This window comes from Trichoplusia ni, chromosome 7, assembly GCF_003590095.1.
Source record: "Trichoplusia ni isolate ovarian cell line Hi5 chromosome 7, tn1, whole genome shotgun sequence".
Lineage (NCBI taxonomy): Eukaryota > Metazoa > Arthropoda > Insecta > Lepidoptera > Noctuidae > Trichoplusia > Trichoplusia ni.
The window spans coordinates 8,694,129-8,823,308 of NC_039484.1; the positions used below are offsets into that span (position 1 = coordinate 8,694,129).

The 129,180-nt window shown below is 35.5% G+C and overlaps 10 protein-coding genes and 1 non-coding gene across 17 annotated transcripts in view; 6 read left to right on the forward strand and 5 right to left on the reverse strand.

Annotated features, from left to right (window-relative positions):
* LOC113495635 (G-protein coupled receptor moody-like) overlaps positions 1-20,214 on the forward strand; it is a 49,960-nt gene extending 29,746 nt beyond the window's left edge. The window contains exons 1-3 of one of the 2 annotated variants that reach the window (XM_026874463.1): positions 17,337-17,648; positions 18,020-18,258; positions 18,394-20,214. In XM_026874463.1, the coding sequence (XP_026730264.1) occupies positions 17,448-17,648; positions 18,020-18,258; positions 18,394-19,141 (1,188 nt within the window). In that variant the 5' untranslated portion in view covers positions 17,337-17,447 and the 3' untranslated portion in view covers positions 19,142-20,214. Of the gene's footprint in view, positions 1-17,336; positions 17,649-18,019; positions 18,259-18,393 lie in introns of those variants that run through there. The other variant, XM_026874464.1, reaches the window with a different exon arrangement.
* Positions 6,148-8,568, reverse strand: LOC113495637. Its single transcript, XM_026874466.1, has 4 exons — positions 8,327-8,568; positions 7,801-7,980; positions 7,246-7,405; positions 6,148-6,387 (listed from the first exon to the last, which is right to left on the reverse strand). Exons 1-4 carry the CDS (start codon positions 8,414-8,416, stop codon positions 6,314-6,316), a joined length of 504 nt encoding a protein of 167 aa, XP_026730267.1. The 5' UTR covers positions 8,417-8,568; the 3' UTR covers positions 6,148-6,313.
* Positions 20,215-33,067: 12,853 nt separating the features above from the next.
* LOC113495974 lies at positions 33,068-38,580 on the forward strand. The gene is made up of 8 exons (XM_026874999.1): positions 33,068-34,400; positions 34,596-35,122; positions 35,243-35,581; positions 35,873-36,014; positions 36,505-36,643; positions 36,902-37,010; positions 37,405-37,529; positions 37,954-38,580. Exons 1-8 carry the CDS (start codon positions 33,775-33,777, stop codon positions 38,095-38,097), a joined length of 2,151 nt encoding a protein of 716 aa, XP_026730800.1. The 5' UTR covers positions 33,068-33,774; the 3' UTR covers positions 38,098-38,580.
* Positions 38,430-74,397, reverse strand: LOC113495973 (40S ribosomal protein S19a). Of its 4 annotated transcripts, XM_026874997.1 has the most exons (32): positions 74,271-74,363; positions 73,656-73,726; positions 73,020-73,229; positions 72,374-72,550; positions 69,652-69,958; positions 68,897-69,151; positions 65,240-65,401; positions 64,564-64,821; positions 57,822-58,084; positions 57,295-57,482; positions 56,443-56,524; positions 52,216-52,248; positions 51,543-51,806; positions 49,943-51,467; positions 49,394-49,592; positions 49,019-49,143; positions 47,983-48,198; positions 47,375-47,702; positions 47,015-47,235; positions 46,508-46,672; positions 45,915-46,081; positions 45,022-45,137; positions 44,449-44,672; positions 43,826-44,063; positions 43,248-43,520; positions 42,782-42,917; positions 42,498-42,603; positions 42,140-42,265; positions 41,640-41,773; positions 41,134-41,360; positions 40,471-40,671; positions 38,430-39,808 (listed from the first exon to the last, which is right to left on the reverse strand). In XM_026874997.1, exons 2-32 carry the CDS (start codon positions 73,724-73,726, stop codon positions 39,747-39,749), a joined length of 7,059 nt encoding a protein of 2,352 aa, XP_026730798.1. In that variant the 5' UTR covers positions 74,271-74,363; the 3' UTR covers positions 38,430-39,746. The 4 variants fall into 4 exon arrangements, with proteins under 4 accessions (XP_026730798.1, XP_026730795.1, XP_026730796.1 ...); XM_026874994.1 differs by lacking the exons at positions 72,374-72,550; positions 73,020-73,229; positions 73,656-73,726; positions 74,271-74,363 and having other exon boundaries at positions 41,149-41,360; positions 69,652-70,006; XM_026874995.1 differs by lacking the exons at positions 52,216-52,248; positions 72,374-72,550; positions 73,020-73,229; positions 73,656-73,726; positions 74,271-74,363 and having other exon boundaries at positions 69,652-70,006.
* Trnal-caa lies at positions 48,572-48,688 on the reverse strand. Its single transcript has 2 exons — positions 48,651-48,688; positions 48,572-48,617 (listed from the first exon to the last, which is right to left on the reverse strand). It is a non-coding gene; the product is annotated as a tRNA-Leu (tRNA).
* A 1,435-nt stretch (positions 74,398-75,832) lies between the features above and the next one.
* LOC113495907 lies at positions 75,833-80,286 on the forward strand. The gene is made up of 2 exons (XM_026874908.1): positions 75,833-76,897; positions 80,227-80,286. The coding sequence occupies exons 1-2, from the start codon at positions 75,833-75,835 to the stop codon at positions 80,284-80,286; spliced, it is 1,125 nt and encodes a 374-aa protein (XP_026730709.1).
* Positions 80,287-80,343: 57 nt separating this feature from the next.
* LOC113496048 (protein lin-52 homolog) lies at positions 80,344-81,739 on the forward strand. Its single transcript, XM_026875114.1, has 4 exons — positions 80,344-80,447; positions 80,603-80,704; positions 80,951-81,049; positions 81,413-81,739. The coding sequence occupies exons 1-4, from the start codon at positions 80,414-80,416 to the stop codon at positions 81,553-81,555; spliced, it is 378 nt and encodes a 125-aa protein (XP_026730915.1). The 5' UTR covers positions 80,344-80,413; the 3' UTR covers positions 81,556-81,739.
* Positions 81,729-85,702, reverse strand: LOC113496047 (probable cytochrome P450 301a1, mitochondrial). 2 transcript variants are annotated; one of them, XM_026875111.1, is made up of 11 exons: positions 85,254-85,702; positions 84,886-85,123; positions 84,732-84,797; positions 84,098-84,291; positions 83,293-83,491; positions 83,036-83,100; positions 82,850-82,953; positions 82,556-82,725; positions 82,418-82,483; positions 82,123-82,336; positions 81,729-81,929 (listed from the first exon to the last, which is right to left on the reverse strand). In XM_026875111.1, exons 1-11 carry the CDS (start codon positions 85,615-85,617, stop codon positions 81,819-81,821), a joined length of 1,791 nt encoding a protein of 596 aa, XP_026730912.1. In that variant the 5' UTR covers positions 85,618-85,702; the 3' UTR covers positions 81,729-81,818. The 2 variants fall into 2 exon arrangements, with proteins under 2 accessions (XP_026730912.1, XP_026730914.1); XM_026875113.1 differs by lacking the exon at positions 84,732-84,797 and having other exon boundaries at positions 85,254-85,701.
* Positions 85,703-86,213: 511 nt separating this feature from the next.
* On the forward strand, positions 86,214-89,115 carry LOC113495549 (probable N-acetyltransferase san). Its single transcript, XM_026874304.1, has 3 exons — positions 86,214-86,344; positions 86,486-86,809; positions 88,728-89,115. Exons 1-3 carry the CDS (start codon positions 86,337-86,339, stop codon positions 88,930-88,932), a joined length of 537 nt encoding a protein of 178 aa, XP_026730105.1. The 5' UTR covers positions 86,214-86,336; the 3' UTR covers positions 88,933-89,115.
* Positions 89,116-93,953: 4,838 nt separating this feature from the next.
* On the reverse strand, positions 93,954-110,774 carry LOC113495550 (hormone-sensitive lipase). 2 transcript variants are annotated; one of them, XM_026874307.1, is made up of 16 exons: positions 110,695-110,774; positions 109,967-110,251; positions 105,400-105,557; positions 103,373-103,559; positions 102,221-102,434; positions 98,625-98,815; positions 97,431-97,680; positions 96,910-97,119; positions 96,475-96,618; positions 96,101-96,250; positions 95,636-95,777; positions 95,419-95,517; positions 95,221-95,316; positions 94,849-94,993; positions 94,335-94,460; positions 93,954-94,184 (listed from the first exon to the last, which is right to left on the reverse strand). In XM_026874307.1, the coding sequence occupies exons 2-16, from the start codon at positions 110,249-110,251 to the stop codon at positions 94,080-94,082; spliced, it is 2,502 nt and encodes an 833-aa protein (XP_026730108.1). In that variant the 5' UTR covers positions 110,695-110,774; the 3' UTR covers positions 93,954-94,079. The 2 variants fall into 2 exon arrangements, with proteins under 2 accessions (XP_026730108.1, XP_026730106.1); XM_026874305.1 differs by lacking the exon at positions 110,695-110,774 and adding an exon at positions 110,335-110,509.
* Positions 110,775-111,176: 402 nt separating this feature from the next.
* LOC113495551 (telomerase Cajal body protein 1 homolog) lies at positions 111,177-114,089 on the forward strand. The gene is made up of 5 exons (XM_026874308.1): positions 111,177-111,687; positions 111,901-112,089; positions 112,600-112,763; positions 113,246-113,535; positions 113,797-114,089. The coding sequence occupies exons 1-5, from the start codon at positions 111,254-111,256 to the stop codon at positions 114,022-114,024; spliced, it is 1,305 nt and encodes a 434-aa protein (XP_026730109.1). The 5' UTR covers positions 111,177-111,253; the 3' UTR covers positions 114,025-114,089.
* The last annotated feature ends 15,091 nt before the right edge of the window (positions 114,090-129,180 follow it).

Here is a 129,180-nt window from a genome sequence, read left to right on the forward strand (position 1 = left end):
GTAGACTTTGATAAAACCATAACAGCATTAAAAAGTAGTAATATATCCGAACTACTTTCTATCAATGACCCAGTTAAGTTATCTGTACAATTAATAAACAAACTCCAAAACTGCCTTCAGCAACACACTATTACTACACTAATTCCAAGGAACAACCGTATCATTAAACCCTGGATAACTTTAGGAATTTTACGATGTATACAAAATAGAAATAATATGCAGAGAAAGTTGCGATCTGATCCCCATAACGTTATATTAAAAATCACCTATAGGAGATACCGCAATTTCTGTAATAATTTAATTAAAAAACTTAGAAGAAAATATGATAAGGAACAATTACAAAAAGCAAATAAGAATACAAAACAAATGTGGAACACAATAAACAATATAACTCATCGCAAACCAAAGAAAGCTTTAAATTCAGAATTATTAGATATAAAACCTACCCCTCAGGCTTCGGTAGATTACATAAATGATTTCTTTTCCAATGTTGGGAAAACTCTAGCTGAGAACATTATTTGCTCACACCAACCGCAACTTCCTCACGGTCCTGATCCCATGATACACTCACACAGCTCCTCCTTCGTGCTTCTTGAAACCGATCCTACTGAAGTCTATGATGTCCTAATGAGTCTTAAATCAGACAGCGCTCCAGGTTGGGATAATATCTCAACTAAATTCTTAAAAACCGCCCATGAATTAGTCGTACCACTGATAACACATCTTGCTAACTTATGTTTTAACGAAGGTAAATTTCCATCTGTGTTGAAGCAAGCCATAATTACACCGGTGCACAAGGGTGGAGGCAGAGACGACATAAACAATTACAGGCCTATATCTGTCCTGCCGGCCATATCTAAAATCATTGAAAAGCTCATTAACGTCAGACTACATAGTTACACACATAAATATAATATCATATCAAATGCTCAATACGGTTTCAGACATAAATTATCGACTGAAGACGCAGTGACAGCATTGACCACTCATATAACTAAACTGGTAGACTCAGGAAAAAAATGTTTAACCGTATTCCTTGATCTGAAAAAGGCCTTTGATACCGTTTCTGTCCCCATCCTTGTGCGTAGTATGGAAAATGTCGGCATAAGAGGGAGTCCGTTAGCTTTATTAACGGATTACCTTCGAGATCGTAGACAAAGAGTTAAGGTAGGCGAATATATTAGTGACGAGACATACGTGACTTACGGCGTCCCACAGGGCAGCGTATTAGGACCGACTCTTTTCTCAATTTACATAAACCAGCTTTGTAATATGGTGCCGAAAAATGGCCGTGTCTTCTCATATGCAGACGACACGGCCATTGCTTTCTGTGGCGATACATGGGAATCTGTATATAAATCTGCTGAAAGGGGTCTGTTCAGTATTACAAACTGGTTGAGTTCACATCTCCTAACGCTAAACATCTCCAAAACAAAATACATTGCATTTACCATCTACAACAACACACAACCTGGATCTAACAAAACACTCAAAATCCACTCTTGCGATATGACTTGTACAAACTGTTCCTGTCAAAGTATTGAAAAAGTGACTCACATAAAATATTTAGGTGTAATATTAGATCAGCGACTATCCTGGCATGTACACACAGATATGACCATTGCCCGTACCAGGAAACTGATATGGATTTTTAAAAACCTACGACATGTAATGACTAAAAAAATGCTGACAGAAATCTATGTCTCCTTGGCTCGGTCAATTCTGATTTATTGCATACCCGTATGGGGTGGAGCAACGAAGACGAAGTTCATTGAGCTAGAGCGAGCACAGAGGTCTCTAATAAAGGTCATGTATTCCAAGCCATATAGATTTCCAACCAACGAGCTGTATTCCCTCAGCAATATACTATCAGTCAGAAAATTATTCATTCTCCATACTGTGATAAAATTACACAAAGTATTGCCCCACAAGCCACTTCTAACGGAAAGAAGACGAAAACATCGCGTTGCACCGACAGGATATGTTAAGACTACTTACGCTAAAAGGCAATACTATGCAAAGTCCGCTATTTTATATAATAAAATCAATGATCTACTCAATATCTACCCCTTGTCAACTAAAGACTGCAAAAAGACAATAGCTCAGTGGGCTGAAGGATAAAACCTATGATGAAATAGAAGACATGCTGCAAGCATCCCCACTGTAACTGTAGAAGCACGCATGCATTACACACACACTGATACATATTTAGGTACACACAACACACATCCACCCACACACATGCGCAAAGACACACACACACACCACACACACACACACACACGCACACACACACACGCACATGCGCTCACACACACACACACGTTTTCTTTAAAAAAAAAAAAAAAATGTTAAAAAAAAGTTTAATCTAACTCTAATTCAAAAACCTGTAATTTATAACTTTGTATTAGTTAGAATATAAGTGCATGTCCTTTTTTATATCTTTCCTTGTACACCACTTTATCATTTTAAAATATGTTACTGAAGAGCGGGGCCTCCTAGCACAGGTATATCTTTTACTTAAAAGGAGGTCTCTATTGTAAGATTCAATGTAAAGTTGTACAAGTTACTGCAATAAAACATTTTTATTTTTTATTTTTTTTTTTTTAAATTGTGACGTCGGAGCTACATAGAATTAGTAAATATATTTATTTTTCTAGTGCAAAATCGTTTACACCTGTTTCATGATTCCCGCCTACCCTTTTCCAAACTATAAGGGGTAACTGTAATTTGAGCTCCTTTTGTGTTTGAGCATCAAACTTGCGTCTTCAATTATATTTGATAAAAGGCTATTTATTCGAAACCCACACATTGACCCTCTTATACCTGAAACGCCCACATGATATAAGGAATATACCAATATTCGAAATAGAGTTACTATTTTAGAAAAGGTCACAAGTCAGACTTGCTTGTAAGCTCAAAAATAGTTTTGAACATAGACAATAACCGAAAATAGTTGCCACGGATGAAAATTGTCAATTTCTCTTCCAAGGAGTTTTGTTTTCAAGCTTGCAATATCCATTATTATCAGAGTGGATAATATAATTAGGTGCCTCAATTAACAATTTTCATCACTCTAGCCAATTTCCCTGTGCAATCTATGTTATACATACAACACGTAATACTAAAATAAGCCACGAGCAGACGCGCCGTGAACTTAAACTAGGGCTACCACGCGATTTTAATATTATGTTGATTTATAACTTTGATACATAACTAAAATATAATAATTTAAAAGAATCAACATACTAATAGTCTGTTTAGTAAGTCTAGTATAAATAATTAATACAATTTTCAACAATAGGTACTGACTGCGAAGAGAAAGCAAACCTGCTTAGTCATCTGTTTTCAAAACAACAATTCTGATAATCAGTCTGCGAAATAGAGAATTTCTTGTAAACAGCCAGAGTACACAAACTTAAAAATAAATGTTTGACGACAGGACTCGTAGTCATGAATTTCAAAGCTCACTAAACATGAAGTGGCATCCCTAGATGACGTCATCCGCGTTAGATTGCTCGTAACGCCGAGCTACAAGCATCTACTAACGTAACGGTAATGACGTCATAAGGGAAACGTCCAATCTGTGACGTGTACACGTTTTACTGGAGAATTAAGTTTAAGAGGTTTTTATGTACTCACCACAAATTGCCGACATAGTTTTATTCCGGCCTATCTGACCAGATTAAGTAGTTCACACTTTGATAGAATTTATGTGACGAAGTAAGTTCCTGGTTATTTATGTATGAACTTGTTTTTTTTCCACATTTATACTTTTTTTTCGAAATAAATATTGTACGATGGAGTGGTGTTGATAACGAAAATCTATTTATATAACAAACTATACAACATCCTACACAAAAAAAATTTAGTATCGAGAAATCAACAACGTAAACAGAATTTCTTGGGTTATGGTTTTTAACTTTCAAATACATTTTTGATATTTTAATAAATGATAACTTGAATAATCCCGCTCTCGCGCATTCCGCGGCCCATCTTAATTGCTTGCGGCTGATGCATTGAGCTAAGATAGAACGTCGCAACCAAATACGCACGCCTCAAGATTTCAGCGTACTAACGTTGATTACACCTCGCTTTGAAATTTAGCACTGCAGCTGTGAAACATCACGCGATTTACGATTATGGCGTGGACGAAATTGCACTGTTGTGTTCGCGCACTAAGGGTTATAATGCCTTAAGGTAAAGTAATCCAATATTCTGTGACTGTACTCTTTACAGCATTTAACACAGTTACATTTTACAAAAACGGAAGGCTGTCGTTTAACTGGTTGGTAGAACTAAACATGAACAAAATAAACTTAGGAAAATTGGCAATTTCCAATACAAACCCGTCCTCGTTTTTTTTTTGGGTCACACGTTCTAACTTTTAATTGAAAGCCGACTTGAGTGGCGGACAGTGAGAGGTTCGAAAGTCCATTACATTGGAATTAATTGAGATTTTCTAAGCATACAAACCCTTTTCCTATTCATTCGTTTTCATTGATATTCGTACTTAGAAATCGATACATAATGAATAAAACTCCGTTCAACATTTATCTTCATCATTTACTTTTAGCTTCTGTTTAGATTTTTCCTAAGCTCTAAATGTTAGCATACTCGTTTTGTATTATTTGCAGCTTCCGGAATCACTGAATTCAAATAAAGCCTGTATGTATGAAAATAGCTCAATATGTTTGTATAAAACGACTGAATATACCGATATGACTTTCATAAACACATTATCGGGGCTTTTCAATATTCTATTATTACAGATCATAATCTCCAGACACAATCTGTTATTATTCAATATCTAGTAGCGAAATATATAGGATACTAGCTGTTGCCCGCGACTTCGTCCGCGTGGTTAGAAGAAATTGCGACTATAACTTGAGACTTTTATAACTTGAGATTTAAACTATCCTATCTCTCAAGTTGGATCGAACTGCACATGGTGTGCGAATTTTATTATAATCGGTTAAGTGGTTTAGGAGTCCATTGAGAACAAACATTGTGACACGAGATTTATATATATTACCAATTAAATTGTTTCCTATAGAATAGAAATCCTGAACAACATGTTTTTTCTGACTCAAATTTGATTGTATCTCTTACTAATATAATATGTTTGAGACATAAAGCGCATATTAAAGTTAATTACACGTTTGGCACAGCTCGATAGTGCGACTGCCAAACACGGGCCCGCACTAAGGTTACTACACAACACAACTTATTGCCGTACGTGATGCTTTAAGACTTCACCGGACTATTCTTATAGGTTTAGAAACGTTTCGATGTTGGCTTAGCTTCATTTTCTTATATTATTTACGCATAAATATTAGGTACTATTTACTCGTATTATATCAAAATTGCATACCTGAGTGCTGTGTGGAACCACGCGGGGACAAACGCCTCATAAAACATGCCGAGCCCTACAGGGTGCATAGTGTACTAGACTAATATTATGTAACAACTTTTCTACATATGGAGTGCAATAAATATATTGAGTACTAGCTGTTGCCCGCGACTTCGTCCACGTGGTTAGAATTTTTCCCGTTTTTTCCACATATTTCATTGTATCTTCGCTCCTTTTAGTCGCAGCGTGATGTTATATAGCCTATAGCCTTCCTTGATAAATGGTCTATTCAACGCAAAAAGAATTTTTCAAATCGAACCAGTAGTTCCTCTGATAAGCGCGTTCAAACAAACAAACAAACTACTTTACTAAAAATACAAACTTAATCTCTCACTCACACCCATTTATATTTGTCATCAAAAAAATTAGCAACTAAGCCCAGTGTTGAAAAAAAATGTCGTCCAATTTTTCCCTGTTTCAATCTACATAATCTCGTAAGCAAAAGATTAAGCAATTAATTTACTTCTTTGATCACTCCGCGACTTTTAACTTGAGTTTACAGAGAGGGTTTTAAACTAAGTATTTGCTCAATTAATAAACGAATTCTGTTCTATTCCTCCGTTAAATAAATTGAGATCGTCTTCATTAACAGTTGAATGTTATAATTAGGTTTATCATCGCTTGAATTTCAAAGAAATATTTTAAAGGTAATGATTGATTTATTCTTTCAAAGATCTATAAAATTATTTCCGTATTTACAATATTAAACAATTTGTTTGTAAAGTATAAAATAATTGTAAATATAAGTAGCAAATTAAAATCATAAAAAGTTGCATTAAACCTCCAATTCCAAGCCGATACTTTCTCTTTGAAAAGTTATCTTTTTCAAAATAAAAAGATTTGACATAATATTTGGTGCTACTATTTGCAAATATAGAACATCTCCTAAGAGTGGCATCACTAAAAAAAAATAACGTTAGGTTCAAGTGAATTTATGTAGCTGTTGACGATTACAGCGAAGTAAATGTATATCCCTGAAAAGAATAATTTATGTTATTTCATCTGTGCTTGTACCATAACTTCTAAAGTCAAGAAGAGTATTGCGATTGCTTAAGAGAGACAGAGTATAACGGCGTCTCGCTTTCACAACAACGCCATCAACATTGGCAGATATTTTTTTATTTTTTTTACACCATGTGTCTCTATCTCCTATATTTTCCTATTCTAAACAGGTAGTAGAACTAGACAAACAGTTACATTTTAGCTTTTTTCACTGAGCTTTAGATTTAATTGAAAAAAGATAAAACACATCAGTCTATAAAACATGAATTTTAATAACAACATTTACTAAAATAATAACTTTACACAATATGCAACGGATAGGAAAAAGAGTTTATGAAACAACGCGTTACATAAAACCGCGTGTCCATTACGCGCGACTAATTCAAAACAATGGCTACCGCGGGCAGCGCGCTCTGCGAACACTAACTAGCGCACTTGAATGTCTAGCGAGCGGCTTTGGGGAAGCGTAGGAGCGAACACTACCGACATAACCTCTCGTGTATGAAGCACAAATATTATTATTTTGTAAAATATTTAAACATATACCACCCTTGTAAACATCCTACAGCTGGGCAATTGCCTTTACCATAAATAAACAGATTGTGTTTCATTCCGGACCTTACTTGCTTCATTGGGATATTATAATTTTTTGGATTTCATCGTTTATAATTGTCTGATCATCGTCATCATATCGTTAACATCCCTCATGTTTATTAACCATGCTAACTTGTAAAGGTTTTTATCCACTTCTTAACCAAGGCCTTCCTTCTATTAAATCAATTTGTAACGGCTAATTTAACATTTCAGGCAGTTCTTTTATAATTTCTTACCTTTAAAAGCTATTCCGAAAAATATTGTCATCATTCCGGACACGGGGTATCCAGCATTGAAACAAATGAGACTCCTCGCAGTGAACATGAAGCAGTAGAGCGGCAAGATCGACAAGTGGGAGCCGTACCACAGCGTCAGGAAGAAAGGCACACCTTTGTGCTATGGAATAAGGTTCAAAATTAAACAATAAAAAAACGATACATACGGTACGGTACGTTTTTGCATAATACTTTCGTCAGTTCAGGCTTAGGGACTATTTTTCGAAACTCTTTGGGAGCTACGATAAATATGTAGGACAACGTTTAGTCTATTTGGAAAAGTTGGAGCTCTCCCGATGCCACGGTAAATATGACTTTTTAAATATCGGGGGTAAGAAATTGTTTTTTAGCGAACGCTGATGATAACCGTGTACATAATCGTAGTTGATGTAAATACCAGAGAATTTAACCTATGCCAAGAGTTATGACAAGTGAATGATCTTTGGGTCAATCAATCGCTCATGACTAAAGTACACTAAACTACGTTGTACATATCAAATAGAGGGATATATTTACCCACACAGTATACCATAACAGCATGATAGCCAGGCCAATCTGGTACATGGACGTACTCGTGCAGAATAGTGCAAATATCATATCGATGGCATTTAATGGGTCAGCATTATATTGCCTCTCTGTAGCCGCCATGATACATAGGGCTATTAACGACGCGAGCAGTGTTATCACGGATATTAACTGAAATAGTTTAATTAATAACATATTATTATGCCAACTTCATTGACCGGTACCAATAGCGCCCACAAATAAAGTCTCTTTCTATTGGTAAAAAATCCAAGACCCGTTCAAAAGTTGCCGAGATAAAGCTCTGTAAAGTCACAAACCTAACGCCTTCATAATATCAATATATAATGTGGGATGTGTGTATTGTACCGACATAATGTTTGTAGAGGTCTGATAGTCAGTATCTGCGTTTACATTAAGGTATGACACAGAAAAAAGTGTCTACGTTTACATGGCGCCAAAATAAACTGAATTGAACAGTTGATACACCATTATAATTAAAACTGTATTATTTACTTACTAGGGAACAAAATCCAACCAACACAACGCCTTGCTTTAGCGTATAGCCGAAAACGTTATGAAGCGCGAAACACGTTATACGTGAAGTCATATTTATAAACACACGTTCATACAAATTTTGTAGATCACAACTCTATTAATTTAAAAATGACTATAACGGTATCAATGTACCACAAAATTAAGTTTTAAGAACATTTAATTGTAAAATAATACAAAATAACCTTAAACAGTAATGACACTTAACTCCGCTCCACAGATTAAAAAAATAGTAGGTATTCAACAATACTTTTAAATTAGAAACTTCTTGGTATGTTGCGTGCAGATCGGAAAAGAAAGTGATTTGATACGAAGCTATATATATTTTTTTATAAATGTTGTATGTTCCGTGAGGCCAAAATAAGAATTCTTCACAACTAGATTTTTAATAACATGGAGTATTTGGTATGCTAGTACAGAACTAAGAAGTAAAATGCTTTAGTCGTTAAAGCTTCTAATGTGGAATACTAGTATAATATTACAAGGTGATGTCCAAAAATATTTAAATGCATTTCACATTTACAGAACTAAGGTAAGTTCTATGGAATCCTATTGTAGAGTGGTACATATTTTTGTTTTTATTGCCGAATGTACGGCGAGGCGCTTTCCGGCTCGCGTCGTGGTTTACTCCGAGCAACGTGCTTGCAGGACTCTTTACATTTACAATTTCACGAATATCCAGGAAAATAATGTCGTTTTACTTTTTATTACGTCACGTAAAAGGATAATAATACATAATTTACATAAAAATGTAACACAATAAATATTGCTCGCTAGTGTTGTGGCATACACGATGGTTAAATTTTTCATTTGAAAATTAAATGTGTTCGTGTTTTGAGGACGTTTTTGTGTGCTATAATTTATTGATGGCTGCTTTCAACTTCACGTGTATTTCACAATTACACCCTTATCTAAGTACATTGTTATTATAGCGTACATCTAATTATAGCATGCACTTTTACGGAGATCATCATATCATCATGATATAATTGACTTGAACAAAATCTATTAACAATTTAATTATTTTGTTTAACAACCTGCGGCAGCGACATAGACTTTCGTCTTTAGTTACGTACCTACTTTTAACAACAGCAAGAATGATACGGTTAAGCATACGGAACGGTTTTGCGGGGCATGTAATTTAGAAATGTAATGTAATATAAGAGAAATAAAGACTTTGAATTGAATTGAATTGAATTGAACCCAATATTTTTTACTTAACTAAATAATTTTATCCTGGTGTCGCGTCGTTGGGGATTTATACAAACACAATCGTAGCAGGCAATGCTTGTTCCAGGCAGACTTACTATTAATCAAACTTAAAAGAAACCTTCAAACAATCTAAAATTCATTCTGAGTTCGAGTTTCAATACCAAAGGATGAGAATCCATGCAATATTAACGGTAACACGTTCAACAATAGCATATTCTGAGATGCTTCAGCGTCCATTATCTGGTATAATGGGGGTATTGTACAGCGACTATGCACCTCACTTTACACCTTTTGTCCCGCCCGAACATTGTAGGCGGCGGACTTTGTGGCGGCCGGCGCGCCTTGCCTTACGTCTCGAGAGGAAAATTTATTTCTAGGTTCTTAGACCATGATAAAGACTGTACAGAGTGTCGATATATCGCCCGACTAGTCTCTTAATGTCAAACTCCAGGACTCCAGACGCGTCCGAAACTAAACCGTGCTTTACAATTTTAAATGTTTGCATGTATCTTTAACTTATTTATGAATTTATTTTAACATAGGTACGTTTTTACTGAACTCAGGTTTCCTTTATTTTTGATAGATATCCCTCTAATCTTGGTACTTCGTAATAATTGCCTTGAATATTTAAATGTATTTAACATTACAGAAACTTGAAATGAAACAACAACACACACAGTTACTAAAATTAACATCATAAGAAGGTCACAAGTTTAATAAGTTACGCAGCAGTATACAGCCTTAATACATAATAATGTAAGTCGTAAAGAAAAACAGCTCCAGGCTTGCTTAGTATTCAGCGCAGGTGATATGAATTAACTGAGAGGAATGACGTCACGTAATCGCAAACAGAGGCGCCTGCCGGCTAAGCCTTCAGATGTTTTGTATAGCAAGTAAGAGATTTGATTAACTCTGTTATTTGTAGATAATAAGGTGATAATAACGTGTACTAAGAATAGTATGTTTGTCTTAGGTGTTTATTTGTGTTTGTTGTGGTTTGCATAGTTGTGATATGATGACATTTTTGATAAAGAATTGTAATGAATAACCATATGTACACATTTTTATGAGTATTATGAAACTCGTGATATTGACTGTTATAATAAATCATCATCAGAAACGTAGTATGTCTTAAAACCGAAAAATGTTGCTTCGGTTGTAAAAGGTTTTTTTGTGGCAATATCCGCTAAACTAAAAGCAAACACCTTTTGTTTGACATCTGCTCAAAGAAAATGAATTCTATTAAATTATTCTGAGTTTACCAAACAAACCGATTGTCACTGACCAATTGACCGCATAAAAGCCAACTTTCATCGCGAGTCCGACTGAAGCGGACATTTAGTTCGCTAATTACACACTGGCTGGCGCCACTGTCGGCTTACATATGTTACCCAGAGAAATGCTAGACGATATTGAATCAGAGCCTAACAGCATGACGCATTGTTTTGTGTTGGGTAAAGGGCTGTATTAACGACTGTTTGTGATCAATGGTAACAGGACTAACGAATTAATCTGCTATTCCGATTCACGGAGGATTGATCGGAACTAACATCACCATAGAAACTGTCATACAAGGTGTAAATGTAAACACTTCACGATTCTCATAGTCTTACTATAAATTTTCCTTTTTTTTAATTTAATTTAAAATTCTCGTGTCTGACAATACTAGTTACCATACTCCTCCGCAAAAGGCTTGGCCATATTTTTGCATCTTTAAGTGATAAGGGTTGTCAATCACAATCATAATTCCTAGAAAATATGTGGTTATTGAAAAAAGGCAGTTCAAACTTATTAAGCTTATTTTAAAATCCACAAACGGGTTTACAGTGCTTAAGTCAAATACAGAAAACCACTTATTGCCTTAAGTAAGTGAGATTAATTAAAATTTTGCATCATAACCGGCAATCCGAGAGAATTCCGCTGTATCGCTTAGGTTAAGTGTTCGGCAACTACAATAAAATTGTTTCCTCTTTACTTTGAATACTAACTGGTTACATGATCATGTTAGATTCTATTTCCTCGCTTTTGTTCTTATTCTGGTGTTATTGTGAATAAAATCAGAGACTTTCATTGGATTAATTATAATTATTTGTTTACATAACTGTGTAATTTGTGATCTCCTTAACACAATTACCAGGCCAAAACAAAAACCCTTGTCAGACTTTCTAGCTTCTGACCCATGACGACTATAAAAGGGGTATAAATAACAGCCTAGACTCACAATTCAAATGTGATCGATCAACTTATGTAGTTGTAGTTTGGCCTATTTACTGAACTAACATTTATCAATCATTAAATAGAAAATTATGTAATTAAATACCTAAGCAAATTTAAACTGAGTCACTTTCAAACAACAAAGGCGGATATTGAAATACCAAAAGTACTTAAATAGTCCAACAGTAGTTTAAGATTAAATGCAGCTCCGTTGCAGTTATGATACAGTTGAGACCACAGCTTCATATGTGCCAGCCACACTTCGCTCATTTAGCTAAAGTTATGATAGTCACGAAGATACACTGGGACTCCATTCAAACGTCAAAACTTCCTGCAGTTGGGTAACAAACCAACCTAGTTACAATTCTACGTAATTATTTCATTTTCAATTGTTTACACGTCACATCGTTTTATCAAATTAGTTTTTTATACAAACTTTTATTAAGTTTCACCAATCACGTTGTCTATATATTAATCGGAATGTAGTCATATCTCGCAAGTTGAATTTGATACACTAGATTCAATATCAAAATTATGATAATTTTATTTCATAAAACCGATCTGATGCTTCACTAAAAACACCACAAAGTTAAGATTCGTTAAAATCGAGTAAGTACCATGTAGCATGTTAAAGATCTCTGGTCTTTTTAGCATCAGTTGTCAAAAGCAGACAATTCGGGTCACTCATTATTCTTCACAGATGGGCGGCGTTGCCCATATTTTAGGTGGAACATCTTAGGACACTAGGAATGTCCCGTTTCGCGGGCATAAATAATGTTCCCGCGGGACATGTTAGGCTCACCACACCCTTAGACCCTTTTATAACCGCAGATAATGGCCGCCGTAATGTGGATAGCGGGTATATTCACTTCTTCTCTACTTTGTGTCACTCTGATGTTGTCGTTTGTCTTCGAACTTCAAAGTGTGGTAAATGCTGCGTTAAATCGAATGCCCGAATTGTTGTTACAAAAGTTTGTTCTGAAATATGTAATATTTAGTACCGTTGTTTCAGTTTTGAGGCGTAAAAATGTTCTGCATATAAATTGAAGTAATTGTGAAATTTAAAATCCAAGCTATTCTTTTCATAAAAAAGGAGGTTTACAATATTAAACAATGCAAAATATGTATAGTAATTAGTTCCTAATGCAATTTGTGAATTGAGAATTCGTAAATTAACACAAATGAGCTCTACATTCAAACTTTATGAATAGAAACTAGTTTTGAACACTCACCACGCAGCATTTAAAATTGCAAACTTTTTAAAACTACAGTAATGTCATTCACAACTTTAAAAATATGAGAAAAAGTCTAATTCTGTTGGGTATCGAGCAAAGCGAAATTTGTCACGAAAGTTTATATTTGCTTAGGGACAGCCGTTTGGCTTTGCAAGCGGGCACTTGTTGGGTTAGTTCCAAAAACTATGTCCATTTACCTATTTCAATAGAAACTATACTATACGGCTACACACTATGGACATTGTATAGCTAAAGCATAAATAAAAATACCGAATTATTAGAAATCTAATTGAAAAACATTTGTGACCAAAATAACAGCTGAAATTAACCCTAAAAATACTTATTATAAATCATAATAATCGCCGAAAATGGTCACACTGAATCAGGCACTAAACAAATGAAGTATAAAAACAACAGCTCATCGACGTCAAAACAGGAAAGCCCAAAGTCACAACTAAGTTAACCACACTTTATACTTGACCTGTGCATAAGTTATGCAACATCTGAGTCCCGCAGGAAACAGGTCACCTCGGAGTCGGGTCACGTTTGTCATTTCACAACGACCCGAGACACAGAATTTTCACAGTCTATAAATTTTCGCCGATACGCGATAAGGAAATCCGTGGGCTTACTCTCAATTCCGCGCCGGGATTTCGGTGACGCATTGGTTTCTAGTGAACATGTCCCTTTTGATGTGTTATTTATTTATACGTATTATAAAAATCGTGTTATCAAGTGAGCAAAGTGAGGTTTAGTTAGCAAACGAAAAGGAGAAATTCTACATTTTAGAAAACCGGTATTTCTAAGTAAACACAACTTTCATTTAACTTTAAATTATTGTATAATTTTAAGCTTCCTATAAAGAAAATGCATGGCCCCTGCAAGTGCTTAAATAGCATAAATATAGCTGGTGGTCAATTTTTGTAGTAATTAACGATCCCTGTAGCAATCCTTATCGTTAAATAAACTTTATTAAGGATTGTAATTAATAGCAGAATTAAAACGCTCTTCAATTCCCACCACGAATCATCGCTTGTTGCCGTAATTCCCTGGCCTTATTCAGCTTTTATTACACGTTTGGAATATTAATCAAACCGAGAACATAGCTTTATATTCATTTCAATAATTAAGGAGTTTATAACAATCAATGCAATCCTTTAATAATATTTAAAACTAATGATGAATATTCCTGTTCCTATCTATCCATCTGTAATAAATAAAATTCTCGTGTCACGGTATACGAAATTGAACTCCAGAACTCCAGCTTGACCGATTCTTATGAAATTTTGTATGCATTTTGGGTAGGTCTGGAAATTGAGCAACGTGTATTTTTCATAAAATCATTTTTCTTTTATTCCGATGAACTCCTTTGTATGGCAAAACAACGTTGCGCTCAAGAAGCCTAAATTAAATCTAGCATGGTCTACTGGCATATATTAAAAATAAACAATACTAAGAAAAACAAAAGCCGTCCGCAAATGAAAACAAATTAAATTAAAGCTTGAATCAAAATGGCGCCGGGGTTGCAAACATTGCTGGCCGGTGTTAAGCTAATCATCTCATTTGGCAGAAAGCTGTGGGTTGCGCGGTGACCGTGGCCTAATCTCCTTACCGTACCTTTGCAAACAGACGTACACTCTGTTAAAGAGCCACTAACTGGCTCAATACGATGCCAGCTTGCAGTTTACATAATCCTCGTGCTGCACGCTATGAACTGATATCTAAGTATACATTGTACTTTGTTAGGTATTCTGCTTATAGTTGCTATGTTAGACTCCTTTAGATTTACTGACCGATTAAAAAAACTTGTGAAGTGGGGTACGTAATCGCGTTGTTGAGAGTACTGTTAAAAAGATAAAAAAAAAGAATACGCTATTTAAATTGACTGTATTGACCGTGGCCATACCTCCATTTCGATTCTATAGGTTGTTGCTGAGTTATAGTGAGTGGATCATATACTCGTAGTACATAAAATTTCAACTTGAACGGTTTTGATACAGCATGACAGACGTGCAGACAGCGGAGCCTTACAGATAGGGTACTTTTTCACCCTTTGGGTATGAAACCCTATGTACGACAATTTAAAGTTTCATTTTGTCTCTTCTTAATGTATACCTAATATTATAGAAAAACTTCGTAGAATATATTAAACTCTTCTCGGTCTCTGTTCGGTTTAATAAGGCAAAATATAAAATGAACAAAGAATCAGTCGTAACGTGTCAAGATATTTATTATTCTGATATATTGTTGTATGTTTGATCCTACGGATTAATGACATCGAATGAGAATGATACATCGTAACCACATTAACATCTGATATGATTTATGGATATTTCTTACAATTACTTTGCTCTTAAATCAGGGAGTTGGCGTTCTGTGTACTAATAAATTAAGTAAACATCATTAGGTATTTCTTTGTAAATGGTTTTAACAAAACAAGCTTGCTTCGGGATCAAAGTACTCACTAAACAAATCTAAACTCGACGGGTTTGTGTCGTTTTATTTCCATCTTCACGCTACAGCATCAAACCAGCTACAAGTTATCATAATATTGCATTATTAAATTATGAAACATACATTTAAATAAACACGCATAACAGAAGTTACTCTTGCTTTTCTAAGAAGTTTATTTCTATGCGACACTTCACATTTTCGTATCACTTAAAAGCTTGTACCATTGCATACGAGGATCGAACCTTTAGTCATGCCACACACAACTCAGAAATAAGTGTGACCAAACATATCATCCGAAGATACGTACAATCGCGTCCGGAAAAGTAAACGGCATCGAATTAAAAGTCATTAACACGAGCAGCACATCGTTACACCGCCGCAGTAATCTGTGTCGGTCGAATACATCCGAATAGACTTCCGAGCTTTGCAATCTACTTTCTTTTTGCTCCCACAGATAAATCTATCAACGGCTTCCCACTACAAACCCATCAGCGGTTCTAGATTTAAAATAGGGTTTTCTACTTTTTGTAAGCTGAAAATGTTTACGTTTGAATTACGAAGGATTTTATAAAGTTTTATTCCCGAACTTTCATTGAAATTCAAAATATGCTCACAAAAACCTTTAAGTAAACATGTATTAAACAAACGGCTTTTCTTCTAAGAGAAAGTTTTCTCCTTTTATCACGGAGAGTTTAACAAAATCCAAGACGTATGCACAAGACACTCAGAACAAGCATTCGTGGATCACACATATATGTTTTTCCTACGCGGGGAACGAACCTGCGACACGTCCCACGCTTTGGATTTAGGTAGTGACATTTACCACTCAGCTATCCTTACAGGATAAATGAAATAAATAAACCACTTATTTGACCACCAAAAAATATTCACAATGTTTTAAGTAGTTATTGCACATTGAAATATAAAAGTCACATGTTTTAAAAAAGACCGTCAAAGCTAATTGGCAGTAGAATATTTAGCTGCGGTAAAGCAATAAAGCATTAATCTGGTTTCTATAAACAGGCGCTTTATTTTCAACAGTACGCGGATTATTTACTTTTGGAGCGATCGATTTTCATTTGTGGTTACCATTTTGGCGAGTTGATCACGGTTTTATTTAGCAACCAAAACCACTGAAAGCTAAATGGACTTGAGTAGTTAAAACACTGTCGTTAAAACATCCGTTTTTAAAACCGGACGGCGAATAGAGTTTTTTCGCTCAAGCATTTTGTTCCGTGTTTTATTTTAGAAGTGCATTAAGTAAACATAACAATAATATGAGATATTTTTACTATAAATCAGACAATTCTGAAAAATCACTCATCTCTTTTAAATTAGACATAAATATATATGGGTTTGTAAACCCACTCTTCAAATCATGTGGAAATTTTAGCATTTTAATGCTTATAACGTAAATATGTTCGGAAATCCCTTCTATCAATTATGCTTATCATTGCTCGAAAATATTGACGAAAATTTATATTCTCGTACATATAAAACAAAACAAGAAATTTTAAATAGGATACCTTCACAAATTATTTACATTAAAATCAAAGCGATATTTCAGTTGACGCATAAGGAAAACAATTTTGTGAATACTATAATATTATAATTATTTAATAAGTATGAAATCCACAAATAAATCAGTATTTATGTAACATAGCTATTGTGAACACACACTAAATATTATGTGACAGCGTTATTTAATTTCTGCTATAATTTAATAACTCCTAAACTGTTTGAGTATGTTACCGAGTTTGATGTTAAGAGTTAAAAGAAGCACGCTTGCTTAGTTGAGACACAAAAAAGAATTATTTTTTAATAAAATCTTCTATGGATGGCATCCGAACGTACTATATCATGGTGACAAAGAAAATACGTCATCAATGAGGAAAATATTGCTCAAACTTGAAGAAGAAAGAGTTTGGAATGAAATCTCCAGTGTTTTGTTTTTTCTTTGTGCGTTGAACAATGGCTTCAGCTAATGACAGTTCAAGTGTTAGTGAAACTGAAGTGAAATATGAGTCTGATGCAGAGTTGGCGGCAGTTCCTCTGTTTCCCAACTACTCAGACTCTTTACTATGTTTCGCTTCGGTGATTTGTATTATTTACATGGTTTTTGGTATCCCAGCAAACCTAACGACTATTTTAGCTCTGGTTAGATGTAAAAAGGTAAGTGTAACATTTTGATTCCAATAGGATTATGTGGTTCTTGCGAAATTTAATACAACAAAGCCACCTCTAGAGGAAGTAAAATAAAAATCAACTGCTGATAATGATATCCTTAGGTACAACTCACCTTAATAAAGTAACTAAATGACAGTCTGAGCCGGCCATAATAGTGAAGTCGGTAAACTTTACGCGAACATAAAACCTATTTCAAACCAAGTGCACTAAAATTATAGGGACGTTTTTCGCGGAAACTTTAGACAAATATTTTAGATATAAAACTTATTTAATCTATTGTGTACAAACTATCTCGTTTTTAGTAACCTAAAAGACTTATACCTCTTGACGCTAACACAAATAATATATCTTTCCAGCTCTGGAATGCGACAGCAGTATTCATCATCAACCTTCACATCACTGATGTTTTGTTCGGCATCCTGATATTGCCACTGTCCGCAATGACCTTCGCCCAGAGGCACTGGATCTACGGGATAGTAATGTGCCGTGTCTATGCCCTGCTCAAGTATGGCCTGAATGCCGTCTCCATCTTCACGATACTGGCCATCACTATAAACAGATATGTTCTGGTTTGCCATCCTTTGCTGTATCCCAAGTAAGAACAAGATATTTATGCACGTTTTGACTTATTTATTTGTCCAGATAAATGTACTTAAATCTTCAAGAACTTCATTTATTGATGATACCCAAAAATGTTCACTATTTAAAAAAAACTTACTTGGTTTTTCAGAATTTACAAGACAAGAAACTTATCCATAATGTTACTGGCAATATGGATCTCAGCTTTCGCCTTATTCTTATTGCCTACCTTTGGATTATATGGCCAATTTAAATTAGAGCCAGGTGGGGGATTTTGCACCATGCTTCGAGACATAAACAACAGATCTCCAAAAACATTCATGCTGTGTTTTGCGTTTGCGTTACCGTATATAATCATAGTTTTATGCTACACCCGAGTATGGTGGATCGTAAGGAAAACTGCGAAAAAATCTATAGTATCCATGCCAACAACACATTTACCGATTTCTGATGCTCAACCAAATTATTCTGGGAACAAAAAACAGTACGTCTCTTTCGAAAAATCTAATTTATCAAGCAGCACGACTGAAGAGGCAACCGCCTGTATTATAACGCCTACGGAAGAAAGAGAAGGAACAATAACCAAGATCTTCAAAGCTCCGTTCAGAGCAACAAAGAAGGAAGTAAGATCTAAACTCCCCACTAGGAGAGACAAGAAACTGAGAACGGTGATAGCAGCTATCATGCTGTCTTTCTGCCTCACTCACATGCCAATAATGATTACAAGGATTGCTTACAGGAACACCAAACTGGATCCAACTGCTAATGTTATTGCTCATATGTTAGAATATTTCGCGAGTTTTTTAAACCCCATGATATATGGGTTTATGTCCAGAGAATACCGTAAAGCGTATAAAAATTTGTTTGAGAGCACGCTCAATAAGATTCTTAAACGTTAGAACTTAATTGTAAAGCATGAAAAAAATATAGAGAAATGTTCTAAGGATTTTAGAAAACGGCTCCTGCACTACGAAATTTAATCTTTGTGTTTCGAGGGATTTCACAAACATTCAAGTCACATTCACAAAGACAACATTCACAATCATGTGTGAATCGTACTAACGCTTGTCCTACGAGGGGATCGAACCCGCGAAAGGTCGCGCGCATTGGGTCTGCATGGTGACCTCACTCGGCTCCCATAATACTGTACAATAAGAAATACGAAAAAGATTGACTATGTAATTAGTAACTATGTGCTTTTGCAGCCGAGTTCTCTAGCGTTAATAGAAAACGAATTAATTACATTAGATTACAATTGTCATTTCCATACATTTTAGAGTCTTTTTATCAATGATTACCTCTTTATAAAATTAGTATAGATTATGTTTGATTGAAATGTCATTTGACTAAGGGACGGTTGAGGTTATATACTGATATTTTTCTTCAAATTTTATTTTAATGAGGTTTTTATTATCCACGTAATATAATATTACAAATCACATCACTGTGTTGACAGTAACAGGACAGGATAGCAAAAAATATTCAAATGTAATTATAAAGTGTTTATAAAATGAACACAAAATACTTTCAATATAGTTTTATCAGCAAATTATGACGTTATTGCGGAAAATACAGTAATATTAATTACTAATAACAACTACAATGGTTATTTTAATGTTTCAATTCATCAGTAACGTGTGGTTTTGATTTATATTACCGAGATATAAATGGTGCTATTACGTAATCAAAACGAACAATGTATTTTTGAATTTGTAGGTACTGTAAAGTTTTTAGCAAGTGGTAAATATGTAAAAGAAAACCATCACAACTGATACTTTTAAGGGGCAGTTTGATATTTGTCTCCTTACCACAAAACCTTAAGAAAAAAAGCCGCCAAGTACGAGTTAGACTCGCGACACTAGTTAGCTAAAAATAAATATTCGTTGTAAGTTATTGTTTTAATTTTAAAATGTTAGCCAATGAATCTAGTTTATGCAAATGAAAAAAATGTGTTATTAAAGGTGCTATAAATTTGTTTTAAAAGTCTTAGTTTTAATGGAAAAGTTTTCAAAATCGTCAAAATAAAAATCAAGTCGATATTGGACAACACCCTGATTGATTCCCTTCACCACTTCCTAAGTACTAGCTTGCGAGAAGACGCGGCGCAATAAACCTTACAGCAGGAGAAAGCTATCTTACAAAAAATATTATAATGAACAAATAAGTTAGTGTTTTCGACCAAATCAATAAATATTGATAGTATTAGTGATAGTAATAAAATATTGTGTAATGAAGTTTTGAGAAAGAAAAACTTTGTATCTTTTGTAACTTTGCCTACTCTGACTCTGACTTTCTCTAAACAGAAAATAGTTTTTTTTTTCTTATTCCAAACTCTATTTACACAGACAACATAAAATACTGTAAACAACAAAAGCTTCAAAAAAAGCGCTTTATAATTTTAGTTTTGTAGTTTTATTGTTCGCGGTTGTTAAGAGTGGGAACCAGAAAGGCGACGGAAAGTGCTTGTCTCAGTTCGTTAGTTGTTCATTAGTGTTCTGTAGAGACAATGGCCGACTGTAATGTTCATTTGCCAACCGCTACGCCGCTACAGAGCTACAGTGCTACGCTGCTACACCGCTACGCCACTTTGCTTTTCAATAATTCGCCACATTTTTTTATTCTGTCCGTTCCGGTTTTAAATAATTAGGGATGATTGTTTTGTGAGTAAATATTTAATTTAATACTTTAATGTAATTTAAATCAAATGTATGAACGGACACACTATTTGAATTTATTGTATTGTATGGTATTGTAGATATGATTTCAAAATAACATATACATAAAGGGCACATATAAGTCATTCCATACTCGACTCTACATCAAAATAATAATATACACATATCAACAATACAGTCAACATCTTATACTTACTTACAATCAAGTTACAAAGCAAAGTACAAACAACATTTGCTAACGTAGACTTAATTCAAATAAATATCACTTATATAGTTTAATTAGTGGCAAAGTTTCGATGCGAGTAACGAGCGGATCCCCTCACGTTGTACCGTATATCACGGTTATTGGCCCCCAGTGAGACCTCTATACTCAGGCTGTGTTCATTGTATGATCATTGCCTAAAACAGGTACCAAGGTAAGTATCGTGAAACATTGCTTGAGGGTAATGTGATGAAAATTGTTTTATTATCGCTGGCCTGAAAATTGTAGTTGGAACTCTTAAAGAAACCAGTCCAGACCAATGTTTCTGAGAGTTCCATACAAATAGCCTAAAGTTAAACAATTTTTTTGGATACAATCAATTTAACTAATGTAAAAAATAATGTTTACTATTTAAGGTCATAAAGATTTTTTTAGAAAATGCTTAGAACAGTATTTTCTTTATTATTCCTTCTTGTCTATCATTTAAACAGTCATATACGTGGCATATAATACATCCAATGTATAAAATATATCAGAAAATGCAACATTATTCCTGTTAGTTCATTCTATCGAACACCTTCCAAATCTTTTCGAAACGCACCTACAAATAAAGACAAAAATTTCGTCGATAGTCGATCGATTTAATATGAAATGAATTTCGAGAGACAATGATGAATGGTCATCGTTACCATATTCAATTTCGATCGCAAATATTTAGTTTCAATTTCGCTATCAAAATGTTTCCAGCTTAAATATGAAGGAAATGACGCGGCGTGGATTTTAACGTGAGCTTTATGAACTGTTTACATTATGCCAGTTTTAAAATCGAGCGAAATATTTTAGTGCGGTGAAACTGAAAGAAAAGCGTCGGTGCCTTCGTCTGAAATATAAAAGATTAAAAATGTATGATGTGTTAAATTGTTTTGTAAGATCCTTTACTTATTTTGCAGTTGTAAAATATTTTGTGGATGATCTGAAGGGTAAATAGTTAATGATACACAATATCAGCCATATTGGATTTGTCTATGGTCAGTAGATAGAAAAGTGTTTCATATTGTAATTAATAAATAATTTCACTACCTTACATCAAGGGCTGGAGGCACTCAAAGTTCAAAATAAACTAAACGAACTTGTTCAAATAAACCCAATACTAATCGCTCTTAAAGTAAACAAACACAAAATCGAAAACATTTCATTTTTAATTAAGAAGGTTGTAAAAAAAAACTACTCAATAGTCATGTTTTTTCTCGATCGCTTGCGAAGCAAAGTAGCAAATTACAAGGATACTTCTACATATAATTTACTCTTAAGGCGCATACAGATGAGGCGAGAAATATCAACACATCGCAATACATTGCCGGCGTTATACTGACATCTTTGGAACCTGGGATACGGAGCTCCGCAATGTACAACAACTAGCAAGATATTTCTCGCTTCTGCTATATGAGCTTTTAAACCACAGATGCTGCGAACAGATTCTTTGTACTAATCTCCCACATGGAGAGCCCCTGGCATAGGAATTAATTAAGTATTGCACTGTATTCAAAATCAAAGAGTTTTGTAAACCACACGTGAATGGAGTCTGCGCCAAAATTTGAAAGCTTTGACTACTTTATGTAGTGTAAGTGAACCTCATTTGAAGCTTGTCTTTTGATTAATACGTTGTTTGTTTGTGTATTCACAAGTATGTAAGTTTTTAATGTTATAAGGCTATTCAACAGAAGAAAATAAAACCGAAACTACCTTTAAAAGAAAAACAAAAGAAAATTACAGTAAAATTTACAACACAGATATATTTTACACTTTACGCGTACTTATCGAAAAAAAATCTGCACACGCTTGACAAACTCCCAAAATAAAGTCAAGTTAAAATATAAATAACGTCACAGCAAACAAAATTCAACTTCAGTAACATGTGCAGCCTCTTTGAAACAAATTATAAAAGTAACATTTCGCGTTCAAGATCTGTGTATGTATCAAAAATGTATATTTTCCCATCGACCTTTGTATCACGTCGCTGAATGCTAAATAGGGTGGCGGCGAACCGCACTCCGCGTAACAGTCCCTTTGCTGGTTCACATACTATCGCGGGGCTGGGAGAATGGAGAATAGCGACAATTACATTACAAATGAGACTTACTTTTAGGTTTTGTTTTGTTAATTTTTGAATTCAACCTTAAAAGATTTTAAGCAAGTAAATAGGATTTTTAGGGTTACCTAATAAAATCTCGAAATTACAGTACATATATTTTTGCACCTAACTAATTTATTTGCAGATAAGGAACGATCAGTTCAATCGCGTAATTATTTGTATTAGTTCCGCTCAATTATATTATAATTTCAAACCGGCAATGACGTCATATAATTCGCTGTTATTGCCGTTTGCCGCACCCGCTATTTTCATGGCTTCCATTTTACTACACATCCGAAAGGGATTTGGCCGGAGCCTCAGCAAAACTATTCTCAAGCAAAACTAAACTTTACAATGCAACTTTACAATACACATTCCCTTGCGTTGAACAGTCGAGCTATGTTGAACTGAAGTCAAACAGTGCATAAGCATATTTTTATGTTTATTTCAGGGCTGGATTGCGCCTGCAGTGAATTTGAATAGCAGTTTGTGAAATATGCAAGTGATATCACGTGTAGCCATAGAGTTTTATTAACATGCGGTCGTTGAATGTGAATTGTAGTCAAGTTTTTAATATGTGGGTTATCAACAGGCACTGCGGTTGACTGCTGTTCGGTATAATGGGATAGGGAATTGAGTGCTTTATGGAGTCGTTTGCTTCTGTATATAGCAAATAAATACTTGAATAATAGATATTGATGCATTTACGAAACAAATTAACGAAAGTCTGCATGACTAATTATAGGGATCTCATACCAATACAGGAAAATTTTGATTAACAATAATTTATAATTGCCATAAATGGTAACAGTACGGAAATAAAACCCTGTGTCGTGTGTGTTTAGATTATTCATTAGTGATAAACAACAACTGTTCTACTGTAATTTAATTGTAGAATATCAATCTGCATAGAATCCGTAAGTAGTACGAGATAGATTTTATATGTTAGCATTTATTAATTTAAAATGAAATCCATTTATCCCGCAATATGTAATTTAAAACTGAGCTTGATAATACTGAATTAATTATAGAGGTTCAATTTACATGAAACTACTTTTTATACCGAAAAATATAATATAGATATGATAGCTACATAGAAACATTTATAAATGTGACTTACGGGCAACGGACATAGTCCTTTTTGAGTTATTGTTCTTCTAAATGTCCGATGTTATTTCGTTTTTTTACAAGATGTGGGAGTATAAATAATATAACAATAAGCCATATTACTCGGTAAAAACCTATCAAAATTGGCTGTAACCCGACCCTAGCGCCCATTCGTGATGTGTTACATTTTGGTCCTAAGCTCGATCGTCAGCAAACAAAACAGATAATAGAAGATCACTACTTGATCTCGGTTTGATTTAGTAGTAATATAATAGGGCTGATTCTAGAAGCAAATCAATTCGAATCAAAATAAGAAATATCTTCTTGACATGTCTCTAAGAATATTTATTTACAATTTTACAGAGTTAAATATTTACAAGTTAAAAAACAAAAAAATATTAAATTAAATTAAAGCATCAAAAAATTCATCGGCGTCGCTGCCGGCTGGGAGTGTGCCCAAAAGGCTGGCAGCATTCCCCGTTGAATGGCAATGCTAATCCTCTGAGCGAGGTAAAAGCCAGCCTTTGGGTCACGAGAAGTGTCAACGAGACGCTTTGCTAGGTCTTTAAAAAGCGTTTTGGCACTCGGCCCCCACGGCCCAAAAGTTTCAACCCCAAACGGCTCAAAGAAGTAACTACCAACTAGATTACCATATTTGCGCCGTTTGAGGTTTTCAGCAGCCGCGGCAGCAGAGCCAGCGCAGCTCGAAGAACCGGGAAGGTGAGATGGCGCAAGAGTATCGACACAAGTGGCGTCCCACACTAAAGGCCTACCCATCTTCCAAGGGAACAAAGACATTCCGTCCGGTCTCTTGCCATCATCGCGTACCAAACCATTAGGTTCTAATACAGCAGGTACGCCGACGGCAATATATAATATTAAATATTCTATCAACAATAAATATCTAAGAATAACAGTTGACTGGATGTTTTGTGAAGCTGCGGTCAGGTTTTGCGGCACTTTTTAAATAGCCTATTCCGTGTGGCAATCAATACTCGTTTCTACTCCACACAGAAAGAGGCAAAATTGTAGGCTTCTGTACATTTTACACTGGTCAGTACACTGTACAGACCAGTAATGTGGTTTTTATTATGAAAGATGTTTAAAACAAATAATGCTATAACTCGACGCTCCGTTACGCCGTATTTCACCGAGATATTTTAATTAAATATGATTCCCCAGTACCTTGCCAGATAATATCTTCTTCATCTTTACTCTATATGCTAATCAAGTCTGCATCGTATCCTCTGTCCTAAATCTCATTCAAATCCGTTCAGATATTACACTTAATTTTCTCAAGGAGATTTAAAAAGCCTTTTTCGTCATGATTTTATCAAAATGTTTTCTATAAATTTATTCTGACTACATTTTCTTGGATGTATAAAAAATGGTTGTCTCTTAGCAATAAGAATGTGACCTTCGAGCGAAAGATATGGGTCCCAAGGCACACGCTTCGAAGACCTGTCACGACTAGGGTTATGATTTTGAAGAAGAGATAAATGTAGAGTATTTTAACAGAGGCCTTTTGTTACTTGTCTATGTAAGTGTACTTGAGTTGATATATACGAAAGTATTGTATAAATAACTTTTTAGATGAGAAAATAGTTTTGGTGCGAGTGGTGAACTTTGCTGTTATGAGTTTGCGGAGAATTTAAATGAGTTTATAATGTAATAAATATTACTGAACCGATCTATGAAATCAGCTTGGTTTTATCAGATGTACTAAGTTATGATACGTAACTAGGCTTAATTGGTCTTGAGTTAGACAATAGTTATTTTCCGACACATGCAATTTAAGCTCTTATAATATCCCTATACAAAAGTTCTTAAACTGTACCGACAGCCAAATATCAATTTGCTAACTAAACTAAATATTATTATACAATTCTCAAATGTCAAGGTGCTAACCCTAGTCACAGCAAATATTTTTTTGTATACATTTTACGGATCGCAAGGTTAACTTTAGAGGTCATTTCAGTCCTGGGACGTATTACATCTGCATATTCGTCTATAGTAATAAGGTAGGCGGCAACCCTAATACCCAATAAAATCTAAATAAGTATTAAGTGACTTACTGAATTTGGTTTAGGTATTTTTAGATATTTTATATTAATCATTATATTGTAGGCATGCTCCAACTACGATAGATTAGATTTGAAGTGATGGCAACATTTCTAAGTTAAACCAGTAATAAGTATGGTAATTATGAAAGTGGATGTCGCAGGCGACAAAACGGGCTGCATTTCGTGTGTTAGGCGATTAAAGCATGACAAAGGCGCCTGCGCGGAAGATAGAGATTAAGGTGACCAGCAACACTCGACCGTGCGGTTGGGTTCATAAACGTGTCTACCTATGATCCTCTTAACCGTGCCGTGGTGGCGACGCGTTGCTGTGTGTAAATCGCCTTAGCCATTAACAGATTTAATAGCAGCCAACGCGAAGAAAGCCAACAGAAGCAAAAGAAAGAGAAGTCTACAGCATGTTGTATAAGTATTTGGATTTTTCTTTTCATCTTAAATCTTAAAACAAACTCTATGGGGTACCTAATTTTAAGTTTGTTCTTAACAAATTTCAATGTCATATCTGTAAAATTCAAACTACGAAATTCAAATGATTACTCGTAATGTGGTAAGTAATCATCATATAATTAATAAGTAAATTATCGGCGTTTAACAAAACCGATTGATTGTTTACACTTTAATACCTCAGCAAATAAACGTTAATGGTAGATATTGAGACCTTTTATAAACCAATCATGTAAATTGAACAGCCTCCGGTCTATGACATTTATGCTATTACATTACATATTCTAATATTGTCTTAGAATGATATTTGGATTCGACTACTTTAAATAGTTTTATTGACAAACTTCTACATTTTTTAATGTTCTTTTTATAACATACAATACACACATTTTTAATTCTAAACGGCTCGAACATACGAACAAAATGAAAACTCGTTTATATTTACTCAGTTCCAGCACGTGCCTTAAATACTGCAGACTTTTTAATATGTAGCAAGCAACATTTGACTGTTTAAATGTAAGCTAAAAACTACAATATCCAGTAGACACGAATGTGAAACAAAGGCTTTTCCAAAAAGCCCCTGCAGTTTTGAATACCACCGCATTCCACGGTGAAATTTCCTGTAATTATAATATTTTTAAAACCACAAGTTTTGTAGGACATAGAATGTACTCACTACATAAGAATATACATACACATCAATGCAACGAGGTACTATAAGCCAGGATCTACATATAGTTAGCTTGGTAACGAAGCAATTCGCAGGTTCTAATCCTGTTTGAAGTATTAATTTTTTTCAGTGTCGTTCACTTCGAAGGCCGTTTAATTAAGTAAGACGGGTAATGTAATACGATTAAATGAATACCGATTGGGTAAGTTGACTAAGTTGTTTTATGGAGTTTCTTGCCGGTTCTTCTCCATAAAAATGACACTTTGAAAACGCGCAACTAGAGTCATCATTGTAACAATTGAAAGTGCCTGGAAAACCGCCTACTTACTTTGAAATAAAAAGTTTTGATTTTGTGTTTGATTTCTAAAAGATGGTCCATGCAAAATACAAAATAATGTCTACTAAAGAAACTTCTAGAAGGCTAGGCAGAGGTATATGCTATCCCATTTAGAAGAATCGCCATACTGGATAAGTTTAAAAGTTCTGGCTACAAATCATTACTTGGCCAATTTAAAAGAATGCGCATATTGAGAAGCGATTATATTATCGTTACTACCTAACTTTCGCTTGCATGTAACTTTGTCCTCCTGATCACAATACAGTAAAGGGCAAAAGGTTTATTTCTTTAATAGAATCGGCTTTGACGCAAAAGTTGCACAGTAAAGACAAGTATCAGTTATGCAGAATGGTATTTTAGCATTGTAGATAGGAAGATCTTTTAAAGTAAAAACTATATACCTAAATGTTTTAAATTTGCGAAAAAGCGTGAGTGAGTTTTGAGTCTCCTGCACCATATTTTTGTCATCAGATAGAGCTGTACGTTATCCAAACTTACCTATGTACAAAATTACCGAACGAATCTGTAATAAATGACACGCAAAATAATTTCAAACTCAATGATACAAAGAAGAATGATTGAAAATTCTACTTGCATGCGCCTTCACAATAAAATACATAATAGTTCACAGCCGCAGCGGTAAACGTGTGATACAAGATCGTAAATCTGAATCTCACTTTACACTGCACTCTTATTAAACAGAGTAGTAAGAAAATGGAGTAATCGAAGGTGTATTATTTTTTTGTTTATAAGACATTAAAACAAAACATATAACTCTATTTTCATTCTAATCTCTGTTTTTCTTTTCAAGACTTGTAAAAGAGGTCACGTCTTGTAGAGTTATGAGGAAAAAATAACAGACATCATTCTTGTACGTTATCCTGAATCCTAATGCGTATTAATTACCACAATGTTGCCTAAACTATATAAAGATTTCCGTACATTTTGCTATAAGTTACTTGTTAGGCGTATACCTACATATTTATGCTGCAAATCAAACACTTGAATGCTACTTGCTTACATTTAAAACTATGAAATTTTTGCTGATCATAAATTGCTACGACATCACCAGCAAAATCACAGAAAATAGGTAACCAACATTAGTAATTGATAAAATAAATCTGATAGAATCGACAAATAAAAAGAATAAGAATCTCCTCTACAGTGTTCATTGGTATTAATGACTACAGATCTTTTGTAAACCTTCTTAATCTGCCCTGTGCTTGTCCCCTTAAAAGTATTTGGAAGGCGTCCGAGGCGACCATTCCCTCGGAATGCTCTCACGAAGCCCGCACAAATCTCCCTGTCGAACGAAACGGTACGCCGTTATGTTCTCGAAAACCATTCGAGACATTGGCCCCGCATTTTCGTGTAAAAAGCTTGAAACCTGATCCAATCCGGGAAAATAAATTTAATAAGACAAATAAAAATCTTTTACGTCTACTCTTCTATTGGGCTTTGTTTCTATTGAAATACAGAGTTCTTATTAAATTCTCTGTCTGTGAGGCTTATTTCAGAATTCTGATATTTTAATATGAAATATATTTAATAACAATAGGTTAGGTCATCTACTGGAGGCGTGATTGCAACCTTAAGGACATGTCATCAGACAATAGCAACATGCAATAGGTATAACCATAGAAATCTAAATAACAAGGTAATAGAAGTGCCAACGCCGCGTGACCTTGTCGCCACACTGGTGTCCTGGACGACACCAGCGCGCGAACTTACGCTCAGTCGCTCGCGGAACGTCGTCACAGCAAGAACCACTAAAAATGGTGTTTTGCGGCGTTTCTCAGGCTGGAAATTCATCTGCATCGTGTAATTACATAAATAAATAGATAATATTTTATCGGTAAGTAAATTATTGCAGTAATATTGATGTTATTGCAAAATTAAATTTCAAAACATAACCTTCATTATAAACCATATTTATATCGCACCATCCTGCAACAATTGCATTCTTTACTAATCATTGCCTCTGCAGTAAGAGACTTACAGAAATGCACCGTTGTAAAAAAAGAAATGTATAACGAAAAATAATATTTATCAATGCGATCGTATTTGTAGTGGCCGCACAAAACTGTCGGAAATAGTGATGTGGTTAAGTGCGGACAAATTATCCAAAATGAACATTGTATACGAAAAGTAACAATTTTAATAGTCATTTGTTTTTGTGAACATATTATTGAATATATTTTTATTTCAGAATCCCGCAGGATGCAAATAAATACAAAAGACAAGTGGATGACTACCACGGGTAAACGAAATTGGTACCCTACAACTTAGGCCGAATATACACTATGAAATTAGTTGCATGCTTGATAACTTGCCACCCGCCGCCGCCCGCGCCCCTCTCCATTTTTACGGCTCGGACCGCGCTCGCAACTGACTGTTTCAAAAAGTACGCCATGCGCTATAGCCTAGCATTGAATAAAAATTGCAATTTAAATTTATCCAAATCTCATAAATACCTATTTTTTTATTATGAACGTTTACTAGTCATTCGATACATGAACTGGGCTGCTTTTGTAAGACGACTAAAAAGTCACCGTATAAACCAAACCTACCTAGGTACCAAGTATTTCCTAATAATATTTTTTTTTGTCAACCGACAATTAGCGAATTTTTTTTTTTGTAAGTAGGTACATATTATAATGTAATCCATAGAAGAATACAACAAGAAACATTGTCACTCATAATTTTGTCTTTCATTATATTTCGGATCCGTAGTCAATCCCTAGTGTAGTTTACGTAATCACTACAACTAATGCAAAAAAATGCAATGACTGTGTGAGGTAGTGAATCCATATAACGACAAAGTCAACCTTATTGCATTAGACATACGGCCTAGTGTTATTTGCTTGGTCTTCTCGATGTTAATGTGTGCGTGATTGCGTAGTTATTTGCTGTGAATGTGTTGAAGCCCCGCCCACCGGCGACATGCGTTTCGATAGATCGCCGCGGTGTATGCCATTTCTATTACCTTGTTATTTAGATTTCTATGGGTATAACGAACATATTAGCTATGCGTCTTATAATCACAACTGCGATATTCACGTGCCATTCAAATCCAATCTTTACTAACCATAAATAAATGTCGGCGTACTAAAAATCTCGCATATCCTAGACTTACAGAACGTAGGATAGTTGCTACGTTTTCTTTATCTACGCTTAAACTTAACAATTGACTTTAAAGTACACCTGCATAAGACCTCCACAGAGAAGATCTGGAAAACAGCCTTGTTAAAGGAACTCCTTGAATGTAAGAGAATGTTAGAAAAACTAAGTGCAATTTTCCTCAGTGACCGGAACGTAAATCGCAAAGCGAGCTTCATTCTAATTGCATTGAACGAACTGAATACCCCTCGCCTTTGCCTTGAAATGTTTTACAATAAACAAATATGAGATAACGTAAATATTGTTATTTCAGATCTCCCCGTTCCTTTCAAAAGGAGAAGGAGAAAGGCGTTCTACGTAAATAAGTTGAAAGACAGTTTTCGCTGTTGAAAATATAATCATTTTATTACAGAGTCATCTAGTAACCTCACAATGAAGGACTCTGAAAATTCAATAGGTACTTAACAGTAACCTCAAGGAGCAAATGGCGCAAGCATGAAGGATTACAACACATTGCCATACACAGTAAGAGTCTGACACTACCCATTTCTTCCCCCGAAAGAGGACAAAATTAAAATTAGTTTTTTGGATAAAATTAGATGATCGATTTAGAAATTACAAATCGAATAACTCTAGCTGTGCTCTACCAACTCTAATTTCCATTTTACCACCATTATTTTAACTTCCTGAATCTGTAACTGCACTGTGTCAGCCTGTGAGTAATTTTCCTGTAATCATTCAATTAAGGAACAGTGGAACATTTATTCATCACTTCGTTGCAATACTTTCCGAACGGTTGCGGAAGATATCAATCTTAATGTACCCAATGAAGGTCACTTGCATTTGACGCTTGGGAGTCATTATTGTACTGTCATTGCAAGATGACCCGGGCCCCAATTCTGCTATTTACAATGGCCGATAAATTAATGAAAATTAGCTTAAAATGACACTTTTCGTATTCTCTTAAGCATTTTTCCTACACAATAATTAAAAATGTTGTATGGGACGGTACACTAAAGATCAATACAATGAATAATTTCAAACTTGCAGAATCGAGACCCTGGGATCCACCACTACGTCGCAAAGTTATATAATTGCAGTTGTGGAAGCACACTACCTACATGGTTTAGAGCCGAACTCTTTTTATTACTTTAGAAGATAGTCGTAGGCGTAGTTGTAAAGAACAAAACGTATTTAAAATGATTAAACGGACGCCGAAATGTTTGTCAAATTAGTTTTTTTAGAGAAAGTAAACTATAATTAAACATTTCATTCAATTGAAAACTAATTCAATACGATGATGATCTAACATTAGATCATGCACACATATTTTATGTTTTCCAGTAAAAGATAAACATGTATTGTTTTAAACACATTCTACATTTTTAACTAAGACGGAATTATATAAAATGTTTATTAAAAACACGCACGATTTTAATCCCGAAACTCTAACAAATAAAATAGAACATTATTTTATACCTTTCAGAAAAACCTCTTTTATTCCCGATTCCCGATGAAACTTCGTGTTCAATTATCATGTTCATTACTCCAAACATCAGTTCCACTCGAATGGCTCAGCGAATAACAGCTGCAAAAGTTTAATGAATACTAGAAAACAAATTCCTGTTAGTTGGTACAACTAAGTTATCGTGCCGGCACTAAGTTTCTAGTTTCGATTGAAATCAATTTGGAAACTGCAGGAAGTTTTTAGAGTAACTCTTATCAGGACTTTGGAAGTTGGCGAGGGACGGAGACGTAACCCAATTTGTCACCGTATGCGCGTTACGTACGGAAAATAGATCGATCTATGATTGAGGTTTTGTACGAGGTACGTCTCCAGGGGTTGGGGGTGAAGTATATTGGGTAAGTGATGAAATAGGCTGTTGTTGTTTGGGATATTAAGAGACGAAAAAATATAATTTATGTATCAAAAACTAGCATCATTTTTTACGTTTTTGCGTTCCGTAGATTATAAAACATACTATCAGCTTCTGTAGTCTTAATATAATTTAAGATAAAAATATAATCTTATATGATTTAAAATTGTCTACATATCGCTGTAGATAGAATAAATTTCTGAGTAAATAATATCCAGAAGAATCTCAGAACAATGATTCATTATTTGTTTGTGCATTTACACATATTTATGTCAGGGACGTTTATGTTATCTTGTTTCTGTTTAGCACTAACTGAGATAGTGATTATTCATATTTTTCTGCATATTTCCTCATATGCTAATCATAATATGGCATAAATAATCAATTAGCTGTACTTTGAAATACGGGCATAGTATCCGATGCTATTAGTTAACCGTCCATTATCTCACACACGATTCAACAAATTGAATCCTAATATCAAACCTAAATAAATTGTAGCTTTAAAAAAAATCACAAGAGAAAACTTAAAAAATATATAAGCAATGCATAACATCACGAATTCACGAAATTAATTTGTTAATTACTGGAACCTAATGATACTAACATCACTCTACTCCGACAAGGCTACGAGTGCGTATTAATCATAAAATAAACGCGTCTATTAGTAATAACAAAACAAACGCCGGCCGGTCCAGTGCTCGACATAAAATTACAGTCACAGGACGTGTGCGGGAACATAACGCAATGATCGCGGATAGCGTAATTGAACCTGAATAATAGCCGACGCATTATCTAGAAATCGCACGACAATATTGCAACCAGTGTGCAGTGCAACATCCTGCATTTGAACCAAATTATCTAACAAACGAGCACAGCATCACATTAACAATGCTCTTACAATTTTTTATACAATTTATTATTTTTAAATTCTGTGTTGGCCAATTAAACGGTGAATTTTGGTGGTTAAATGACAAATTAGCTAAATTCCAAGAAGTGCGGCCTCCGCCTCCGAAGTTCGAACGATTGACTGAATTTGATACGGACGAAAGTGCAAAAATTGTTTTTAGAGATGATAATTTGATAAATAATGTTGAAGAATTCGTTGACAATAAAAATAATAAAAATATCGAGGACAAAACCAGTGCCGAATTTGCTGATAATGTAGTCAAGTGGCCTGAACAAGAAAAGAAAAAAACTGATGGCGCGAGTATTTCAGATCAACAATCTGTGGAGGAACTTAACGAGTCGCCAGATGAAATAGGGGACAAATTTGTTTTCAAATTCCCCGAAAATGATAACTTTGTGTGGAAGTATTTAATTAACACTAGTACTAGTTCGCCGACGTCAATGCAAAACAAAAATAGTTCTAAAACTAACTCTACAAAAAGTCCTGTGTTATACAATGATAAAATATCTTTTAATATTAATTACAAAGAAAGTGAATCGGAGAGTATTTGCAGTTTTATCAAAAAAGCGGAATGTTATCGTAAAAATGGAACCGTTTATAATAACAAGTAAGTGGATGATTATTTTAACAAAATGTAAAGTTTCGTCTCAATATTCATATTCCATAATAAAATAATAACACAGTGTTCACTAATCAATTATTTTTAAGTAATAGTTCCATTGCATATTTATTCAATTCCTACTTAGTTATTTATAAAAACCACATTGTTTATTTCAATAATTGATCTTATTTTCTCAAATAGAAACCTGAAGAGAGCGTACTTCACTGAACACAACATGGTGTGCTGTATCCTGCCGTTACATGACAAAAACAAAGATGAGACAAAAATCATATTCCCTGACACCCTGAAGAAAATGAAACGACCTAAGAGATCAAACCACGAAAGCACCAATCAGAGGCAAAGGAATAACCTGAAGCAGCGTAAATACGGACATAGCCACAAATCAAAACCAACAACACTAACAAAGATTGAATCACCGGATTACGAATACGATGATCCTTACTGGAATGTGAAAAATACTAAACATAGTAATAAAAACAAACAAGAATCGATTAGTACGAGATATGAGTATGATTCGGGTGACGAAAGTGATGATTATGTCTCTGAGTTGCCGAAGCCGGGACTAACTGGTCTGTATTCCGATATCGGTCGGAGGCCATCTGACTGGAATTTTGGCTTCACCCAGACCCCTGGGTACGTAGGAAATGATGACTACGAAGATAACAACAGTGGCACATTCGGATACTCTACTATTGATCCTAGAATAGGTAAGCTTTCACTTAAATAGCGGTTAATTTTCATTTGAAAAGTTTTTTTACTTTGAAAAGTGTGTGATACTTTTAAGCATATACTAATTCCAATGTTTTACATTAAAATATTTATTACAGGTAATACTAAAAAAACCAGACCACGCGGAAAACCGCAGAAATTATCAACGGCTTCAGACGAGTCCAGTAATCCAGAAAGCCACACTATAAGCTACCATTCCAAACCGGATTTCAATGTGTTACAAGATTTTAAACTGAACAACATTATGAAGACTATGACAAAGCAGCCGCGACCACGAACGACCACAACTGAGAGCTTCACAGAGGATGATAGTAAAGAACCCTTGGTAAATAAACCTTATGATGCAAGTTCTGAATCAAGTGTTGACAACTTTGAAGCTCGACAAGTGTATAGAGATTGCTGGAAGGAAACTACACCGTTGTTTTTAAAAAGCAAAGGTAAGTTAATCTCTATTTGATAAATTTTAGTTTTTTTTATTAGCGCTAATAACTACTTATTTAAAATACCCATGTGATCTATGAAATTAACCCTCAGCATAAGGTATTTTTCATATTGAGTCATATCAAACTTATGCACAAGGAAAAGGCTATGTGCCGTTTATAGCATTAATTAATATCAATTTTAATTCTAGCCGTATCAATATGTACATTATTTTTCCGTATAACATAGGGGAATTATCGTGACCCAGTTAAGCAAATAGGTAATATAGATTTAATTGTTTATTACAGGAAAACAAATAATCGATACGACGAATGGATCGCATCCCTGGCTTGCAATGGTAGTGCCTACTCGTCGGTTCAATATTGTCCAGTGCTATGCTACCCTTATACACCCTAAGGCTGTGATTACAGCTGCAGATTGCGTCCACAGGTAAATATCTCTATAAAAGTCGATTATGATACTGGTTCCTCATATGTTCATGTATTTTACCACATTTTTAAACACTCACTTTTCTCGTTTGTTTGCTTGTCGTTCCGGTTAGATTTTTGCAACTCAATTTTGAGGCACTTTCCGATAAGCTAAGCAGGCTGAAATTTTCAGGGGGATTTCAAACCCGATGACAATGCAATTTAGAACTATAAAAAGGGCTAGAACGATTTTTATAAAATTTGAATCGAGTGACATTTAAAAACGAGGGTTTTTATTTTCTTAAATCTATTTATTATTGTATACTGTTTGGCGTCATCTGATTAAAAAAAAGGTTAAGCAATAAATTAATTCTCTGGAATGATGTTTATACATTACCTACACATCGTCATCATCTTTTACGTATTAATTCCGCAACCTTCTAAATTACTTTACTTGCGTATGAAATTAACAGTCATAATTATAGGTAATTAATAATTCGTTGTCTTATTAGGAGTGCTCCCGGTGACATCAGTGTGATCGTTGGACTTTGGAACCTCAATGAAAGGTCGCGGTTGAAGAGCCGAGTCATTTCCTACAGCCTACATCCCAAATACAAAAATGGAGAGCTGAGTAACAATTTGGCTATATTGGTGAGTCGTGTCCATGCTTCATTCTTAAAAAAAACATAAATGCATTAAACTATGTACCTATAGTTCTGCTTATATTTATTTGTTCTATTATGTATTTTCATCGTCAAACGAATAAGTGCTATAAAGGCAGTCAGTCAAAAATTAGAGTTTATAGAATTTGAGTTAACCTCAAACAGTCTTGATTTTCTGTGAATCTGTATTCTGTGATAGATGTAAAGGTCTCACTAAGCATAACATATTTTTATGGTATTATTACAGTACTGGAAGAATCCTGTAAAACTGGGAGTGAACATTCAGCCAGCTTGCCTCGATAACCCTAAGATGGGTGACGAGTGCTTGTTCGTTGGTTGGGGTGGATTCGATCAAGGTAACGACAACACCTACATACAAATACTAAACTGCTAAGTTTCAATAGCTGTAACGGTATCTTAAGGCCGCCTTCACACTAGCGTTTGTCCACCGTAGGCTTTTGATGAACGTATGCGCATTTAATCCTTGTTTAGCGTGGTTTTACAAAAATTCAAGTCACCCAGCATTCGTGGACCAGAAAAACACTTTTCCTACGCACGTAGATTGAACCCGCGATACATCGCGCACTAAGGTTTTGGCGTGGTGTCCTACCAATCCGCTATCCGTGAAATCAAGATCATTTTTATTTATTTACTAAGTCACTTTTAAACTGCCCATAACGAATCATGAAATCGACTCCAAACAATACTGCTGCTGCAAACGTCCGATACAACAAATCTGTTTTACGTTAGCAATGCGTCCGCAATCCCGGTGGCAACGGGCGTCGGTCCATACGTGTAACGGACGCCTGTCGCTCAACGGAGCCAACTTACCGGCCGACGCGTTTTGCGCATCTGTACAAGCTAGGAGCACAGTGGTGAGTTATCAAACAGCAAAAGCAAGCGTAGTTTTGATTTTCATCAATTGTTTTTATAATTTTTGTAAGGGTGATTAGTATTTAAATAATGCAACGGGTTTTTTTTTCGCGTAGGTATTTATCGGGATCAGACGAATAGTTCGGACCCAAACGGATCGCTACTTATTGTATTCCAAATGTGATTATTTGCGAATTTCTTCGTCTATGTCACTATTTTAGAAAGGTTAAATCTCTTTCGTACCGATACCGATGGACCTTCACCGCCTGGAATCAGTGCAAACCATACGTGCCATTGGCACCAACACAAAATACTGAAATCCCGATGCATTTGCAAACGAGAGCGAACATTTAATGTCGTCTCAAAAAGACAAGAGATGTTGTGAATCTCTTTGTACACTATTTAAAATGTTTATTTTTCTTTTAGACTGGTATAGGCGGCTCTCTTTTGTGCGACATGCACGATCACTTAGTCGCGGTGGGCGTTGCCGTGTCGAGAGACAGCACACTGGTGATACTGCCTGTACACGACTGGGTAATGCAAGCGATCAGCGTTATAGACGACGCATAAGGTACAGGTTAAACTTAGTTATCGTTATAAGAAAAGAATAATATTACGCTGTATTGTTTATTGGCTACTCCATGACAGTTATCATTTGTAACATTATGGAACAACCCCGAAGAAGCCTAGTGAATGACATAAGAAGTCAAATATTAGTTTCGATGTTTTTTGCTAAATTAGCTTTACGCTAAATAGGTTTAAAAGCTCAATCAACACGTTTATATCGAACAATAATTTAACGTATTATAATGCAAGTCATTGGTATTTATAATTAAATCGCCTAGTACGTTCAAAGCTTCATGGGGTTATCAGCATTTCTATAGACAATAAAACTAAAAAACTGGACTTTTAATATATTTATTACATTTATTTTCATAGTTTACATAATATATGAGTCCAGCCATTTAACGATAACTTAACAATTTCACAAGACTGGTCAAATAAGATGACGCGGCACTATAACGTCCATAGGAACTAAAGTAAAAAAAAACACTACACAAACACAATGGGAATGTCGAGATCCTAGATAATGTATAACAGCACCTACCACGAACTCAAGACAGACTGTAGCTATTGTGGAAGCGAGAAAGCGCACTACATAGCGTAGAACGCCATCTCTCTCCAATAACACAAGTCTTTAAAAGGTGTTGTAGGCCCTTAGTTCAGCGTAGTTGTTAGTATCCTTTAAAGTTGTACTTATATTCTTTGGTGCCGAATTATTATAATGAAATGAGAATTGTTCATGTCTATCTACAACGATTTCGATATACTTACGTATTAATTTACCGCTCTTGGTTTTATAGAAGCTGCATTGGTTAACTAATCGCGATTGACCCTGTCACGTTATGACGACAAACCTTGCGATTTCGTAGATGGAATGTCATTTTACATTCTTATTCCTTTTCAAATGTTTGTCAGATTTGACTCGTTATCCCGAGAGCGGCAAACAAACACTGTTTATAACACTTATGTCTTTAAAAAGATAATAAACATAAATTAACAAGTCTTACCATTTACAGCCCGTCAGTCGTGCTGCGAATATTTCACTGACACTAGATCATTGACACTAATTCGGCTAAGTCGTGTCAACAAGTGAAATGTACGCAACAACATTAAAACTAAAATATATTTGTTTCTGAATAACATAATAATACTCGGGGCAAATGAAAATATAATTAAAATTGGACAAATCGATGCGCTCAATCGATGTGATTCTACTTATTTTGTATTTTATGTAATAAGTTCACAATGCATTACTAATAATATTTTTGACTATAGTGATCAAAGAACAGTAATACTAATAGAAATAAGTTGAGCTTGTATGTGGTTAATAATTTTCAAATTTACTATTACAAATTACGAGAACCTTTTATACAAATCTATTTATGGTACGATGTTGAGATGTCGATACAAAATCAACATTACAGTAATGAAGATAAGGTTCACTTTTGACTAAAAGCATGTGTTCAACTGAGGTACGAAGCTTCATCTAGAAAACTGGTTAAAGGAATTGTACCACATATCTACTACTTACTGTTCTTCGGTTACAAGAATTTATTTATAAGCATACTAAAATTTATCTTACGATTTTTTTTTTATGAAAAAATAAATACTATTTATATGACAAGATCACGGTTACATCACATTTGGTCGCAGGCTCACGCGATCACAAGCGGCTCGTCGTCCGAGAACCCGTGGATTGGAGGCACGTCGTCATCATCTGGACACAAACGTATTATATTAGCACGGATATTTACATGGTTTTTATATAAAAATAAGTTTTTCACTGTATTATGCGTTTTATTTAATTGTGAAGTCTGATATGTTTGTTGTGAATGTGTATGGATTTAATTCTGTTTATTTACAGAATAAAGGCTTCTTTTCCCCTTCTTTTCATGTGGATGGTTAGTTTTTTGATGGTTTGTTTTCAGGATTTCCGCACTAATTAAAAATCCTGTGTTTTGGGTGTTCCTATTGTAATGTAAACATTTAAGTCGCACACAAATAGACTTACAAATGCTTGTCTTACTCGGTGATTGAATCCACAGCACGTCAGCAAACTTATAAGTCACATACATATACACAACCAGAATTACCAAACGCATTAGTGGATCATGCACATGCTTGTCCTAACTATCGAACCCATGACACGTGAAGCACAGTGGGTTTCGGGGTGGTTTCGTATATCAGTCGGTTATCTGTGTCCCCCCCCCCCCTTCTTGTGTTTCGGGAAGTTTCACATACAACCATAATTAGAACACGCATTGGTGAGCTACACAAATGCTTGTCATACACAGTGATCGAAATCACGATACGTCAAGCACAGTGGTTTTGGGTGTTGGCTTATACCAGCCGGCTATCTGTACCCCCCCCCACACCCACCGTTCTCCTGTATGATGGCCTGCCCGCGGCGGCTGTCGTAGCGCGGCGTGTGCGCGGTGAACCTGAGGAAGGAGCGCGCGAGGCGGCGGTGGCGCAGCAGCACGTGCAGCAGCGCGCCGCCCAGCGCCGCCGCGCCCGCCAGCGCCAGGCCCCAGCCCCACCACATGGCGCGCAGGGCCGCCGGCTGCTCCGGCTCAGAGCCTACAGATACGTGATACATGGTAATACGGCCAACTCCAAGCTTGCAACTACACACGCAACATACTTTGAAGTAAGATTAGTGATTAGGGCTTTGAAAACAGGAACGTAACTCTCGTTGCAAGAACAGACGTCACGGTTCAATACGCATAGCCTCATCAAGGCATAAGATAAAACATAAGACCTCGCTAAACGCATAAAATAGCTGGCTTAACTAAAGTTCCTAATACTATTTTAATGGGCTATTTATTTAAAATTAATTATATGAATGATACATAATTCTGACTTATAATTAACAACGCCTTAAAACATATAAGGCAACATTTTTTATTACATCTAAAATTCAAAAATCAAAACTAAAAAACATAATTCAAAACAACTAAAAGACTAAAAACATTATCAACCAAATGAAGGAAAAAAAAATAAATAAAAGTAAAAAAAAAAAAACTAAAACTCAATACTTACTACTTCTGTACTCACCCTCCATCTGCAAGGTGTGTACCTCGCTGAGGTCGCTGTAGTACCCGTCCGGGGTCACGGTCCTCACGCCCACGTACACGGGGCCCGTGACGTCATCAGACACCGTCACCAGCCGCGGCGACATCTCCGCTTTAACCAGCTTCATGTCTTCAGTAGGGTGGAGCAAGTCTTCAGGGAACATTTTCTCTGAGACTATGATTTCGTATTGATATCTGGAATTTTTTTGTTAAATCAGTTTTGGTACTTTGACTGAAGCCTGTATTTGTTGTAATAAAACTGTCGGACCGTTCAAAAGTAATCTACTTTAGGCTTGAATATTTTAAGGTATAAAAAAAACAAAAATCTACATAACATTACAAAGTAGTAGAGAGACTGGACTGATCTAGCGAATTTTGATCTGAACAAATACATCGAAGTCCAGAGGAGGGTTAAATAAGGCGAATCTACAGATATAATGAAGTGATAACAATAAGTAATATAGATCATGTTACTTGTGATGCGGCGTGTCGTCCCAGCTGACCATGACGTGTCCGTTGGGCGACAGCCACGCCAGCACGCCGCTGGGCGGCTGCAGCTGCAGGCTGCGGGCCGACACACACGACTCCGCGGCTGACTCCACGTTCACCTACAAATAACGAAGGGTTCTTCAACCATATTTTCTGTCGTATAATGTATTTACAAACGAAATAGTTTTAAATCGTAATCTAATGCGGCGGTGTTGGTGTCGCGAGTCGAACTGTTTCGTCTTAATTCAACCTTCTTTTCTTCGTGAATGAATTTAACCCTTGTAGAGGTTTTATTAAAATTCAAATCATATGCACATCCAAATTTAGAGCAATCATTATTTCTGTATCGCTATGCAAAACCTGTTGTGAAATTATGAATCCAGATCTCAAAATTGCAATGTCTACATTATTTAAATACTTTGACGCTGCAAAATAAATGAACTTTCCAGTACAAAGTTATATTTGGAGTTTCAGTTAATACTTACTTTAACACAGATTTTATATCTGCCGCCGACCGGTACATTGACGATGACGTGCGAGTAGCTCGACGCCTTCGACGGCAACAGCTCGTAGTGACTCTTTTTGTCGTTAGTCAGCTCGGTGATGTCCAACTAAAACAAAAGGTAGGTAAGTAACGACTGTGTAGAAGGTTATGTAAATAAGTAAATATATAAAAGAAGTACATACTTAATAAGTAAACAAATAATAAGGAAGTTCCATAAAAAGTAAATGCAACACAGATTAAGAAACTCACAAAAATAAAGGAATTAGTTCGATTATTATTAAGTATCTATCCGTCAGCCTAACTCACTGTTTCTGGTCTCGAATCAGGATACTACTCACCAAATATGTGGCAGGTTTCTTCAACGCGTTGCAGTTGGCGTCCCACATTATTCTCATCTCTGCCTTGTCCTCGTTGTAATCCACGCGCAAATTCTTCACAGGAGCTCTAATATAAAAAAATACAGATGGTTATTCATATTGCTGAAGATCTATTTAAGTATGTATAAAGGCAAAACTAGACCGACAAAATCAGAATGTACTGCAACGAAAGTGAAACCTTATTGCTTAGTACTTAGATTTCAAAACCCAAGATTGGTGTACTGGGTACTTTATCGGATACATACTTAGCATTCTCCCTTGTGATGATCTCTACGAAGTTAGCGAGCGGTCCGTTACGCAGGCCCACTGTGAACACGTAGCTCTCGCACGCGTGCAAGCCCTCGATCAACACGCTAGTGTTCTTTGTGATGATACGAGTGTCTGAAAACAAAGTTTATTTTGGTTATTAAAATCTTTATTTCAGTGGAAAAAAAATATGAAGCTAAGTAAAACTCCCTTTATATTGCTTAATTAAATATTGTATCTTACAAAGTCTACTAGCTAGGAGACATTTATGATCTAAAAAATTATTATAAATAAATTATTATATAAATAAATATTACACTAATATGAAGTTTTCGATAGAATAAACAGCTCGAACATCGCTTCGATAACTTCGAACAAAAGCACTTTAATTCAAACACGTAAGGTACAAATTCGCTACACTACACAAGTAAAATGCTAAAAACAAATGAAAATTAAAAGACTCACCATTGGACATTTCTCCGGGGTTAGTCCTACGTATCATATTAGTGTAATGTACTTCATATTCCAACTCTTTATTCTTGTAACGTGAGCCTATAGGTGGCGACCACACTACTTGGACCGTTGTCTTCTTGTCTTTAGATAGGATCGCTGTGAAGTTCAATGTCTCGTCTTTCTCGCCTTCAGTACGAAGTGGGATCGTGAACGGGTAGCCGAAGATCTTGTTCTTGTAGGCCTTAATGTCGATGAATGTAAGAATGCCCGGTGGAATGTCGGTCACTGGGGAATTAAAACGATTATTATTTTAAGGAAAACAAATACATCTAAATGTAGAACTTAATTATGTTTTAGACTAAGTAAGTCCTCTAAGTAGCACTTTTTGAATGTTATAATAACGATTATCATAACACCCCGTATAGCCCTCCACCTCTTCCTAAGTGATCTATCTGTGAAGAAGAAATGCAAACAAAAACTCCACAGCGTAAATATCTTGATAAAAACGACAGGTAAGCTTTAAATTAGGCTTTTCCCTTACCATAAAGTTGATTTTGTCCAAAAATCATACAAAAGTAAATACAACTTACATGTAACATTAGTAGTCTTCACATGTATCGGCTCTCTGATCGCGTAGTCCGGCGGCAGCCTCACCTGTACCTCGTACCCGTCCACGTTGCGGATCTGATGCCACACGATGTACACCGCGCTTTGGTTCAGGTGCGTCATGCTGGCGTTCACCAGGTCGTCTACGTCATTAGCCGGGTCGAATGTTATGTTTAGTACTTCTGACGAGTTCGATGTGAATGCACCGTTTGAAGCCGTCACCTGAGAAATCGATTAAGATATTATAATATTACTATATAAATACAGATAAAATTACGTAGAATCCATATTGTCCATATGTGAATGGCATGTCCAGATTTTGAAGTGAATTTGTTTATTTTTTTATACATATAACCGTAATTGTAATACAAACTTTCTTTCGCAGGAAAAACACTCAAATTATATATGTAAAATCTTATGTACGACCTAAATGTCAATAATAAAATAATATTTATTCGTCTACAGCAAACGACATATTATTTTAGCATATTAACTCTATTAAGAGAGACTAACTCGTACCCTAAAATGTACCAAACAGTATTATTAAAATATTATATTTTTCTAGTCCTTAATTTACTTAAAAGTACAAAAGTACAGCAAATCTCACCCAGAAGGAATAATTATTATTGGGTATATAGAACCCTTCGACATCCACCGACATGGTCTTGAGTCCGTCGGCGGCGATGACCTTCTGCCTGGGCGGCAGCGGCGGCGCGTGGTACAGCGTGTAGTAGCGGATGACGCCGCGCGGCTGCTGCGGCCGGTCCCACAGCAGGCTGATGTGGCGCCCGATCAGCTGCCGGACCGTCAGGTGCACGGGCGGGGATGGGACTGGGGTACATACGAAACATAACATATTGATGAGATGGTAATATAAAAGTTCTTGATTATTGCATTACTGGAGTGTAATTCTTTAATATGTTTGTAATCATTTATGGTAAAAGTTTTAGATTCAACGAACTGATACAATTACAGAATTAATGCTGATTGATGTCCATCAAAATCGCTTGCAATTTTAAAGATTCCTGTTTTATTTATCAATGGAACTAAACAATCTTCATGTATAACGGGAACAAGGTTTGTCACGTAGCAATTTTACATAGTGCATGGAAATCATTAAAGTTTAAATCTATCGTGCGAATTAGTTTCTCTTGTTAAAGTTATCTCAATTATTTTTTACCTCCTTCTCCCGTAGTAGTATTCACGTATTTCATAGAGGCATATGTCTTGTTGGACTTGCTGTCCCGAACGTAGAAGGTCACGTTGTAATTGGTGTAGGGCTCCAAATCAGTAAACCTAAACACAGAAATGCATAATGATTAATTTATATGTTTGTGATATTCGTTAATATTAATTACATATTTTATTATTAAAATAATGTTTAATACGCAAACATTCTTTACCAAGAACACCAATTTATTAAGTAGGGTGTTAGAACATAAAAAAAATATGTTTTTGTTTTTCTATCGCAAATACACAAACAACCGTAGTTAGCTTAGAAAACAAGCGTGCAATCAATTACCGATTTGAAAGTGAGCGAACGTTACGCAATTTATTGCATTCACATTGTGTAGTACGTTCACACCTGATTGACAATACGCTACGCACCCAGTGACGAAGTATACTCACGTTTTAACTTTTGTTTACAAAGAGTACGCACACTGAAGCTATCTTCACGTTTCGTTAAAATGTACTCAATTCTTAAAAAAAAACGACTCCCGCAGTAATGAATTTAATCCTTGTGTCGCGGTGGGATTCACAAACATACACACATACACATTGCACAACAACATCCAGACGCAGAACAAGAATTCGCGGATCACACAAATGCTTGTCCTACGCGGGGATCGAGCCTGCGACACGACGCGCATTGTGGATTTTTGGCGTGGTGACCTCAACTACTCGGCTATCCGTGCAGTCAAATACTATTGCGTACCATGATGTATACAGGTTGTGCGTATAAAGATAAGTTAGTCACAATTCAGGACTATGTCGGGCACAGCATATAACAATAATAGTAGGAGTGAGGAGGATTAGACTCGAACGAAACAAGCAGCTAAATAATACGCTTACCTATAAATACTGTCGTTAGTCCATGTCTTGTTGGTCCAGACGCCGTCGCTGACCTTTGCGATGGACGGCAGGAAGCTGTACAGCACCATCTTTTGCTGCGCCATCCAGCACGATATCAGGAAGCTTGTCGAGTTTATAGATGACTGGTCCACGCCGATGCTAAGGAACTGGGGCGATATGCTTACATTAGTTTTTGTGTTTGTATATTTATTTATCGAGACAGGGTTTATTATAGAGACAGGGACTTTTTAAAGCTACACAGGGACAAAAGTCCTTCAGGTACCACTTAATATTCTTATTTTTAACACACTGTTCTCTAGTATGTTCGATCGAATCCTAAACCTAAAGTTACATTTAGAAGAGAAGAGGAACATCCTTTAACTTTTGATACAATTATCAAATATCTCTTTCAATAGCAATACTGGGCGACTCCGGAAACTAAATTATAAAAATAACCTTCATAAATACTTTTTCCAATATTGTTTAAAAATAATTCTTTTCTTTCCAGTATTTTGTTACGTGGACTCTATAAATGTTAAACCGTATTTAATCTCTATAGCTAGCAGCGATTCGCAAAATATCATACAACGTACCTGATACATATGCGTGTTATCATTGGCCGCGCTGGTACAGTTGAGTTCGTCAGTGCCGTCGTAGCAGTCCTGCCTGCCGTTGCACACGTTTGCGAGCGACACGCAGTTGGTACCGTCGTCGCACATCAGGTAGCCGCGCTGGCATTCCACTGTAGGCTTGTGACTCTGTGGATATTATTTATAGTTTAATTTCTGATTCTGTTAATGAATCATTCTGTTAGTTAAAATTGTTTTTTGCAAGTATAGTATGTATGTGCATAAAGCTTAATATTTCTTTTTTATTAATTTGCATTGCATTTGCGTCGGATAACAAGACAGATTTCATTAAATTTGCTGTTTTTCACTTCCTCGTTATTTTAGCACTTTCGAACATTCCATTCCAGAATTAACATTGTTTTAAAAAAACCTCGCCAATGCCTTCACGTGGCACAACATGATGATATTAAATGAGTTAACCTAATAAACGGCCGAACTACACACAAAACAACAAATAAAAATACTACATACCGATGTCCCCGGACAGTTGTCCTCGTCGCTGTGGTCCTTGCAGTGCACGATGTTGTCGCACAGCTGGTCGGTCCGGACGCAGGCGGCCCCGTCCCGGCAGGGGGTCTCCATGAGGCCGCAGCGGGGCGAGCTGCCGGCGCGCGCGGGACACGAGCGCTCGTCCGACCCGTCCAGGCAGTCCACTGCGCCGTCACACGCCCAGTACAGGGGGATGCAGTGGCCTTGGGAAAAATATAAAACTGACAATCATGTTGTATAATATACCTACCCTAATAAACGCATCAACATTTTTAGGGCACAATTTTATAGTAAATTAGTAAAAATTTAACAAGAATTTAAAATTACTTTCAATCTGCTTACCATCAGCGCAAGTAAAGTCATTCTTGCCACACTTGCGCGACACGGGCGCGCGATGTTCGGGCACAATCGGGCTCGTTTCGGGCATGCCGCAGCCGATCTCATCAGACTTGTCACCTTCCCCACAATCGTTGATACCGTCACATCTCCACCAATCCGGCAAACAGTTCCCATTGTCACACTTAAACATCCATTCCAAACAGGTACCATTGCTAGGGAAATTTGGTTTCTCTGTACCGGGAAGAGGGAGCAATTTTGAATGACTGGCGTTCGAACAATTAGTCTCGTCTGAAAAGTGTTCATCTCCACAGTCGTTCTCGCCATCGCAGACCTAATAAAAAAAATATCATTTACATAAAATAATGACTTAGTTATAGCTGAAAAAATGTTGATAAGAGTTTTATTAGTGTGACCTGTCCATTAAGATTTGACATTATTACATCACTTGTTTACTATAAATGTATTAAAAAAACAATAACATTATACTGGACTAAGATATTGCCTTCTCCAAAAGAAGCTAACATTAGGCTTAGCCAAACCATAACAGTCGCAGACTCCAAAGATCGGTAAGGAAAACAAAACTTTTATTATTATTATTATGCTGTACTTACCCAAGACTTAAATATACATTTCCCACTCGGACACCTGAACATGTAAGGAGCGCAGGTGGAGTCCTTACAGCGCTGCTCCTGTTCGTCTTCACCATTATCACAATCCTTCTCACCATCGCACACCCACGAGTTAGGTATACACATGCTGCTGTCGTTACTACAAGCGAAGCCATTGCCCGAACAGCTGTCTACAATGTCTGGACGTTTCGTTTGTAACTGTAAAGAGGTGTTATTATCACCATGGATTGTTTACGTTAGAAGTTTTGGTAGGTGAATAATGGTAAAAACGTTTATGGTTATCTAATTGTTTTGTTAATCACATAGGACTACACAGATAAGATATATGATAAACAATTTTATTAACATAGTTAAAATTAATAAATAAAGATGAATATTTTTTTTTTTCTATAAATATCTTTTATAAATATAGATATAAAATGAAATGAAAGGTTTGTTAAAATTAAAATCATCTAGTAAGAATTTTGCATCATCATTGTTAAAGTATAACTAATAGTATTCTGGTAAATTTCTGTTATGTTACTGAACAAAATTTCAGTAAAAAAAAATAATGAAAAGAATACAAAAAGTTTGTCAGAAGTGGGATTCGAACCCACGCCCTCAGATGAGGACCAGAACAACTCGCACTTACGTTTAGTAAGCAAGGGAACCTTGAGTCTGGCGCCTTAGACCGCTCGGCCATCCTGACAGTTGAATGGGTCGGCGAAATTGTCGACCGCTTACTCGAACGTCATTTTACTATTGCAAGTGTTGTGAAATATTGTGTTTGACTGTTATATTTTCTCTGTTTGCATATACTTTTAATGGAAGCTATATACGAACGCATTTCAATTAATTGGTATAATAATTAAGAAGGTATTATTTAAATAATGTTTTACAATTCCATCATTTTGTGTAATTTGAATGTATTTACAATTTAACTAAAGAAAATATTTGTGTTCCAATTGCAAACTATTAATAGGCATCGTCTTTGGGCGAAGCTGACAAGCAAATTTAATTGATAACAGTATACACTTACGGTACAGTTTCGTTCATCAGAACCATCTTTGCAGTCGTTGTCGCCGTCACACACCCATCGCTTCTCGATACAATGGCCGTTGTCACACTGGAACTTATTTTCAGTGCAGTTACGGTGGCCGCAATCTGAAACAATCAATTATAACAGTTTTTCATAGGAGAACAATGAGTTAAAACGATATTTCATAGACGTTTTTTTATACAATTTCGTATAAATACTATATTGTTAAGATGGTGTGTATGCCAGCATATTTGTCATATCTTACACTTAAGAACTGGAAAAATGTTGATAAAATTTGTATTTTAGGATATCTCGGGGTTAAGTTAGTAACAACTTAGTGTAACGGATAATATCAATAGTGGATTAGTGACGCACCTTTCTCATCGCTCATATCGGCGCAATCGATATCGTCGTCGCACTTCCAATGCGGGAGGTAGCAGCGAGTGTTGTCGCACATTATCATCGGCGGTACGCACATACAGCCGATCTCATCGGAGAGGTCTCCGCAGTCGTTGTTACCGTCGCAGCGAGAGTATGACGAGATGCACTTGCCGTTCTTGCACATGAACTGGTCCTGATTGGGGAAAATTGAGTTTTAATATTTAAAATAAAATAAAATATTTAATGGATTTATAGAAGTTCTGCTACATCGTGGTATGAGAATCTTGTTTCTTAGATACAGAAATTAGAGGCGTAAGTGATGACGGAATACGTCGTAAAGTTTTCATAACTATAATAATCGATGACTAATTACTGTGTTACAATACAGTATAAACGTTTATCGGATTAACACGAACGTCATAAAGATCTGTAGGTATCGATCGCAGATAATATTTTTAATAAAGGAATTCTGTTACATGTGATTACAGGTGTAATGACTGAAAACCTGTAAGTAGGTCAAGTCAAGTTTAAAAAAGTACTTACAAGTGCGCAAGAAGATACTGTAGTTTCAGGGCAGGTCAGGTTTGCGAAAGGTTCTGTACCATTGGCACACAAACATTTTCCATTGGTCATCGTCAGTCCATCAGGGCACAAACAGCTGAACGTGTTCCCAGGGCCGCCGAGACAAATATGGTCACAACTTGTGTTCTTATACGAGCAAGCGTTACTGCCGTGCTGAACAAAGTGAGCGTACACTTTCAGATCCATCAAACCAATAAAAGAGTTGTTTATCGTCACCACATTCGATCCGCTATCTTTGTCCGCAACGAATATAGACTTAACCTTCCAATCATCCCAATACATTTTATCCTTGATCACAGCAACAGCAAATGGATGAGTTACTCTTTCGTCATTCCACAGTATCCTCTTAAAGTATTCCCCGTTCAAATCCGAACTAGCGATATAGTCCTCCATTGCGTCAACCCAGTAAATTCTCTCAGACATTTGATCGATCGTTATCCCATTAGGCCACTGGACAATTGGCTTACCGAACAATTTCTTAACATCCGTACCATCAAGATTTGACCTCGATACGGAAGGATTGACCCTGTCCCAGTCGGTCCAGAATAAGTAGCCGGCTTTGGGATGTACCGCGATACCTCGAGGCCTAGATAGAATTTTGGAGTCTAGAATTGTAACTCTCATTCTGGACTCGTGTGACATGTCTGTCCTGACGGCTTCAATTTTCTTTCTTAAACCATCGACGAAGAATAAAACGTTCGAAATATAATCAAACGCCATTCCCTCAATACTCGCCAAGTCTTTATCGATAATAACCTCCCGGGCAGTACCGTTGCTGTAGCACTGGCGACTGATTTTGTCCAATTCGATGTCAGCCCAATAGATACAATTGTTCTTAATATCGAATTCAATAGCTACTATGTTTCTTTCGTTTATAACCGGATAGATCGTAGAGTTATCGAACAAATCTATGCGAGCTATTTTGTTACCCAAGGCGACTAACATGAACTCCGTAGGTTCTCCGATGGGACAGGGGATCATATCTGGGACATAAGGCATGTAACCAGAGATAGTGCAGACATCTCCATCAATTTTCCTGTAGCCCTTAGTTCGCTTGTAGAAGTGTCCAGGCTGGCAGTCGGACGGGAGTGCATAAGGATCGTACTTGGCAGATTTGTTATGAATACATTCGTTTCCTGAGAGCATGAAACCGAAGTCACATTCGAAGTCGCGACGACTGCACTCACACGTTTCCTTCTTGAAAGGTCTATCGTAATCAATACCGTTGTAGCAGTTCGTGTGAGCTAATCGCCTTTGGAATGTATTCCTAGTTCCGAGCACACAAGACACCGATGAATTGGGAGGCGATGGCGACCAGTACTTGTAGTCTTCGTCCGTACAGTTACGAGTAAATGTGTTTTTCAGATCTATGGTAATTATAATCCATTGATGTTGCTCGTTGGCTGATCCGAACATAGTGAATGTTGTGGTATTCTCGCCCGGCTCGGTCATTAGTCCGTAAATGCGCAGGTCATCGGCATTGAACCTACAAATTAATATGGTTAATAACGACAAACAATTAATGTGATATTGATAACACACAATGCATTAAATGACTCACTGATAAGAGTTCCATTCGATTCCTTCGTTTGTGGAGTACAATATCTTTCTGGTTTCGCCGCGAGATTTGAAATATTTGACTGCGACTAGAACTCCGCCGTGGTCTCCATAGTTGAAGAAATAATAGTCCTTTAGGATCCTCTTCCATGTGAGTCCAGCATCTCTACTGATGTAGACTCCCGGTATGCCCTTTAATGACTTACCCATTACACCAGTAGCCATTATAATGCCTGGGGCTGACTTAGAGCTCATTATGCTGGCAGACCTATAATAAAAAGATAATGATGACTCCCCAATCATGCCACACACACTTAACACCCGACATACACTAAATAAAAACCCTTTGAATACGTTCCTAGGCCATATAATGATATTAGAACCAATGACCCAAAAGCTACGCCATGCTTAACTTTTACAAATTAATTATGATGGTAACTAAATTATTTCTACATTTAACGCTATTATTATATCTAACAAAAAAAACAACGCCATTGTGTGTTAAAAACAGATGAATGAATAATATTCTAATGCACTTCAAGTAACACAAAATAAATGGGTAGTTAAAATTATAAAATATAATGAAAAATAAAATAATGTCCGTGCAATGTGCAAAGTAAATTAAAAGCAAAAAAGTATGTAGTGTTTAATTCACTCTATTATTCGTATGAGTTTACCTCAAACCGTTCGCAACCACATTTCCTGGTGGGCTGCAAGTAATTTATTTTAATCAGCATTTTTATTTTAGGCATGTATTGTTAATTGACTAACAATTAATAATAGTAAAGATTAAAGCAATTTTTTACACCTACAATTTTCCGGTTTTAGGCCAGTTACATAAAATCACATATCTAATTAATTTGGCTTTTGTGAACCGTTAAAATAATTAAAATAATGAAGTGAGCCTCAAATAATCGATTTGATTATATCTTAGAAAACGAATTATTACCATCACCAATTGAAATCGTATTTCATTAATTCACATTACAAGTTAGTCAAACATTTACTTCATACAGTTGTTCAGATGCGATAAAAACTTGAATCATTGGAAGGCATTCAATTATATTCATTCTTGTTTCCAATGAAAAGTTTGTTACAAGAAGCAAAAAGTCGTGACTAGACGTTTATAAAGACTGTTGTGTTAAGACTTATCAAAGGATGAGTAACGACGCTCAGAAAACAGCAAGTGAGAAAATAGAGATAGGGAAGTTGACCCAAAATATTAATTTTTATATTAAGATTTTTTAAATAAGTTTTATACAGAGCATGATTAATATTGAAGAATAAGTCATAGCTTATAATAAATTAGAAGTTGAGATATAAATGCTCAAGAGTTAAGCATGAAGTCCGAAATGGTGTAAAAGCAAAAACACTCTTTGAAGAACCAATAATAATAATTTACCAATAGCTACTTAGCAGTGGACCATTTCTAAAAAAAGAAACCAAGTTGTATTTTCTAAGCTACAAGATTATATAAGTACTGCGTAATCTATGTACTATGTTTCTTTAAGATAAATCTAATTGTAGAACACGTCAAGGCAATCAAATTACTTTATTAACTTTTTGTATTTATTCGAAAGGCAAAACAGACTTATGCGGAAATGCCAGTCTTATTATTAAGCACCAATTGTGCTAGTCTCCTTTAAACATGAAAGGAGAAACAGACCGTATAGAAATAATTCATCATCCTAAAGCGAGATTTGTCTGTATTACTTTAAAAGGAACACTATGATCAAGTACATGGTTTTACCTATTATATTCTAATTTATTTATCCTAACGCATTATTTCATTATCAAGGAACAAACAGCCTGACCCATGCTCCCGTGATATTGATTTGACTGACTACAAACGGTGTCAACCGTCTAATTCAGTAAATTATTCCTTCCCATGTCAATAGGGTCAACAAACTATGCAGTAAACAGATAAATCATATCGTCAGAAAGCGGTCGGTTAATTCAATTATGTATCGAGAAAGGTACGTAAAGAGTTCAAGGTGACTTTGCCGCTACGATTACAAAGGTATCAACAAGTATAAGGTTATTTCCTTTTCATATTGAGATGATAGATTAATATTTTGTGTGCATTGTTGGTGCAGGCATTTTAACCTGAAGTAGACTCGCTGAAGGCAATGACCGCTTCAATGCTGAGAGAGATTGTAACCTTTTCTTTATGTATGTTGACTATCATTTATTATAAATATAGTTACCATATTGTCCCTTTCCCCCTGTCCCCCTTTGATGAATGAAATAACTATTACTAAACCTAATTTAAAGTGTATTTAAATTATAATGTTATTTTATAAACGCGATTAGTCCTAAAATTGTAGGTGTATTCGCTGTCTTGTTGACTAAACTCTTATTTGATTTACTAATCATACAATCATATCGTACAATCAACTTGTAGCTCGTTAACACGATGACAACTTTTATCAATAAGGTTCAATTGCAGAGTCAAAGCGAGGAAATGTGTAATATTATTTATGAATACCATCACATTCGTGAGCGATTTGTGAATGCATACTTCGACGCAGATAAAAAGAGCTTCGAGACACGAGTGGAGGGGATACGTGCGCACACGACGTATAATAATGAAAAGTAATAACAACTGACGCACTAACATCGAGGCAAAAAATCACCCGCCGCCAATGCAATGCAACTATAGGTACACGTCGTCCCTCACCTTTTGTAAATTAATAATGGCAGGACCAATATTACATTGGTTTGCACTTGGTGCCTAGTGGCTATAAATTTTGTCCATAATTCGAATTCAAATTGATGTTAGATCTCCTAGAGTTCTATTTAATTGAGTCTGTTTATATTTCTTATCAGGGACCGGACAACCCCACTTTAGAGTTAAGCCGTTTGACAAGGTAACCCGTACACGGGGTAACTCATATCGCAGTGTTACCTTTTGTTCGAGTTACATCCTCGAAACCCAGCGAAATGGTTAACACCTTCATTATGGTAACCACGTGAAGGGGTTAACCCCTTCAATAACTTAACCCTTTGAAGTGGTTACCTTCACGAAAGGCTTTTATTCGTGTTACCCTGAATTACCCACAAAACTTGAGCTGCATACTTGCACCCTAGCGGCCCCTCATTGCTTTACTAAGACTAAAGCTGATTTTCTTGTATCGCCGACGCGTCGCGCCGCGACTCGCGCCTCTCGGACAAACTACCTACGCGCGAAACGTCATATAGGTAACTAGCTGTTGCCCGCGACTTCGTCCGCGTGGTTAGAAGATATAAGTTAGGAATTTTTGAACGAAAGCCCTCGAAGATTAATATTTTTCCCCGTATTTGCCACATTTTCCATTAAATCTTCGCTCCTATTAGTTGCAGCGTAATTTTATATACCTAAACCTTCCTCAATTATTGGTATATTGAACACAAAATGAGATCAAAATTTTAGGTGAAATTATTTATAATAATTTAAAAAAAAATCGAATACAAGTTTTTTTCATTCTTTGCATTTTCTGAGAAGATTTGACGGGTGAATTTTCGATTGAAAATTAGAGTGTTTTTTTATATTAATTCAAAATAAGGTGAAAAAATAAATATTTTTAATCAAATAAATTACAGCGTATTTGGGACACAATAAAAGTAAGTTTTCACCAAATTTCGTTACAAAAATAAATTTTTGTAAAAGATACAAAAAAAAAACCACAATCTTGGTTTTTTAGATTTTTCACATAAATTTTGAGGTTATGTGAAAAAAATGTAAACACAAAAGTTTTAGATCTTTTTCTTTTAGAACTTTGCCATTTGACTTTTTTCGATACGAATTTTAGTTTTGCCGGAAATCGATAAAAACCGTTTTTTACTCTTCAAACGTCACTCCCACCCCCTTCCCGACCTCAGATCACCCGTAAATTATTTTTCCTTTCATTTTTATAATATTCCCCTCCTTTTCTAATGGGTTTCATCCTACTATTTTTTTTTTGGTTTTAAAAATTATCGACCCTGGTCTACAAGTATAGACACGAAAAATATATATCACAACGTTTGAAAAGTGCGACAAGCAAAATTAAACTGTAAGATCATATCCACAATGATTTTTATTCCATGTTTACAAGTCGCTCGGTAAATGCAACAATGGCGCCGCTGGGCGGTAAGATGTCACGTGCGCTCGTGGTTGTACTATTTTCAAACTAATGTCTATGATAAAGAGTGCATATTGCATTGTCTTAGGTTGGAGTGGGTTACCCTGTTACAGTGTTACAGGGTAGTAAAGGGTAACCTGTTCGGAACAGGGTTACAGTAATCCGTTCGAAGGTGTAACATATGTCATAGGGTTTTTTCTTGAAGCGCTTAAAAAAACCCCTTCAAAAACCCTTTCAATGAGTATCCGGCCGGTCCCTGTTTCTTATCGCTATCAACCTTTCACAGTAGCACTTCGTCAGCCCTGTGCTATTATTGAGAGACCCTTAGGCACTGATTTAATTTATCATATAATAGCTCGTAAACGTTTTCTATTGCATATGGGACCTTTTATATAGTCCTGATGGACCATTGTTATTAAACAATTGACTTTGAAGACATAGGGGAGCAACCCCGAGGACAGAATACTTGTAAAACACCGATAAGGTTTTCGCCGAACTAAGAACTACATATCACTATCAGACGTCTCTCGTCAATAGCGCAGAAGAAAAAGTTGAGAATATTGTACGAATATTTGTGTTGCATTTAGAATATCTAGAAAACAGTGTTGCATCATTTTACGGCGGAACAAACTTAATATGTAAACATAGTTATCGATATGGGGAAATACCGATTAGTTGGTTATACCCAATAAATTCGAAAATGTCCCCGCTTGATATATAGATATATAGACTTTATCCAAATCGACATAAGGTTTACTATTATTTGTGATGTTTGCATAGGAAATTCCGTATTATTCTTACCTTGTGACTGGGTACAGCTGACTGAACTTTTGACATAAATGCAGACTGCATGAGTTCTCAATATGGCAGGTTAACGGTTTACCTAGAAACAAACAATATTGTAAGTCAACTTCCATTTACTGTCGTCATAAGCTGCAATGCGAATAATAACAATATTATTTTCGAAGCACATCGCCATCATTATTATTCATAATATTTTAATTGATGAATAATTAATATAATAAACTAAATTCGAGGAAAACTTCATTACCCACCAGTTTCATAACAACTGGCCTTTTAAACCGAAGAGGAAACTTAATGGATGCGTTACCAAGGCAAGCAACGTAAGTCGATAAGAAATGCATTAGCACCAGCGGTACATAATTATTACAGACACTGAAATTACGTTATAAGTAACATATTTTTTCCTGATCATTGTTTATTCGAAGTATTTTTGGCCTTGAAATGAAAAATTAGGTCGAAATTCTCTTACTTCACATTAATTTACTTTAAAATAAGTAAGTGATCCTGACTATCTTCTCTTCTTGTAAACATTAGACATAAACAAAAATACATTTCAATTTTTTTTTAATCAACATCAACAATCTAGAACATAATATTATTTCAGTGCAATCCAGCAAAGGCTATAAATAAAATAAAAGATGAAGCAAACAATCGCTACATATTATAAAACGAAGTTGTTTGTCAGTTCTCAAATCTTTAAAACTATGCAACTGATTCTGATGCAGTTTTTTAAATAGTGTTTCAAAAACAACGTTTTATATAGGTACCTATAGATATCAAAGTTTTATGATAACTCCGCAGCATTACAATCATTTTGTTATACAAAATGAAAAATGAAATATACATTACCATTCTCATCTTCAGTTGGCGGATTGATAGGCGACCAAGTGACTCCGTGATCGAAAGTAATCAAGGAAATCAGATGCTCTGGCCCGATGTTGGTGACGGGAGCCTTCGAGTCTACACGCGAAGCTATATAGATGCCCTTCAATCCTTCAACACGGTAGAGATCAGTGAACGGGTCTTCCGTCACATCCCTGAAAGTGACCCGGTAATTGTTTACTCCATTCACGTCAAGACCTGTTTGATGTATGTAGTTTGTATAAGACTGTCACCTCAGTGACTTTCGGACTAAAGTACTTTGTCCTAATTGCCAAGGTCTACCAAGAATAACAACAAAGACATTCCCTTTGGTATTTGTTAGTTTTTGGCTTATATGATATGACCTTCCTAGTTTAAATGGGTTGAAATAATATCATTATGCCAAATAATCATTAGTGGAAACATCAAAATTTGGGACAGATTTCTTTTGCCCTCCATATTTTTCGTTTAAATCTATATTAGTAAGTGTCTCTAATGATAAAAAATGAACTTACTCAAGCCAGCTGTCCTTCCAGTTCGCATCAGGGAAATAACACAGAATTTGCTCCAAACTCAAAACGAAGTTGTACTGAGTGAAGTTGTTGCTTATCTCCGACACATACAAGTTGGCTAGAGAGTTTGTATGCATGACAGAGACAAATATACGTTGGTCTGTTACATCTGCGATATGGAATCTCTTTAGATCCAATTCTGTTTGAAACTCTGCCTTGTAGAATGGGCCTCTTTGGTGAGAAATATATAAGTGCAGTGTGTTTCTCTGAAAAAGGAAATGAGCCATTATTTGTGTACTTTATAGATATTTCTATTCTGGAAACTATAGTAATAAATGATGGTCTAACTCGATGCTCGTGACCATATGCATCAAACTTAAACATAATTGGTCGCTCTACTTTAGAAAGTTTGAAACTGTCTCGCTTGCCAATTTATGAAACATTCGTTATTATAACTGCAAGGCGCACTTGGTAATTAAAATGAAGGTAGAATACTACAAGTTTTAATTGTACCTCTTAGCTGTTTCCGTAGTGAGATTTTATGACGATTTTATCTCCACTATAAACTTAGTGCTAAAGCTGTAAACCTGTTGATCGATTTCACACTTCAATCAATTGGTTATTCCGAAACTAACTTGACAATAATGACTGTAAGCGCAACGTTGCTAATTGGTAATTTTGTTTATTCCGATAGGCTAAGAACACAATATCTCGTCTCATCTTGAAAAATCGAAAACGATGGTTAATAACTGTAATCAATTTAATCAATTTAATCAACCATTTTAATCAATTAATTTTAACTTCAAGAGGATTTAAGATAAGCGGTCGCAGTGTTTCTAAAAGCTATATTTAACTTTAACAAATAACAAAACTATTCTTATAATTTATTATATTTTTTTCAAGTTTCCTATTACGTAAACAGAATTGACAGAGGATTGTAATATTTCATGATATTTTATTATACTTCAAGTGATGCAGGAATCCATAACATAAGCGAGCCTTACTTTTCAAAAGATATTCATAATGAATTACGTCACTTGAAACTTTCAGCTTATACAAATAAATTAGAAGAGTGATTACGACTAAGAGGTGAGGGGACTTTAGCTGTACCTAACCGTAGTTTATAATACAACAAAGCATATAACCATAAAAGTTTACACCCTTCTTTCTAAACTATAGTAGACCTTGGTACGGAGTCATAACAACAATGGAGTGCGTGACATCTTCTTTGTATTGACCAACGTCTTAATAATAAAGGTAGTGTATTACCATCACAATACGTTAATATAGTACGTTATAAACAGTTCAATAGAACTTCAGCTTTGTTATGATTTGTTATACGTAATAAAGACTAAAGGAAACATTATGAAATAAATGCAAACCGGTTGCCATCTTAAATTGACCTCGAAAGTCGAGTTTTTGCAACAGACTTTGTTTCGAAATTATGCATATGTTGTGTGCTGTGATTAGTTATAATGATAGTCGAATATGACGATGTAATCTGAATATTCTATATACGAGAAATACAAATAATGCATTTATATCTTAAAATTAAAGATTTGCGCTAACAAAAAGACAGTGTTATCGTAAATTACACTTGCTACAAACTAAGCAAACGAATCCCACGAAATATTATTAATCGCTCTGACAGCTAGGCTTACGGATGCACAAAATAAATGTTCCTACGAAAATTAGTTAACCAACTATAATTATAATCGTTTGGGCGCTTTTAACTCGCAGCGAATACAAGTAATGTGTTTTAGTTTTTGACTATCCTCGTATTAATCTAAGATTGAAACAGGTTCCAGAACACAGATCATCTTTAAGCTGACTGGAAAAGTCACATAAAAAAGTGGTATAACAATTTACATAATAGCTAACAGCTAACAAAAACTACCTTATCTAAAGCCAAGTTACTTATTGCACAATGGCACTTAAAAACTCCGATAAGTACCAAAGAACAGACCCATTTGTATAGTCACAAAGGACACTTTGTTGGTACTAAAACATGAAAGAGTTGTTTATGTGACCTGAAAGGCACTCACTTCATATTACAACAACAATGACATCAAAATACTTATAGTAATGCTTATTGATCGGGCCTCGTACCTACACTGGCTACAGTATACGTAGGTACACAGAAACATGACGTTCGCAGTCCTTTCTAGAAATGACCCCTCTGCTACCGAAGCAGGAATGCTAAATGCGCAGTAATATCAAATGTCACAATATGAGGAGCTTTGCTGAAAGGTCGTTAGGACTTCGCAGAAACTTGTTCGACGACCTAACTCATGATAACCTCTTACGCTTTACTATGAAAATAGTATCATACGACGAACACTTGCCGAAAAGAAAAAACAAGGAAAAAGGTGTTATCAAAATTAACAGAGATCATTTAGCTAGTAAATGAACTTCAATATTAAACCAAATAAATAAGTTAGTAAGGGAACTTGTACCTGACTATGAAGAGGTTCAGAGAAATGCTAGAGTAAGAAACACTTGGCCGGCTTTTTGTAATTGCTCCGCCGACGTCGGGCCGTTAGAAAAAAACTAAACGGTACTCATGGTAGGGAAGTGAACTACTCAAGTAACAAATTTTGTAACTCATTGGCGCTGAAAAAAATAAGTGCGAACTTGAAGTCGAAAAAAAGGTTGCTCTCTTAACGAATTCCCACAAATTCTAAAATATAAAAAAACTTTAACGATGGTAAAGAGAAAATAATGCTCTGGATTCGTTCTAGTCTAATAAGAAGCAATTAAAATGCATTATTTTATCCAAAAAGTAAAAGTGCTTGAACTCTAGACAAAAACAAAATAAAACCACAATCGCTTAGATTAATTAAGCAGTCTTGGAACATTGTCAAAGGCATTGTTAGGAAGATTCATATCCTAGATATGGAAACTGTTGTAGCCTTCACCAATAACGAATTATGCTATACGTTAGTATAAGGGCATAAGTACAATATAGCGTATTCAGTATTCTAATATTTGAAATTCAACTAACCCCAGTAATTAAAAAAAGAATGCCGTCCTTATTACGTCGGGATACAGTTGAATTTTGTCAAAATTCTTTGAAAAATCAACGTATACGAAGAGAAAACAATACAGTAATTTCAGAACCCTTTCAGTATTTTCAAGACCTTGATGAAATAGATACGTGAAAACACGACGTGCGTGTGTATTGTATACATAGTGCTACCTACACTTCACGATCGTGTTCATTAATAATTAATTTCACTACATCGTCTACATCCACCTATGGCGAACGTTATGCGTCACCTAGATGCTAAATAAGTAGGTATTAGGTACCTACCTACATAGACGACACGTATACAAATTAATACGCAGTTAAAACATCGTCTTATCGATGTAATAATTAATTGTGAAATGATTATAATCTACAATAAATTTTTTACCACAAAAAAACTGGTTCTTCCATGATACTCTTTCATTTATATTATGGAGACGTGGAAAATAGGATAAAAACCGTGGCTCAGATATGAAATATCAGATATTTGGATACAATAATAAGTATTATCAAAACACATTAGTAGATATACCTAACAGATGTACGAAAAAATAAAGTTCAAGAACTTTATTTGCATCGCATAAAATAATTACGCATACCAACAGCAGTGACCTACATCGGAACAAACTAATGTGAATATATTAGTCGTACTAAAATAACTTGAGTGTAAATATAAAAACACGCTAGGAGCCAAGTTAGGTCGTGAGCGTCGCAATCATAGAAAATTACTTAATTGCGTTTTATTTTATAACTATATTGTTACAAATAATATATTATTATTGATGAAAATCTGCAATTCTTTTCGTGTCGATGGTAGATAGACATTTTATAATCAGTGAGCCCAGTACGGGAGCATTAATGACAGCGTCATTAGCATTCTATAATCACAAAACAATTAGAAAATAAAAAAATAATAAGCCATGGTATATCTTTCAACAGTATCTAATTCATGGCGTGCTCCATTTTGCAAATGAAAAGTTTTTCACTGCGTCTCGACGTCACAAGCACGAGAGAATGACACGGCATGCGCACATTTTGAGACAATACATTATTCGACATGACTAGAAAATTGTTGGTATCTTTATAAGGAGTACAGACAATAGACATACTACTATATCTATAACTTACGTACAAGTGGGACAAGATTGAGGAAAATAAGATAACTGTTTTTTCACAACTTGAGACTCATTTTGCTTTTTGAGTTTCGTACCCGAAGCGTAAAAACGGAGCCCTATTGCCGTTCGAAGTATCTCTGCCGACTGTCACCAGCCTGTATCTCATGAGACGTGAAACCTAGAATATATATTTTTTCGATGATGCATTTCAGTTGCGTAATAGCAACAAATATATAATCGAGGTAAAGAAACGGATGGTGTGGTCCGATATTTTTTTTTGTCTGCCATCAAATTTGGTATTCTTATGCAATAAAGTCAATTAGTGAATCCATACATATTTTGCACCTCATATTCACCATTTTATAAACGAACAAAATAAACGGTCAGAGTGTGAAAACGAAATTAGAAAACGATTGTATTTCTTGATATCACAATAACGTTTCTACGCAGGCTTGTTAATGAGCCTTCGTAATTGGCTATTAAATGGAAACTGTGTGATGAAGTAATATTGTCTGTTGTCCTTATTAAGGTCGTTCGGGCGGAAAAATATTATATTATACTCGTTGGGAAATTGTAGTGAATCTCCAATAGTGAAAGTCCTCAATTAAAAAATAAAATAGAGTTCGCACGTGCTCTACAAACATACTGACATTTCTGAAAGATGTGGGTACTTAACAAATTTAGTTGATCTGAATTCGAAAGTTAAAATACTTTTACTGAGATACTATTTTAAAAGTATTATAAAACTATTACCAGCCCGACGTACCAAAAAATGTTCTAAAATCTACCAAATGCTTGTTCAAGACAGCAAACCGCACGACCCGTAAGTAGATCGCACTCCGCAGCTGTAGGCGTCGAATTAGTCTTAACAAAGCGTATCAATAAACATAATACACCCAAGTCAATAACCTGAGAAAGGCAGGCACGCAGCAAACTACAGCAGCCACATGATCTTATGATCTCGTAAGTGCTGCATACATTATATTATCAACAAAGGTGATTCGGGTAATTTCTGCGAATATTCTAGTCACAAGGAGCCGGTTCAAGCTCTACAATTTGCCGTATTATCCTTGACAAGCGACTTCCTTGCCGCGTGGTTACATGATACAGAGGGTATTAACAAACCGGTAGGTATATCTATAGCAATGTCAAAGTGCAGTAATTGATGACTCAAATGTCTTCTACAAAGTGGCCAACGAAGTGTGTTGTTGACTGCAAACTTGTAATGGAAATGACTAATATTGATGGTATTTTTATATCATCTTCAATATTCTTAGCCCATATTCGTCGACTACTGGACATTTTTATATCAAAATAGTATAAAAAAAAATGTTTTCTCTTCAAACTATAAGTTAGAAAATATCTCTGCACGTGTAAAGAAATAGGTTGCCCAATACTTTTCAAAACCATCAAAAATTAAGACCAAAAACACATCGACCCAGACTAGTCACATACATGTTATCAATTTCGAGACAGCCTGCTCAAAAATATTTGATACCGATATGTATGTTTTCATTGAACTAAGCATTACGTTTGGAGTATGAGTCACGATGATGAATCAGGCATTTATAATAATAACACACTGATTTCATATGACAATATTGAAATTAAGACAGTACTGTTTGAAAACAATAATTCTAGGAATTGATATGGATATAGCACCGTCTCTTTCTTAAAGCGGAAATACTATAAGTTCAGAATTCAGCCGGGACTTGCATATGCCCTGTACATTTGTCTTCATGTCAGCTATCGTCTTATAAGTTATAAAGTGTTTAGACAAAGACAAGCATAATGTATGAACGATTAATCGATAAAGCCGTTTCGCATAAATTATATCGATATCGTCAGATGTTACTTTCGCATGAGGTAACGACTGATAACAGAATAATCAGACACGGACACACGGCAAATAGAAATGTTTTCGTAATTTTGTAAACAAAGACTTTATGATCAAATAACATGTGTTTATATCAACGACGTAGAATAATCAGTGAAATGAAAAAGGGAGGATAAAAACAGGCTCAATGCAATCGGATCATTCGTCGAAACGATATTATGTTTCCTGTCCTCGTGTAATTAAATTATCCAATTATGGTACACATAAAGTAACTGATTTTTTTTAATATGATTAATTAAGCTATCAATGTTTATTAATTCCACAGTGAAACCTTCCTTCCGCGGCTAAGTACCCGATAATTTATTATCAGCTGATTATGACGCAAATATTATTAAAACATAACAGTGATGTTTCTATCACAACAATGTTTTTGACTTAAAGGTGAATGGTGATTGATCGACGAACCAAGTTATTTGCACTCGAGGTTTCTTTGTTTCTTGGTTGTTTTGTTTTTAGTAATTACATTGGCCGATAACAATGCAAGGTATGGGAATTAAACACAACGCGCAAGTGACCTTAGCTGTTATCATAACTATTTACCTACATGTTACTTTAGACTAATGAAAAAGCGTACACCGAACTGAAATAAGTAATTTCATGGGCGTAAATACCGAAGCAAATCCGTTTGCGTAATTTTAGAAAGTTTCTGTTCAAAAGAATATCTGGCAGGTATAAAAAGACTTGAAAGGTAAGATAAACACTTACGTCTTTGGACTCTTTAGCCTGCCTTGTAGCGAACATGTAATCTCCTTTTATTTGGAAATCCTTGGCATCTTCGAAGAGTATTTCAGCGTTGACCAGGTCAGTTGGGTCACTGGCACTGAAAACAGTACTTGTTCCATCTGGCTTCCAGCGTTCCATGTAGAAGACTTTCGAGAAACCGGGGCCCGAAGACCAGAAGAACGTCTTTACGTAGCTCTGGATCATTTTGAATGTTTTTCCACCATCCAATGTCAGGTACATCTAGAGAAACGGAGTTTAAGTTAGTATTCTGACATGGTTCTATTGTAGGAGCCCGAAAAAGGCTGCTAAAGCGTCCCCATTCTGTCACCAGCGAAAAGGGAACGGAGATAGTCGTCCGATAGTTATTACCAGACGGGCAGTCTTTCGAGGAACAGGATTGCCCAAGATTAATACCCTCATGGACTACAAATGTTTAGAGCGGGTCCACAAGCAATATGCTTTTATTCCTAACAAACATTTCACAAAACATATTTCAGTAAGTTCAATAAACAGAAATAAAACTCGTGCACAACAACACAATAAATCATTAGGTGACAATTGTCCTAGCCACGTGACGGTCAAACTACCGAGATTGTATGATTGGTGACATCCCCTCGAGCAAGTCCCCAGTTGTACCTACTGTACGTAGTGTACTTACTTTTCTGTTGCTGTCCACTTTGTCGAGGATGACGTACTTGTCGGGAAACTCCTCATCAAAAGCAAGCTCGCTGGGGTGGAAGACGAGGTCTGTTCGGTGAATGGTCCGGCCATGGTCGCTAGTGTAAAACAACTTCTTGTTTGTTGAATCCACGAATACGCACTGCGGGAAAAGGTGAACGTTATTTTTCTATTGGTATATTTTATTAAAATTAAATGATAAAAAGTTTTTAGTGGGTTCAAATGTCTTCTTTCTTTTTGTTATATGATAAAAGGAAAGGCATGGCAAAGGTACAATACCACAAAACCGTACGATTCACTCACAAACTAAAGATTTTATAATACGCTGCCCTTAATTTCCCTACATAAAATATGCGTTATATTAAAATATAGTGCTAAATGTTAAAAATCTACTATTTTTATACCTAAACTACTTTTATTATCTGTATTTACCCCAGTTACCGGATGTGCGGATGTCTGCGGAACTGCGGAAATTACTGTGATGCCATCATGACTAACCAGAATCGAACTGACCTATCGCCTACTTATAAAGTTATGAGAGAATCCATTATGTGTCATTATTAAGATATCATAGAAAAATAAAATTATGTTTGAAACAATATCTAGATTCTAACATGATAGTTCAAAATAAATATTTTAAAATCCGCCCTAGTTAATAAATAAAAAACAGAAGAATATCTACAAATAATAAAATCGTAAATAATATTTTACAGACAGCAAATCAAGGTCGACTTCACCACATGTGATTAACTTAATGCTGGCCACGGTTAAACCATATAAACAGCGACTTGTTTCGCATTACCGCAAACGGTAACGGTAAACTTACATAGGCATTCGTAAAACAAAAACTGTTCTTAAATAGAGTTCGGACAGCGTTGCTTATAAAAACAGTTGCCAATTAATATCAAGTATAAGCTCTTTTTGTTTTTCATTTGACACGATAACAAAGAAATAGTAAATTAAAGTATTAAACATCTGCTTCAATACCTGGTGTCAATGACCCGAAGTTCTTTTACCCGTAAATTATTTAGCAGGCTAGTATCACAGCTAGTATTATTATATCTTCGTCGTACAAATCATTGCAAGACCGTTATTTTGATTGCTAGTAATCTTGGTAAGTGTGATATTTTCGAAAATAATGCTGTTGCACTGGTAACAAGATATTTTAAGGCCGAAAAATAGGACACGGGAAAACGATTAGGCCAAAACATTTAGCCTTTGCTTGTCATACTTGTTTTTCTGGTTCTTCTTAAATCAAAATAAAGAATAACTTAACTGCTAAAACTCTTGCAAACAGGGACTGAAAGGGGTTACGGTATAAGGTTACGCTACCGGTATAAAATAAGTGTACCTTAAAAAAATAAAAGTAAGGGTATACCGCTATTTAACCTTTATGCGATATCGGTACCGAAAAATATAGCGTTGACAGTTGCGGGACGTGGGCGAGGGGTGCGAGGCACCGAAAAGGGTGGTCAAGGCCAAGGCACGACCGTGCGCACCGGCAACAATCCTGTTTTCTTCGTCTTTCCGTCTCTTTCATACTTTTATTTAGTAACGGCTAGGTACTGCTAGCGAAATATACCTTTTTATATTGGTACCCAAAAATTAAGGTACCGAAATAAAATTAGGTATCCAAATATAGCGGTAACTATTTTTTTACGGTATGACGTCATACCGTTATTTAAACATACCGTAATTTTCGGGTTATTCAGTCCCTGCTTGCAAATGAAACAGTACACGGCCAGTCTCATAAAACCAGGGTTAATTTGTCAAACGACTGTGAAGACGACCTCAAAACACGTCTAAGGTTACATTTAAATCACACATTACGTTTGAAACTGAGCTTTAACATTAATTGAACTCGACCGAGTTAACATTCATTCTACGTAATTCGTCCGCTCGTCTGTAAAAGGGTGTACCATCCTGGTGAACAATCCCCACATCTTAGTAACCCCTGCAATTGTGTAAAAGAGACGAAGCTATACGCCGTGCAGTGTCTCTCATTTCCACAATTAGTCTTGCTATAAGAGGTGATGCTAGATTCCTTGTTTGATTTTTATTGACTGAGGGCATAGTTGTCACTTTACACGAGTGGTTTGTCGGTGTAATGATGTCTCATGAGCTTGCCTAATACAATCGAGAAACTCTTTTCGTTTTATACAATTTAAGTTATTTTATATTTTCTGCTGTATTAAAAAAAAGTAAGAAGATTCGATGCTATGAACGTTATACGTATTTTTTGACGAATTTATAATTTATCGAAAGATATTGTTTAATGACATTTATTTACATAAGTGGCAGCGGTTTGGTATTTAAGATGACATTTGTGTGATGATTTGAATTTACCAAACTTTAAAAATACATTTATTTGGAATAAAATATATTAAATAAATAAACAAAATAGGATATTTCGAAAGCGCAGTCTATAACGGTATAGAAATATAAAATATAATTGAGTATTTGTTAAAAAAGAATATCAACATGGGATAAGAATAACCAAGGATACAGGGACAACATTCTCGAAAGTGTATTTTTGAAAGATAGTTCTGAGTACCTTACTAAATTTCGATAGACCTTACTATTTTAGATAGATTTTAAAATAATGGATTGTTTATTTTAGATTTCTAATAAAATTTTAAACAGGGTGTATCTAACATTCTATAAATAAAAGAGATAAAATAAAGGAGGTACTCGGTTTTTTTTACATACACGACACGCGTTATTAAAAATAACTTTGATATCTCTTTGTATATGCTGCTCGTATGTATTATGTTTTTTTACAGACGAATAAATAATAAGTTTCGTTGACGCCAAGGTACGGCGCGCGGGAATAATTATATCGATCTTGCATTAGCTAAAAACACCATGGTACCGTCATTACTTTAGCCAGAAGCCAGGGATTGGTTTTTGACAAGTGAAAATAAAAGCATGCTCAAGTCCAAAATATGAGGTATTTCTGTCTAGCATATAATAATGTAATGACTTTACAAATCTCAAACAACAAATCATGTGACTTGTTGACTAAACAGTCTATTGAATATAATTTGACACCTATTACATTATCACATTTATAATATACCTAGGCGTTATCTCTTGATACACACAGTTATCAATGTTTGTTGTTTAATACGTCAACAAGATTTCTAAACATTTGAATGGACACTAAAACAATAATGCTGTCATTTCATAAAAATAATGAAGTTGTGAAATATTTACTAATTTAGTTCACTTTAGAACTTTGTCTTCAGCAGTGATTTGACTTTTTTTTTATTTTAATATTTAATATGCTTTGACACAAAACTGATCAGAATCTCTTTGTTTCTAATGATTTGTTGCAATTCAACGGAAGGTTTTTCATGTATACAAAATATCTCTAATTACACTTAATCTCTAACTAAAAAAACTAAGTTATAGCTGATGCACCACTATTATATTAAAGTAAGCAGACAATTTGTTTTAAGCCAATGACATCAAAGATGCTGTTTATTTTTAGAAAGCTGTTTATATAAACATAACAGGAAAAAAAACAGGAATTATTAAAAATAAGTACAAGCTCCATACTACATCAGCAGTATTTTTGTAATTATGATATTATTATTTGGTCAATAAAATAAGTTAATAAAAGTGAAATACTTACAAATTCCGGGTATTTAGGATGATTGAAGAACTTGTCAAGTTGAGCATAGCCACTGTTAGGAGCATCACTGAGTCTGAAATTCTCTGTTTTGTTGGTAAAGTTCTTTCCATAGTCATAGGAGATAAAGAGAGCAGATGGTGACAATCCTCCTTTGTTCCTGGGACTGGAGTCTCTTGCCAAACAGATGATAACATTGGAGCCTTCACCCACCCAGTGTACCATCAGCTGTTGGTGACTATCATTGAGATGAGTTGTCTGTGCAATAAAAAAAACATTTAAATTATGATGAGCATTATTATTATTTTAAAAATATTTATCTTAGAGTTTTAGTAGAAAGAAATAAATTAAGGAAATTGTGTGAATCAGATTTCTAAGATTCACCCATTTGTTTTAAACCAAGGAAATTGTAGTGTGTGCTCTGTAGCTATTATGGATAAACACAACATAACTCCAATCCAACCAAAAGCGAAGTCATAATTTGCCACGAAAAATGCTTAGTCATTAAAACTGTTTACCCACATATTAAATTAGATACGTTTACAACTAAATATAAATAAAGAATGTGCACGACCTTCTAAAACTTCAGTCTTCAGACAAAAGACATCGTCATTTAGTGATAAAAATAGTAGAAAGCATGACAACAATATTACATAGTAAACAAAGTGACAAATACCAAATTGTGGGAGGAATAATACGGGTAATATCAATCAAAGCTGCAAAGGGGAACCGTATTTAATCAGGATATGAACTATTACCCATGTACTTATGTTTTTCTGTATAGCGGGAGTTGTTAACGTTGCCGCTTCGCGTTTTCTCCTTTCCAAACGCTCGCTGTCTTCATTCTCTACGTATCTATTGATAATTTGCGATTTTCCACGGCTCTCTTCCAAACCTTTGGCCACGTACAATGTATTATCCGGCGTCCCATACTGTTGCAGAGAAACCACGCACGATAACAAACACACGAAAAATATTAAGCCGATACTACGTCCAAATGCCAACAACATTTTGTGATCACTGCATATCCAAACACATCCAGTCAAAACCGATATTTCAAAGAAACTAACTGTGCGCCCTGTACTGTACACAAAATCTAAATCGTGAAGTTAGCCGTTGATGAAGACGTTTTGACTTCATATTGACGTATTATGAGGGACTGTTGCCAGATTTAAATAAAGAGATAAATAAAATAAAAAATACTCAATCGGCTTTTATTAAAACTTCGAAAAACACATAATTCGTTTTGATTGAACTATAAAATAAAGTTTAATTTATCATTTGTATAGACACCTGAGCCCCTATACGATAATGAGATTTCTCAGATGGCGTTACAAAGGCACTCATGTGCGATGTTTTGAGGAACAAAACCTGCAATAGTATTACGGTAGTGAGGTTCTCTCCTGCGCAAACAATCGCAAAATTAGCGCATGTGTTGAAAAACAGCGGACGCACTTCGACAGGTATACATAACTGTAGTGTATTGTTGCCGAACTCATGCTCACTCATCTTTGGCCTAGCCTTTTCCCAACTATGTTGGGGTCGGCTACCAGTCTAACCGTTTTCAGCTAAGTACCAGTGTTTTACAAGGATCGACTGCCTATCTGACCCCCTCAACCCATTTACCTGGGCAACACGATACCCCTTGGTTAGACTGATTGTCAGACTTTATCAAGCTTCTGACTACCTGTAACGACTGTCCAAGATGTAGGAATAACAGCCCGGAACCACAATTTAACGTGCCTTCTGAAACACTGAGGAACTTGATACGACAAAGATGGTCACCCATCTACGGACTAACCGCGTCAAGAATAGCTTAACCTGTGATCGATTAAAAAAAAAAAAATCAATTCAAAGGATCAAGAAAATGGGTTTCATTTTTATTTTATACAGCGAATAACATACCTATTTTGCCAATTTAGGGATTGAAATAACTTAGGTATATTAACTACAAAAACTTATATCGGCAATAATATCTTTTAGATAACCCAAATATTCCCCCGATTTCAATACTCCAATTCGCAGTGCAGTGCATCCATACTTTCCATTTTTTTTTTATAGGTGTGCCGGACTCCTACCGGCTAAAACCACCGGAGTGCTTCACCCTTCCCTTGTAACTGAGACCACGGGGACGCAATGCAAACTACCGCGATCCCAGGCAAGGACGCTCCTTGCAGGAGCTGCCACTTTAAATAAAAAAGTTGATTTTACTTCCACCAATTAGGAAGCACCCCGCGTCTACCGCCGAAAGCTATTTATGGTGGCTGAAAGAGAGCATTATCAGCCCTCCTCTTAGCCCTTGTGCGTCGGGCACGAATCGGGAGAGTGGTCGATAGCTCCCGCTCCCTTTCCGCACTTTCTTTTAGTGCCATGACCTCGTCACTGAATTCGGCGACAGCTCTACAAGATTCCTCACTTCCAACCATTGAGGCTACTACAGAAGGAAGTGAGAAATCCCCGCCCACTACCGCAACGACTGTCTGTCGTTGTATTGCCCATGCTGGACAAAACTCCAGGGTATGCTGCGCATTATCCTCGCTGTCGTTGCAGTGGTGGCAACAAGGTGTGGCTTCCCTTCGGGCGATCCGGAACAAGTAATAGCCGAAGCAACCGTGTCCCGACAATATCTGCGTCATGCGAAAGGTTAGTTCGCCATGACGCCTGCTCACCCATTCCTGAAGGACCGGACGGACAGCACCTACAGTCCTTGATCCTGCTCCTGGAAGTGCATCCATACTAGGTTAACCCCCTTAACCCTTCTACTCTCGAAAGACATGTGTTCCGAACAATAAAATGAATTTTACGTTTTACTACAATCAATGGAGGTTCTTCTTGGAAGACATAAAATCAATAAATTCGCGTTCGTGTTTCACTGGCGCCTTAAAAGACATGTCAGCAAGCACTGAAGAGCCCATTAGTGCTGACGCCTGCCTGAGCGGGTTACCGTGGCGTTGGTACACGTAGGGCAAAGGAAAAAAAATGGGTGGGTTATAGATATATTCAGTGGAGTCTTACTCTCTATATTCGATTATTCCCCATCTGCAAAAATTGGGTTGAGTTAACAGAAATCCTTTCTTAGTGTTTCCTACACTGCTGCACTGTAATAAAAAACCCGTGCAAAATTCTAGTTTCTAACCCTTCAAAGTTTATGCCATGGGTTGTTATGTAAGTCAGTCAACTTTCGCTTACGGATATTTAGATTATCCAAATATTACTTAGCATACGGCGAGTGTTGGGGTACTACTAACAGTCCCCCTTGGTGGTCATCTTCACCTATATCCAAGCTCAACATCTTCCTTACCACATGATTCCTCCACATTAAAAATATGCCCATATCATGACAGCAGGTTGCCAAATGGTTTCTCTATAACCTGTATCACCACTTGCTTTGTACTTGTAAATAATTATTTGAAGTACGTAGAGATACAATTAAATAAAAACAAGTGGATAGCTTTTAGGTTTTATTAGTCATAAAATTACAGAACGATGACTGCCTGCTTGGCGGCCTGCTTAGCCTTTAGGCGGACCTGTGCGGCGATTCTGTCAAGATCACGTCTGCCCTGAACAGTGAGGATGCGACCACCATCTTGAACCTTCTCAACCATTTTTAAGGCCTCGAGAGCTTGCAGGGCTTTGCGGGCGATGCTGCCTGATGACCTGCAAATATAGGGATTTAGAATAGCTTCAGAACTCAATACAAAATAAGGTCCTCAAACTAGTTATTTAAAATTGTAAAAAAAGAATCAACTATGCCATAAAATTGACACAGCAAACTTTAAACATCAACTTATCTATTAGTTTATTTTATCATTTGAATGATAAACAATTCAATATTTAAGTAATAAATTAGGAATCAAGAGATTTCAAGGAGAGTGAGCAAAAAAACATGTTCTTTTACCAGTTTCAATAATGCACTAGTATTTTATTTCTATCATTTTTTGACAAACCTTAATGAAATGTATATATCCACATGATTCCTGTGAGCCTCAAATTTCGAGCATTGCGATGAAAAACAATCAACATTCAAAATATACTGAGGGTAGGTCATATTATGGATTTAATTGTGAATAAGTAATATCACTAACAAATATGTAGATTTATGATTAAATTTATAAAAATAAATTACCTGCAGAAATGTGAGGGAGTGACACCATTACGTTTGCGGCCACCAAAGATCTTGGTGACAGTCTTTACTCCTACGGGAGAGCGGATGTAGATGTGACGGAGGATGGCAGCGCATCGCACATAGAACCAGTCAGGGTCGTAGGGAGCAAGCTCCTTGAAACGACCAGTCTTAACCAGGTCCATGTGGTCTGGCACCTTAACCTTGCCTGTCCTGAAAACAACAAGACATTTCAATAAGTGTTTTTCTCTGCTACATAATTAGATTCAAAATCAAATACAAGTCTAAAATCACATTTGTAAATAAATTTTTTTTTAACAGTTTCCAAGGCACGAGTTATGTATAAACATAGTTATTGTTTAACTATTGTGGACATCAGTGGGGCTGGAAACTTGTTTAACTTCATTACAATAAAACTATGTTCTGTTGTTATAAGCCCTTATAATTCAACAATTTTTATTGATCATGTTTCAGTAGTTACTCTGAGTAATATTTATAAAAATAAACTGTGTTACTTGCAACTGTGATAAATAACAGCTCAAATAACCTAAACAAGATACATTAAAGACATGTAAAATGTATATGAAACATCTGATTTTAGAGTACAATAAATTCTAAAGTGATTTCAAAAAAACTTACTTCTTCAGATGGGCAGCGACGGTCTTGACGACCTTGTCCTGTTCAACATCCTTCAATGTGACGGAACGCATCTGTAATCAATTGTAAAAATCATGCTATATTACAGATTTAATGAGGAAACAGTGAGTACTTTCTTTACAAAAGAATTCCGAGTAATTAGATATACATTTTCTTTGATAATCTGATGTCTCTAATAGGAAGTTTGTATAATTATGTAGTTTCTCAAGAAGTAATGAGAGAAAAAATGGGCAAAATGGACATTTCTCTCATGAATGTTAGAACATTTAGAGCATGATAATATTAAATTTATTAAGCTGGTTATCACTTTAAACTGATTGGCCAGTTTTTTGTGTTTGTAATAATTTGTTAGAAGAGAAAAAGTGAGGTTATCCAAACTCGGCATTGATGTGATATTACTGAATTGGGAGCATTGCTGGTTGAATACATATAACTTAGTCACGATTCCACTTATTGAGTGCAATATTTACCGCACATTTAAAAGGCACACTAGTAAATTTATCAATTGACAGTTCTTCATGCGCATTGTCGAGCACTCATTTTGGCCATTTAGCACTCCAAACGTTAATAGTAGCTCGCACATAATGCGCATCTTACCTTGGACTCGATACTCAAACAGTAATATCACTTTTATAGCTTATTTTCTAAATATTTCACGAAAAACCATGTGGCTTTGCCTAAAAACCCACCTTGCCTTGTGTTGGCAACCGGAAGAAAGAAATTAAAAAAAAAACACAGTGATGACATCGTACAATTTTGAATTCTACTAAAGCTTGTTAAATTTTAACTTGCCTTACATTGGTAATTATTATAAAGTAGATTATGTATTCAATGAATTCTCGTTAAGATTAATAATACCTAATTTAAGGATGATATCCACAATGAAATTTTAACGTTCCTTAAACAAAGCTTTCCATTCTTTTTATTTTATACCATACATGTATTTTTTGTTGTTAACTGGCAAGTAAGATGGAATGTGCTAAGTTACAGATAATAAATTTTAATTAAAACATGCCGCGTATTAAAAATCCTAGGTCTGACTTCTTACTAATTGGAATGTAAATAAAAACATTTGCTTTAAAGAATCTAGTTACACAAACACACAACTAATAATAATAATAATAATACCCCCTCGGGGCTAGTCGTTCTCTCTCTCCATGGGAATAACGCAAGACCAGAGGGCATATTAGTATGCTTTTTCAAACCTTGAGATATAAATAAAAAATGTATCTGAAGGTCTATGTAGGAGCATACATCCGCAGGGCAGCTTGTGGCGAGCTGTTTGTGAGTAGCGACACAACGGAACCTGAATGCCCCAGGGGGTCACTCTTTATGGGGACTCCCAGCTCTTTCTTGCCTTAACTGGCTGGCTAGAGAGGGGTCGCTAGAGCTATATGCTCGGGGGTGGAAGTGTCTAATGGCGTAATAACGAGGAAACCCGCTCCGGGTCTGTAGCCCGCGATGGTGAAATCGGTGTCGCACCTCTCTACACCCCTAGCCGCTCGCACTGGTGTTGCCCACCTGCTGTCAATCGTGACGGTATCATAGGGGGCCCATCTAGTGAGCGGCGAGTCACCGCCTGCCAATTTATTTACATTACCATGTGTAGAGAGGCAGGTGTCATAGTTTTCTGGAAAATCCAACTAACTGGTCCACATAACTTATCATAATATAATAGCCTAATTGTTCATACACACATTCTTGCAATAGTTTTGTATCTACTTTGGATTCTTCATGTCCGTTCTCCCATAGAGCGGAGATGAATGATCCCTAGTAGATACCCCGTCACATATTAGATTAAAATTCTCAACAAGACCTCTACATGTTGGACCTGTGTCCCCGTGCAAGCCTTTAAAAAGGACCGGGTCTCTTCACATGAAGTGATCCCGTGACTATAAAGAGATACAAATAATAATAATAACTTCGTGTCAACCGTCAATCATCTATTTTTTCTGAATATTTTTATTTTCGAACTTCTTTACGATAATTATACAATAAACAATATTTTTATAATAGTATATAGTAAAAGTGCACATATAAAACTCAAGAAACCATATTAAAATAAAAAAGTAAATAAAAATGAAAATCCGATGTACGATGACATATATGTCATCACTATAAAATATGTAATTTACGACTCAGAAAACAAGAATAGATAAATGTTGACACGAAGAAGAGCAGCACGCCTTCCATCCCCGGGCTCGTCGCCGAGCTCCGCCTCGCAGCTGCCGCCGGGCCGAGGTCCAGCGCCGGCAGTTGCAGTCGCGTCGAGCTCCAGCGACGAGTACTACTCCCCGCCGACGTCGCCAACACCTGTACGTCGGCCGGGGAGGCGCCGGCCGCCGAGCAGCTTGGCGCCCTCAGGCCAACCGGCCTCGAACAGGGCTCCCGCTCCCGGTGGTGTAGTGCAGCGCATGAAGTGGACTCGACCCATGAACGAGAATGTCATGCGCGCCTACTATGGGGCGACAGGGGGAGGAACTAACCTCACTGCGTACCGTGCCAGAATGCTCTCTCTGTTTCGGGCCCTTGAACCGGACGTCGACGTATCGGCACAACGTTTGTCGGATCAAGTGCGAGTTATCCAACGTAATCACAGGTTGGATGACGCGACGCTTGATCGATTGCGCTCTGAAGTGCAGACTAGCCCTGTCGTCGTTACCCCGTCAATAGCGGAAGCGCCAGCTGCAAGCGCGCTGCCTGCCAACCCTGCTGACGGGGGAGATGATGACGGTGCTATAACTGTAAGTACCCAGTGCAGTGATCATATAAGGAGTACATTGGAACAGGCGGTTCTGGAGTATCGGTCAACACCCCGGGACCAGAGACCGCGACTACCTCGCTTGCCCATGCACAACCGAAACAAGGCGCTAATGGGTGTCCTGGATTCGCTGCTATCCAGTTATTTTGGGAACAGCGAAGACCTCGGTGACACGCACTCGCTTCTGTACTGTGCGGCTGTTACGGCGTGTCGTGTAGCTGGTGTTACCTTTCGAGATAACACAGCTGCACGGCCTAAGCAAGCGGCACCAGCCTGGCAGTGCAGGATTGAGAAGCGTGTTGCTGAGGCCAGGACACTCATAGCCAAACTTGTTGCGTTTCGGGGCGGAAACACTCGCCCTAGGGTCATGCGTTTTGTAAAGCGGGCGTTTGCTGGGACTAATATTAGCCCCAGCGAATACACCGCCCGAGTTACAGAACGCATTGACTTTTTTAAGCAAAAGGTGTGTGCCTGGGCAAACCGTATTCGACGGTACAAGACTCGGGTGGACCGATTTCACCAGAACCGTATGTTCCAAAGAGACCAAAGATGGGTGTACAGATCTTGGGAGCAACCTGCGTCGGAGGAGGGTGCCGGACGCCTGCCGGATGATGTCGCTACAAATTTGTTTTGGCGCAGCATCTGGTCGGCGCCTGTAACCCACTCTGAGGGGGATTGGATACGTGATGTTGAGCAATCGTGTGAACGAATAGAAGAAATGGGGGCTATTGATATTAGTCCCCAAGACGTAGCCAATGCAGTCCGTCCGTTGGCCAATTGGAAAGCCCCGGGCCCGGATGGACTGCATAACTTCAGGTTGAAATGGCTACCAAGTTCACATGGTTGCTTAGCATCCCAATTCCAATCTGCCGTAGACTCGGGCGTGCTCCCACAGTTCTTCACTACTGGTTCCACCCATCTGCTCCACAAAACAGGTAGTACCACGGACCCCAAAAATTATAGACCCATTACATGTTTACCCACCATCTACAAACTGCTTACATCCATTCTGAGAGAAAAGATTAATGACCATATTGAACGGTTTTCTATCATGTCTGCCTCTCAGAATGGATGTAGGAATGGGTCACGTGGTACTAAGGAGCTACTCCTTATTGATATGACTATTTGCCAACAAGTTCGCCGCTCCAAAAAGGGTGTGTCGACATGTTGGATAGATTATAAGAAGGCCTATGATTCGGTGCCACATGCATGGCTCATGAGGGTGCTAGAGTTGTATAAAATCAATACAACTCTACGCACTTTTTTGAAGTCATGTATGGGGCAATGGACTACGGTGCTTCACTATCCAGGATGTCGGGATATCCAAAAGAGCGGTCAACTTATTAGGATTGAACGGGGAATATTTCAAGGTGACAGTTTGAGTCCCCTGTGGTTCTGTTTAGCCTTGAATCCTCTTAGCACTCTGCTTGAGAATTCAAGGCTGGGCTATTCGTTGCGGAGAGGAAGCCAGGTAATCTCCCACTTGTTGTACATGGATGACCTGAAATTGTTTGCTTCCAACAAGTTGCAACTGATGAAGTTACTGAAGATTACTGAAAGCTTCAGTAATTCCATCAGAATGGAATTTGGTGTTGACAAATGTGCAGTCATGCATGTAAAACGAGGTGGGATTGTAGAATCCCAGGGCATACAGCTCTCGGATTCTATAAACCTTAGGTCCCTCTCCTCAACGGAAACCTACAAATACTTGGGTATGTCAGAGGCGTTAGGCATTAATGTCGCTGACATGAAACAATCGTTACAGACACGTTTCTTTGGCCGCCTGAATAAGGTACTAAAAAGTTCCTTATCGGGCGGTAACAAGGTGCGTGCCTTTAATGGTTGGGTCATGCCAGTGATAATGTACTCCTTTGGCATACTCAAGTGGACACAGACCGAACTGGACGCCTTGGATAGAAGAGTCCGCACACTGCTCACCGCAAATCGAATGCACCACCCGCGATCATCGGTAATGAGGTTATATATCCCGCGAAAGTGTGGGGGTCGTGGCTTCCTAAATGCCAAGACCCTCCATAATCGCGAGGTATGTAACCTCAGGGAGTATTTCCTCCGAGTGGACGTGGGGATGCACCGAGATGTGGTGGCAGTGGATAAGGGCTTCACTCCGCTCTCTCTAGGTAAAGAGAACTGGCACAAACCTATCGTACTAAGCGTCAAAGACCGCAAAGATGTATGGCAAAGCAAGGAGCTACACGGACGCTATTATCGGATCCTTCACGGGGCCGATGTAGATTTCTTAGCGTCCGTGGCCTGGCTACGCTTCGGAGATCTCTTTGGAGAAACCGAAGGGTTTGTATGTGCAATTATGGATGAAGTTATCATGACGAATAACTACCGAAAATATATAATTAAGGATGGTACAGTTGACATCTGTCGGGCATGTCACTGTCCCGGTGAATCCTTGAGACATATAGTTTCGGGATGTTCTCGTCTTGCTAACGGTGAATACTTGCACAGACATAACCAAGTGGCCAGGATTATCCATCAGCAGCTTGCTCTGAAATACAAACTTGTGGAATCTGAGGTGCCGTACTATAAGTATGTGCCCGACCCAGTTCTCGAAAGTGGTCATATCACACTGTACTGGGATCGATCTATCATCACTGACAGGACTATTGTTGCCAATAAGCCTGATATAGTGGTGATCGACCGATCAGAGCGTCGGACAATGATTGTTGATATCACTATCCCCCATGACGAGAACCTCGTGAAAGCAGAAAAAGAAAAACAATTGAAATATTTGGATTTAGCTCACGAGGTTGTCGACTTGTGGGAGGTGGACTCGGCAATCATTGTCCCGATAGTCGTAAGTGCCAATGGCTTAATAGCCAAGAGCCTCGATCAACATCTTCGGAGGCTCTCGTTGGGCGTCTGGGTCAAGGGTTTGATTCAGAAAGCGGTACTTCTGGACACGGCGCGCATCGTGAGGAGGTTCCTCTCTCTGGAGCCCTGACCACCGGCAGCTTGGGCCCTGTACCCGTTGCCGGTTGGACACTATTCTTTATATTTTTAAATGTATGTTGTTTTTTATATATATTTAAAAATGTAATTTATATGTATTTTAATGAAATAAAGGAAATAATAATAATAATAAATATTTGGATTTAGCTCACGAGGTTGTCGACTTGTGGGAGGTGGACTCGGCAATCATTGTCCCGATAGTCGTAAGTGCCAATGGCTTAATAGCCAAGAGCCTCGATCAACATCTTCGGAGGCTCTCGTTGGGCGTCTGGGTCAAGGGTTTGATTCAGAAAGCGGTACTTCTGGACACGGCGCGCATCGTGAGGAGGTTCCTCTCTCTGGAGCCCTGACCACCGGCAGCTTGGGCCCTGTACCCGTTGCCGGTTGGACACTATTTTTTATATTTTTAAATGTATGTTGTTTTTTATATATATTTAAAAATGTAATTTATATGTATTTTAATGAAATAAAGGAAATAATAATAATATCATTTATTTGCATAAAATGTGGTACAAGAGTTGGTATACAATTTTTTACAGAGCAAGACACATTCCGCGGTTATAGAACAGCATGCAAATGTTTGAGAAAATTTAAAATACCTACATTAGTTGACATACAAGCACATGACATATTATAATAACAAAATTATGGAAAACAATTCGCTAAACCAAAGAAACACAATACATGAAAAAAAAAAAAATTAAAATTACAATTACAATTAGAGTAATCTGTAAGTAAGTAATCTGTAATCTAAGGAACAGTTATTTAAGCATGTCTTAAAAATTAACAAACATTGCTCTTGCATTGAAGGCATTGCTCTCACAGATGTATTTTATCTGCGCTACGCCCACTACTCCACCGACCTATTGATTAATTAATTTGATATCAATGCAATGCGCTAAAGCCAGATTTTGTGGCATAAACAACGGAATACAAAGTTCGATTATCTGTAATCCAAAAAAAAGTTTGTCATTGACAGTCAAAAAAATATTGGAAAATGGCCGCGAAACAGAATACTGTTGCTCAGGAAGGTAAATAACGTTTATTAAACTTGATTTACTTACATCATGCTGCTCGTAACTGATTCTTTTTACTCCACAATAGACTTACCTATTTTCCAAATTTTGCCTCTTGTTTAAGGTTAAGGGTCATTTAATAATTCGGTGTGTATGTTATGTTGTTCCAGAACAAACAACTTCTGACGATATTCCATTGACGTCGCTAGAAGAAAGCCTATTTAGCTCCGAGAAACTTGATCGTGCTTCTCCAGAATTGTGGCCTGAACAAAGTAAGACTTACATCTTTACTCATGGGTGCTTATTATAAATCTAGAAATAATTATGTTTTCAAAAGTCGCGCGAATAATGTATTTTGCTTTTTAATGTTGTCATCCCGTTCGAAACGCGATTTCATTTTGGTTTAGCATTTCGGTTAAAAACGACCTGTTTTTAAAATCAATTTACGATGAGCGAAGGCAACGTTAATGAAAGTAATTCAGACGAGGGCTCCCAATGTTCTACCTCTTCGTTTGCAGTTCCGGGTGTGTCAGAGTTTGCACCACTTCCAAACAATAACCAGTCACCGCCGTCATGGAGTAGAGGGGCTACCAAGGAAGATTATAACTACATGCAGCGTAAGTTAGCTATCTATCTAAAAACTCTAGTTTTAAATAATTGCTGTAGTGATAGCGGACCTTGATCTGTAGTAGTAGTATGGGAGAATACAAGTCTCGTAAAATGAACCACCCTCTTCTAAACAATTTACAATACCTACTTTATAATAATGTGTCATCATTCATATTCAACAAGGTATCAAAATGTAACAGAGAAAAAGTTATTACAAATTATATCAAAGGCTAGGTCTTCACTATTCTATTTGCTCCAAATCAAATCACTTATTGGATCAACAATAACTAAATAGTAAATAGTATTAATTAAAGCTCAACTGCCGCATCAACCTTGTTTACAATATAGAATATGTAATATATTTGTTTTAGAACTGGGATCATTGTCAACCAGTGGCCTGATAATGGAAGTCAAGAAGCTGCATGACCTTGCATACCAACTTGGGCTTGAGGAAGCGAAGGAAATGACAAGAGGAAAATACTTAAATATCTTCTCATCAAGAAGGCAGCGATAATATGTGTTATGTTAGATTAAGTTAAAGTTTATCAAGTGTTGTTACAAATTTTAATATGAATTAATTATTAGGACTCAATTAAACACCAGCTAGAAGTTTAAACTTTAATGCATTATCATGCTAATGAACACCTACAATGTAAAGAATTAGTAGATAGTAATACTAATAAACTATTTAAGTTACACATCATATCTTTATTTTGACTGAAATGTTACACTTGCAGCAATTAGATATTGAAATATTTATTCCATCATGGCAAATGTCTACACTCTGTCTATAAATCTAACTTTCAGTGGCTTATTCGGTTTAGATATAAAACTTCTTGTTGATTGGACATCTCCATACAGGTACTCAAGTTTATATCTTTGCAAAATCTGAAATAAAGAATAGAATAAGCAACATTATAAAATTAAAAGACCCTGGCCTACCTTTATCTCCTGTCTGTTGAACACTAAAATAATTATTTTAAGATCAAATACAAATGTTCCATCACCATTCAAATTTGCTGTAAGCCTTTTGGATAGCTTATGAATATCAGCTTACAGACAATCGGAAATTACTGCTTACCCGAATCGTCATTAGGGACAGCATAGTTTCAGCAATATTCTGTCCCAGGCACTTTCGAGCTCCGAAACCGAATGGTATAGAAGCAAACGGGTGGTATTCCATCGCGTCATCCTTTAGCCACCTTTCTGGGTAAAATACGGATGCATCTTCATAATTTCCTTCTTTGATTGATGCATCTTGGGTGGACATAATTATTAGAGTACCGCGTGGTATACTGCAAGCGTAAAGATTTAGTGATCATATTTTACAGATTCAATTTAATTATTGTTTTGTTGGTACTTGAAGGGAAACTAACTTGTATCTGTCCAAAGTTATGTTTCTCGGCAGAATTCTTGTTAGCACTGGAATCGGAGGAACTAATCTGTAAGGCAAAAGAGATAATTAGGCTAAAGTTTGCTAAATCTTTCGTTGGCTGCCTTCAAATGCTGCTTACCGCAAAGTTTCCTTTATACAAGCTTGAAGATATGGTGTTATCTCAGCAATCTTAGCCATATCGTTTACACTTAAATTAGTGGTAACATTGTTTATTTCCTTGTATAGTAACTTTTGAGCTCTTTGGTACTTAGCTAAGTAATACAATAAAAATGACATTGAAGAAGTAATCTGTAAAAAAAATTGTCACTTAATATTCTTTAATTTATTCATTCAGTGTGCAACCAATGCTCAACAAGCATTTATAAATATTTCTGTTCAGTAATATCCAAAAAAATATGTTAATAAATCTTACAGTGTTAACTCCAATAAGAAGCATGTCCATGATAATTGTAGAAATATCTTCGGGACTCATTTTTTCTTCACTCATCAACATAGCATTAATCAAAGAATTTTTATCTAGACAAAAATAAAACAGGAATTTAGTAAGTAGATACCATACCCAAGACTTTAAACAAAACTATAAACTAACTGTACACACCGGAAACTTCTTTAGAAGTAAAAGACATAGATTGTTCCGCTTCCAAAACATGTTTTCCAATCAAACTGTAAAGAATAAAATAATGATTTCACTAAATGCAAAAAATTATGCTATACGTGCTCCGCTTCTAATACAAACATTATTAAAAATGAGTTTTATTTTAAGCCCACCAGCTGAAATATTTGTCATCACAGCTTGTATTTGCTGATATTTCCAAAATAAAAATGTGTGTTGTAAACATTTAGTCTTGTACATACTTATCTAAGCTGTCGCAGTATTTAACTAGGGACGTCCAAGCGGGTGTCGGGAACAGTTTCCAAAGATGGAGACCAGACTCACACTTGACGATCGCATCAGTGGCTTTGTCCAGGCTGTGGTACAGCCACGACATATCGCACTGACTGTACACCAGCTCAGTGTCCAGCATGGTAAACTTTTTTGAGAACAACACCAATCCTGTAATGCATGAAGTATATTCAATCTCTAGAACGAAAATATTTACTGTGTGTTTTCAGGAACCGATTTTCATCTAAGACAGTAAATACAACTCGAAAACGATGTATTTTAGGGAGATATGATTTTTGTATCTAGTTTTTTGGACCCAATCCTGTACAAAGGCTTCCCTCAAAATTTTCTACGATTACCCACCCTGGTGTTCTTGACCGCCACGCCACCGCTTCCAAGGCTAGCAAGGCAGCGCCGTCCAGCCGCTGGCTTCCAAAGCATGACATGATCTGCCCAATCTATACTTCTGTACTAATTTATAAAGCTGAAGAGTTTGTTTGTTTGTTTGTTTGAACGCGCTAATCTCAGGAACTAATGGTCCAAATTGAAAAATTCTTTTTGTGTTGAATAGACCATTCATCAAGGAAGGCTTTAGGCTATAAACCATCACGCTCTGACTAATAGGAGCGAAGAAACAAAGGAAAATGTGAAAAAATAGGGCAGGTGTAAATCATAACTTATATCTTCTACCCACGGGGACGAAGTCGCGAGCAACAGCTAGTGTAGGATAATAAGGACTAAAAGTAAATTGTTATTTATAGACTACAAAGTACATACCCATGCAATCAAAAGCCCATTTATGCAGCTCTTTATAGAGATCCGTTGCCAGGTCATCCTGGTAAGTCCTCAAGTTATATATCTTCTGCGTAAAATGTTCGCACACATCGTTAATTCCCATTAAATGATGTGTGACTGAACTGTGCAGTGGCCCTAACACGACCGCTCTTTGGCGATTCCACTCTTCACCATGACTGTAACATAGACCTTCGTTATGTATTTTCTAGAACTCTTTTATAATTACTTCATATTTTGATATGAAGCTAGAGGACCCATCGTAATTTATAAATTTGATTTAGTCTACGAGTATTTTACATTTTTGTAGGGCTCGTAGGTTCAGCCCCATAGCAAATAATGAAATCTTAAAGGATTCAGACACTCGGTTTCATATTAAAATACTTGGATAAAAAGAAATGTGGTGTGTAAATCATTGTGATGCCGTTTACAGCTCGTTGCAGGTATCCTTCCGATGGCAGTATCACGTAGACTGCTATGTGTGATGTAATTTTTTCTGCAAACTGTTCAAAAAGGGGTACTGCTTACAAGGCAATAGGGATATTATCTCTTTATGAGTAAGGCCTAGCCTACGTCCAGCTTAGGACTGGAAATATCAATTGTTAGATAGAAAGGTTACCCAAAGCCGTCAATTTCAAGAAGACGGTTGTAAAGCAGATGCAGATGTAGCATCATGTTACGCCTCCTGCAAGATGAAGTCTTTGCATTACAGTCATTGCACTCCGACTGAAACTCGAAAGAATTTCCTATTATAGAATTGATAAACAACTAACGCAGTGTACAGTCCACCATGAATAACATTTCTATGTTCCGATCTGTATTTCTCTAACGAGTCCAGAGTCGACCTTACAGGGCAATCACCCTCCATGGTGTAAACTTTTTGAATGTGTTCTGGATGGTTAATTAAGACGATGTCTCCACCCACGGGGCTTACAAATCTTACTACTGGTCCGTACTCATCGAAAAGGGTAGAAAGATTCTTCAACGGCTTTTTAGTATTCAAATATGTTCCTGTAAAAGATTTGGTTTACATAATTGCCAATGTAAATAACATCTTAAAGCAAAAATCTTTTGGCATACGACTAATTAGGCAAGTACCTTTTAAAGGCTAGGACAAAGAAATGTGAGCAAATTTACTAACCAATGTTAAGTGCTACCGTCAGTGCACCCACTGTTAGTTGAGTACCCATCTCAGAAAGATACTGACGAAAACTTGATATATATTTCAAAACCCTAGGACCTGGGACGTCATCGAAAGGCAACACTATAGGTTCTTTATTAGTGAGCATCATTGGCATGACTCGCGCGGCAGAATATATTTCTCTTATGACAGGATCCTTATCATCCATACGAAGCGAAGTTGGTCTTGCTTTTTGTTGAATATTCAAGTCGTTTTCTTGAGGTTTTGAAGTCTGTAAAACAGTCTTTTCGTACCATCTTTTTGGAGGACTAGCCAAAGCTAGTCTCATGTAAGGCTGAATATTTCGCACTTGATTTAGAAACATTTTGGCTATTTAACCACTCCCAGTTGAAATTATTCACCAGAACGAAGAAATGTCGAATTTTTGACGCACAGAAACAATAGAAAGATGAAATTATTTAAATTTGGCGCTTTGTCACGTACTTTGTCTATGATTTCAGAAATAGGCTTTGCGTAAACATAATTTTTAAAATTAATCGATACGATGCAAAATTTTAAGTATTAATTTTTATTAAGGACATATTGTGACTTTGCTAGTCTGTACTATAATTATACTCTTCAGATTGTAAAACATTATTTTTTTTCCATCACGGTGAAATTATTTGCCATGACTGTTTTAGAACGAAGTTTTGTAAGTGATGAGGGTTGCCTTTTTATTAAAATAGTCTTTCATAGTACGAACGAAACAAAATGTATTTAAATTTGTTATAACCCTAACAGATCGAAGCTGAGTCCTTTTTCTATCATAAAAATAAATACTCATTTCTATACTGCAATTAAACGTTTTGTAGGAAATTCTACAATCATTTTGTATACAGATCAATACCTTATATTAGTCGAAATTTCTATGATTCGATGTAAACACCATACTGTCAAAAAGGCAATTTGTCGCTTGAGCGAAGATTAGCGAAGCGAGTGAGCGAGCGAGCTGAACTGGTAGATGGCGGGAGTGATCTCGTGTGATATAACTGTGTTAGATTAGTTTTTAAATTATAGTGTTTAATTTCTAGAATAGTTATTAAAATGACTAGGTAAGCTATTTGTTGAAAATTTACACCTTATTGACGTTACTATAAATAATACGTTTCGAGATTTATGAAGTTAAACCGAGGCTCAATGTCCGTCTAAATATCATGAAATTTTACATAAAAAGAACACATTTACCTTTTCAGAGCTAAAATAGAACTCGGCGACGTGACTCCACATAATATAAAGCAACTGAAGAAGTTAAACACAGTCGTATTTCCAGTGTCTTACAATGACAAATTCTACAAAGATGTTTTGGAAGCAGGTGAACTGGCCAAGTTAGCGTATTACAACGATATCGTGGTAGGAGCAGTATGCTGTAGAATAGACACGTCGGAGAACTCGCGGAGACTTTATATTATGACCTTGGGATGTTTGTACCCATACAGAAGACTGGGCATTGGTACTCTAATGGTGGAACATGTGCTCAAGTATGTTGAACAGGATGGCAATTTCGACAGCATTTTCTTGTAAGTACACCCTCATACACTGTTTATAGCAGTCACACCGTTGATTCGGATTGTGGAACTAACAATTTTATTATGCATATTTATAGATTGAAGGTTATGATTCTTCAAGTAGGTACTCTATTAACCAAGTCATTGTCACATATAATATTATTTTTATCAGTATATAAACATGCCCAGTGTAGTTAAATAGGATTTCACTTATCAGTAAATTGATTCTTGTATTGGAATCTCAATGTGTATTAATAAAACCTATTTTGTTAAACAATATGCCATTAATCTATCAATTTAACACAATCATGTCAAGGACATGCATAGATTCAATATTCTGCAATCCCATGTCAAAAAATAGATTGAAACTGATTTTATTTTGACCTAAATAAATGCATTCAATTTCATTGATAAACTATCAACTTGTACATAATATTGATTAAGTACTGTCAGCAAGTAATTCTCTTTGTTTGTTGCAACGTGATGTTATTTATATTGATGTTTAAAATAGGTATTTACTCAAGATCCAAGAAAACATATATAAGGTCTTTGTTTCATTGTTCCCTTGTTGTTGGTTATTAAATAAGTAAATGTTAAAAGTATTAATCCATTCTTTTTAGTACATTTATGAATATAACATTGCTGGCACACCAAGAGTTACCTTTCCATTTATTTGTATTTGTAAAATTAGCTTAGCTAAAAGCACAGCAGTTGTTTGGTTCTATGAAGACCACTACTAAATAATTTTATTATAAATTTAAAGTAGATATAACTTAAATATATTCCATCTGTTGATAACTTCTAGAGAAAATATTGTAACAATTTTGTGTTGGAAAATAACATAAACATTCTACATTATGTAGCCAAATCTATCAATAGATAGAGTATTATCAATCATGGCCATTAGCCCATGTTGCTCAGCTTTTCTATTTCTAATTTATTTTGCCCTTCTTTATTTTTACTATATTATTTAAAATTACAGCTTGACAAATACCTTGTCCAAACACCCAACAGAAAATTTACATAAATGGTAACAAATGTGATTAAGGTGAAACATTATGGTAGTCATCATTTATAATTTGTATTTATTTGTAGCTCAATTTAATTTTAATGTTTCAAGGATCACAATCTGACAAGCGACCTTTGTTATTTAAAAAATCCATACTTGGTATAATAAATTTTATTTTACTCAATCAGATGCCGGCTATCACCTTGTTAAAGTAAAATTTGCCATTACAAAAGCGAGTTCTTGCACCTACCTTTAACCAGTGCTTAAATGGTAAAAATAATTTAAATAGGCAATTTGGTGTCATTTTATTATCACAAATATGACCTAGATAAAATTACATGAGTCTTGCATTGCTTTGTAGCACCAAGTTTACAACTTGCATCATTGGAGAAGTAATAGGCTAATCTATAGCCAAGGATAGTGGCTATCAAGTGCAGTTTGCATCATCATCATCCACAGCCTTTCTCCTCGCACTGCTAGCCATAGGCCTCCCTTCCTCTTGAAAATTTCTATGGTCCTGTGTCAGCCGCAACCAGACTCGCCCCCAGACCTTAACTATATTATCGACCTGCTCTTCATTTGCCATGCCTTCTCTACCATTCTGTCACCACCTAGTCTGTCTGCCGTCAATTTTTCTGGTCATGTGGCCTTAATTCTGGCCAAGTTAATTTATTAGTGTAGCAATATTGTAATCACCAATATATTGGCCCAGGTCACACTGATTGTCTAGAGTACACTTGAAGAGATTTCTTGATTGACATTCACTCATCAATATATTTTTTAAATCAGTATACATATATTATTTTCAGCTATTTGTGCCCCACTCTCTCATCCCTCTTTCCATGTATCATGGTTTATGGCTAACAGAGAACAGCTTTGAATTAAATATAATAAATTTTGACTATAATTTTCTTTTTACAGACATGTTCAAGTCAACAATGAAGGTGCAATTGACTTCTATAAGAAGTTCGGATTTGAGATTGTGGAGACTAAAGAGCACTACTACAAGAGGATAGAACCAGCTGATGCTCATGTCTTACAGAAAACCATCAGGCAGCCACAACAACCTTCCGTACCCTTACTGAATGGCACCGTACCACACGCAAAAACCAATGGACATGATTGAATACACAACCACACCCAAACCTTGTACTTGTAAGAGCCTCAACACGGTTGTCAATGTGAAACAAGTGCTATCATAATGTGTAAGAATCATAATAAAAACTGTGTGCATACAGGATTGATTTACATTAAGATATATTTGTAATGGATGGGTTAATCAATAAGTTGTGGTTGTGGACACATGAGGCCATAAATATAGTACTAGAAATGACTGATATTCCACTCAGTATCATTATATGTTGTACAGAATATGTTCATAATACACATACATATTGAATTAATGTATTGTGTGCATTACAATATGCATTATCATTATAGTACTCTTTACAAGTGACTATGACTTTTAAAAATAGCATTGAACCTGTATATTAATACTTTTCATGATTTAAATAAGTATTGTAAAGTAATTGATAATGCTTAGCTCTAGACATTCTTTTAACTATATCAAACACTAAAATTCTGTCAGTTTTTACCGTACTTGTATATTATGGTTTAAATTAATTTAGTCATGACTCTTTGTTTTTAAATTGAATGTTCTCGAATTCTGAACGGAAGTGTTTATAATCACCTCGCAATTAATTGGTATTTCATATCAATGCATTTGTTTTTCAAGCAATGAGGAAAGTGAGGGTTTTGATAAACTGTACTATTGAACTACAAATGATTTTTAACTAACGCTTATTTTTTTCATGTCAAAAATAAATTTTATTTAATTTATGTTGAGTTGTACTGAAATTTTTGTTTTGTTAAGATTTTACATGGTCTAATAGCTAAATAAAGTTTTATTTCTAAAGGGCATCTGTAAGTAGTCATTTTATCATAATATTGTTACCAAAAAGTCAATTGTCGACCCCTGTCAACATTACTCTGTAAACAAATAACATTTGTTAAACATCATGTTCACTGCAACCTTAGCATTATTAGTATAATATGATAAAAATAAACATGATTAACATATCACGATATTTCATTTGTAGACCCCATACTGAATATATTGGCCATTTAACATTTTTAAACCACATACTGTTAACACGATACAACTTACAAATTGACAAGTAGTATAGTTCATCATGCATCTATCACTCAGGGTAATTTACCTACACATTAAAAGGTTTAATCCATCATAAAACGCAGAAGAGGCTCATATTTATCAATCAGTACAATAATTTATGAGGAGCATAATTATGGTTTTTAGATTTGAAAATTGTCGACCTTTTCCGCCAATGGTATCTACATTTAAATAATAATCTCTACACTTGGACTTAGTAAAGTCAGGCAGTTCGCAGTTAATAATGCAAATCAAACTCTTCCCCAAGACTAGCCTAGTACAAAATATAGGTTTATAAAAAGCACATTTTTATGAACCCCAAATCGTTCTGTGATCGCTCCAATCAAAGCTCATCTCATCTCATCATCTCATCTCGGTGAAGCATCACTGCTGTCTCGGCACGCATACGTTAACGTTAGAAATAACTGGGTCATCGAATGACAAGCAGTCGTAAGATTTTATGAGTTTCAAAACAAGATAAAAATGTCATTTGCGTTTCATGATATAAATTTCTTTCAGTTACGTGACCTACAATCATTTTGTATTGCTCGTTGATGTTTATCGTAAAAAATGAAGTAGAACATCGGCACAAGACACAAAGGGGTTTATATTTAGGAAGGAAATATTGGACATGGTACTATGGCTATGGCATATTTATTAATAGATCTTCCAAATGAAGCTTAAGTGACAATAATGCGATCTTCACGGTATATCTAGTAATAATATATTTTTTTCATTTTTCTCTTATGATTTAAAGAGGGATTTTAAATCTTTAGCAGGTCTAATGTCTCTTGCATTGTTGATGGTTGGTTAATAATACAAAACAAATAATTGCATTCATTTATTGAGTTAACATAAGATATTGTACAATATTGTCATTATTGACTAGTTGTTATATTCACTATGGACAATGGACCGTAACTATTCCAATTGTGATTATAATTTAACATCTATATCCATTTCCGTAAGGCCTAATTTTGAGTGTCCATCTATGAACCAATATAGAACTATTAACAATAAAACGTTGCAAGTTTTCAATATTTTTATGTACGGATATTTTTATTTCTATAAAAAAATATTGTTAAATACATTTTTATTTTACAATTTTATAAATACACAAACAGACAACATTATTTTACATGATGTACTTTATTATTCATGTTATTAGAATACTGTTGGTTATGCTTTCGAAGCTTCAATTCGCTATCACAGACACAGTATAACATTGCATTCTTATTGCTAGAAATCTAGCTTTGTAGCCCGGTTCCTGATACAGATAAACAATTCAAAGCCACACATACTGAATTTTTACCATACACATTAGAGAAACAAGCCTCGTACAAATAATTGAACTAATCAATAGGAGAGTACTAAAGAAAAATACGCCTAAACATTGACTTTCTAAATACGTACTTTCTCTTATTTTAACAAGAAAACATTAAAAGCGATGCCTCGAAATATTTCTACTTAATATTGATTTGAAGTAATATTAAAAAGAAAAGTATCTTAATCAAAGTATTAGGCTTGTTCTAAAGCTAGACTGCTGTAAGATAACGTACATGTTTATATTCGCATACATTCAAACGTTTCTTGTTAACTGTTTTAACTCGAGAACAAATTGATAGATATAGGTAATTGAACACACCTGCCGTAGAATATCTATCTGCGGTATCCTACCTTTTATTTTTATCAAATTCCGTTGCTTACTCAGTTACCTTTAAAAATATTAATCAAAATAAATAAGCATCATCGAAAATTGTCGATGAATGTACTTGAATAAATATCAAGTTATTTAACAACCGAGATATACAATAGATTTTTACTTCACGAAATAAATTTATCAAAAATATATAACAAATTGAATTGAGCATTCAATGATTGAACTTTTACTTTATGATTAAAGGACATGATATATCATTGTGGTCCATAAGTTCATAACGGTACATTTAAGATGACGTGATTAATTTACAGGATCAAGGTAAAATAAAATAAATATTAGTACATAACAATCCAAACAAATAAAACTAAAATCTCACAGCTTTGTATTAAAAGATTCTTTGACCTTAATTCGCAGAGCGAATGGTAATGGAAACCAACATGAAATGTGATTTCAGTTGCTAGTCAGCCCCTCTTCTACTTTCATCATTAATTAATTAACGGTCTGTAAAGTAAGACTGATGTATCTTGAGGGGATAAATAAAATAAAAAATAGCTCTAAGAGAGTTGCTAATAAATAAAATAAAACTATTACATTGATATAAACTTAGTAGAAATTGCGACCGGAAAAGTCGACAATTGATAAGGCAACATTGCGGGGGCACGAGTATGCATGCCAATTAAAAAATAATATTTTATTTAACGAGCCTAGACATACTACTGTTGCGTGAAGCATCAGAAGGTTTCAAGGATTCAAAATTGTTAGAGAGACACATTTGTAGGTCGTTTAAGTCTTGCTGTGTCGACAATTGCTTGCTGTGACGCGCTACGATTGGCTTATGGCACGTCACGACATAACAGTTCGTCTCGGGCTTCAATCAAATTCATATTTTTCAAATAATATTACTTGACTACTCTCATATTAAACTGAGTACATGATCTATCAATTCGAGCTAACGTGGCGTGATAGTTACCCGTAAAACCTTTTGGAATACTATAGTTACTATACTATCTTTAATGACAACTGGAATAGCTGAAAACTATTTTACATCTCAGGATCAACAAATAGAGTGATGGTCATGCAAAACTCGGATACCAATCAATGTCTCTCTAAGTAATAACCGCGTATCGCAGACAAATTATTAAAACTCCTTAACTAAAATATCAACATTGTAATACAATTAAGTGAAAAACCTTACTAACGTATTAATAAAACACAATTACTGACACACCTTACACTATATACAGTATTTAAATAGTTAGATCTTTTTACAAATCATTGACCAATTAATAAATACACAACAATAACAACAGTTAGGAGAAAGTATCAATATAACGATATGATTAAATGTACATTGTGATATAAAATATTTTCATTCTTTTAAATAAATGCAAACTTCGTGATGTTTGGTGCGAGTAACTGGCAACACCGTAACAAGATAAAAACGTTGCCAGTGTAAATAAATTATGTGATGAAAATCAGTAATTAAATAAATAAACATAAGTTCGTTGGACCTTTGGTCTTGTGAATAAATTAAAAAGATATCACATACTGTTTCTTACGTATTCCTTTACTATGTAGAGTACATGTTATACGTGTATCAACAGTACATTTAAGTAGACTCTAATTGTGATTTACGTAGTAATAAAACGTCTCTACAGTAGCCGTAAACTAAAATACTGAACTAACAATTGCACATACAATACTGAACCGTAAGTACAAACATCAACACAGCCTGTGGAATTATATATTTGGTAGAACAAATAAAAGTGTTACCTTAACACATGGGTTATATTAAATTCTATAGACATTAATTTATTTATTTATATTGACAGAATCTCTGAAATTTGGCATTTTTACAGCAAGTCCATAAAATTTCAGTTGGTTTTAACAGTGATAAAGGCTTTTATTTAATTATCTACATTAAGTTGTGCGAAGATTCGCTTACTAAAACACCAATTACGAGCACATTTAAGTATCCACCCCCAGTGCAATTTTCTACATTGAATTTCAAAGAAATTCGTGAAATTAATTAATTACAAATTGGTCAATGCGAAACTTACGACTCTAGATTCAATAGCATTCGAATATAGATTAGCGTAGTCGTTCCATCTATGAGCATAGATACAATTCCTTTTTAAAGTTAGGAAACAATTTCGATTGGACAAGTTTTCACTATCATAATAGTCGATTTTTAAATAACCAAACTTTTAATAGACGAATTTGGTTACAGCATTTGCCAATTAAATATTAATCGACTATATGTTTATACCTTATCTTTACCAATTTTTTTTAAAGATTCTTCTAATTCTTGTTTCGATTTGGTATAGTTGCTTGAGAAAATGTAATTCTCGCGTACATTGTGGGCATAGTAACATGCTGTGGTCACGTTTGTCAGGCTCAGGCACATATTCAAGCCCTACGAACGGCAGCAGAGGCCACACATTCATAACTGGTTATTCTCTCTCGAACCAGGGTTGTTCTCGAGGTCTAGCAGCTGTTTGATGCGTTCAATGCATAACTTCGAACCCTCGTTTGCTTCTTTGGCCATCTGTGGAAATAAAAATAAGTTTAAATGGTTTCTTGAAGGCTGATTTGAAACAACCAATCGCAGTGCTGGAAATAATATTTTATGTTATACTTACACCTAATTATGCAAAAGACATATCTATAGTAGACATTAATTTAATAAGTAACTTACAAGTGAGAAATTAAGAAATCCGTGCGGCAATCCCTCTAATACTTCGATGCCTACACTGTTGCCTAGTTTCTTCAACTTTTTGGCAAACATCACGCAATCATCCAGACAAGGATCCAGGTGAACAGTCTGTAAAATAAATATATTAAACTTTATTAAAATATTACACAAGATGATCGAGCGTGGTAGAATGTGTGTGTCATAAACAACGGGACTGTTACGCCAAAATATATTCAACTTATTTTATCTACTATTTCTGATTTATTTCGTTGATATACACATAGCTATAGGTATTCGTTAGCTTCATAGTGGATCCTGGCTAACAGGAGTTGCAATGAGGTGGATATGTGATGGGCTAGTGACGTCTTCAAAGATTCCTTCTACGAAAACAAGACACAGAAATGAGCAATTCGAATCAAAACATTTTCGTCTGAAGTTAATTTATTGTATGCACACATGACGTATGTCAGCCAATTTATGCATCTTTAATGTTCTGTAGTATCGTAAGTAGTCTAACCAGTATTCTGACAGGCGGGAACTTCTTGAGCAGATGATCTTCGGCCCAGTACGGCGACAGGAAGGGATCCCTCGGCACTGAGAATATAAACTCATCGGACGGACTGCGAGCTATCAACGCGTCGAGATTCGTGCGCGCTGCTAAGCTGAAAACGATAAAAAATGTAAAACAGACAGAAAACAGTCAATAAACAGGCAGAGTTGAAGTGTCGAAGAGAGGCCTTTACCCTGCAGTGGGATAGTAAAGAAATACAAAAAAATATGTTTGATACGAGCATTTTTTTCTTTGGCATTCGGCTTGGATAATATGGAAATTTATCCCTAATACAAGTACTTTACTGTCTTGTATTCAGAGTGTTTTCTTAGTACTTACTCGTCTTGTGTCGGCCTAGAGATAGCGTTAGACCCTGTGATGTACGCGAGCCGAGACGACATGGCGCCCATAAAACCCGTTGCAGCTTCACTTATCCTAAACACAAAACATATTAATATAAGGACCATTCTAAGAGTTAGATTAGATTAGAATATTCAGATCGATTAGAGTTAGTACTTATTATAAAAGAAAACGAACCTTGTTTTTATCCTCTTCTTATTGTCTTTAGTAAAGTCGTTATCATCCACTAAAGGTGGTTCACCTACTAGTGTGCTTGAGTTTTCAGATTCTGCCTCCCTGGGAAATAACCATTAAAAATACTATTTAAAATAATATCATTTTAAACTAATTCGTATCAAATTTTAAATACGGTCCAAAATCTCTTAAACATATAATTATAGAATATTTATCTTACCTATGAGATTCTTCGTAAGCCTTAGGTGAAGGTTTAATGATGGGTATCCTGCGCCCTTCAGAGTCCGTGTCGCTGTCCAACACGTACCTTTCTAGGAAGTCGGACACGTACTTTTGAGATTTATCCTCTGGTGGCGTAATGCCTGAGAAAAAATAACAAGTTATTGTTGATTTGCCTGCTTTGGCAGTCTAGCGGGACGAGGAGTCAGGCTAATACCGTGCAAGTAAGTAGCATCGTCACTTGGTTTTTATTTAATGTCGGTGAGGGATATATTTTTTTATTATCCTGACCGTTTTTAGACAAGGAATTTTGAAACGACTACCAGTCATTTCTTTGAACGATATTTTGAACATCCGGGAAGCCGAGGACCAGGTGTTGGTGTGTGGCGTAACTTGGGAGTAGCCTAATTAGTGCCCAGCAGTGCACCGTAATAGGCAAAGTTGATTTCGGACATTCATAGCTTACCAGTAGCTGTGTGTTCACTCTGTAACGAGGTGGCACTGATCGTGGTATCCGAAGACTTTCTGCGCTCACTGCCAGACTTGTGTGCTTGCAGTTCTGCTAAATCTGACGGAGATACCTCCTCAAATGATGACGGACCCTCGCTTATGCCTTCTGTGGTGATAAAATAATTATTATTTTTCGGTAAGTTACAGTGAGTATCCAGTATTTATTAGCTAACCTCTACAATATATAATTAAAGAAATGGCTTATTTAGGGTAACTTTTACTTTGTCTTACTGTATTTTGGTTAAACTTAAATATAAAAAAATAGGAAAAGATTTCTACATTTCTTTTGACATTAGTTTGTTTGTTATGGTTATTAACCAGAAGGCTAACCTTGAGAAGGGCTGACTTTAAGAAAACCGTTGCTATCGAGTGGTGTGGTGGCGCTTGACACTACTGTCTGGTTGTTGCCTCCGTGTTGCTTATCATCTTTGTTCTTGCCGCCGCCCTCGGACTTCGTATTCGGGCTCGCATATGCTGTAGGGATATACATAATTAAGATTTCATATAACTGTAATCACTGATTACTTTTAATTGGCAGTATTCATGATTTTATTTAAAGGCATTAATAATTGTGTTGATGCAGGTGTAAAGCATCAATACTTTGAAATTGACTGGTATTTGCAGCCAAGCCAGTCAAGCAAAAATGTTCATAGGACAAAAAAAATCGTATCCACTTTTGCTTACGAGTGCAATAAGCAGTAGTACATTATAATGCATAAATCTCATCTCTGAAATAAAACAGAGCATCTTATCCAATCGTCTTACCTTTAAGACACCTCATCATAAATCCAAAGGGTAGAACAGGATCCATTAAACACAGCAACCTCGCTGGACTAGGTACGAAGCTGATCATAAGAGGAGCGTACGCCAAGAACATGCCCTCAGGCCTTCGCAACCCCGATGTTAATATCTTGAGAGTACAGGCGGCTACTAAGTTAGCGCCAGCCGAGTCGCCCGCAAATACTATGCGTTTACCTGAAAATGAGGTTTAAAATTAAGAAGATGGTTTTGGTTCTTGGACAACATGGCAAATATTTGAAACCAAATGATTTTTTTGTTTAGGGGTAAACAGTTTCATTTTTTTTAATGAATTTCTATCGGAAGTTTTTATTTGATGAGCTTCGAGAAAGATACTTTAACTTATCAAGAAATTATTGATCACACAAATGGGAACACAGTCTGATTTTTTTTCGGTTATTTACAAGTTGCAAGGAATTTAAGAACATGTTTCCCAATCATTCAATAACAAAATAGATACTACATACTACTAATAAGAAAATGCATACCAGTAGTACCAATCTCCTTAAAATGCGTCAACATCCAACAGTAGGCATAGTACACTTCTTCCAACGCTCTCGGAAAGGGCGCTTGTGGCGCTAAGCTGTAGTCGATGGACAGTATGGGCACGTTCAGTTTAGCGGCCCAGTCGCGTAAGTACGTCTCGTGGGACTTCGAGCTCTGGGCCACGAAGCCGCCGCCATGACAGTGGAAGAGGACCCCGTCAGCTGGAGGCAGTGATGATGAGCCTTCACCTGCCTGTATATAAGAATTCAATTAGTCTAATGGATTGGGTAGACTAGCTTATACTAGTTCAAACATACTACAAAGGCAAACTTGAAGGGGTCATTTCTGGTGCTTGATATTTTTTTACTAGACTTCGTTGGAATGCTGTATTTGTATATAAACACAAAGATTACAAAGATTTACTACTAGTACTTTAGGATGTTATATAATTAAATCTATTTTCACCGTCTTATTCTAGCAAACCTATTTATATTTTAAAATTACTCTTTTCATAGCCCAAAGGTCAATTTCTAATACATGTATGGTTTTCTATTACTATTTAAATGGGGTAAAAAGTCATGAATCAAACAGGTTAATTACATCCTTAGCTAAAATGGCAACTATGACTAATGATAATACAAGTCTTACATCTAGGTATGGTTACTAATACCTCAAAGAACTTTACGATATTTTATTTACCTTTACCTCTGGGGGAAGCTGTGTGGTTGTAAAAACTTTTTAGATTAACATTGTTAAAAGATAAAACTCCTAATTAACAGAAAAGACTATAAGAATTCTGTTATAAATATAAAATCTTTGTCTCATGCTGACAATGGTGTGGCAATTATTAATATACATATAACCAAAAGGCTTATTTATATACCCACGACAGGACACTAGCATAAATGTATTATGCATTGTAGTATTTAAATTTATCTTGATCAATGAACCGATCTTAAAACAAGTTAAGCCGGTATCCCAAAAAAAATGATATAACGAAAGTAAATCGTAAAGCTTTGTAGTAAAGTCTCTTTTTACGGTATCTTATTCAGAAAGCTTTCACTATCTAATCCACTACCCCGATTAACACAATCTGGTGTCCAATGTTCTGATTCAAATTGGGCATCTTTTCAGTAAAACTTAAACTCTTTCTTACAAAAATTAACAGTTTGAATATAATAAATACTGCTCCTTACCATGCCAGTCCGTTTATTTGCGCTAATGAGCCTGACGTTTAACCCCTGCAGTCCTATATGCACTGTAGGTGGCAGCACTGTGGTCTCCTTGCCGTCCAAAGTCGTGACTGTGATTGGCTCCGGCGGGATAGTTATTATTTTGTTCACAGCGACTGGTGATGACATTAAACTTGGTACCCTCTTCATAATTTCTGGGGAAACAATGAAATTTTTAAGCCATAAATAAGAAACAAAAGCAGTTGTTTTACTCATAGTCCTCGTTTGGGAAATAAATGAATGCGGCGCTGGTTGGTTTTTCATACCTCGACAGTTGCATAATATAGCAAAATTAAATACTTTTTCGTACAGAAGCGGCGAGGGATACTGTAAATTGAATATATCGATCTAATTGGTTAGTGCTCAAAACGAATAATTTTGAATACATGAGATTTAAATACTGAGCGTCCTCTCTGCTTTCATAATTTTGTAATATCTATAATCATATTTGTAAAGAGTCCATCATAAATAAATAACTATAAAATCAGCCAATTTTCTGTATATTTAAATAAAGTAGTAAAAATGTGATTTATTTTTATCGGTCAAGAAAATGCCAATCACACATTCTTGAATAAGATAATCATATGAGATTAAGAGCTTAGCCGATATTTAACAGGTATTGAACATTGAATTAATCTTAAAGACAGCGCTAATTGGCAACAGACCAACAATGTAATCGATGGTATCATTCATTATGATAATGTTTCTATAAGAGATCTGAAAATGCGATATATGCTGAAATGGGTACATGAGTACTTTCTGAGTGCAAATGATGCATACAATTTATGTGATATTGTTCTAGTAGTTATATTTTGATTAAAACATTTTCAATTTTCATACAATAAATTAAGTGTTACTAAGGATACACAAGCAGTACCTAATGTACCTATTTGTTAGACTAATGTATATTTTTTATTAGAGATCTTTAGCAACCATAAGATGTTTTTAGAACTTTATAAATTTGTCATATTAACTGAAACATTTAATGCAGTTTTTTTAGGTAAATGAAGTAGTCAGTGACCAACTATGAGTTTTACATCGTTGAGTTAAGGTTTCATTTGGAATAAATTTAATTGTTTTTTTAAACTAACGCAACGATACAACAGCGATTATATTGTACTTAGTCTTGAAGAATCCAAATTCATAAGTAGAGTAAATTTTATAATGAAGTTACACATATTGTAAGGTGTATCATTTTCCTTATTCAATAAATAATTTATAATTACTAGTTGACAAGTGACGTTATTTATCAAATAGCTATATTTAATATCATGGAGTATTAACGCGGAAAATGCGATTGATTTGATACGATCAAAATATATTTACAAAGACTTGTTAAATACATCGTTCATTACATTTATAGAACGTAATCAAGTTTGTTGTTTTGTTAGTACAGTCTACGTAATTCGCTATGGTAAATTAACTGTAGTGTTATTAAACTTATAAAGTCAGTTGTTGTTAATATTTTGCTAAAAACTGTTTATATCTAACTAAATAATACCTTTTAATATATAATTTACAAGCGAAATACATCAAATATGGTTGACTACATATTAGGTAATATGTTAATTATTGTTATCATAACTTCCATCGAAATAATACTAGCTAACTTACTATAATTTACCTGACCTTAGGTCTCTTGATAGACCAAGTTCTAACTATAAATAATACAACGTGACCGTTATAACTAAATGGCATAGAAACTAGTAAGACTCTCGATTTAAAGAATTTTAATCTTGTATTGCAAGGTTATCTCAGATTCGAGCATTTGTGGATCACACTAATGCTTATCCTACGGGGACCGAATTCAGCAATCAAGCCTTTCAGCAAAGTTCAGATTAAGCAATAAGTTAATTGAATCGGTTAAATCTGACGATTATAGGTACAGTATCACATTCATTACAAGTTCAATATTGATTGCTTATCGTAATGTATTTGATAAACTTCGTAATCAAAAACATAAATCAAAACTAAGTAATCATTTAAAAAGCATCAATCAAATACGAAATTACTTCATTCTTGAAAAAATCGATTGATGTGAGATGTAAAAACGTTCTCCTAAAACGGGGATGTAGACTAAAATTTTAAGTAGGATCTTGTGCAGTCTTAGTTCCTTCTAAAACGAATATTGATATTTTTTTTTTTTTCTAACTAATCGGCTAAATGTTTTTTTTTTTATACGCAATCGACATCCCGATTTCATATCTATAGGCCGTTGTTATATGGATAAGATAACAGGTCTTTTTCTTTGCTTGGCAATTAAAATATTGATATCATATTTTAAAATTATTACGGGTCAATTAGAGATCCGCAAAGTAGTAATTAAGACAATTTTCGCTTCGATAATTGATTATTGACCTTTAACCTGGACGTTGGTAATGGACATTGATAGAATCATATATGTATAAGTACTTATTATGCATTTTTAACTAAATGTTACACATAAATAAGTGTCATTTGAACAAAAGTTTAATTTTGAGTGTCACAAATTAAAACTAACATTAACTAACATAACATAATATCTTATGCATGGAACCAATCTGTTGACACAATATGACCAAACTACGCTTAGCTCCTTGGTTTGCATAGAGTATAGGTTGTATTACAGTGTTTTAATAAAATAGAGATAATCGATATAAGTTAGTAAACATTGCATATAAATCAAACAATATCCACTTAGTAGCCTATACCCATATCTATAAACGTGTGACTTAAACAAAACATGCCGGAAGACGAAGAAGCTTATCAGTTACAGATACTTTAATATCTAATGAAGTCAGATGTTAGACATAATACGAGAATAAGCATTGAATTATACACCTAATAATGCACGTAATGTAAGACTGGCATTTATAACAAGAACACGTCGATACGACATAAAACCCGGTATCTGATCGTGTGGGCGTGCGTCAATTGTTTCAGACGTATCTCTAAGCAATGGCGAGGTCATATTCTAATTGTAAACATTCGGTGCTTGCACATCAAATGTATGTAGATTATGAATGGAGAACGCTTATCAATTGTGAGGTATTGATCCGTTAGATTGGATGAATTGCTGTTGGTTTGGGGGCAATTGGACATTTATTTAGTAGCCGAACTCATGTTGTCAATGTTATTGTTTTGGAATAAAGGCATTATTAATGACAGAGGGTTATAATTGCTATCATTTGCAGTATTTGTATGTTTGTTATGACGTCTTTCGTCTCAGTGGATAGTAGTGGATTGTCGAATAGTTAGAGGACACACCCACATTTCACCAAACAATATTATATGTTTGTTTTGCCAATGTGTGCAAATTTGACCTCAATTGAATACATGCACAGTTTATTTAATATTTATGTATTGTAGTTGTCATAGTCCAACACAAGGGGAAGATGCCTCTTTCCTTCCTACTAAGGTACAGTCATGCGATATTATCATCTTTTCATGTAAATATAAATTCAGCATTTTACGATAGTGGGAAAATTTCAGTCGTGTAATGTTTTTTTCCGCGGTTTACTTCTATCATTAGCTAATTAAGGCCACTTAAAAAAATAAAAATGCGAAATTTCTAAACATACCACTTTCAGCTAGAAACCAGAACGCCTTGCAGAACTCGATGCTTGCCGACTGCGAGATGTTAACGATTCTCCTTGCTCTCATCTCAGGGTCGATGAGGTACTGTCCACCAGTCCACACAGAACTGATCAGGTTGCCGTGACAGTAGTACGCCTCGGAGAAACCCGCCATACATATTGATATGCCTTTCAGTATGCCACGCATCGATGGTAAGAACTGGAATAGAATTTTAAGATTAGGGTAAAGGTTCTTTAGGCGTGTTGATAGTTGAGACTTCGGTAATCTTCGGGTTGCGTTCGGGTCCCTTCGTTTTGTCTTTAGCTTTCTTCGTCGATGTTAAACATTTTTGAATATCAAAATAATCTGAACTTGCAGAAGGAAACATAAATCAGACTTCAGTGAAAATCTAATCCTCTTACGAGACATTTACAAGTGAATGTTTATTCGTTTATGTTTAGTTAAATCAAGATAATTTATAGATCTTAGCAGTCATAAACTACTGAAATCGTGCCAAATGAGTGCACTAAATTGTTTAACTGTTGTAGTAAAACCCATCTTACACTTAAGGCAAATCTCTTCTGAATATTCTCTTGATACCTACGTAGTTAAAAGAAGTAGAACTCAGGTCAAAAGGAAAATATAGCCATTAAGGCTAAATAATGTGTCACTATATTCACTACACACAATATGACGCCCACATTTGAATATAAACTATCTATGGGCTAGACGATGAAGGCTATGCAAATTTCCGCGTCACATCAAATCAAGTCTGCAGTCTATAGTATAAACGAACACTGAATAATTTCGAATTGAGGAAGCAATAAAAGTATGAAAATGGTTGTTCCGAACCTCGATTTAAACCAATCAAGGATTTTAAAAGTTGCTTTGCAATTCGTCGACTTTATTAATTGAACTTCAGACTTTTACAGCCTTGATTGGTGCTTGAGAATGTTTCGATTGAATTATACATAAAACATATACTTTATTTGGATATCTAATAAATAAACGTTGTACGGAAATAAACGAGTTTTATGTCCCTAATTCAAAGTTTAAAACAATGGGTTTTGCTTTTTTACAAGTATACATATTATAGATCATTATTTAGAGAAAACATAGCCTGCAGAATTTAGCAAGTTTAAAGTAAAAGAACTTACTTGAAATCCAAGACACCTTCCATAGAAACAATACTGGTTGATGGTGTCAGCCTGTGCGAACAACTCTTCAGGAGTATGAGGCTCCGTAGGAAAAAGTTCGCCAGGCGGCGCCCACGACAGTAACGTGTGCAAGTGGTGAAGACACGTCCCTAAGGACGCAAGCAGCTGCCCGCAGGATTCAATCTCCCTATAAAATTTAGAGCAAGTGTGAGAACTGTGATGACAAGTTCAATATATATGACAAATGGTGAAGGTAAACATTGCGAGGAAACCTACAATCCAAACATTAAGGTTTGACATCACCAACGACATGATTGTGCGTGGCGATTGCTCAAACCTTCTCTACATGGAAAGAGGTCTGTGCCCAATAGTGGCAAAATTATATGTTGGTATTATTACCATGTTTGAGGTTTATTATGGTTTAAAATGGTATTCGGTTGAATTTGGCAAGACAGACAGACTCAACCTTGCTTGTGAAAAGGCTACTGCTTAGCCTTAGTTTATTATTTTGTCAGTGTCACTAGAAATGACATTTAGGGAGTACATGCCTCAATGTAACTAAATAATCTCCTCTATATTTTATAGATTATCTTATCTTGAGCGTTCCGAACGCGTGACAGGCTGTTCCGAACGGTAGATATAAGAAGTGATCAATATCTTTCGGACATCCTTAAATCTTTATTATACATTCTGCAAGAAATATACTGCACGGATAGCAAAGTGGTTGAGATCACCACGCCAAACCCACCGAGAGCGACGTGTCGCGGGTTCGATTCCCCGCGACACAAATATTAAATGCCGTAATTAAGTTTTATTTTTAGTTATTTTCAAAACACAAAGGGGCGAATTCACAGAAAAAAGACGCTAATCGGGGCTTTACACATAAACTCAAACGAACACTCCATTTAACAGCCGTGTACTACAAATACAATATGTATGACGTAGGTAAAAGGCGGTTGAGTGATTTTAACAGAAGAATGAACATCGGAACTAGTTAGATAATATTATTCGACAAACTGCGTATAAATTGTTTGTACTGTAAGACTGCAAACATGAATAGACTCGAGGATTTTAGTGCGTAAGTATTATGTAAATCAGAACGGAATTTCTTTTGGCAAAATTTCGGTTAAACTATTGTTGATTTTGATGTGGAAAAATGATCAAGTACCTTAATGAAGACCGTTTTGTGAACTTCATTATGTTATCAACAGAATATTTTCCATTGACGTGCACGTAACAGAGAAGCCTTCATGAATGGACTTTAATCAGAACAATTTCAAGGAAGATTAACTATGCATGCAACGTTCTAGGTAATGCACCTGTGTGTCAACACAGTTTTCCTGGCTAACTGCTTATTACAGCTCTATAGAATCAAAACGAGGTGTTATTACGTGCTTTTCTAGTACCTAACGATAGTGTAAACCCACAATTACTGACCCCATAAACAGAATTCTGCTAAATGTTCAACGAAATCTTTTGTTTTGACTAGGTATTGCTACTCCGTTTATCATTTAAGTTTCTATTTTAATCCATTACCGAGAACAATTAATTAGTGTACAAGGGTTACCGCCTTGATCTTACATAGATATAGAAATAAAAATAGATGTACAGAACATTAACCGGTTTAAGTAGGTACCTGTTAGTGGTTTGCCTGTACTTTGCACTGACAACTAGTATTAATTTCACGATACATTAGGTATCTCAAAGTTCTAGCTGGATAAAAGATCTTAATACTTTGCAATAAGGTAGATTTTCGTTTTAATTTCATTACAGCGAGTGCAGTCAGTAACAAGAACAATCGCTACTTGAAGTGAACATGACAGGAACTAAATGATTTTAAGAGTTTGAATTGCTCGCATTTATGTATTAAAATAACATGGAACGGAAAATTTTAGGATTAGAATTGATTTTAACTATGAATGAAAATGTTATTAGAGTATTATATCCGTTTTAAAGTTACGGCGTGTACATCAAAGATTGAACGGGATAGTTTTATCTGAATGATAGTAATAAAAATGTCTTCTTACTTTACGAAATGTCCTTTCCGGAATAAAAGCGCATCTCTGCTGGTATTCACTTGTCTGCTGAGTTTGAGCCCGTGTAGTACACACGAATCGACCACTGAAACGAAGCTGCGGTATCCGTTGCCGGGGGATTTGGCATCGAAGTCGTACTGAGGAGCGACCTACAACAAACAATGTATAATGTACACTTTTATCATACGTACGAGAAGCGAAGATACGAGTGTAGAATAAAACGATGTAGTAAGTTGAAGAGCATGTAGTTAGCAGTGTGCGAAAGGAATTATGAAAAAAACGGCCGGTGCAAAAATTGCACAGTGATTGCTGAAGAAATGATTTATCGATCTTGTTTGAACCGTTTCATGGCATTGCTTACTAGACTTGTTAGACAATATATGTATACGATTATAAGGTTTAGTTTTAAGATGGATCTTACATAGACCAAAAATTTCACAACTTGTTAATTGCAACATATGTTAGAGCATCTGATTTGGCAGAAACAATGAGTCAGCCGCCCAAGTTAAGCGTGATTGTTTGAAAGATAGTAACGACATAAGGTCGTCCAATAATTGCTATCAGATCCATAAATGTCACCAAACAAAGTAACGAAAACCTATCACACGGCTCAGTAATTATCGGATAATTGGAATCAATTGATTATGTAGTTCTGTCTGCTCCCTGTGAGGCGGTCATAACAAGCTAAGGTCATTGCTCGGATCAGCAGTGCACGCATGCGTGTTGCGTACCGTACGGTGCAATGCCTATGAATTCATATTGTAATTAGCACTGCAAGGGGTCTTATTTAGAAATATAAAAGCAGGGGTAAGTTTAGATTTTGTTTACTGTTGACTTCCGTAATACTAATTTCTACAGGTTTTTAATAATGGTTCCCGCCCTCCCATTGATTGCGTAAATATTGCCTTTTTACCGTTTGTGGTTTCACAGCTGAGTGGCTAAACGAAAGTTGACAAAGATTGGTTGGTACTTAGAAAAAGGTTAATTTCTGTGGCGATGACAAAACATATCTGCGTGGGCACCGCTGCAAGCGATAGCCAGTCAATGAATTGAGATAAAAGTGAGCGATCAAATGACGACTTTTAGTTCTAGATACGAGTATATTCACAACGACTAAAATGTAAGAGTACATCTTTAAAAAATACGAAAAAATATTTTAAGTAGCTACATTCAAATAGATTGAAAATATGATATTAAAACGAACTGAATATTTAAGATAAACTGCTTTGCAATGACATTATTACTAAGTACATACAACACTCCATTCTTGATTAGGATAAAATTGAATCATCACCTAACCGAACGTCCAAAACGGAGCTATTTGAGAATAAGTGTCCTGCACACGACCCCGTTTTCCCACTACGGAATAATACCAAGGGAATCTCTCGCGGAAAAACCCTAAGTGATTTAGTCTAATACTTACCTCTGAATAGTATGAGTATCCATGAACTTTGTACTGTACATCGTACGAAAATATTGTGAGAAAACCTCGCTAGAATTTGAGGAATAATAACAATGCGCAATAAACGTATAGTAACAACCGCAGCCTATTAATTAAATATATGTGCTACTTTGTCCTTGAACAATTTGTGGTGTCGGATGTTTGTTTATTTACCTCACAAATTGAAAAATTTACCCACCTGTTACTTATCAATTACTTTACGTACGTTGTGCTGTAAAATCTATACTAATATATAAAGCTGAAGAGTTTGTTTGATTGTTTGTTTGTTTGTTTGAACGCGCTAATCTCAGGAACTACTGGTCCAAATTGAATAATTCTTTTTGTTTTGAATAGACCATTCATCGAGGAAGGCTTTAGGCTATAAACCATCACGCTGCGACTAATAGGAGCAAAGATACAATGGAAAATGAAAAAAAAACAGGGCAGGTATAAATCATAACTTATATCTTCTACCCACGGGGACGAAGTCGCGGGCAACAGCTAGTCTTTCATAAGAGATAAATTATTGTTGTATCTCGCATCGAATTTGTAAATTATAGTATTGTGTTAGTCATCGAGTAATGACACACATACAATGTGATAATAAATGCATCTGTTAACTAGACAATGTGTTACAAGCTACAATCAGAGCACATGCTATAAAATAGCTTTGTTTACTAACCTTGAGTCTCTTAACAAAAAACCTATAGACAGTTTTTTATTAGGGTATTTTTACTTTTTTATACGGATTCTAGTAGGTCAAACTATAAGGCTCTAGACAGACGGACCGCATTTCAACTGCAATTTGCAGTTCAAGTGCAGTCGCCGTACAAGTTATACGCGTTGAAATGCGATCCGTCTGTCTAGAGCCTTACGCTATCATAAGGAACAATTAATGAACGAGGTGTTTATTTTTATACATGTATTTCTACATAAAACTGTTCCAAATTATTCAGCAATCCAAAAATAGATCTAAACTTACAAATGAATTCTTAATAAACGTTTTTAACGAACGTAATCGGGAGAACCAGTTACGTCTCACAATAGTTCCAATTAAAAATGGGGACACTTTTGCATGTTCGATACCCCTCTGAAAGGAGATAAAACCCAGTGCATAAGGCAGTAATTTCACTAGAACACAAAGGGTGCTCGGTACGGATTTACGAACTAGGTGGAAACTGGGGAATCAATGCGGTCTACTTTCTGCGGAAATGTGTTTTTAGGACACTAGGTAGTGTCTATAGCAATAGCAAAATAAAATAAAACCTTGATACATATCCGAGATACATTTCAGCTTTTTGATATTTAAAAACATAACAAAGTTTGTTTGTCTTTGATAGAACTATGAATTTCTATTGGCTACGATCTTACATACCATTTTCATTCACTTTCATCTTATTACGACTGCTTCAGAAATAGAAACAAGCGATTCTCTTGCCCGTTCACTTGTTTAAAAATTTATTAGGTTTATTCGGCACGGGTTGTTACTCGTAAGATCGTTTATTACAAAGGGTGAAAGGTCAAGACTTAAGTAACATAATATACCTACGGATTCAGTATTTTTGGCATCATATGGATTCGTAAACATACGAATGATCTCCTAATATACCTTTACGAATAACATTACTTTCCTTATGAGCAATACATAATTGGTCTTTTTTGCTCATTCCGAGAAAAGGCAGAGGAAAAAGGATGGAGGAGATGAAGAGAGCATCGAAATTCCCCAATTAAAATAACTAGTTTAGACTGGTCTAGGCTTTTTCAATAAATCTCGTTACGGGCGGAAATGCATGAGATATCTATCGTACCTATCGTACTCACATGAGAGTCGTGCAAATCGCATTACCACGGCAAATTGTACCCATTCTATTCTGCCACACAATAATATAGGATATGTATGCCTAGGACAAATCAATTCTGATTTCATCTGTTTTATATAGTTTGAAGTGTTCTGTGCTATCAATAGTCAAAACAATGGTAAGGTTACAAATGTATATTATTTTGTAAGATCTTTTCTAATGTTGACATTGTATCTAAAAATATTAGGCTATTCAGAATCAATAAGTTTAGTCTAATGTTATCAAAGGAGGTATACATATATATTTTCTTCACGGAGAATATAATGGAATAAATGCATAAAATGTATACTGTATTTTCCTAATGAATCATTCATCACTAAGATGTTATTGGAATGGATAAAGTTTACTACTTTAGAGACTAGAATATTGTATAAATTAAACATAATAATTTTAATAAAACCCTTGGTTAAAACCTTTTCCATTAAATATATAAATTTCTTATCAAGTCACGCAATTTAAGTGTGATGTTTAAAGCATCTGGCTACTAGCACATGTCTTGGGTTAAGATAAAAATGTTGCAAGATAGATAACATGAACTTTAGCCATGTCACAATCATTGTATCACAAAATATTGATAGGGACACACGGATATATTAGTCATACATGTGTGACCCAAATAAATAAATGAGGTAAAGTTCATCCTGTTCACTTTTTTAAGTTTGGTAATGTGTTAAGGTCCGGTCACTATTGCTAGTTGTCATACAGCCTCTTAGTTCTTATTGTCACTGAATTTAAGTCAAAATGATATTGATATAATGATGTACTTATCTAATAATGGGCATGCTGTACAGTACTGTTTCTTCATTTTAACTATAAAAATTAGTTTATTTGATTAGTTTCACCTGATCAAACTCAACCTTCATTTAAAATTCTATCTTTTTGAATATTAAGAGAAGCTTATATGTTTACAGTGACATAATTAATTAATCATTCTAAAAATAAATCAGTCTGAATAAAAAAGATACACATACGGATGTACAATTATGTAAGGCTAAAGTTTGATTTATTAAAGTAATCACTTTAATAATTTTAAACTAAGATTCTTCTGACCTGAGTATAATACTATACTAATAATCTATTAAGGAGTTACAAATTCATAACAGTAAAATGTTTAGAATGTTAGTACTGACCTCTTTCCTTGTGTGAACAGAATAACAAACCCCTAATTAGTATTCTATCAGTATTTCATACCTCTTCTCTTTCAAAGGAGCAGGTGAAGTAATTTTACTAGGAAATAAATACTGAAAGCTGCACATACCTTTCTCACATGATCAACCAATGGCCATACTGTATCTACATGATCCATGAGAGTCATGAACCCCTGGTACAGTCGCTGGCCATTTTCACTATCATCCGGCTGAAAATAGGTCGCGTTGTTTTGGCATGAATCTTTCAAAGCCTCATACATCGCGTACGTCGGCGGCGCACCATCCTGCAACTCCTCACAGCACAGCGAAGCCTTAGCCGGCGACTCCGTATAAGCCATTTTCGACAATCCCCCTTTCGCAATACGATATCCGCGTTTTAAAAATTTAAGCCTCATCTGCAAAGATTTTAATATAAACATCTGACGCACTTATTTGTTATGCATATAGAACAAATCAGACCAAACGAAAATATAATTACAAAATGGTTCGCGGGTAAATTTTGTTATCATTGTACCATAATTACTTTACTATTTCATTCATTGGCTGATTTTATCAACACAGAGTTTTACGCTTATAAAATTTACGTTCCGTTACGATCGAGTATTGAATACCATTTGACATGCGACGACTTATTTACGTCAATTTTTATTGAATGATTGACATTGCGTAGTCATAGACACTGACAGCTGTTTGTTGCATTTTTTTTCTGATGTTGGCAACTTGCATTTTCTTATCAGATTTATTTTGCACTATAATCATTCTAAAAATAAAATATTGGAATTTATCTGGTTCTAAAAAAGAAATCTGTTTTATCCCAGTGTAATTAACATTTAGTTACCTTATATTCTTAATGAATGTGATGCTTCTCTAAAACTTTATCGGTACACAAAGAAAAATAACTTTTGATATGAACGATTCACAGGGACATGGATGGACGGAGTCATATAACTCAAAAAACTAAATACGTTTGACATATTGTGTAATATTTGTATTTTACATCAATTATTATGAATATTGTATAATCAATTTTAAGCTATGTATTTGGTATTACGTAAGAAACAAATTAACTGTTTGAGGGATTCGTTGTGTTGGGTTTTTAATAAAAGATGTAGGAGAATTTGAATGTTTGATTTCAGAAACCAACGATCTCTTACAAAACCTATGTATGCATTCACTCCTTTTCATGAAACTATCTAAAAAATATATTCAAAAATGTAATTTGAGTAATTGTTTCTTTTTGCCTTTTTAACGACTAGAAAAGCTGCTTACTCGTTTCAATTTTGACTCCTGAGTCCTGCTGACACTCATGACAGTTGACACTAGTTGACAGGGGTAAAACCGGAGGCAGGAGGTTACGATTTTGAGAAACATAATTATTTTCAAGTTTCTCTATTAAAATGGAAGAACCACCTATGGAAATTGATGAAGCTATTAATGATGAGGAAATTGAGCATACTGATAATATAGAAAAAGTGGCCGAAAATGCAGAAGTTAACGAAGAAAATGATTACGTTTATCCCAGTTTATTTACTAGTAAAACTCTGTTAGAACTATCAAATTCTACTTGGTCGCGCTCAAAGAAAGCGAGAGGTGATGTACAGCCGTACTTACGTGGATGCAAATGGTCTCCAGACGGTACTTGCTGTCTGGCGGTAGTAAACAACGATGGTGTGCATGTGACGGAGTTGTCTAGGGATCTGTACTCTGGAAATGTGTCCACAGACAGAAGTATAGATGTCATGGACTCAGTGATACATGTGAAGGAGTCTGGCTTAATTTATGACTTCTGCTGGTATCCGGGTATGAATAGTTCAGTGCCAGAATCCTGTTGGTTAGTATCAAGTAACAAGTTGTTTATTGTCTGTCGTTTTTTTTTTCTTAATAATATAGACAAAGTTTACTCAAGATAAGAAGTTGCATAGTTGCAGTCCCAGAAGTGTGATAGATTTTGTTTATTTTATTTGGTATCTCAATGTACTTAACTTTAATTCAGTAGTCCTTTTCATTATTGAAAATGTAACCTTTTTTCAAATAAACATTTCAGTTGGTTAACAACGAAGCAGAATTCACCAATACAAATGTGGGATGCCTTTGATGGTTCACTGCGGTGTTCCTACAGAGGGTTTAATGCTGTTGATGAGGTGGAGCCGGCTATCTCTGTAACATTCACACCTGATGGAAGACAAATCATTGCTGGCTACAGGAAATGTCTGAGGACTTTTGATGTGGATAGGTAATTAAAAAGGCTCTATAAACTCTGTTTTTATTACTATAATTTGGAGCCTAAACTGCTTAAATAAAGGCCAAAACATCCATGGGTTTAAACCTGCATTATCTACTATGAAGATTTAAAAGGAAATAGTCTGAGAAATTTTGTCATCTTCATTTATTTGCGAGTCTCACAGTAGGTAATTGAATCCTTGAGTTGTGGAGGTATTCACGAACATTAGAGATACATTCACTATAATAATGCTGGTTTTATGTGGGGATCAAACCTGTGACATGGTAAATTTATTGTGGTAACTGCATACACTCTGCTAGCCAGCTTAGGTCAGGCTTACTAACCACCACCTAAAGTAGCAGTAGAAGCATCAACTGACCTTTAACTAGTAGAATACTAGTTTTTTAGTGACACTAATTATGTAAATTACTTATTAACATTTTTATATAGTAATTTACTAAATTAACAAGTGTATTTTTCCAAACAACATCCTAAAATTATATTCTATCTCATAAATCTCAGGCCTGGCAGAGACTATTTGGAACACAGCCTTGCAAACTCAGCTTCATGTATTGACACAAATGGAAATCTAGTTGCAGTTGGATCCTGGAATACAAGCATTAGTTTATACAATATTAATGAAATGGGTGCATACAAGAGTATAGGAAAAATGCATGGTCATGGAGGTAATTATCGTATAGTTGTTTCTCACGTAAAAGTGACGGGTATACGTCGAGATTGCTTGACTAGTTTTGGACCCAATCGGAGCCTAGAATTGACGACGAGCGTTCGCGAATACTACTGGTTCCGTCTGAAACTAGTGTAGCTAGTCCCGCAATCCCGATAAATACGCATGAGTAAACCTCTTTTAAATAAGTGATCAATATTTTGCTTCTTTTATTATTATTTTCGATCAAATTCCTAATAGCGAATGGAACTCACGCGTTACGTCACGATTGTATAAAAATTGCACAAAATTGTCTCGTCACAGCCCCCTCCTAAGCTTTAAAGCAGTTTATTTTTGTAAATTTTTGTGGTTCAGAAAAAATTACGTGCCTTATTTTATATTTATCTTACTCTGGGACTAATTAGATTTTATTAGTTGGGTTACCCCGATAAATACGCGTGAGTAAACCTTACATCCTTACATCATTTAATAATGTTACAGGTGGTGTGACTCAAGTTAAATTTGCAGCAGATGGACTACATCTCGTGTCTGGTGCTCGCAAAGACCACAGACTACTAGTATGGGATATTAGATACTATCGTAGACCACTCAACGTCCTAACCCGACAAGTTGACACAAACCAAAGAATTCAATTCGATATATCCCCTTGCGGAAAGTACTTGGTGTCAGGAGGCACTGATGGGATTATCAAAGTATGGGACGAAAACCAAGTGAAATGGAAGACCAGTTTAGATTGTACTGATGTTACTAAGGATAATGTTACTTATAAGGTACCAAACTAATTGAAGTATTTATATGGTGCTATGACTTTTATCTCTTCTTTTGGTTTTGATGCATAACCTATACTTTTATGTGATATATTAAATGCATAAGTTCGTTAAAAAATTGTATTGAAAATTTTAAATTAAACAATTTGGTGCAATTAATCCCGTCGCCAATTTTCTATAGGCTGCTCAGTACATTAGCGAGCGCTGATACTCGAAGTGTAACTTAAGATATCGAAATACGGCGACTTAATTATTTTGTTTCAGTTCCCACTACACAGAGATAGCTGCAACAGCGTCTCAATACATCCACTTCGACCAATCATAGCTACTGGTTCGGGCCAGCACCACTTAATAAATCCAATCACGGAGGACAATGATGAAAGTAATTGTGATGATAAAGAGCAGTCTGAAACAAAGGATATGAAGTATTCAGAAGTTACTGAGAATTGTTTAGTTTTCTGGTGGATCGGTGAAGTGCCAGATCTAACGTAAGTGTTTAAGTAAAACTTGAAAAAAAGGTTTGTTATAATGTGATATTAAATATGTACCATCGAGTATGTACTTTGTTTTTTTTTACCCATAATCCTGGTAATCAAAGCCAGTATGTTTTAGGTAGAAATCAACATTTTAGGAAATCGTTGCTAGTTGCCGTTCTAATGAAAATTAAGGTCTTAAAAGGCGGTTTATTAATATTTTCAGTTTCGCCTCTTATTATTACCTACTGTTGTTGTGTACAGTGTTCATTACTGTTATACGGTGATGTACTTAGGTAATCACAATACCTGATATAAATCTTCATATCCTCCATTATATGAAACTTTATAAAGAATATCTTGTATCCATTGGTCAGCAATGTTTAAATCGTGTACTTCCGTTCGGGCCATCACGATCAGAAATATTACCTTAACTTCGACCTTGTGAGGACTTTTATTAAATATTATATTCATATTCTTTATTGCTAATACTAATAAACATAAAAATAGAATTGTTGAAAAGAAGAAATCACTAGGTACCTATGTGCCAACTTTGTTTTGAACAAAACAGTTCGAACGAAGCGCACAAAGGTTCCCTTATTGATAATAGGGTACCGTGAAGTTAACAAGTATTACTCTTTGATATCCGAACCGGCAACTCAGACCGTCTATTTTCCAAAGCTGTTGTAGTCAGTTGACTGTACCTACATAGTTCAACTTCGCTTTTATTACAAAGCAGAACAATCAAAACATTGAACAACGCTTTTCAAAAAGATATTATTTATGATTTAAGGTTGTGTTACAAATTCATTTAAATGAGTTATTTGCTCGTTTTGTTTTAATATATTGACGTAGTTTGGCTTGTTTGTTCAAATTTGTTGTACGGCCCGGAAGCTATACGTAGGTAACTTTTATTGTAAATTACAATACACATTAATATTTTCCAATTTGCAGCTCATTTTTTTGTAATGGAAATACACAGAGCCGCGTTATAAATCTTGTAAAAGGGGAAAACTTCGAAGAAATAATTATCTACGTTTAAAGCAACAAGAAAAGCTACTTACAGACCTAGGTACTTTGGTTACTTAGATGTCTACTTTCATAACTCATTTTACGTGTAGCTTTGTTAGAATGTTAGATGCTGAAGAAAACACGGTTCTTACAACTGTTACTACTTAGATACCTGTACATTTCCAGCTATAGAATTATTTTAGATTTTTTTTATAGTACTGAACGTAAAAAGCTCTTATAGCATTTATCGTTAAAAAAGCCATTAATTTTGCCCCTGCCTTCGGCCTCATTTAGTTAGTTCAATGTGTAAGACGTGTCACATACGTGTATTTTTTTGTGTGTATAATCGTAACATTTTTTTTTACCGCGATTTCACTCTATGTAGCAGAAATAGAGGTACATAACACGTTAGGAAAAGATAACCTTGCCAAAATTATCATTAGGCTTTCAAACGACGACGTGCTCAGAAAGGTAACGGCCTTGCTCCAAAAATTACATAATTAGTAAACGGGAATTCTAACACACTTTAAGGAAAGCTCTTTCATCATCTCCCAACTAATTGCTTGGCAACGTCAGGGTACTAAACTGTTATCATTTAATGGAATAGAAATTCAATTTTTGCCTCACCCGTTTTAAGAAGAAATTCTGGAAGCAGACGGTATTTTAAATCAGGCTAATGTCGGCCACATCGTCGAGGTTCGGCGAGGATTCGTGCCGTTGCGGTTAATGTGGTCAATATATCGTGAATATTAGGTTAATTATAGTAAGGGTAGACAAGTCAGGCCACTTTGGCATTTTAAGCTACAGCGAAGTAAATTGTGCATGGTAATTGACATTATTTGACCGTAACATAGATTAGTTCGATGTAGGTTAATGGGCGTTTAAGCCTGCTTGATATTTACATGCTTTCTTAAATCTATAAGATAGTTATAAGAGGGTTTTGTGAAGTCTTAAGCTAACTCGTACCTATTTTATATACGACTAACGTATGGGTACTTTATGTAATCAATTATTCAAGCTATTCCGATTTAGGAAATCCTAAAATGATTAAGTAATCATTTCTTGATAATCCTAAAATATGATTTGTACCAAACGATTTACTCTCTGCCAAAGAGTTGCATAGGGAAATGGTAGTATTTTTCATGATTCTTGCCACAGATCACTGGGTTTCTGTTCCATTTTACCGAGGTAAATATTTTCTTTGATATCTCGTTAATACTGCCAACCTAAACATGTTGTATTTGATGAACTCCTCCGTAAATAACAAAATCACAATTTTATATGAACCGAACTTTCGGTTTGGTAAATCAGTGTACACATATTTTTTGTGATCAAAGCTCTTATTCGATAAGTCCTTTAGCAAATGGACGTCAAAGGCACCTTTTTATAGACAAGACAGATTTTCTGTTTTTATAAGTATTTGTAAAAATTGTGGTCAGATTAAATCATTTGCAGAAAGAATACTATTAAGAGTATCGTTATGAACGATACTTTAGGATGTAAATGAATTTAAATAAAATTATAATAAGATGAAACAGGTGACATGTGGCTGTGTGTGGTCATGGTTGACATTGGCACGTCATGAAAAAAAAACAGTAAAAAGACGCCAACACTCATTCGAATTTCGAAAGTTCGAACGTGGTAGAAATACGACTACACGATTTCTGCTTTTATTCAATTACTAATTGCAGATAATTATTAAAATACTAAGTCAAAAATGTTTGTTTGTAAGATGATAACATTACTCATAAGCTTTGATTATAACTAAGCCTATCGTGTTTTACGACTGGACATGGGACTAGCTCAAGTTCTGACACAACAATCGGACCTTCGCCTTCAACTCCAGCCCGGCCATTACTGGTAAGTTAAGTAGATACTCATTATTGTACCTAAACTTATTGACGCTTTATCTGAAAACAAAAAGTTAGCGTATAAAATGCAGGCACGAAAATCTAGGCGTTTTACATAAATTATATTGCATAAAAATATTATAATACTCTGTTTCTCTTATGCACCATATACCTAACTGAAACTCAACGCTTCGTGAGCATTACATACTAAATACCTACTACAAAATAGTGGGAAATAAGAGAGAGAGAGATAATATTATTTGGCAATAAGGTTGAAGTGAAGTACTTGCTAAATATATTTTCGTCGCAATCGTGTCGTAAGGAAATACATGAAAAGTTTTTCACGAAGTTTTGTTTTCCTGAATGAAGAATGTTATTTTTTTTTTAAACCGTTCCGACTTCTAGCGTTAAACAGTAGAAGTTATTTAACATGATTAATTATGCAAGAATTATCTTGAACTAGTATGTAGTTTCATCTACAGTAAGGTAAAAAGAACAACGTTAACTTTGTTTAACGTTTTTGACAGTCCGTCAGCGATGTTTTGAAAAGAGCAGCATCGTTGATGCGCATAGTCAGACACCTACATGAGGCTCATTGCGAACCACGTCGAAAGTCCTATACGGAGGCACATGATACGTCTAGTTAGTATCTGTTAGTCAGTATGTGCGTATTACTTACCTAGTTAATTAAGTTTAGGATATTACTATGGACAACCCTGTCATGAAGTATTATTATAAAATTTAATTAGGTATCAAAGTTTCCTAATGTTAGTTTGCTTTCAACGGTAAACTCGTGTACCCCTACCTACATTATAAATTCAATGCAATAATGTCATGAGTGCTTTCGAAGCCTTATAGGTTTGCTCTATTAATGCAGCTACGTGGTCGTAGCAACGTAGCAAGCCAAAAGTTTCGTAACCAGTTACAACGTTGGACTTAGTTTCGCAGGCGTTGTACGTCATATACTTTCAAGACTAATGCAGTGTAACCGAACAATTTAAATTGTGTCACAATATTATGCACGTATTTGCAAGAATAATAAGTACGGTAAAAAAATCTGAAATTAAAAGTCAAGCTCTCTCTGACTCAGGGTCATTTTTTTCATTAATTCAGTTTGTAAACAAAGTTTGCTATCGGCCATTGAAAGAACCTTTTTCGGCTATCTTGCCATGTCAGTAGCGTGTCAGTAGCTGAAACTACGAAAGAAATATATCCTAAGTTTGCGGCCTCAGACTGATGTTTTGTTTGCTCAGCCATACCGGTTATTTATTGCCTTGATACGTTACTTAGTCCAAGTTTCTATTACCGGTCAGCTAGATATTAAAAGCTGGGATTACTTGGTAGGTACTTTGCTGAGTTTGTTTGTGTTGCTTGAAGTGTGACAGTACTTATCTTAACTTTGCTTAAAAAAACTTTTAGTGAACTATTAATCTATGTATGGGAAGAAATTTGACATATGTAGGTAGAAATTTTATACATTTTCTACTCTGCGGCTGGAAATCCCATTCAAAGTAACGAATTGAAAACGGAATTCATTCCAGTTTCAAAACAAAATATTTTGCGGTAACACATTGCACAATCTAAAAGGGCGTGGAAAGAGGTCGCGAATGACGAAACCAAACCTTCGTAATTTATTATTGTGTTTTGTTATCGTAAACCGGGTTAACCACGGTTTAACGGTGGCTGTCCGTTGACAATGCTGCAATAACAAGTAATATACGGCGCTGTTTAACTTCTCTTCAACTGGAGTGACATGGCTTATATGCCGGGAGTTTTACTTCCTATGTTTGTCGGCAAAGTCTGTTATACTGCTCCGTTCCATAATAACAAAATATGAACATTGTCAATTTTTTTCATTGAAGCCACGTAATTGACAATTAAACGTTTATTTCGTTACATGTTTATGTTCTACTGTTCTTTCTCCACTGTTGCTTTCTACGGTAAAAATATATGTGTATAGGAAACGAACACACGTCACAGCTAAAGATTTACGAGGTTAAGCAAACGCACATCCGTTTGTCGTACCGAGACATTCGTATCGGCTTATAAATTTTGCGAACCTACCACTACCTTTCCACATAGCTCAGCTCTGGTACTGTAGGTGAAAGGGAGATGCCGCTTCCCACCATATAACGCGGCGTCTCGTTTTCACAAGTGTAAATTTTATTTTAGAAGTTGGTGATAGGCCTTGTACACGATAATTTTATATATATCTGGGTTTACCATGTTTCCGCTTGTAGTATTCTTGTGGAAATTGGCATTTATATGGTATTTGGTTCACGGCATTGATGTTGAGCAGAGTTAACAAGAATTTGTGGCGTCTGAGAATATTTATGTTTTTCGTTTTTTTTTTATACTCGTGTATATGGATACAAAAAAGCTCGATATTCACAATAAAGAATAGGATACCTTTAGTCTCATCTTTTCGACCTTCTCTATCTGAATTAAAATAAGGTAATCATTATTTATTCTAATAACCTTAAAATTATTTGTCGTCGACGCATGATGGCAACAGAATACATCAAAATGATTAATGTTATCCTCGCATCCTCTTGATTTAATGAATCCATTTTACTGATTGCAATACCACATTTGCTGGTTTAAATCCGTTATTGATCATCCATCACTGCTGTACCTTACACATTGAATAAATTAATACCTGAATTATCTAGTGAATATGCTCAAAATGCTTTAAAATAGATAGAGCAATAACTTAAAACTCAATTCTAAAGATTATTTCCTTTTTAGAATATTTTTATTGACATCAAGAACCGACATTTTGCGTAACAATTAAGATAAAAAGGCTATAGTAACATTGAACGGCTGGTGGCAGTTTTGTAACATAAGCCGTTACGTGAATGTCTTTTTTCGACGGTGATTTAGGTTAAGTTTGACATCAACCCTAATAAATTTTCCCCTAAAACTAACCCTGTAATGTAATATTAGATAATTTTATTACTTTTGTTCTTATAAGAAATTGGTTTACACAAGGTCGATCTTGTATTCGAGACTGTGATGAAAATATCTCGGAAATGTAACCCACAGATCAGGTACAACTACACAACTAGAAGTTACGCTGCGTTAGGTACAATGAAAATGACTGCAAAGTAGAATTGCTTGGTCTATTTTTTCACACAGACCAGTTAACATGCGTAGGTCCCTACAGTTAAAACTGAAAATAACAGTTTTTATCGTTAATTTCGAAAAGGACGTTATAACTACAGAATTGAACTTCTACACTCCTGTAATTGCTATCTGCTAAATAGTATTTAAATTTTTAAACATGAGTGAAAAGTCGGTTATTTATATTTCAATCTCTATGGACACTCTTATCTTTTTGAGTTAAAATAAACAATTGAATATAACTTTTGAAAACTTATAAATTGACTAGTACCTGGCCATCCTCAGTTCAGAGAACTGTTTAGTGAAAGTTTAACGATGAAACTTTGCAAAACTAATTCAAGAGTCTCTTATTTGTGAGTTTCCGTACTCAATAACAATTATTGTATGGAGACTGGCAGGTACTCTTTGGTTTTACTTGCTGTGATTTAGTCATTTGCTTAGCAGAATTTAGTGACATCGCGGCAACAACTTATTTTTCATGGTGTTTTAGATTTATCATGAGTAAGTTTTAGAACTTTCAAACCAAATAAATTCGCTTTAGTATTTTAGCTGTCAGTGTAAAAGTGTCAATAACAGACGGATGGACGATGTCACTGTCGCTTTTATTTGAGTGTACTTTTTACCATAGTTATAAAATTGGACACACGTTGTGCATAGTTAGTAAAAGTTAGGTTTATTGTTTCTAGATACTCAGTTATATTAGTAGTATATTAGATACTCCGGCGTTGCGGTATACAAAGTATTTGTTTTGAGTTGCTCTTCAATTATCACGCTTAACAACATTTAGTTTATAACTAGAAGAACAGCGATATAAATTGAGAAGCTTCTAAAAAAAAAGTTTTTAATGTATTTTACCAAGTGGTTGAACATATGGCCTAACCTACATGGCAACAAGACAAATAGTCTAAAACTGTCTCGGGCCAGCATGTAAGCGTTCTCTATAGTGTAGCATTTATCACGATGTCTAATAACTTATACAGAGTTGTTCACGAGTATTTGAAACTGCGCAAAACGGAAAATTTTCAACCTTATTTTCGGAGCTAGGCGCTACTAGCGGGATTAACAGGAATTATTTATAGGCCCTAAAAGATTGCCTCGGTTTAAACACCGTAGGCTAAGTAATTACTGAATTTATTTTAAAAATTTCATTTGAGCGACGATATAAAAAATATCAGGCTTTGGTAATTACTAAAATTACACGATGATTTCGAATCCAAATAAAAACTGTTAACGTAAAAGTCTACATAATAATACCAAAGTTTTAGCACGATAGGATAATAAAATAACGAATAAATTGTGATTGAATTCATGTGGGTTATTTCTGTTAAGAAGTTAGTAACAAGACCACATAATATAGCTTTTCTATGCTCCAGACATAATGGTTTTAGTTCCCCTATTCAGAGGCTATTGTAGCCTACCCGGGTCCAATCCGTGATCGTGTTTCTATAGTGAAGATTAAAATGCTTAAGTAGCCTTTACGCGTGAGACCCAGGCTAAGAACCAGTGTATCAAAAGATTGGGTTTCTGACAAAGGAGACATAATACGACGAAAATGGATGAATTGTTGATAAAGTATGTATGATCTAGGATATGTCAATTTCATGTTCCGTGTAGAAAAAAAGTAATTACAAAAATAAACAAGAGTACAGCAACCAGAATTTAAAATATTATGGTGAAATTTTATGGCGACTCACTATCGTGAAAGTAAATGTGTTAGGCCACCAAATTTAATGTATTATTATCGTAATGTTAGTTTTTACAAGATCATGGTTACTTTAAAAGATATCACACAAACAAAACAGATATCTAAGATGTAAATTTGATAAAGGACATGAAAATACGAGGCTTTCAAGGACGAGAGGTTGACATGGGTTTACTGCAGCATTAATATATCATACTCTATTTCACACGTATATTATTTGTACAAATTGCAAAAACATAACAGGGCTTATATTCTCTGGGTTGGCTCGCAAGCTTGGAGGCCAATTATTCTGTAAGTACGCAATTTTTACAAACACACAGAAAATAAATATTTTTTGTTGCGATAGCACGTACACCTTAAAATATCGACGTTCCTGAAATAGTCTGGCTGGTTTTTAAAAACCACTTAATAAGAATGGATGTTGAATACCTGAGGGCCGCTCTTAACTTATTTTCTTCTTTATCGTGTACACTTGTACTCACATGGGATTTGCTCAAGCCGCAGTAAAAAATAATCGGTAGAATAGTTTGGGGTTGATGGCCCAAAGTGCACCAGACGAACTTGGGTATCTGAATTCAAAGAGGTTTTGCGCTTAAAGTATTGATGTCAACCTTTAATGCACTCTAAATAAATCACCAAAATCTGTATTTAAAGTACTTTTTTAGTTCTGATTATGTTTGATTTAAAAACCAGAAAAAATATCTAATTTTATTTTTATTTAAGAATAAACATAAAATGCTACCGTTCAGCGCGGTTCGTTTTTTATCGTTTTAATTTACACGTGATGTGAATCGCTATTAAAAGGATCGTTGTATAAGTAATTAAGATACGTATCTACAGCTAACACCACACGTACATTGTGTTTATTTATATTTCGTACACGAATCTTTAGATTTGGATTTTATCTTAATTGCATCTTCAAAATCGAGGTACAGACTTTTAAGTTCATTTTGAATATTTTTATTAATGTCGTCCATATAATGTCGTATTATAAGAAAACCATGTTGATTTTAAAGCACTATTGAATAGACTTAGGAACCACCCAAATAGGTAGGTTCTTTCACCCTCCGCTACCAAGTAGAAAATCAGAAAAATATAGAATTGTTTCCTTTATGTAGAAAATGATTTTATCGAAACATAATCGCAATAAAACATCAGTAGGCAAATTCCAAGACGAAAATAGCGAAAGTAAATAAATAGTCTCTTTGATTTTATGCTGTCAAAGAGACGTCTAGTAAAAGAGAGGAATATTGTAAAAGTCAGTAGTAAACAAGGAATATTGTACTGTAAATAGAGTAAGTACCTTTTTACTTATATGTTGTGTGTTATAAACTAGATAAGGTAGTTTAGAATTGCCTTCTTCGAGTCGGTTTCCATAATATTGATGAAGAAATTGAGGGCGGACTACTTAACGCCACTTTTTTCTGCCTGCTGCTTCGTGCACTTTTCTTTCCACTTTTGCTGGTGAATAATTAGGGTTTATATTTATAAGAGGCGTTATTATTTTTCCGTCATAGTACAAGGTATAAAAAATAATATAATTAGCTTATGTGCATAAGTAGGAAGTTGCATTAGTTTGTAACAGACTATAGTTGTTTTATTGCAATGTATTACGTAGGTATAAGTGCTTGCTTGAAAGGCCCTTTTAAGCGCGGAATACGCAGGTTTTTAATAATGTATTATTTTCCTGTAGGTAAAATTTGCAACAGCTACCTACTCGCTACACTTACCATCTAAATATTTATATGTGTCACCGACAAAAACAACCCGAGGCTTCCTCACACGTACTTTTAATAACGCTTTCCACACCGCCTCGAATCACCAAACAAGCCATTCGTTGGCGTTAACTAGAATAATTTACCCATTTTCGCGTGTTACAGCAATAAAATCCGTTGGATAGCTCCCTGTGGATAATAAAATGGCGGCCCTATAACTGTCATAGATGCCAAATGGGTTACGAAATGTCTTCCACTATCGTCGTCTATGTGCAACAGACAGTGTGTGATAACTTTTATGTTTATTGCCTTTTTATCTTGAGAGTACAGGTATACGATCCAAGGAGTATAGTGTCAGCTCGTTGACAGGCTTGGTTTATTTTTAGAAATTGTAACTGCTTTTGATAGGGTATGATCATAACGTATTGTAAGCTTACGTCAGTGGTTACGAGGATGTGTTTGTGTAAGGCAGTCATGAGACAAATATCGGTGAGGTTTGAGTAGGATTTCTGTGTACAAACGTGCTTGTGGTTTCTTTTCCGTCTATTCGGTTTGTTAGTTTAGTTAGAAATTATATTGTTTCGGCTTTGGTATCGTGTGCTGTGGTAGTACGAGCATTATATGGGTATACGTATTCGAAACGATAGTATTTTATCAAACTCCATAAGCTAAAACGTTGATGTTATTTTATTCCGTCCGGGGATACAACCGGGTCAACAAAATCTGCATCACAGCAAACCGTCACTTTTACAGGAAGAATTTTTTACGACTGTTGTGTCAGGCAGCCAACACAAATACAACCACGGATAAAACTTTAACAACAAATAGCGGTTAGAACTCAACTTGTAAGATATATACTGCATAATATTTATGTCCGTTGCTTAAAGTAAAGAAAACCTCGTGGCTTACAGAATTCTTATACTGACCCAAAATATACCGATAAGTAATTTTTACTCTGATAAAATGCTATTAACTTTAATTTTCGCCTACGAAAACGGAAAACCCAAAAAAAAAACTGTGATAGCCCATAAAATGTGAGGAACGTAAGAAAGATATACGGGTTCAAGAAATACGAATATAAGAAAATGGAAGTATCGGGAATCCTTAAAATCATACGTCAAATACAAACGCATTCACATCCGTACGTGAGTGAAGTGTCCGTTGAGTCACGTGCCGGCTCCGGCGCCATTCCTCGAGAATATTGTTGGCTGTCTGAGTCAACGTCAACGACCGAATGAACTCACAGACAAACGTGCGATAAGGACCAAATAAAATATTAAATTGTTTGGAAATATAAGCTTTAAGAGGATTGAGTGTTTTGTGAATTTAATTTTAGAGAAGAAGCTGCAAAGCTGCCTTGATCCTAGTCAAAAAACAGTTAAATTCTTATTCTTCAGTTTTCAGTAACATGGGGAAAGTACTGTAATTTTGAGAAGGCACCGACTTTAACTTTAACCTACTGACTTTAGAAACTGATTTGACTTAATAGTAGTAGTAGATACGAGTAGTAGTAGTATGCCATTTCAATTACGCTTATTCTACATACGAATTCCTCTTTTCAGTCATTGATCTGAAGCAAGCGTTATTGTCCAGTTTCAAAATAAATTCACTCCACCTCGTGTCTCATTTCTAAGAACTTGCTGGTAGTTCCTTCCTGAAAAACAAAAACAATTTTAAACATACGGAAACAAAATATGGGGAACCACACAAATTCGTTTAAAGTTATCAAACAAATGAAATTGTATACATCGAGAGGAAAAATTAAATAATTTCCCTAAAAAAAGAATTGTTGGAACATTCGGTAAACCAGGTTACACTAAATAAAGCGAGCCGCCTAAAATCTGAAAGGAGTATTGTTCAACACGCCGCGCCTCCAAAAATACAATAGCACGAAACATGTCGAAAATTGCCGGAATGTACATTCAACTATAAGTGAGAGAATCTTGTGAGAGAATTTATTGTAGCTTCAAAATATATTCTCACGTAGAATACAATAATACGATTTGCCGTGAATTTTTGCGTTCGCAAATGTGCTGGAAATTCGCTATTTAGGTGACATTTCATTTGGACATGTTTACGCTTTCAAGTCTATTCGAATATTGTTGTAACAAGGATCTTCATAGAGGCCTAGAGCCTTCGTTTAAGTGATTATTTTAGTTCTAGTTAATTTTATGCGGGGATTTATATTGTATTTATATTCACTATAGTGTCTACGTGACCATTTTAACGTAAGGGATATTCGGCCAATAATGGTTTTTCATGGGTTCATTGACGTATAATCGTAGACGATTTAATGGCTCGATACTATTCATTTACAATGAACAGCTGCTTTTTATTTGTTGTCTCGGTGATATAATCTATGTCTATACTAATATATAAAGCTGAAGAGTCTGTTTGTTTGTTTGTTTGTTTGAACGCGCTAATCTTAGGATCTACTGGTACAAATTGAAAAATTATTTGCGTTCAATAGTCCATTCATCGAGGAAGGTTTTAGGCTATATAAGATCACGCTGCAACTAATAGGAGCGAAGATACAATGGAAAATGTGGAAAATATCTTCGAGGGCTTCCGATCAAAAATTCTAACTTATATCTTCTAACCACGCGGACCAAGTCGGGGGTAACAGCTAGTATCATACACAAAACTAAGCGTAAAAATTCAAGAAATCCAATTACCCATTCCAATCCTTAGATATCGATATAGAGTAAAACAAGGCATAGTTGCTAAGTCTTAAATATTGAGGTTTAAGGAACAAGTGACGAGTTGTTACCAAAAAGATTGTGCCACGATTGGCACTACCCTTTTGTATCGCAAAACTTTTGTAACACCACTCGTTACAGAGTTAGCAAGTCGTTGAACAGAAAGTTACGATACGATAGCGTACCTAATGTTAGATTGTGGTGATTCTTTATTACTGGTGTTGACGGTACTTCGCAACTCAACTTTGAAATGGCTAAAAAAACTCCCACTTCACGATAAAACACGCATATAATTCTTGAAGCAAAAATTATCCAAATAAATTTAAAAGGCTAGTGATAGTGGATAGAGATATTCTTCAGCTTTTGGTAACGTATAACGGTTTATATTGATTAACAATTCATCTTGAACCAAAATAGAAAATAGTCAAAACATTTGCTAGACTTATCGAAGTTCGTTTGCAAAGACACTTAAAAGTTAATAGATAAAATATCTGAAGACGTTTGTTTAGTGCCTGAACACTAAAGTAATATCTCTAGAGCCGTTGCCATCGAAAGGTCAAGTGGCGATCATAAAAGTGCCATTATGCTAAGCATCTTTGTATCGAGAAGAACGAGAAATGTAAAAAAGTACTAAAGTCTAAGATATGTAGTAGTAAACTCAAATAGAACATACGGCTGACCGCACAAACAATTTTACGTTTCGTTTGGCAACAATTTGTACACATACGACAAGTGCCTTCATTACTATCGCAAATGAAATTCCTTTCTCATTAAGGATAGAACTGAGATAAACTAGGACAAAGACAAAGAACTACAAAGCCTTGGCCTCGCTTTTATGCCGTGTTAACGCGTATAAAAACGGACTGAGGTCTGAGCAAAAGCTAGTACTCATCTGTGGTTTTCTTGTGTTGTGATGATTTATTTGAAATAAAAACAGCAATTTCGCATTTAGTCACCACAATACTCTCCAGAACGTGGATCCCTGGTGTTGAAAATGTTACTGGGAATCAGATTTAATTTACTATCAGTTGGAAATTTACACGTTTATAAGTCGTTATAAGACTTTAAAAAATGTTAGCTTTTTGTTCTCTGCCATTACGTTCCATTGTTGCTTATACCATGGATTTTATATTCATACCTACCTTTTCTCTTTAAGAAACTGATTCATTAGTACATGGTTTATGGAAAAGTTTACGTGTCCCAAAATAGAGCGGTGATCCTGAGACTTTCCTCCCATACGAAACATATTTGGCAAGTCTACAACAAACCGCTTTAATCTAACTGTTCTTGTTTTTCGTTACATTTACCTCGTTAGTGTTTATAGCAGTTGTTTTTATAAGTACTTATCCGTGTGTTGCTAAGTATCAATGTTATAGCTCACTGGTCTATCGGGTAAAAGTCAGGGGAAAAGAGAACATTTTCTCAGACTTCATTGGAATTATAGTTTTAACGGACGTATCTTGTAACATATTTTTTATCCATCGGAAGAACACTAAGTTTCTCTAGATTTATTATGTATCAAAGCGCAATAAATCCCTGAACATGTCGAGATATGTATCTCAAACACTTGTATAATATCGCTTATAAAACACATTTCCCGAGTCTGAATAATGTCCATATTTTTTGCACGTCTCTCGAGAGGTTTTGTCTTTGACGCCAGTATTGAAATTATCATAAATCCATTTTGTATCATTTTATAGGTACTGGTAATATATGTGAAGTGAGAATTGAAAGGAGACTGAAAGAATCAATGAACGTATTGTAGTGTAGTTTGACGTCGAAAGACCTCTGACTCTTTTATTTCAGAAAAATGTGGAAAATTGTAACATTGTCTGCTCGGAATAATGAAATATTTTTTCACCTGTTTTTTTGTTTGATTTGGAGAGGGATGTTATTTTTCGTTGTAAATATAACAATAATGTGCGTCTCAATGTGACGAACATTTCCATTACGTGTTCAGTGCTTTTAATGGACGAAGTGATGGGCTAAAATTTGTAGCGTGTTTTTCCTTTAGTACTCTCATTTAAATGATATCTGTACTATAAAAAATGTTATTTTTCTATCAGTAGGAATAATACGGCTGCTTCTGTCCTGGTCACATTAAATTTTTGAGGGATAATATCTTCGTACCACTAACGTGGAAATCTATTGCTTCGAATCAAAGCTCAGTCTCGTCACGTACTTACGTGGAACGTGCTGAGCTCACAGCAGTCATGTTGTTACGATTGATTCCAGATTCAAATTTGTGTAGTCGGCTGGTATTTAGGACCTTTCTATCATTGTTTTATCTTTTTATTTACTTTGATTCCTTTTCTTTTATTTCATTTAACAATAACCAGTATTCATTATATCCATTTTGATTATATTCGTAGCTAGATAGGTACCGAGAGTAATGTGCCGTAACCAAACTCTTGAAAGAGATAAATCTGTCAATTTCTCGCGGCTATACCAACGATTTCTCACGCCCATATAAATGCTTTTCCAATTTGATACATTCATATTCAGAGCGTATATTTGAACCCAAAAAAGCTTGAATGAGGTCATTGTATTATATCATTTTGACTGAAAGTAATAGGTGGGTACTAAATCCTGCTTCTGAATGGAGAATATAATTTCTTGTGGGTACTATTCCGATGTAACAACGTTTTCGATTATTGTTATTCTCAAACTAGTTCGTGAGCGAAGCTGTAAATATTTTTTGAGTAGTTATTTCTAATTTATAAATATGTATGCATCTCTTGGAAAGTACTAATACACATCATTATCAATACTCTACAAGTACTAACCAAAGTGTTAATTCTAGCTTTTTGTTTCAAGCACTACGATTAGTCTTCTCTAATATGAATTCATCAGGCATTTCGAGCGTGAGTGTCGTTTAAACGTTGAATAACTCAAAATCACAGTAAAAATGTTGGCTTATAATTTCACTAAATACCAAATTTAACAGAATAATCTGGTCACACTATACGTCTATGCCGTATCGTGGGTTCATTTTACAGAAATGACATTTACGCCCAGACTCGGAACAAATATCCCCGCGGATAACTAAAAGCTTTAGATAACACAAAGTCAACT

What these genes read in the sequence shown, in the direction of transcription:
- LOC113495637 (XM_026874466.1), bottom strand. Translation starts at nt 8,416, where the DNA reads ATGACTTCACGTATAACGTGTTTCGCGCTTCATAACGTTTTCGGCTAT. An exon ending in TGGTTGGATTTTGTTCCCTA is followed by an intron (nt 7,981 to 8,326) that starts GTAAGTAAATAA and finishes AAACTATTTCAG; the next exon opens with TTAATATCCGTGATAACACT. An exon ending in TTTCGGAATAGCTTTTAAAG is followed by an intron (nt 6,388 to 7,245) that starts GTAAGAAATTAT and finishes TATTCTTTTCAG; the next exon opens with GGATATACATTTACTTCGCT.
- LOC113495974 (XM_026874999.1), top strand. Translation starts at nt 33,775, where the DNA reads ATGCTCTTACAATTTTTTATACAATTTATTATTTTTAAATTCTGTGTT. An exon ending in GTTGTTTTTAAAAAGCAAAG is followed by an intron (nt 35,582 to 35,872) that starts GTAAGTTAATCT and finishes TGTTTATTACAG; the next exon opens with GAAAACAAATAATCGATACG. An exon ending in TACAAGCTAGGAGCACAGTG is followed by an intron (nt 37,530 to 37,953) that starts GTGAGTTATCAA and finishes TTTTTCTTTTAG; the next exon opens with ACTGGTATAGGCGGCTCTCT.
- LOC113495973 (XM_026874997.1), bottom strand. Translation starts at nt 73,726, where the DNA reads ATGCGTTCCGTCACATTGAAGGATGTTGAACAGGACAAGGTCGTCAAG. An exon ending in AGAAAAACATAAGTACATGG is followed by an intron (nt 69,152 to 69,651) that starts GTAATAGTTCAT and finishes TTTATTGCACAG; the next exon opens with ACAACTCATCTCAATGATAG. An exon ending in GACGACACGCCGCATCACAA is followed by an intron (nt 41,361 to 41,639) that starts GTAACATGATCT and finishes AAAAAATTCCAG; the next exon opens with ATATCAATACGAAATCATAG.
- LOC113495907 (XM_026874908.1), top strand. Translation starts at nt 75,833, where the DNA reads ATGTTGACACGAAGAAGAGCAGCACGCCTTCCATCCCCGGGCTCGTCG. An exon ending in TTGACTTTTTTAAGCAAAAG is followed by an intron (nt 76,898 to 80,226) that starts GTGTGTGCCTGG and finishes CTTGCATTGAAG; the next exon opens with GCATTGCTCTCACAGATGTA.
- LOC113496048 (XM_026875114.1), top strand. Translation starts at nt 80,414, where the DNA reads ATGGCCGCGAAACAGAATACTGTTGCTCAGGAAG. An exon ending in GAATACTGTTGCTCAGGAAG is followed by an intron (nt 80,448 to 80,602) that starts GTAAATAACGTT and finishes ATGTTGTTCCAG; the next exon opens with AACAAACAACTTCTGACGAT. An exon ending in AGAATTGTGGCCTGAACAAA is followed by an intron (nt 80,705 to 80,950) that starts GTAAGACTTACA and finishes CTTCGTTTGCAG; the next exon opens with TTCCGGGTGTGTCAGAGTTT.
- LOC113496047 (XM_026875111.1), bottom strand. Translation starts at nt 85,617, where the DNA reads ATGTTTCTAAATCAAGTGCGAAATATTCAGCCTTACATGAGACTAGCT. An exon ending in GACGGTAGCACTTAACATTG is followed by an intron (nt 85,124 to 85,253) that starts GTTAGTAAATTT and finishes AATCTTTTACAG; the next exon opens with GAACATATTTGAATACTAAA. An exon ending in TGTCCCTAATGACGATTCGG is followed by an intron (nt 81,930 to 82,122) that starts GTAAGCAGTAAT and finishes TCTTTATTTCAG; the next exon opens with ATTTTGCAAAGATATAAACT.
- LOC113495549 (XM_026874304.1), top strand. An exon ending in AATTTCGACAGCATTTTCTT is followed by an intron (nt 86,810 to 88,727) that starts GTAAGTACACCC and finishes TTCTTTTTACAG; the next exon opens with ACATGTTCAAGTCAACAATG.
- LOC113495550 (XM_026874307.1), bottom strand. Translation starts at nt 110,251, where the DNA reads ATGAGGCTTAAATTTTTAAAACGCGGATATCGTATTGCGAAAGGGGGA. An exon ending in GAAGGTGTCTTGGATTTCAA is followed by an intron (nt 102,435 to 103,372) that starts GTAAGTTCTTTT and finishes ATTCTATTCCAG; the next exon opens with TTCTTACCATCGATGCGTGG. An exon ending in TCTAGGCCGACACAAGACGA is followed by an intron (nt 94,994 to 95,220) that starts GTAAGTACTAAG and finishes TATCGTTTTCAG; the next exon opens with CTTAGCAGCGCGCACGAATC.
- LOC113495551 (XM_026874308.1), top strand. Translation starts at nt 111,254, where the DNA reads ATGGAAGAACCACCTATGGAAATTGATGAAGCTATTAATGATGAGGAA. An exon ending in AGGACTTTTGATGTGGATAG is followed by an intron (nt 112,090 to 112,599) that starts GTAATTAAAAAG and finishes CATAAATCTCAG; the next exon opens with GCCTGGCAGAGACTATTTGG. An exon ending in AGGATAATGTTACTTATAAG is followed by an intron (nt 113,536 to 113,796) that starts GTACCAAACTAA and finishes ATTTTGTTTCAG; the next exon opens with TTCCCACTACACAGAGATAG.